We start from the raw sequence: 144,179 nt of genomic DNA, 5'->3' as shown, positions 1-144,179 counted from the left end.
GTAGACTTGGTGATGCCATATGTGTGTTTTTGTTTATTATTTTACTTGAATATATTTATTTATTGGTTTAATACATTGAGCTCAAAAGTTTACATACCCGGCAGAATTTTTGCTTTCTTTGCCTCTTTTTCAGAAAATATGAATGATAACACCAAAACTTTTTTTCTCCACTCATGGTTAGTGGTTGGGTGAAGCCATTTATTGTCAAACTACTGTTTTCTCTTTTTAAATCATAATGACAACCCAAAACATCCAAATGACCCTGATCAAAAGTTCACATACCCCATTTCTTAATACCGTGTATTGCCCCCTCTAACATCAAATAACAGCTTGAAGTCTTTTGTGGTAGTTGTGGATGAGGTTCTTTATTTTCTCAGATGGTAAAGTTGCCCACTCTTCTTGGCAAAAAGCCTCCAGTTCCTATAAATTCCTGGGCTGTCTAGCATGAACCAACAAAAATTTTGTCAAAAACTGCCAGGAAAATTGTTCGGGACGCAAAGAAAAACCCACAAATAACATCAGCTGAAATACTGGACACTCTGAAAACTAGTGGTATGGCTGTTTCAAGATGCACAATAAGGAGGCACTTGAAGAAAAATGGGCTGCATGGTCAAGTTGGCAGAAGAAAGTTTTCACATACAAAGAATAGAGAGGGCTGTAATTTTTATTGTAGGTACACTTCAACTGTGAGAGGCGGAATCTTGAAAAAAAAACAGAAAATCACATTATATGCTTTGTAAATAATTAACTTGCATTTTATTGCATGAAATAAGTATTAGATCACCTACCAACCAGCAAGAATTCTGGCTCACAGACCTGTTAGTTTTTCTTTAGGAAGCCCTCCTACTCTGCACTCACTACCCATATTATTTGCACCTGTTTGAACTCATTACCTGTATAAAAGACACCTGTCCACACACTCTATCAATCACACTCCAACCTCTCCACCATGGCCAAAACCAAAAAGCTGTCTAAGGACACCAAAGACAAAATTGTAGACCTGCACAAGGCTGGGATATGCTACAGGACAACAGGCAAGCAGCTTGATGAGAAGGCAACAACTGTTGGCACTTTTATTAGAAAATGGAAGAAACACAAGATGACTGTCAATCTTCCTCGGTCTGGGGCTCCACTCAAGATCTTGCCTTGTGGGGTAAGGATGATTCTGATAAAGGTCAGAAATCAGCCCAGAGCTACATGAGAGGACCTGGCCAAACACCTGAAAAGAGCTGCGATCCCAGTCTCAAATATTACCATTAGTAACACGCTACACTGTCATGGATTAAAATCATGTAAAGCACACAAGGTCCCTCTGCTCACACCAGAGCATGTCATGTCATGTTTGATGTTCGCTAATGACCATCTATATGATCCAAAGTAGGTATGGAAGAAGGTCATTTGGTCATATGAGATCAAAATAGAACTTTTTGTATCAATTACATTCGCCGTGTTTGGAGGAAGAAGAATGAGTCCAACCCCAAGAACACCCAATCATGAAGCATAGCGAGGGAAAAATTTTGCTCCCCTCAGTTAAAGTATTGAAGATGGGTTGTGGCTGGGTCTTCCAGCATGACAATGACCCAAAACACAGACAGGTCAACTATTGTGTGGCTCCATAAGAAGTATTTCAAGGTCCTGGAGTGGCCTAGCCAGTCTTGAGACCGGAACCTAATAGAAAATCTTTGGAGGGAGCTGAAACTCAATGTTGCCCCGCCTCAGCTGGAAACCTGAAAGATCTGGAGAAGATCTGTATGGAGGAGTGGGGAAAATTACCTGCTGCAGTGTGTGCAAACTCAATCAAGAACTACAGGAAACGTCTGACCTCTGTAATTGCAAACAAAGGTTTCTGTACCCAATATTAAGTTCTGTTTTTCTATTGTATCAAATACTTATTTCATGCAATAAAATGCAAATTAGTTATGTAAAACTACAATGTGATTTTCTGGATTATTTTTAAGATTCTGTCTCTCACCATTGAAGTGAACCTATGTTAAAAATGAGACTTTTTCATTCTTTGTATGTGAGAAAACTTGCAAAATTGACAGTGTATCAAATACTTAATTTCTCCACTGTACGTGACCTTTTTTCTTTTATGGGGAATGTTGATCAGTGCGGCAAAGAGATGGATTTATGTTACTCATTCCTTTATTAGCACTCAGATAAAATCAGCCTCAAGGAGGATGTTAAAATGTGACATCCAAAAAGTACACCCAGTATACTGTGCTTCATTTTGCAAGGAGGCTTCTGGAAGCCTATTGAAGTTCAAAATGTGTTGCAATTTCTTATTCATGTACTATTACAACTTCTAACATTATGACATGTTCTATGTTAATTATTTTTAAACTTTAAGTTTACAATAAAAGGGAAGCTACATGGATGTGAATCTAGCCATGGGGTGAAATAAAGACTTGTTAGATAGCTCAGCACAAACTTTTTTTCCCGCCCTTTGCCAATTTAATCATTTTGCGCCTTACTCATTCTGCCACCTCCTCCTTCCATAGAGTAAATTGGTTGTGTAGCATGATATCACAGTGAGCTGACAGTTCGTGTTCTCTGAGAAAGATGGAGCTGAGCTGTTTTTCAGCTAGATGAGTAGATAAGTTCAGGAGTGAGCGGAGTTGACTCATAATTGAGGAATGAAGCAGATTCCTTTGATCAAATAGATTTGAAAAGGTTTTTATATTAAACTGTGCTATTTATTTATGCAGTTTGTATAAAGTATAGTTCTTTTTTAAACACTTGCTGTTGAATACTTAGTACATGTACCTGGTACCTTCCTTTTGAAATTATGTGCTACCATTTCATGGTGCTTTCGTATTGGTGCTGCTAAGTGGAACAGTAGGGATGGGTGAATCCTAACTGTAAGGCCTCGTTCACACGTACCGTTTTTTTCGCGTTTCCGCGGCGGTATTTTCCGCGCATTTTTGCCGCGAAAACGCAAAAAATAAGCATCCCATGCATTCCTATGGGATTCCGCAATGCTGTGCTAATGCTGCGGTTTTTACCATGGCAGAATCGCTTCACGGTAAAATACGCAGCATGCTCATTAATTTTGCGGAATCGCGGCGATCCCGCACTCATAGGAATGCATTGTTCTGCTTACTTTCCACATGTGGCAGTGCACACCATGCGTGCGAAAAGTAAGCAGAAGATTTGCGGATGGTACCCACGGTCCGGAGGAGAGGAGACTGTCCTCCGGGCTTTGGGTACCATATCCCTGTAAAAAATAGAATTTAAAATAAAAAATATTGTTATTCTTACCTTCCAACGTCCCGCGCAGCCTTCCCGCCTCTCTCCACGCTCCCGGTCCCAGTAAGCCTTTGCGAGCGATGACGTCCGTTCTCGCGGGATCGCGAAGTCTCGCGGTCATTCGCGCGACGTCATCGCGAATAACCGCGAGACGTCGCGATCTCACGAGAACGGATGTCATCGCGGTAATTGTCGCAAAGGATTACTGGGACCCGGAGCGTGGAGAGAGGCGGGAAGGCTGCGCAGGACGTCGGAAGGTGAGAATAACAATATTTTTTTTTATTATTATTTTTTACATTCTATCTTTTACTATTGATGTCGCACAGGCAGCCTCAATAGTAAAAAGTTGGTCACACTAGTCAAAAACTATGTTTGACGAGTGTGACCAACCTGTCAATCAGTTCTCCAAGCGATGCTACAGATCGCTTGGAAAACGCTAGCAATTCTGCAAGCTAATTACACTTGCAAAATGCTAGTTTTTCTGCAGGAAAATCGCAGGAATTTAAAATGCGATTTTCCCGCGGAATGGAATTCCGGAATTCTCGCGGTAATTTCCGCGAGAGTTCCGCTACGTGTGAACCCAGCCTAAAGTTTGGAGTCCATACAGAACCCTGAATAAACTTTACACAGGATGTCTGGTTTACTGTTTGGGTTCAGATTCCTATTAAAGTTTGTTGAAAGACCGCAGCACAAGTATTGGTATGGCTTTGATTGACTGGCGCACCACGTGTCCCAGACTGTATAAATGCTGGATCACAGGTACCACTGCCATTTTGCTCTGCTTAGTGTAGCGGTAAGAAGCCCCTGGAGTGAGGGACTTGTGTTATGTAGCGCACTCTGCCATAAATTTGCTGTATGTACTCTGAACTTGACTCAATGGGAGTACTGTGCCAAAAGCTGCTGTGTGTACTCTGCAGTTTTACCTGTGGCAGTGCTGAGCCTTTAAACCACAGTGTGCACTCTGCACCCCCTGTGTGAGTACTGTACCTTTAAGCCACTGTGTGTACTCTGCACCTCCCGACTTGTGGGAGGATTGTATGTACTCTGAAACCCCGCCTGTGGTAGTACTCTGCCTATAAGCTGCTGTGTGTGTTAGCAGGTTGCGCGATGCAGTGACAAACAAAAGGCGGAGCAAGGGTTAACAAATTGAACAGTTTAATTTTAACTAGGGATTTACTCCTCACAGGGAGATAGAGGGTTAAAGGGTATAGGGCAGAATAACAAGTCTGGAGTAATAACAGTTTTTGTAGAGATAGAAACTTATCATGTCCTTTATGCCCCTCCATGGTAGATGATCCCGCAGGGGGTCGTGGCACTAACAACAGTTGGAGAGAGGTCCATGGGGAAATCCTTCACATGGCGGTCCATCTTCTGGCAGCAGCGGTCAGTCTCCAGTACCTTCTGCTGAGCCCTTAGTCCAGAAACAAGTGTAGCTGAAGCAAATGAGAACAGGCATGAAGAAAATGGCAGGGAAGGTCACAGGAGCCTGTCCGGTACCTGGCTCTCCTGCTTTTTCACATGCGTGGCACTTACACTCACTGGCCACTTTATTAGGTACACCATGCTAGTAACGGGTTGGACCCCCTTTTGCCTTCAGAACTGCCTCAATTCTTCGTGGCAGAGATTCAACAAGGTGCTGGAAGCATTCCTCAGAGATTTTGGACCATATTGACATGATGGCATCACACAGTTGGCGCAGATTTGTCGGCTGCACATCCCTGATGCGAATCTCCCGTTCCACCACATCCCAAAGATGCTCTATTGGATTGAGATCTGGTGACTGAGGAGGCCATTTGAGTACAGTGAACTCATTGTCATGTTCAAGAAACCAATCTGAGATGATTCGAGCTTTATGACATGGCGCATTATCCTGCTGAAAGTAGCCATCAGATGCCTGTTCTTAGCTGAGAGGAGTGGTACCCAGTGTGGTCTTCTGCTGCTGTAGCCCATCTGCCTCAAAGTTCGACGCACTGTGCGTTCAGAGATGCTCTTCTGCCTACCTTGGTTGTAACGGGTGGCAATTTGAGTCACTGTTGCCTTTCTATCAGCTCGAACCAGTATGCCCATTCTCCTCTGACCTCTGGCATCAACAAGGCATTTCCGGCCACAGAACTGCCGCTCACTGGATTTTTTTTCTTTTTCGGACCATTCTCTGTAAACCCTAGAGATGGTTGTGCGTGAAAATCCCAGTAGATCAGCAGTTTCTGAAATACTCAGACCAGCCCTTCTGGCACCAACAATCTTGCCACGTTCAAAGGCACTCAAATCACCTTTCTTCCCCATACTGATGCTCGGTTTGAACTGCAGGAGATTGTCTTGACCATGTCTACATGCCTAAATGCACTGAGTTGCCGCCATGTGATTGGCTGATTAGAAATTAAGTCTTAACACACAGTTGGACAGGTGTACCTAATAAAGTGGCCAGTGAGTGTACAGTCACTGAGCACACCACATTACTCTCCCTGGCAACTGCAGAACATACAGCAGCTCTCTTTGTGGTGATTGCAGAGTGCACAGCGGTATCACTGTGAATGGCCTGAGTCCAGCAATCTGGCCTGTCACGGCGCCGGCACTCGGGAGAAGGAGCCAAACTGCCCTCTGCTGCACGTGTTTTTTTCTTTTATCTTACCCCACAAGGATCATGGGGTTGGTCCGGCTTCTCATTCCTTCCCCCAGGCAACAGGGGAGACAGCTTCAACGGTTTCGGACCCAGCACAGGATAGGTACCCACGGCCCGGTCTTCATCCTTACATGTGTACTCTGCAACCTTGCCTGCGTGAGTATTGTGCAAAAAGCTGATATGTATTCCACAATCATATCTAGGACAGTACTGTTCAAAAATACGCTCTGTGTACTCTGCAACCCATATCTGTGGGCAGACCTGCAACCAGGAATTTTGGGGCCTCATACTGGCAAAATTTTCGGGGGCCCCTTGAGACTCCGCCCAGGCTTCACCCTTCGAATCTTCCACAGTCCAACCGCCCTCTCTTAGAAAAACTCCACTTCTGCACCACATCCTCACCAATCACACATGAACAGTTCCCATCACCATATCACATAAATAGCCAGCAGCTTTTGTTTTGGCCAAAAGATTTTTTAATCCGCCACCACAACAAGATAGACTCTGTTGGCCAGGCTCTACTCTACTGTAAATTATTAAACATTTGTTAAAATATCCAATACAATTTAGGTATATTTTTATTTTTCAATTTTTAAAATGACCAATAATATCACATACAAGGGACAAATATCACTGCACCATGACCAGACCACATATTACCAACATATAGTGACCAAATATTACAATACTGATCATTGATAAAAAAAACACAATACTAAAATCACCATAAGTGCCATTATACATAGGAGATCCTGGCCCATCTGTCCCATGATCCTGCCCCATGATCATACCCCATGTGTCTCCATCATATCCATCCTGCCCCATGAACCTGCACCATGTGTCTCCATCCTGCCCCATGATCCTGCCCCTTCTGTATCCATCCTGACACATCGGTCTCCATCCTGCCGCAAACGCAGGTTCAGTTACTGCACTGGCCAGGGGCAGACACTGACAGCTTGGGGCCCCTGTGCAAGAAATGGTTCTGGGCACCCCTCCCTGCTTGGTATGCTGCTTATGATGAGGGCAATCTGGTTATGGAACCCCTGGAGCCTCAGGCTGCGAGCAACAAGCCAGATTACCCTCATTATTACTGCCCTGCAAGCAGTGGCGTACATAGAAATCATAGGACCCCATAGAAAAAGTTTTATTTGGGCCTCCCCACAGCTTTAAAAAAAATAGATATTTTTATTTTTTCACTGAGCCAGAGTACTTTACCAACAGCTGCTGTTTACTCTGCAACCATGTCTATGATCCTGATGTGCCAGAAGCTGCTACAACCTAAATCTGTGGTAGTACTGTGCCAGAAGCCACTGTGTACCCTGCAACCCATATCTGTGTGAGTACTGTGACATAAGCCTCTATGTGTACTCTGCAACCTTGCCTGTGATAGTACTGTGTCAAAAGCCGTTGTGAACTTTGCAACCCATATCTGTGCAATACTGTGCCAAAAGCCGCTGTGTGTATTCTGAAACCATGTCTGTGATACCACTATGCCAGAAGCCGCTGAGTACTCTGCAACCCATATCTGCTGGAGTATTGTGCCAAAAGTCACTTTGTGCACTCTGCAACCCATGTCTGTGATAGTACTGTGCCAAAAGCCGCTGTGTACTCTGCAACCATGTCTGTGATAGTACTGTGCAAAAGCCACTGTGTGTACTCTGTAACCAGGGACAGAATACAACTGAAATTCATCCCTGGCAATTGAAATCACAAAGGTCCTTGCTGTCCTCCCCCGAATTCCAGATGGGAAAATATTACTAATATTACCCTGCCTGGAGGAAATCAAGATTTATTACAAGATTGATATTTCTAATAATTGCTATATAAGATTAAGTAATTATAATATCAAAATAATAATGTTGCAATATTACAGACAAATACAAACAAACCATAACCAAATATTACCAGCATATACAGTTATAATAATACCACCATACTAAACGTTAAAGGGGTTGAGGTTAAAGTCTATGTAACTTCAGACTTATGAATCCTCATAGCGCGCACTGTGAGGATTCTCCGGTGCTAGCATTGGGAGCGGGCCATCATTGCTTTGCTAATTTCACATGTATTGAGCGAGGCCATGCACATATAGTCAGCACATGTTAGGCGTCGGGTTCCTGTCGCTGCACAGCAGGGATCCTGAGCCTTGCATTCAGCAGTCTCCCATTCCTCTCTGGCTGCAGAGGAGGCTGCTCAGCAGACTCGTCGATCCCGGCGCTCTGCTGAGACCAGCTGTGTGGGTTTGGTTGCTGCTGCCACCTCAGGTCCAGCTATAGCAACACATGCTGGTCAGCAGCGAGCTACTCCAGGGACTAAGTCCTCCTTTCGGTCCACTGAGCATGCCCGTGGGACGATCTCTCATTGGAGATTGGAGGTCACATACTTAGGTCCTTCTCCAGCTCGGATTGGACCATCAGGAAGGTCAGGAAGGTCCCGGAAGGACGCTGCTATAAAAGGTTCGCCATGCGCTAATATAGAGAAAGATTTAGACCATGTGGAGTGAGTGTTGTATGCATGTATGAATGTCTCTGGTGAATAACTCATTGGAAACCCCTACCCTTGGTACGCATGTGTTGTGTAACCTAGCCTGCTAGCGCCCAGGCTGAGGTCCAGGTAGAGGTAGAGTCAGAGACTGGCGTCAACATCCACCGGTGGCTTTGTCTGTACGCCATGGTGCACATAGTCTGCACATCTCTGTGGTCAGTGCTCATTAGAGGCGTCCGCAGGTGCGACGCCGCACGCTCAGTAGGTCTAGAGAGACTCAGACCTCGTGTCCTTGGGGCTGAGTTCTGTGACCACATACTGAGCACTCTTGCCGAGTGCTGTGAGTTTAACAGGCTCCGGCATTTATGTTCAATGGTAGTGCGGCTCTGTGTCGCAACAGAGTTCACTTCTGTTCACACTGGGTGACGTTAACCCACGTGTGACCTTTTGTATACCGCTTTATACTTCTGCCATTCCTAAGCAGCAGTTTACCACCCCTGCACGGTGGACCCCGGGCTGCGAACGCACTTTACTATTATTTTATTATTTGGTGCGTTCCGCCAGCCCTAACAGCACAATTGCATTTATGCAAATCGCATACTTGCGGTGAAATGATCAGGGGCTAAACTACAGTAGGTGCAAGGGTTGCAATCACACCTGGGCCTTGGAGCCTAGGGGGCCCCAAAAGTCCCTTTGGCATATATAAAAAGACTAATGCTATTAAAGACTTGCAATAATTGGGGGCCCCATTAGATTTTTCTTTTTTGCCCAGGAGAGGTGACATATCAGGATAGGGACGTTGCAGTTGGGTTCAAATATATTGGCCAATCTATGCCCTAAGTACCTTCTTTTACTGTATTTTTCATAGCAATTTTGAAGATGAATATTGCATATATACACTATATTGTGCTTGTTTTCCTTTTTTCCCATTCTCTATGGCAGTAATTCAGTTTCAATGTTCTAGAATAATCTTTCTTGGTAACTCATGATGCAACCTTAACAGTTTTTCATGTTACCCTGTTGGTGCTGGCCTCGGCAGGTCGCAGACAAAAGGGATGCCTATGACCTGCTGGGGTAGGAGATGAAGCCAGCGACTTTGTGCTGTGTCACAACTGCTAACAGTGTGGGCATCTTGAGGATACATATCCTGATAACAATGTAGCAGCCAAGGCGGCCCAAGACCAAACAGGCCCTTCTGGCATTTGCAAAAATTGCCAGATTGCCAGTTCGGCCCTGTCTGCCTCCATGACTGTGATAGTGCTGTGCCAAAAGCCGCTGTGTATTCTGCAACCCATATCTGTGGGGAGTACTGTGCCAAATGAACTTTGAGTCCCTGGGTGTGTATGGAGTGCAGAGTTTCGGTAAGGTAGATTTTCATATTCCTGATTCAACTACCACAGCACCAATTCTTTTGTTTTTCAAAATGAGACAGCCACACCAGCTTGTACTTTCAAAGTCCTCTTAACACATTCGGATACAGTGAGTAGCATGTAACAAGTTATGTTTTGTGATTTCACACTTAACAGCAATTTCACAGTGATAATGCACACAGACACAGTTCTTACACTACAGATCATTGCAGTGTTTCAACTGTGATGCAGTGACCCCTGTGACAGCTATGGGGTGCTGTATGGGCTGCCCGGGACATGCATGCAGGCATTTCCTTTGTTATGATGGGAAAATGGTGAGCAGCAGGATTATAAATGGCCGATATGTATCACAGAGGTGGGTGTCCTGTGATGGAAGCTGGAATATGTATTAATCAGCAGAGATATACTGCTGAAGATTTGTTGCTGTATATCAGGGAAGCTTCCAGGTGACTTGGTGAGATGGGTATAACCAGTCACCTACAAACCAACCCAGGGGCATGTGTCTGAATGCCTAATGTAAAGCTTGTGTGTGTATGGCTGGGTGTGTTGAAAGGACCTGCAATGAGGTCATGAGCCATGTGATCCATACCTCACCTGTGGGTGTGGCTATGGACCATATAATGTGCCTGAGGTCTGGTCACATGGCAGAGAATGTGTACCTGAATGGTTCAGGGTGCAAGGTCCTGGAGGGTCAGTGTTGGGAGATTCTGGGAGAAGGATTGGATCCATGGAGCACGTGCTGCGACCTTGAACCTGGTGAGGCGTGAGTGTTGGACGGTCTCAGGAGGGGACAGACATCCTGAATAGCACCCACTCAGGCCCTGGACCTGGTGGCCGGTGTGTTGGGAGACCCTAGGAGGAGGGTCGGATCCCTGAATAGCACCCGGTGAGGCCTGCGTGTTGGACGGTTCCAAAGTGGGGATGGATGTCCTGAATAGCACACAGACAGGCCACGTGTGTTTGCAGAGTGAGTGACAGCACCGCATTGGGGGAGCTACTGTCCGACTGTGGATCTAGACTGTCAGGTGGCCTGGTGAGCAAGGCGTTGTCCGGGACGGTGATCCCAGTTCAGCAGCTTCCCTGAGAGAGAGAGAACTGACAGGAGTCAGCGTGCGGAGCTGGAGCTCCTAAGAGGTAACCCCGGACAGGGGGAAATAACTGTTGGTGCTTGTGAGGTTCTATGAACGTTAATAAACAAGTTTGGCGTGCGGTCGCCCACGGTCACTGGACAGAGAGGTCCAGCATGTTTAGGGACTGCAAGGAAAAGCCATAACCTGTAAATGTTCTGGACTATGTGTTAAGCCTGTGAAGTGTAAAATGGCCTACAGCGGTTTATGATGCTTGAATAAACCCAAAATGGACTGTTTATGTGAAAAAACCAGTGCTTGACCCTATTAATCTGCTGCCAAGTAAGTGTCCCCCAACACTAACAATAAGCGGTGCCTTACACAATCTTAAGGGTAAGTCTGTTTCCTTGGAACCTCGATGTAAGGGAGCTCCTGTTAAGTTTACTGTTCCCGCTATCTGGCAATCCTAGATCCACCTTCTACAGAGGACTTTGCTTTCCACCAGGACCCCTTTTAGTCATGCCCCAGTTCCCTTTGCACAGTATTAAATTCAAGGTGAACACTTAGGGCCCCCAGGACCCTTAGGCAACAGCATTGGGGAGGTGTCCCAAGGCAAAGTGGCTGGGACTGCCTGTAGCAAGCCTCAAGGGCTTTTAATCTGTGGCTTCTCTACTGTACGCTACTAACGGTGAAAGTTAAGCTCTGTGGCTGAAATTTTTAATAAGATTCGGTGGGGGTGCTCAGGCCCATTCTCTGTGGGTGAAATTTTTTACTTATCTGCCTTATGGCAGACCACCAACTTGATCCAAAATCATATTACCAGCTTTCATAATGGTGTAATGTACACTACTGGAGCTGAAATTTTGGAGCAGTGGGAGAAATGTGAGAACATGCTCTGTGGGCAGGGGCAGACATAGTGCCCTCTCTTGTTACATAGTGCCCTCTCTTATGTACACCTCGTCCCTTACATATCGGATTACATAGAGTCCTGTATTTAATACATACCATCCTCTCTCGTTAGATATATAATGCAATGAAGGCTGATGTACCACGGGAAAGCTTCTTTTCTAATGGAGGAGCTGATGGACTGGTCGTCTGTTTACCGGCTGCTCCATCAGAAGTTATTTTATATCTAAAGATGGGACTATGTAATAAAAGTGGGTGCTGTGAATAACAAGAATACACTATGTAAGAGACAGTGCTGTACATTACAGCAGAGGAAGCTATATAATAAGAAACGGTACCACATATAACTATAGAAAATGGTACGTAATAAGGGACAGTGTTATACATAATAAAAGAGTAAACTATGTAACTAAGGACAGTGCTATACATAAGTGAGTACACTGTATACTAAGGGACTGTTCTATACATAATAAGTGAGTACACTATGTACTAAGGGACTGTGCTATACGTAATAAGTGAGAACACTATATACTAAGGGACTGTGTTATACATAATAAGTGAGTACACTATATTCTAAGGCACTTACTGCTGACGTCTCATCTCATTAGAGCCGCTTTCTCCTGTTTCTTCTCCATCTGGTCAGACTTTCATGTCAACATCTCCCAGCCATAACTTGTCTTGTCACAATGATCATCGCAGCCCTGAAAATAGCAAGGTCGCGTACATTGTATACATTCTTGTGTCTCACACCTCAATACAGATATGTACCCCAACATTAAAAATATAAAGTGATAAGCAGCACTGTGTCTCCCATTAATTATAATCTCTGTCACCCAATAATATAAATTATTGAGCCTGTGACTCTGCTCAATTACCTGTAAGGCTATGTGCACACAGAAAGTATGCAAGGTTATACAGTACAAGAAAAGTGAATGAGACCCCTGAAGTCTCATGCACACACTGCTTATTTTTTCCTTGCAGATTTGTAGCAGATTAAAATCTGCATAATGTCAATTCTTGCAGCTTATTTCACCTGTATTAATGTGGGAAAATATGTAAGAAAAAGCATGGCAAAAATGTTGCCAAAAAATGTATTTTACGCAGCGTCCTTCCTGCCAACACATTAGGATATGCAGCAGAATTTTCTCCTGCAAAACTTGACCATATGCACACAGCCTTAGTTCCTGTCCTCTGTCCCCCCCATTCATTATAAGTCCTTTATAGCATCATTATGAATTTGGTGGTGGAAGAAGACATTCTCTGTACTGAGCATCCTCTGCCACCTCCCAATTTATTGCAAGTCCCTGACAGTCTTTTCCCACCTTTCAGTTCATTATAAAATGTCCTATCCACCTTATCGCCTCCTCTCCCCAATAAATTTTAAGTCCCCAATAGCATCACAATGAATTGTGAGATGGAGGAGGATCTCACCCTCCTCCACTACCCATTTCATTTCACATCCATATCTTATGTCCTTCTCCCAATGCTCCTGTTCATAAGTCACCCTTACTCCCATCCCAATCCCTCATATCCATCATTGTCCTCTCCACCACCCCAATCATTGTTCTCCCCCATCACCTCCATCATTGCACCCTCCAACACCCCAATCATTGTTCTCCCTCACCACTCCCATCATTGTCCTTTCTATCACATCCATCATTGCCTTCTCCCCCACCACACCATCATTGCCCTTTCCACTACCTCCATCATTGCCTTCTCCCTCAAAACCTTCATCATTTCCCTTTCTGTGACACCCCAGAGTCCGGTTGTCACAGTGACATTGCCTCCCTCTATGAGGTGAAGTCATGCTTGGAGACAGAAAGGGGACCCCCATGCCAGGTAACATAGATTAAATCACAATTCCTGCTGCAGGTCAGAAAAGGGAGTTGCCTTATAAATTCTGGCCAGCAGAGGGAGTTGGCTAGAAGTGAGCTGAGGGGGTTGTCATGAAAACGAGAGCAGCTGTGAGCTGTGAGAAAATGACAAGACAGTTAAACGTGAGGTAAAAAGATCTTTCTGGAAGATCCAGTCAGTTCAAGACAGGGAGCTGATCTGTGAGGAGCTGGTGAGGGAGAGCTGATCTGTGAAGAGGGAAAGGACATGACCAGAGATAGAGAAGCTCTGGGGAAGCTAAAAACTGCGTATAGCAGACCCCAGAGCGAAGCGCTAATAGAGAGAAAAGGGATGCCAGAGTCCTTGGTGGTCAGGAGCTGTATGTCCTGATTGCCGAATCTGAAAGTACAGGGGATTTTAAATTCCTGTGCAACATTGAACACCTGAGGGCACGGCAGCAGATAAGGAGCCCGGGGCTGATGGTGAAAAGGACGGTATCCATGGAATAGGCTCATGCTGACAGCCGTACAGGTTAGTGAAATCAGCATGCAATTGAGGATCGCAGCTTAGTTATAAACAGTGGAGACCCACACACAAAACGCAGAAGGAAGGTCCAAAATCCCCACCTGGCAAGGTGGATCCCCTGAATGCCTCCAGGCGAGCCGGACTCATTCCATCACCTGTATGTGGTACTCCGGATTGCAACCAATTACCAGTAAAAGGTAAAGAAACTGCACCTCTCTGTGTCCTCCTCTCATTTCTCTGCACCCCAACGTTCACAGCCATTTTGACTATTAATCTAACATCTTTGCCCTGGGACTATTGCTCTACCTGTGAAGAGCTATTTTCACCTCAGCTGCGCCACATCAACAGTCTCAGGGGAATAACACCGCAGCGCTGGTCACCTCCAGTCCAAAAGATGTCCCGTGGCAACAGCAGAAGACAGTGATCGTTACGACGAGGATGGACAGCCCATCTGTCGCCACTGCAACAAGGCGGGACACCTAGCCAGATCCTGTCATTTAAACAAGCAACCCCTGGGGCAAAGGGCCAACCCTCAGGAGTAAGACAACCAGGCCCACCAAATTAGCGAGACAAGTACGTAGGAGGACGACCAGTCTTGCCTGTCTTGATTGACGGTTTTCCGATTAACGCTTTACTGGACACCGGCTCCCAGGTGACAACGATACAATATGTTCTTTTTAACCAGTACTGGGCAGATTCAGACATTACTCACAGCCCAGATAAAGACCTTGCCATCATTGCCAGCAATGGTCAGCCCTTGCCTCACATGGGATATAAAGAGGTGACCATCAAGATTGGCCGAGTAGAATTGCAATCGCAAGGTTTGATAATAGTTGATATTGACAAACAAGAATGCCATCCTATGATCACTTTAGGCACTAATGTACAGTTGTGGCTAAAAGTATTGACACCCCTGCAATTCAGTCAGATAATACTCAGTTTCTTCCTGAAAATGATCACAAACACAAATTCTTTGATATTATTATCTTCATTTAATTTGTCTTAAATGAAAAAACACAAAAGAGAATGAAGCAAAAAGCAAAACATTGATCATTTCACACAAAACTCCAAAAATGGGCCAGACAAAAGTATTGGCATCCTCAGCCTAATACTTGGTTGCACAACCTTTAGCCAAAATAACTGCAACCAACTGCTTCCGGTAACCATCAATGAGTTTCTCACAATGCTCTGCTGGAATTTTAGACCATTCTTCGTTGGCAAACTGCTCCAGGTCCCTGATATTTTAAGGGTGCCTTCTCCAAATTGCCATTTTTAGATCTCTCCACAGGTGTTCTATGGGATTCAGGTCTGGACTCATTGCTGGCCACCTTAGAAGTCTCCAGTGCTTTCTCTCAAACCATTTTCTAGTGCTTTTTGAAGTGTGTTTTGGGTCATTGTCCTGCTGGAAGACCCATGACCTCTGAGGGAGACCCAGCTTTCTCACACTGGGCCCTACGTTATGCTGCAAAATTTATTGGTAGTCTTCAGACTTCATATTGCCATGCACACGGTCAAGCAGTCCAGTGCCAGAGGCAGCAAAGCAACGCCAAAACATCAGGGAACCTCTGCCATGGTTGACTGTAGGGACCGTGTTCTTTTCTTTGAATGCCTCTTTTTTTCTCCTGTAAACTCTATGTTGATGCCTTTGCCCAAAAAGCTCTACTTTTGTCTCATCTGACCAGAGAACATTCTTCCAAAATGTTTTAGGCTTTTTCAGGTAAGTTTTGGCAAACTCCAGCCTGGTTTTTTTATGGCTTGTGGTAAGAAGTGGGGTCTTCCTGGGTGTCCTACCATACAGTCCCTTTTCATTCAGATGCCGACGGATAGTACGGGTTGACACTGTTGTACCCTCGGACTGCAGGGCAGCTTTAACTTGTTTGGATGTTAGTCGAGGTTCTTTATCCAACATCCGCACAATCTTGCGTTGAAATCTCTTGTCAATTTTTCTTTTCCGTCCACATCTAGGGAGGTTAGCCACAGTGCCATGGGCTTAAAACTTCTTGATGACACTGCGCACGGTAGACACAGGAACATTCAGGTCTTTGGAGATGGACTTGTAGCCTTGAGATTGCTCATGCTTCCTCATAATTTGGTTTCTCAAGTCCTCAGACAGTTCTTTGGTCTTCTTTCTTTTCTCCATGCTCAATGTGGTACACACAAGGACACAGGACAGTGGTTGAGTCAACTTTAATCCATGTCAACTGGCTGCAAGTGTGATTTAGTTATTGCCAACACCTGTTAGGTGCCACAGGTAAGTTACAGGTGCTGTTAATTACACAAATTAGAGAAGCATCACATGATTTTTCTAACAGTGCCAATACTTTTGTCCACCCTCTTTTTTATGTTTGGTGTGGAATTATATCCAATTTGACTTTAGGACAATTCTTTTTGTGTTTTTTCATTTAAGACAAATTAAATGAAGATAATAATACCAAAGAATTTGTGTTTGCAATCATTTTCTGGAAGAAACTGATTATTATCTGACAGAATTGCAGGGGTGTCAATACTTTTGGGTACAACTGTAATTGAAAATTGTCTTGGAGAAATTATTGCTTTGTTAAAACAGGTAGCCGAGACCGCCAGCTCCAGTCAGCAATGGGTCCTGCAAAAGGAGATGAGAGCCCTGATGCAGAGACAACAGGTAGAGCTGTCTGGTGGAGAAGTCGGCAGTGTCAGAGTAAGTGATCCTTTCCCCATTGCACTACCTCCCAGAAGTGAAATGTTAATTTGGTGTCGGGCAGCAATAGGCCTAAGGGGTCAAGTTAACCAAGCCCGGGTAGAACCCATGTACTCTGATAGTAGGCCCACTATCCTGACAGCCAGAGGGGTAGTTGATGTCCGCAAGGGGAGAGTACCGATACGCATCTTAAATTGTGGGGAGAGAGAGGTCCAGTTACCCCGGTATGCCACCCTTGCTAAATTGTTCACTGTCAGTAACAATGCAATCGAGACACTAGAACCCTTGCTTCCGTCTGACAAGGTGGAAGAGAATGGCTCTGAAGGGCAGCAGGAGGATTGGTGTCAGCAGCTACACGTAGGCACTGCCTTTGCACCAAAAGCATGGGGCTTACCGGGTGGCTCGAGAATTTGAACGGGTCTTCAGCAAACATCCTCTAGACTTTGGGCAGGCAAAAGGGGTTCAACATCATATCCCCACTGGAGATCATCCACCCATTAAAGAGAGGCACCGGCCTGTACCCCCAGCACACTATCAATGTGCCAAGAGTATGTTACTGGAGATGAAGGAGGCTGGGGTAATCAGAGATAGTTGTAGCCCCTGGGCAGCTCCATTAGTCCTCGTTAAAAAGAAAGATGGTACTATGAGAATGTGTGTAGACTACAGGCGGATTAACAGCATTACACATAAAGACGCTTACCCATTGCCTAGAATTGAGGAATCACTAGCTGCACTGACAACTGCTAATTATTTCTCTACCTTAGATCTCACCAGTGGGTATTGGCAGGTCCCTGTGGCAGAGGCAGACAAAGAGAAGACAGCGTTTACAACACCAATGGGCCTCTGCGAGTTTAACTACATGCCGTTCGGGCTCAGCAGTAACATTTCAGCGGTTATTGGAATGCTGCCTTGGACATAAAAACTTTCAAACAGTTCTGCTGTACCTGGACGACATAATCGTCTTCTCCAAAACCTACGAAGACCATTTGAAGCACCTGGCCAAGGTATTCGAAGCCCTGTCAAACTTTGGCCTGAAAATAAAACTGTCCAAATGTCACCTTTTGAAACCCAAGGTGCAGTAACTAGGCCATGTGGTGAGCGCGGAAGGTGTGCCACCCAATTTTGACAAAGTCCCCGTTATCCGGGACTGGCAAAGACCCAGCACTATTAATGAAGTGAGGCAATTTCTTGGGTTAGTAGGCTACTACTACTGAAGATTTATCAAGGACTTCACCAAGATAGCAGCACCACTGCAAGATCTTCTAATGGGCCAATCCAAGAAAGCGAAGAACAAAAATCTTCCATTCGAGTGGAATAAAAGGATAGAAGAGTCCTTCACCAAGTTGAAATTGGCCCTCACGGGAGATGATGTCCTGGCCTACCCTGACTATGACCAACCATTTGTACTTTACACTGATGCCAGCAATATGGGATTGGGAGCAGTGCTGTCACAAGTGCAGGAAGGCAGAGAGAGAGTGATTGCCTACGCCAGCAGGAAGCTTCGTCTCACTGAGAGGAACACCGACAACTACAGTTCCTTTAAGCTGGAGTTCCTCACCATAGTCTGGGCAGTAACAGAGCACTTCAAGCACTACTTGGCTTCCGCAAAGTTCACCATTTACACGGACAATAATCCGCTAACCCAACTTGAAACAGCAAAGCTCGGGGAACTTGAGCAGCGATGGATGGCCCGGCTGTCCAACTACGAGTTCACCATCAATTACCAAGCAGGACATAAGAACGCTAATGCGGATGCGTTGTCCAGGATGCCCAATTCACCAGACGGGGGAGAAGATCCAAAAGAACTCGAAGAAATCGAGTTTCCGGCCTTCCACTCTCCAATTACAGCCCAGTGCTCTCAAGGAGTGAAGAATAAGCGATTTGTCATACGAGAGGTAACATTGAATCCATTACCCCATCATGAGTGGGCAGAGACACAAGACATTGACCCAGCTGTTCGCCTCGTAAAGGAGTGGCTGGCACAAGCTGATGCACACCCTGGTCCAGATGACCCACAGAAAGCACAGCAACTATGGAAAGAGAGAGGCAAGTTGTTTATCTACGAGGGTAAACTGTGTTGGAGGAACATCAACTCGCGCACACACGAACTGGTCTGGCAGGTGGTAGTCCCGAAGAGGGATGCGCCAATGGTCTTGGAGGCATACCACAATGGAGCAGGACACTTCGGTTGGAAGAAGTTGTAGGTCCTACTTCGTGAAAGGTTCTACTGGGTTGGCATGAGGACAGCTATTGAGAAGTGGTGCCGAGATGTGGCCCATGCAACCTGCGCAGAAAAGACCAAAACAGCCAGCGAGCCCCATTACAGCCGATCATCACAAAGCAGCCGCTTGAACTGGTAGCCTTGGATTATGTGAAGTTAACTCCGAGTAGGAATGGCTACATCTATGCTTTGACCATAGTGGACCATTACTCAAGGTTCTTGGTAGTCGTGCCTGTTAAAGACCAAACAGTGAAGACAGCAGCCAAGGCATTTCAGCAGCACTTTTGTCAACCGCACGGATATCCTGAACAAGTGCTCACCGACCAAGGTCCAGCCTTTGAGGCAGAAGTGTTCCAGGAGTTCTGTAACACGTACGGTTGCAAGAAAATCAGAACGACGCCGTACCATCCAAAGACAAATGGCATGTGTGAGAAGATGAACCAGGTGGTAATTGACTTATTGAAGACCTTACCTGTGGAAGAACGAAACCAGTGGCCAGCGAAGTTGCCAGATCTGGTAGATCTATATAATCATATACCGGTAAACTCCACAAATTTCACTCCAGCCTATTTGATGAGAGTAAGACCTGGCAAGTTACCCATTGATTTAGATATGGGAGTCTTAACAGCAGAGACAACATCACCAGATGCAGACTGGGAGGCAGAGCGGCAGCAACAATACTGCAAAGTCCAAGAATGTGTGGATAAAAGTTTGTCCCAAGCAAGACAGAGGCAGGAAAGAGATTACAACCAACACGCCCCTGCAGTTCCCTTGGCACCAGGAGAACAAGTACTCAAAAGAAAGAGATGTGTTCACAAACTAGATGACCAGTGGGAGGCAGAGCCATACACTGTGATACCTTCAGACTTTAATAACACCAAAGTATGTATCATCAGCAAAGATGGAGGAGAAACCTTAGAAGCAGTCTCAAGAGATCATCTAAAGATGTGCCCTGATCAATTGAAAGACAAGAAAGAAGTCCAAGACACTCCACAACCCATAGTAGAGGTGGAAGAAAAGATTCAAACTATACTTGGAGAATTTCCTCAGACGTGGACACAAGTAAATCAGGCAATAGTAGTACCAGTTCTAACCTTTCATCAGCCTACTGCACCAGATGAAGTAGAGACTCTAAATGAAATGGCTCCAGTAACAGATACCACATCTGCAGTGGAATGCAGAAATCTGTCCCCTGCTAACATCGAATCTGACAATCTCATGGTGAGTCTAGGAGTAGAGAGAAGGCAGTCTAGAATACCTATCTTACACAGGTCTACTTATAGCGTAGTGACTAATGCACCAACAGTAGACATCAGAGAACAGGTCAGGTCATCAGAAATAAGTATACTGCGTAGATCCACTCGTAGTACTAGAGGTCAGATCCCTGCCCGTTACAGAGATTACATAATGTAAATAAAGTAATAAGAATGTATAGTAACCATTAAGCATGAGAGCCTACAGAGACTTACTGTATGAACCTTTTAAAGTATTCGTAATAACCAGTTAAAGGACAATTGGGCCACAGGACTATGTGTGGTCAGAACTTTATTTGTAAAGAGTTACTCCAAAAAGGCCTTGAAAATAAGCCGCCGGCGTGGCCGAAAAACAGGCCCATCTACAGAGTGCCCTGTAGCCACGCCCAGGGACGACACACAAAGTGGGTTAAGGTGGTTCCCACCAACCAAACTCCAAGTACAAGCACAAAGACAATTCCTGGATAGCAGCGTAAGGACTGGTCGCTGCAGTAACTGTGCTATTGTTTCTTTTTCTTGTCTGGTTTTTGATAATTTTTACATTTTTAAGACTGTAGATTTTCATTAATTGTTGTTGTTAACAATTATTGTTATGTTTCCTCAGTCCAGGAGTACTGAACTTAACTGGGGGGGAATGTGAAACACCACAGAGTCTGGTTGTCACAGTGACATTGCCTCCCTCTATGAGGTAAAGTTATGCTTGGAGGCAGAAAGGGAACCCCTATGCCAGGTAACATAGATTAAATCACAATTCCTGCTGCAGTTCAGAAAAGGGAGTTGCCTTATAAATTCTGGCCAGCAGAGGGGGTTGGTGAGTCAGCTAGAAGTGAGATGAGGGGGTTGTCATGGAAACGAGAGCAGCTGTGAGCTGTGGGAAAATGACAAGACAGTTAAACGTGAGGTAAAAAGATCTTTCTGCAAGATCCAGTCAGGTCAAGACAGGGAGCTGATCTGTGAGGAGCTGGTGAGGGAGAGCTGATCTGTGAAGAGGGAAAGGACGCAAGCAAAGATGGAGAGGTTCTGGGGAAGCTAAAAACTGCGTATAGCAGACCCCAGAGCGAAGCGCTAATAGAGAGAAAATGGACGCCAGAGTCCTTGGTGGTCAGGAGCTGTATGTGCTGATCGCCGAATCTGAAAGTACAGTGGATTGCAAATTCCTGTGCGACATTGAACACCTGAGGGAATGGCAGCAGATAAGGAGCCCGGGGCTGACGGTGAAAAGGACGGTACCCGTGGAATAGGCTCATGCTGACAGCCGTACAGGTTAGTGAAATCAACACGCAATTGAGGGTCGCAGGTTAGTTATAAACAGTGGAGACCCACACACAAAGCGCAGAAGGAAGGTCCAAAATCCCCACCTGGCAAAGTGGATCCCCTGAATGCCTCCAGGCGAGCCGGACTCATTCCATCACCTGTATGTGGTACTCCGGATTGCAACCAATTACCAGTAAAAGGTAAAGAAACTGCACCTCTCTGTGTCCTCCTCTCATTTCTCTGCACCCCAACGTTCACAGCCATTTTGACTATTAATCTAACATCTTTGCCCTGGGACTATTGCTCTACCTGTGGAGAGCTATTTTCACCTCAGCTGTGCCACATCAACAGTCTCAGGGGAACAACACCACAGCGCTGGTCACCTCTGACCAGAATACCACAGGTGGCGTCACGTATTTATTCATCTACAAACTATTTTCATTTTTACCACATCACCAACAACTTTTCCCCTTACCCTTTCATCATTTTATTTAATGGAAAACCCAGGGCCATGACACCGTCCCCCGTTGAAGTTGATGGGCCCGGTACCGAGTACCCCATGGCCCTGCCTTCACAGCGCGCACGCCCTCTCGCGTCCTCACGCCGCCGGGAGCTCCATTTCCACCACCTTGATCATTGCCTTCTCCCCCACCACCCCTATCATTTCCCTTTCCACCACCTCCATCATTGCCCTCTCCTCTTCCTCCTACACACACGCGCGCGTTCACACACACACTCGCGCTCTCACACACAGAGCACCACTCACCTATTGACACGTTTCCAGCAGTAGCAGCATCACCATCTCTGGCAGACTCCTCTCTGGCACAGTCGCGCACTGAATGATGACGTTATCCAGCTGCACGACTGTGACAGGAAGTGGACTGATACTTGCAGCTGCATTTCGCTGCCATTTTCCCCTAAAGGCAGTGGAGCTGCAAGGACTGCTTCCTGCCCAACGCACAAGAGGGCAATCTGGCCAAGCCCCCCCCCCAGGATCCTCAAAGCCAGAGAAACGGTCCAGATTGCACTCATTATTATCTCCCCTCCAGGGGCCCCCCCTCCACATCGGGGCCCCAGTGCAGCTGCACCGGCTGCACATGCGGTATGTCCGCCTCTGCCTGTGGGTGAATTTTTTTATCAGCTTCTGTGGAAGTACTCTGCCCATGCTCTGTTGGTGAAATTTAGAAGCTGCTTCTTTGCGGGTACTCTGCCCAATGGTCTCTAGAGAAAATTTTTGAATCCACTTCCATGGGGGTACTTTGCCCCATGTTCTGGTTGAAAATTTTAACTGAACTGGTAGTAGCAAGCCTAAGGATAGGTTCACATTAGCGTTTCTGTGCACAGCATATCATGTGCATGCGCAAACACATGCAAAAATACATGTTTACGCAGCGGTTTTTATCCACATCATCTTACGCATGATGCCAAAAAAGCTGCGTGTGCATGCGTTTGTATGCGTTACGTTGTCTATGCGCCTGCATTCAATATTTACAATGCTTTTCCAGTAGAGTTTCTTTGACACCATACACCCAATGGGCGTGTCTCGTGGGATTTCTATATATAGACACGCTGCACTGATGAAATCTCGTCTTTTGCTGCTGTATCCAGCTTCAAGATGGATCTTAGGGTGTAGAGCTTCATTCTTAATCTTGATTTATCATTGAAACTGGCTGTTGCCTTTGCTGTGGCTTGTGAAGAAGAAATAAGAAGAGAAAGAAGGAGAAGTCGTCGTCGTCGCTGTTGGCAATACCCCATCGTTGAAGTCCGAGAGAGCCGTAGAGCCTACCACTCGTACACAGAGCTGCGTGAAAACCCTGAGAAATTTTTCGAGTACATGAGAATGTCGGAACAGAGCATCCATGACTTACTGCTATGTGTCCGAGGATCCATCACCAGGCAGGACACACACACACGGCTGTGGACGGCAAACACATTCAGATTATGAAACCTGCTGGAAGTGGATCCGAGTATTTCAATTACAAAAAATACTTTTCGATTGTTCTCATGGCGATTGCAGATGCTGACTGTCGATTTGTCGACCATGGACGTTGGCTCTTTTGGAGGAGGAAATGACTCACAGACTTTAAAAAACTCTGACATGGGCCAACGTTTGTATGGGAATAATTTCAATTTTCTACAGCCATGACCTCTTCCGAACACTGAAGGACCTCCAATGTTGTTTTTTGTGGTTGGGGATGAGGCGTTTCAAATGTGTGCCAACTTCATAAAACTGTGCTCAAGTCGGACTTGAATCACACCAAAAGGATTTACAACTACCAACTGACAAGGGCACGAAGAACTGTGGAGTGTGCCTTTGGATTTCTGGTATCTAAGTGGTGCATTTTGGAAACAGCCATCAATCTAAAAATTGAGACAATTGATGAGGTTGTGTAAATGTGTGTTGTTCTGCACAATTACATCCTGGTGAAAGGGTGACATCACTTAGAACTTGAGGAACCAGTTACTACCACATTGCAGGATTACCAAGATCACCCTCTGAGGACTACAGTGGAAGTTGCCCAAAGGAAGTATAAATTTGCTGCCTACTTTGTTTCGGATATTGGACATGTGGCATGGCAAGACAAAATGGTTTAAGCCACTAATAAGTAAAATGTACCTGTAATGTTTGCTGACTTTAATACTAACACCTTGACTGTAACTTTAATACTAAACACCTTGACTGTAACACCCGTTAATACTGCACTCATGCACTCAACAATACACACATGCTTAAATAAAGAAAACACATGGAGACAGGGATTGCGAAAAAAAGAATTTTTATTATCAAAAATAAATTAAACATTGTTTTTAACACAAATAAATAAAAAAATGAGGTTTACTTTCGGGGTCTGCCCGATGGTGTGATATTGTGGACCTGGGGGGTGTTGGGCTCTAATGATTGGCTAGGAGAAGTTGGGGAAATGGGTGAAAGGGGAAGTGGCAGTTAACATTGGGGGAAGAGGACACATTAGGAGTGGAATACAAATTGGAAGGGAGAGAACCAAGGGAAAGTGGGGACATACTTGGAAACAGAGACACGTTGGGAGGTGAGGATGAAGATGGTGGGTAATGTTTCTTGACAACTTTTATTTTCCTGGCCGTTTTGCTGGTTCCTTAGCATTATGTTTTTTCCTGTTCCTGGGGTGCTGCATTCAGCTGCATGTTGGAAGATGAAGGCTGCATGGCTACTGCACTCGGCTGCGTGTTGGAAGTTGAAGGCTGCATGGTTGCTGCACTCGGCTGTATGGTGGAAGTTGAAGGCTGCTGCACTCTGCTACGTGGTGTACCTGGGTATTGTAGGAACAGTCCTAATGTCCAGCTGTGGTGGATAGGTCACTTGTGTTGTCATCGGTTGTTGAGCAGACGCTTATCCAAGTCCTTGAGATGTTTGGAAAGGTGCTGGAGGATTCTGCCACTGCTGCTGTGCTGGCCCTTGTTGATCTGTAGGAAACAAAGTTTGTGCCTGCTGCTGATATCGGGATTGCTGCAATGCCTGGCTGTAAGCAGCCTGGCAGGCCTGCATCACATTCAGCTGGAGATCAGGTGGTAGGTCTTCCGACACACACCGCTCTATTGATGAAAAAAATGTTGCGCTGGTCTCTGAAGGTCAGCTTCCAGGCAGTCAAGGCGTCTGTGGACTATCAAGAAAAGTGTGTTCACCTGAGTGAAGAACGGGGAGGTATGCCACGGGGCAGGCAAGGGCCTGCGCGTGCTAAGGGAAGCATGGAGAGCACAGTGCAGAGACAGCGTGGGTGCAAGGAAGCACAGAGAGTACGGCTGGGGCGCTGGCTAGCTGGACGGGCTGCAGCACAAACAGGCAGGTAAGACTCCAGCGAACCCGACTGGGGCATAGCAGGCGACACAGCTGTCACTGACCAACGAGCACGGCTGAGGCACAAGCAGGTAGGAACGGCTATGGCGGGCACAGCTGAGGCACAAGCAGGAGGCTAGGAAGGCCAGGCGCATGCAAAGGGCACACAAAGAAACAAGGCAAGGCAAAGCAAGAAACAAGGCAAGGCTATGCGAGAAACAGGGCAAGACAGGGTACGGAACACGGAGCAGAACATAGGCAGAAGCAGAGCTAGGTCAGAGCGAGCACAGTGCTAGCAGCGGAGCGTAGGCTGAAGCCCAGAGCCGGGTCAAGGGAGAACCTTGAGACTAGCGTGGAAATATGCAAGAGAGCACGATAGGACAGAGTCTAGCAGCGGAGCTTAGGCCGAAGCCCAGAGCTCGGTCAAGGCAGAGCCTTGAGACTAGACATGGAAATGTGCAAGAGAGAACCAAAGGGCAGAGTATGGAAAACCAGGCAGAGACAAGAAACATGAGAAGCACTACAAGGCTCAGAATAGCAAAGACCAGACATGGCGAAACAGGCAAAGGCAGAGAACAGTGGAAGTACTACAAGGCAAAGCAAGGCAAGGACAAACATGGCACGAGAGACAACACAAGACATGGCACGAGACAAGAGGCAGAGTACAAGCACAGAGTGTGTGCAGAGACGCACAACAGGACAGAGTGCAGGGGCACAGAATACAGGGAGCAACCGAGCAGACCAGGCAGCCATACAGGGAAGCAACACGATACTCAGGCCCTGACCATAGGAAGGGGCGGTCAAATATAGCACCATAGCACCTGCAGTTCCTGGTCAGGATCAGGGAAGGACTTCCTGTTCAGATCCTCCAGGATCATAGAGAGCGTTGCTAGATCAGACTGGGCTGAACCATAGAGAAGGTGACATGATCAGGGGTTCCAGGAATACCTAGAGGATTGCAGAATCAGACAGTGCTAGAACATGGGAAAGGTCACATGATCAGGGGTTCCAGGAATACATAGAGGATTGCAGAATCAGAGCAGAGACGGATGGTTACCTAGCAATGGCGTGCAGCCATGAGGTAAGGCACGCGTGCACACCGCTCCAGGCATCTTGCAGCATGAGACATAACAGGCATGAGAATTCAGTACACGTGCACACCGCTCCAGGAGTCATGCGTCATAACAGACTGCCTGTATGGCAGGCAGCTTGAGCCTTTTACAGGGGTCACTCCTTCGTGGTGGCTCTGGCTCTGGTATGCTGCTGTGCCTTCAGGTGTGTGATGGGGCCAGGAGACCTGCAGTTTGCTGCCCTCCGGATTTGGCGGCTGGGACTGTTGTAACCATGCAGCCACAGACTCTGGTGTCCGATGTCAAGTGCTCTTCCCTGGGGTGAGGTTGGTCATAGCTCCAAACCCCTAAACTTCCACTTTCCTCTCTCTTCACTCTGCTCTTGGGACGAGCTCCTCACAGCTTCTGTCCCTTGTACAGACTCTCACAGACTGATTAACCCCACCTCCAGGCCAGAGCTAATAAGGAAGCTTTCCTGAAACCAGGGTTTGAGCTCCCCCTTCTGGCCTGGAGTCAGGAAAGGTGTTGTATGCTGGTGTTATCTGGCTAGGGAAACCCTCCTTGCTTCCAAGCATGACATCACCCCCTGTGAGAGAGGCAATGCCAATGTGGCAACCGGACTCCTGGGGTGCCACACTTATATTACAGAAAGTAGTCCATCAGTGCAGCAGTCAGGAAGCACAGAACAGCGACAGCAGCACAGCACCGGGAAGGAGAAATCCTGGACAGGAGAACTGAAGGGCCAATACCACACCACCGAAACGCTGAAGTCTTGCACAGGAGAAATGAGGGTCAGTACCACACTACCTTAACAGAGAAATCCTGGACAGGAGAAATGAGGGTCAGTACCACAGCACCAGAATGGAGAAATCCTGGACACGAGAGTTGAAGGGCCATTACCACACCACCCGGACAGAGAAATCCTGGACAGGAGAAATGAAGGGCCAATATCACACCACCGGAACACCGAAGTCCTGTACAGGAGAAATGAGGGTCAGTACCACAGCACCAGAATGGAGAAATCCTGGACACGAGAACTGAAGGGCCAATATCACACCACCGGGATGGAGAAATTCTGGACAGGAGAAATGAAGGGCCAATACCACACCACCGGAACACCGATGTCCTGCACAGGAGAAATGAGGGTCAGTATCACACCACCGTAACACAGAAATCCTGGACAGGATGATGGTCAGTACCACAGCACCAGAATGTAGAAATCCTGGACATGAGAACTGGAGGGCCAATACCACACCACCGGGATGGAGAAATCCTTGACAGGAGAAATGAAGGGTCAATACCACACCACCGGGGCGGAGAAATCCTGGACAGGAGAACTGAAGGGCCAATACCACACCAATGGGACGGAAAAATCCTGGACAAGAGAAGTAAGACACTACAGTAGTCTAGGACCGGAGCAGCAACCAGTCTACATGGGACAGAAAAAAAAATTAGTTCAGAGTACAGACTGCAGAGACAGACAGACATTTTCAAAGCTTCTATACTTAAATAGACAGTTTTGTGCTCACATCCAGAGTCTGGAGGGAATGGCCAGGGGCTGGCTGGTACTTTTCAGCCTGGGGGGCAATCACAAGGCAGTGGCCCTCCAACTGTGTGGCCCACCTCTGCCCTGCTTATCTCTTGACGCTGCATTAAAGCAGCAGAGATAACAGGCTTTAAAGACAGGCTGGTACATAGATATGGGAACAGAACAAAGCTTAAAGCTTACATAGATACTGTAACAGAAGCAATCTGACTACAAAGACACAAGAACGGAACCAAGATTACTACGTAAATAAGGGAACTAAAAGGAGTTTACTACAGAGATGTGGGAGCAGAAGTGAGCTCACTACAGTGATAAGGGAGCAGAACTGAGCTTACTACAGAGATATGGGAGCAGAACAGAGCTTTCTACAGAGATATGGGAGCAGAACAGAGCTTTCTACAGAGATATGGGAGCAGAACCAAGCTTACTACAGAGATATGGGAGCAGAACTGAGCTTACTAGAGATATGGGAGCAGAACTGAGCTTACTACAGAGATATGGGAGCAGAACCGAGCTTAGTACAGAGATATGGGAGAAGAACTGAGCTTACTAGAGAGATATAGGAGCAGAACCGAGCTTTTTACAGAGATATGGGAGCAGAACTGAGCTTATTACAGAGATAAGCGAGTAGAATTGAGCTTGCTAGAGAGATATGGGAGCAGAACCGAGCTTACTACAGAGATATGGGAGCAGAACTGAGCTTACTACAGAGGTATGGGAGCAGAACTGAGCTTACCACAGAGATATGGGAGCAGAACTGAGCTTACTACAGAGGTATGGGAGCAGAACTGAGCTTACTACAGAGATATGGGAGCAGAACCGAGCTTACTACAGAGATATGGGAGCAGAGCTGAGCTTACTACAGAGGTATGGGAGCAGAACTGAGCTTACTACAGAGATATGGGAGCAGAACAAAGCTTTCTACAGAGATAAGGGAGCAGAACCAAGCTTACTACAGAGATATGGGAGCAGAACTGAGCTTACTAGAGATATGGGAGCAGAACAGAGCTTTCTACAGAGATATGGGAGCAGAACCAAGCTTACTACAGAGATATGGGAGAAGAACCGAGCCTACTACAGAGATATGGGAGCAGAACCAAGCTTACTACAAAGATATGGGAGCAGAACAGAGCTTACTACAGAGATATGAGAGCAGAACTGAGCTTACTAGAGATATGGGAGCAAAACCGAGCTTACTACAGAGATAAGGGAGAAGAACCGAGCTTAGTACAGAGATATAGGGGCAGAACCAAGCTTACTACAAAGATATGGGAGCAGAACAAAGCTTGCTACAGAGATATGAGAGCAGAACAGAGCTTACTACAGAGATAAGGGAGATGAACAGAGCTTACTAAGTCTACTACATAGATACGGGAACAATACCAAGCTTACGGCATACATATGGTACGAGAATCTAGATTACTACATCGATACAGTACCAGAACCAAGCTTACTGCTTAGATATGGTGCCATAACTGAACTTACTTACAAATATACATACAACTCCAGAAACACGGACATGTAAACACACAGTACGCAGGGGCATTGCTAGGGTCCTAAAAGATCAGGGGTCCAAGCCCCAAAATGCATGTCTCCCCATACGACCCCCCTATAGCCATATAAAATAGCATCTGTACATATGTAATTACAGTATACCACTGATGCTAGCCAATAACACAATGCAAAGACCAATATTATAAAAATGACTACTATAAAAGACCAAAACAATACGGGTACGCAGTGCCCACTACCATCACCACCACACCGCGAATACATAGTAATATGATCATTACTTCTACATAACAAAATACTCTATACAAAGACCAATGACACTACTATACACCTTCTACTACATAATGACTGAAACACATTAAGCTGTTACTAAATAAAAAAAATAAAAACACTACTAAAAAGAGCAATATTACCACCTTACAGTAACCGTATAATGGTAGATACCAGTCCCACAGAACATACACGTGATTACAGTACAGTTTAACTTACACATGACGTTCTTTCTGATTTGGGTCGTTCACTTTTCCAGTCTTTCCCATGTGGCCCAGACCTCCATTACCACTTCTCCAGCCACAGCTTGTCTGCACAGATTACAACAAAAACACATTTTCAGCGATGTCGCCATCCATTTCCAACCTACAAAAACTCCCCACTCTGCGTGCACTTGCGGTGTGGAGCACTGACCCCAATATTTAAAAAAATTGTGCCATTATTAGAATTACTCCCTCCCCAAAAAATGAAAGTGTCCCATAGAAAGTATTAATGCCCCTACTGTGCAAAGGCCTATATTCAATATAATATCCCAAGTGCCTCATTCCAGCAACAAATACCCTTGCGTGTCCACTTAAAATGCCCCCCCAACAAAAATAAATAAATAATGGAACCTGAGTGCCCCTATCAAAACCAATAATGTCCCCTTTTATAACAAATAATGTCCTCTGAGTACCCACACAGCTCTGTATATACAGAATGATAGTCCTACAGCCATCAATACACAATGTGATGGTCCCCAAAGCCCTTTATAATACATTGAGGACCCCAGAGCTCCCTATATATAGTAAAATGGCTACATAGCCCCTATATACAATATGATGTCCCCACTGCCCCCTATATATAGTATGAAGGTCCTCATTGTCCTATACGTATTATACAGTGGGGGAAAAAAGTATTTAGTCAGCCACCAATTGTGCAAGTTCTCCCACTTAAAAAGATGAGAGAGGCGTGTAATTGACATCATAGGTAGGCCACAACTATGAGAGTCAAAATGAGAAAACAAATCCATAAAATCACCTTGTCTGATTTAGCAAGATTTATTTTGCAAATTATGGTGGAAAATAAGTATTTGGTCACCTAAAAACATGCAAGATTTCTGGCTCTCACAGACCTATAACTTCCTTAAGAGGCTCATCTGTCCTCCACTCATTACCTGTAGTGATGGCACCTTTTTGACCTTGTTATCAGTATAAAAGATACCTGTCCACAACCTCAATCAGTCACACTCCAAACTCCACTATGGTGAAGACCAAAGAGCTGTCGAAGGACACCAGAAACAAAATAGAAGCCCTGCACCAGGTTGGGAAGACCGAATCTGCAATAGGCAAGCAGATTGGTGTGATGAAATCAACTGTGGGAGCAATAATAAGAAAATGGAAGACCTACAAGACCACTGATAATCTCCCTCGATCTGGGGCTCCACGCAAGATCTCACCACGTGGGGTCAAAATGATCACAAGAATGGTGAGCAAAAATCCCAGAGCCACATGGGGGGACCTAGTGAATGACCTGCATAGAGCTGGGACCACAGTAAAAAAAAGGCTACCATCGGTAACACACTACGCCGCCAGTGACTCAAATCCTGCTGTGCCAGACATGTCCCCCTGTTTAAGCCAGTACATGTCCGGGCCCGTCTGAAGTTTGCTAGAGAGCATTTGGATTATCCAGAAGCGTATTGGGAGAATGTCATATGGTCTGATGAAAACAAAGTAGAACTGTTTGGTAGAAACAAAACTCGTCGTGTTTGGAGGAGACAGACTGCTGAGTTGCATCCAAAGAACATCACCATACCTACTGTGAAGAATGGGGATGGCAACATCATGCTTTGGGGCTGTTTCTTTGCAAAATGACGAGGACAACTGATTCGTGTACATGAAAGAATGAATGGGGCCATGTATCATGAGATTTTGAGGCAAACCTCCTTCCATCAGCAAGGGCATTGAAGATGAAGCATGGATGGGTCTTTCAGCATGATAATGATCCCAAGCACACCGCCAGGGCAACAAAAGAGTGGCTTCGTAAGAAGCATATGAAGGTCCTGGAGTGGCCTAGCCAGTCTCCAGATCTCAACCCATAGAAAACCTTAGGAGGGATTTGAAAGTCCTTGTTGCCCAGCGACAGGCCCAAAGCATAACTGCTCTAGAGGAGATCTGCATGGAGGAATGAGCCAACATACCACCTACAGTGTTTTGCCAACCTTATGAAGACTTACAGAAAACGTTTCACCTCTGTCATTGTCAACAAAGGATATATAACAAAATATTGAAATGAACTTTTGGTAATAACCAAATACTTATTTTCCACCATAATTTGCAAAATAAATCTTGCCAAATCAGACAAGGTGATTTTATGGATTTGTTTTCTCATTTTGACTCTCATATATGTGGTCTACCTATGATTTAAACTACAGGCCTCTCATCTTTTTAAGTGGGAGAGCTTGAACAATCGGTGGCTGACTAAATGCTTTTTTCCCCACTGTGTATAAAATATATATATATATATATATATATATATATATATATATATATATATTCAAACAATGTGAAAAACATATAGCCAGCTCACCATAAAGGAGTTCCTCTTGATGCAGTAATCGGTGTTCACCCTATGCTTTGCATGGATCCAGGCAGGGAGTATGTCCCAACAAATAGAAATATGAGGAAATTGGGATCCAGCAAAAGGATGAAAGTTCACCAGATTTGTAAAAACTTCTTCTTTATTAATCTATTATATCATAAAAAGTATAAGGAACTCCAAACAATTAGTAGCATTCCAGCAAGGGACTACATGTTTCAGCACTATGTGCCTTCCTCACGGTCCTATTTGAACTAAGCTCCAACACTAGCAATATATCCTCCTTTGTGGAACATATTCAAATGACCCTTAATTAAAAACAGTGGAACAAACCAATTAAAAACATCTGAGTAGATGGTTGAAACTCAGTTCAAAAATGTTGCCAGAAAATTACCTATATTGAACATGTTTTATACATAGACAAAAACATTTAGTAATGAATCAACAATAATATGGAATAACTGCCAGTGGCACACACATTATGAAGGTCCTCACTCCCACCATTCCTCACACAGCCCCTCATCATCCCCCTTCTCCACACAAATTCCCCACACAGCCCCTCATCACCCCATTCCCTACACAGTCCCTCATCATCCCCCATCCCCCACACAGCCCCTCATTATCCCCCTTCTCACCACACAGCCCTTGATCACCCCCCATTCCCCACACAGTCTCTCATCATCCCCCCATTCCCCACAACCCCTCATCATTCCCCTATTCCTAACACATCCTCTCAGCCCCAACAACTACTAATCATCCCTAATCCCCACACAGCCCCTCATCGCCCCCAATTCTCCTCACAGCCTCTCATCACCCTCAATTCCCCACACAGCCCATCATCCCCTCATTCACCACAAAGCCCCTCATCACCCCCCATTCCCCACATCATCCCCCTTCTCCCCACAGCCCCTCATCATTCACCCTTCTCCCCACAGCCCCTCATCATTCCCCTTCTCCCCACAGCCCCTCATCATCCCCCCATTCCCCACACAGCCCCTCATCATCCCCCCTTCTCCCCACAGCCCCTCATCATCACCCCTTCTCCCCACAGCCCCTTATCATCCCCCCTTCTCCACACAGCCCCTCATCATTCACCCTTCACCCCACAGCCCCTCATCATCCCCCATTCCCCACACAGCCCCTCATCATTCATCCTTCTCCACACAGCCCCTCATCATCCCCCCTTCTCCACACAGCCCCTCAACAACCCCTTCTCCCCACAGCCCCTCATCAACCCCTTCTCCCCACAGCCCCTCATCATCCCCCTAGTCCTCACAGCCCCTCATCATCCCTCTTGTCCTCACAGCCCCTCATCATCCCCCCTTCTCCCCACAGCCCCTCATCATCACCCATTCTCCCCACAGCCCCTCATCATCCCCCTTCTCCCCATAGCCCCTCATCATCCCCCCTTCTCCCCACAGCCCCTTATTATCCCCCCTTCTCCCCACAGCCCCTCATCATCCCCCCATTCCCCACACAGCACCTCATTACAATCTTCCCTTTGCAGACCCAATCAAGTAGCATCAACTCCTTTCCAAAATACATCCTCAGGGTCCTCACACCAAGTCCTGCGTCCTCACTCCCATTTGCAACCCCTCAGTCCTCTCCTCACAGGGCTCAACATCTCCCACTTCCTTCTCCAGCAGCCAGCCTTGCCATGCCAAAACACAGCTTCCTGCTATTGGATCTTCACTTCACTGGACTGAAGGAGGCCCCCCCTTCAGTGACATCATTACCTCAAGAAATCAACTCCGATCTAGACACAAACTCTGCTTCCAGCCGCATCACAGACAGTACTGTGCAGAACAGCAGACACGGCCGCTCGCAGATTGTTGTGTGCAGCCATCAGGCGGCCGGCCCTATACAGCTGCTGGGTGAGTGGCCTGGGGGGCATTTGCCTCCTTGCCACCCGGCCCAGCCCACCCCTAGGAATGGCCCTGCAGTGTCCACACTTCCTTTTATACAGCTGGCAATTAGCAGGTGGTGAAATCACTCCCTGGACCTGCTCATTTGAACGCAAGAGTATGTCCTTGCGTACCAATGCGTTCCCATAGACAGTAATGCGTTGTTTTGACTCACTCATCCACATGCACATGACTGCGCACAATTGACGCCTCAAAAAATGCCACATGTTGCGTTCGCTGGACACTACCGCACACCGCGCAACTGCGCATGCATACGCATCTGCATGCAAACTGATGCAAACGCATGTTCCTGTGTACACAATGTTAAATATATGTATGCGTGACGCATGCAGATCTATGCGAATCATACGCTGCGCACAGATACGCTAATGTGAAATCAGCCTAAGTCTGTAGGGTTACTGTTAAAAATTATTGTCATTCAATTACTTACTATTTTACCATTATTGCTATGGTGAAAGAACCCTTTTAAGTCATTTCCCTATCCTTGTGCTGTTTGCAGGGAAATTGTCCTGCTCTTACCCACATTTTGCTTCCCTAGCAGCTAGCAGCCCCCTAGCACTTACTATAACCATTTTACAGCACTGACGTTCATGTCCCCATTGACTTATATGTGGTTCTGGGTCTGGGGTCAAGTTTGGGTCCCGAACTGGACTTTAAAAAAAAAAGTGGAACAATCAGTGGCAAACTATAATAGAAATACGTGCACCACTTTTGGCTTACAAATACAGATGTTAAATACTGATAGTGTGACTGTAGCCTTAAGCCCGTCACACACAGCGAGATTGTTAGCGAGATCGCTGCTGAGTCACAAGTTTTGTGACGCAACAGCGATCTCACCAGCGATCTCGCTGTGAGTGACAGGTATCAGCGACCGGCCCCCCCGCCGGGTATCGCTGATCGTGCTCGAAAGCCCTGGACATTTTTTTGATCGTTGGTCTCCCGCTGGCATCGCTGCGTGTGGCAGCCGGGAGACCAGCGATCAGCGAGCTGGAGCTGATATCCAAGGTAAACCGCAGATTTCTAAGCGCGGCGCTTAGAAACCCGCTGCGTACCTTAGATACCAGCGTGCTAGTGCAGGGAGCTGGTAACCAAGGTAAACAGCGGGTTTCTAAGCGCCACGCGGCACTTAGAAACCCGCTGTTTACTTTAGATACCAGCTCCCTGCACCTGCACGCTGGTATCTAAGGTACACTGGGGGTAACTAAGCAATGTGCGTGCTTGTTACCCGCGTCGTCGCTGTCCTGATCGTTGCTGAGATCTGCCTGTTTGGCAGCTCACCAGTGATCATGTAGCGACACACCAGCGATCCTGACAAGGTCATATCGTTGTCGGGATCGCTGGTGCATCGCTATGTGTGACGGGGGCCTTAGAATAGTACTTCATAGTATGTTTCAAGCTAATCTGAGAAGTGCTGAAGCAACCTTGATAAACAAGGGGCCGTAAATTATCAGATTGAAAGCACAAAATTCCCAAAGGAGAGCATTACTTACATGTACTAATCTTTGCGCAACTACTACTACTTCGCATTTCTCATATCCTCCCTGTCTCACAACCCTAAACAGCTCTTCAACACTTTCAATTCTCTACTCCATCCCACAGCACCTCCTCCCTTTCCTCTCATTTCTGCTGAAGACTTTGCCTTCTTCTTTAAGCAGAAGATCGACACGATCAGACAAAACTTTGGCCCGCAGCCCCCAATGCCCCTCTTAGCCGCTCAGCTCTGTTCTGCAAAAGCCAGCTTCTCCACCATGACAGAAGATCAGCTCTCCACCCTTCTGTCAAGATCACACCTCACCACTTGTGCCCTCGACCCACTCCCGTCCCACCTCCTGCCTAACTTGGCCACAGTCTTCATCCCATCTCTAACACACCTCTTCAACATTTCACTTACAAATTGTGTCTTTCCCTCATCCTTCAAACATGCCTCAATCACACCCTTCCTCAAAAAGCCCTCCCTTGACCCATCCTCTGTGTCTAACTATCACCCAATATCTCTTCTCTAGAGTTGAGCATTCCGATACCGCAAGTATCGGGTATCGGCCGATACTTGCTGTATCGGAATTCCGATACCGACATCCGATATTTTTTCAATATCGGTATCGGGCATCGGAATCGGAAGTTCAAAGTTGATTGACAGCCGAAATGACGTCATCATGATGCGCGGTGTGTGCGCATCATGATGCGCCGTCATTTCGGGCCTTCCGGGGGTCTCTGCCGGCCTGCCGGGGGGCTGTGCCGGCCTGCCGGGGGGCTGTGTGGACTGCCCGGGGTCTGTACCGGCCTGCCGGGGGGCTGTGCCGGCCTGCCGGTGGTCTGTGCACCCTGTGGGGGTCTGTACCGGCCTGCCGGGGGGCTGTGCCGGCCTGCCGGGGGGCTGTGCACCCTGTGGGGGTCTGTACCGGCCTGCCGGGGGGCTGTGCACCCTGTGGGGGTCTGTGCGGGCCTGCCGGGGGGCTGTGCTGATGTCCGGGGGTCTGTGCAGGCATCGTCCGATGGGACTACAAGTCCGATCGGGCGATGCCTGCTACCATGACAGTGATTGACACATTAGCCAATGATGGGACAGTAGTAGTCCCATCATCCGGCTAATGTGTTAAATGTTAAAAAAAAAAAAAAATACTACATACATACTACATACATACTACATGCATGCTACATACATACCACATATATACTACACGCATGCTATATACATACTACATGCTACATACATACTACATACATACTACATGCATGCTACATACATACTACATATATACTACATACATACTACATGCATGCTACATACATACTACATGCTACATGCATGCCACATACATACTACATGCTACATACATACCACATATATACTACATGCATGCTACATACATACTACATGCTACACGCATGCTACATACATACTACATGCTACATACATACTACATACATACTACATGCTACATACATACTACATATATACTACATGCATGCTACATACATGCTACATACATACTACATACATACTACATGCATGCTACATACATACTACATGCTACATACATACTACATACATACTACATGCATGCTACATACATACTACATGCTACATACATACAACATGCATGCTACATACATACTACATGCTACATACATACTACATACATACTACATGCATGCTACATACATACTACATGCTACATACATACTACATATATACTACATGCATGCTACATACATACTACATGCTACATGCATGCTACATACATACTACATGCTACATACATACTACATGCATACTACATGCATGCTACATACTACATGCATGCCATATACATACTACATGCTACATACATACTACATATACTACATGCATGCTACATACATACTACATATATACTACATGCATGCTACATACATACTACATGCTACATACATACTACATGCTACATACATAACACATATATACTACATGCAAGCTACATACATACTACATGCTACATACATACTACATACATACTACATGCATGCTACATACATACTACATACATGCTACATACATACTACATACATACTACATGCATGCTACATACAATACATTCATACAATACATACATAGACATACAGTACATATAACATAGAGTAACATACTTACCAATACTTGTCACATTGTTCCCCGAAGCCATTGTCTTTTACGGAATAAATATTAACATAACAAACCACAAAAATACTCACCCATGATCCGAAGCAGTCCACGAGTGTGTCCCACGACAATCTTGGGTAGAGAACTGCAGCATCAGCTGATGCTGCCGCTCTCTATGGGCTGCAGGAATCCAATGACGGAAGGAAATTCCCACACAGCTTTTACCATAAAGTGAGACTAGGGACTTTTTTTTTTTTAAGTGGCGGAGGAATACAGTGCGGAAGGATACCTACCTTCCGTCATTGGATTCCTGCAGCCCGTAGAGAGCAGCAGCATCAGCTGATGCTGCAGTTCTCTACCCAAGATCGTCGTGGGACACACTCGTGGACTGCTTCGGATCATGGGTGAGTATTTTTGTGGTTTGTTATGTTAATATTTATTCCGTAAAAGACAATGGCTTCGGGGAACAATGTGACAAGTATTGGTAAGTATGTTACTCTATGTTATATGTACTGTATGTCTATGTATGTATTGTATGAATGTATTGTATGTAGCATGCATGTAGTATGTATGTAGTATGTATGTAGTATGTAGTATGTATGTAGCATGCATGTAGTATGTATGTAGTATGTATGTAGCATGTAGTATGTATGTAGCATGCATGTAGTATATATGTAGTATATATGTGGTATGTATGGAGCATGTAGTATGTATGTAGCATGCATGTAGTATGTATGTAGTATGTATGTAGCATGTAGTATGTATGTAGCATGCATGTAGTATATATGTAGTATGTATGTAGTATGTATGTAGTATATATGTAGCATGTAGTATGTATGTAGCATGTATGTAGTATGTATGTAGCATGCATGTAGTATATATGTAGTATGTATGTAGTATGTAGCATGCATGTAGTATATATGTAGTATGTATGTAGTATGTATGTAGCATGTAGTATGTATGTAGCATGCATGTAGTATGTATGTAGTATGTATGTAGCATGTAGTATGTATGTAGCATGCATGTAGTATGTATGTAGCATGCATGTAGTATATATGTAGTATGTATGTAGTATGTATGTAGTATATATGTAGCATGTAGTATGTATGTAGCATGCATGTAGTATGTATGTATGTAGCATGCATGTAGTATATATGTAGTATGTATGTAGTATGTATGTAGCATGTAGTATGTATGTAGCATGCATGTAGTATATATGTAGTATGTATGTAGCATGTATGTATGTAGTATGTATGTAGCATGTAGTATGTATGTAGCATGCATGCAGTATGTATGTAGCATGCATGTAGTATGTAGTATGTATGTAGTATGTATGTAGCATGTAGTATGTATGTAGCATGCATGCAGTATGTATGTAGCATGCATGTAGTATATATGTAGTATGTATGTAGTATGTATGTAGCATGTAGCATGTATGTAGCATGCATGTAGTATATATGTAGCATGTAGTATGTATGTAGCATGCATGTAGTATGTATGTAGCATGCATGTAATATATATGTACTATGTATGTAGCATGCATGTAGTATGTATGTATGTAGTATTTTTTTTTTTTTTTTTACATTTAACACATTAGCCGGATGATGGGACTACTACTGACCCATCATTGGCTAATGTGTCAATCACTGTCATGGTAGCAGGCATCGCCCGATGGGACTTGTAGTCCCATCGGACGATGCCTGCACAGACTACCGGAGCCTGCACAAACCCCCCGACAGGCCGGTACAGCCCCCCGGCAGGCCGGCACAGCCCCCCGGAGCCTGCACAGACCACCGGCAGGCCGGTACAGACCCCGGGCAGTCCGCACAGCCCACCGGCAGGCCGGCACAGACCCCCGGCAGGCCGGCAGAGACCCCCGGAAGGCCCGTACAGACCCCCGAGAGGCTGTACAAGGGCAGGAAAGGGTTTTTCCAATTCCGATACCGGAAGTCTCATAGACTTGAATGGGACTTCCGGTATCGGCATCGGCGATACCGATACTTTTTTTAAAGATCGGCCTATCCATTCCGATCCGATATTTTGAAGTATCGGACGGTATCGCTCAACTCTACTCTTCTCCCTTACGCCTCAAAACTACTGGAACAGCATATATATCTTGAACTGTCCTCCCACCTCTCCTCCTGTTCCCTCTTTGACCAGTTACAATCTGGCTTCCGACCGCATCACTCAACTGAAACTGCCCTAACTAAAGTCACTAATGACTTACTAACCGCCAAGAGCAAGCGACACTACTCTGTCCTCCTTCTCCTGGACATGTCCTCTGCCTTCAACACCGTATACCATTCCCTCCTGCTACAGACTCTCTCATCTCTTGGCATCACAGACTTGGCCCTATCCTGGATCTCATCATACCTAACAGACCGAACATTTAGTGTCTCCCTGTCACACACCACCTCCTCACCTCGCCCCCTGTCTGTCGGTGTTCCTCAAGGCTCTGTCTTAGGACCCCTACTATTCTCCATCTACACCTTTGGCCTGGGACAGCTCATAGAATCCCACAGTTTGCAGTATTACCACTACGCCGATGACATACAGATCTACCTATCTGGACCTGACCTCGCCTCCTTACTGACTGAAATCCCACAATGTCTGTCTGCTATCTCAGCCTTCTTTTCTTCTCGCTTTCTCAAACTGAACATGGACAAAACAGAATTCATCATCTTTCCCCCACCTCACTCACTCTACCAGACCTATCCATCAATGTCAATGGCTGCTCTCTTTCCCCAGTCCCGCACGCTCGGTGCCTTTCGGTGATCCTCGACTCTGCGCTCTCTTTCAAACCACATATCCAAGCCGTCGCCTCCTCCTGCCGCCTCAAACTCAAAAATATTTCCCGCATCCGCTCATTCCTCAACCACAAAGCCACAAAAACACTAGTGCACGCTCTTATCATGTCCTGCCTTGACTACTGCAACATCCTACTCTCTGGCCTCCCCTCTAGCACTCTGGCACCACTCCAGTCCATCCTACACTCTGCTGCCCGACTAATCCACCTATCTCCCCGCTGGTCCCCAACCTCCCCCCTATGCCAGGCCCTTCACTGGCTTCCTATTGCCCAGAGGCTCCAATTCAAAACCCTAACCATGACATACAAAGCCATCCACAACCTGTCTCCTCCATACATCTGTGACATGGTCTCCAGGTACCTACCCGCACGTAACCTTCGATCATCTCAAGATCTCCTTCTCTACTCTCCCCTTATCTCATCTTCCCACAACCGCATACAAGACTTCTCCCGTGCTTCCCCCATACTCTGGAACTCTCTGCCGCAACACATCAGACTCTGACCATCAACGGAAACCTTCAAGAGGAACCTGGAGACCCACCTGTTCCAACAAGCCTACAGCCTGCAATGATCCTCAGTCTACTGAACCACCACACGACCTGCTCTACCCTCTCCTACTGTATCCTCACCCATCCCTGTATACTATGAGCCCTTGCGGGCAGTGTCCCCTCTTCTTATGTACTTGTGTGACCCTTGTCTTACACATGTTTATTATACTTGTCTTTATTTCCCCTTTTCACATGAAAAGCGCCATGGAATAAATGGCGTTATATAAATGCATAATAATAATAATAACTACTGCAGAATTTTGACATTTTGATATGCAACCAAATGGTCCTTGATGACATATGTTAACCCTGTGTCAGGAGCATCTCTAAGAATCAGAGTTTAAATGCAATGAGCCTGACAGGCACAGGTTTGAAAATAGCCTATATCTAATTCTTACCTCCATTTCAGGGATCTATATGTAATCAGTGACCTTCATATGGATGTGTTAAAAGAAAACACAATCAGAAAAAAACTAATTTTATAACCATAAACCTAATAAAACAAAAAGTACCCACATTTTTCAACCATATATTTATTACTAAACAATTAAAATTATAATTCAGTAAACAAACTTAATTGTAAGGCACTTAAATGCTACTGGAGACAAGTTCACTCAGATTCAGATGTTAAAAGCTCAGCAGAAGAAACAAATTGGCAGAGAGAAAAGCAAGGTTGGCAGATCATAACATATCATATCAGATTATTATGTGTACGGGTGCAAGGTGACTGAGGACAGGTCTAAGAAAACCCTTTTTATTTTATTTCTACGAAATTGACTAAAATAAATAATTGTGATGGGAAAAAAAAGTATGAACTTTCAAAAGTGAGAACTTTCAGGCGCAATGAGCCTGAGATGCCAAGGAGGTCACACCTTATCTCCGCAAGGATGGCGGTAAAACTGGTTCAAAAGACTAAACTACCGCCATTGGATTTGCAATTCTTCATCATGGAATGTGCAGCATTTTCATAAAAGTCTATCAACGCCAGTCTTGTCCTCTAACGCTATAGGACAATTTCTATACGTACATTTGTCACCTTATATGAACTCTGTTTTTGTGAAATGTAACATTTTAAAAGAAACTGTTTGCAATTAATACATAAATGGAAGTCCAGGCCCGAGAAAACATGTTTGTGGCATCAGACTTTGATAATATAACTACACATATCAGAGTCTCTGTTGTTCAAACTGATGAAAATGATTAAAGAAGTGCATATAAAATTGAGCATAATTGTCTCCTTTCTGAGAGGGCACAGTCTCTGCAATGAAACCATGGCAACAGAACAGACTTATCCAGGTAACGGGCGGCAGAATGATCACACTGCATATAGAGCAGGTTTGTGCACCTAGCAACGGAGCCTTGCCAACGCTGCTCTTTGCTTTTCTCCCCTGCAGTTGCCCTCTGCGCCCTATTCCATAAAAATACTCTAAAGAGTCCCCAAATCTTTTCTGAAGCTTTTATACCCTCTTCCGAAGCCAGACAATAATACAGAGGCCAAATAAAAAAGCAATTAGTTCTCAGCGGCATTGCTTGGTATCTTTGATGGACTACAAAAGCTGATGTCGTTTAGCAGTGGAAATGTTGGGTACAATGACTCGCCTTTAGATGGAGCATTCTGAATGCTCATTTTAATTAAAACCCATGCATCCAGCTATAAATCTGCAGGCTTTTACATGGAGTGAGAAATAGAGCGTAGCTACAAACAGCAAAATGCCACTAGTGTTATTCTCATTCTAATTGTAGGCATAAAGTTGCAACTATTCTCTATGGACTAAACCCAGTTGTATAAGATGTGTGTTTGTGTATAACATTGTGAATGGTTGCCACACTTAGCTGCTTCCTCAGGTAGATACAGGAATACACCTGCTTGTTTATTAAAGTCAGCTTACACCAAGGCAGGGTTCAGAAAACAAAAGCAGCGCCTTTCTGGCTTAATGGAAAACAAAACCAATAACAGAGTCCTTGCTCTGCAGGTTTCACCTGCAGACACCTAGCAATGTCCTCTGCTCCTCCTGGAGCCATGTGGGAGTGCGTCCTCTCCCCAGACACCTACTAATTCTCCAGACAGGCTTTTTAATCCTGACCATGACATCATCACAGGTCCTGCTAACACACATGCCGGTGTCGGCTCTGCAGGAGAGATATAGTAAGCACTCTCCACAGTGCTCACATAAAACCAGCCCATGTATGCAGCTTTCTTTAAGGCTCCCAACACCAGCAATCCCGACAACGATACGACCCGGTCAGGATAGCTGGTGCATCGCTAAATGGTCGCTAGTGAGCTGCCAAACAGGCAGATCTCACCAGCGATATAGCAGGGGTCGGCGGTCGTTACTTACCTGTCAGACGGCAGCTCTGCTGACGACTTCCTCCCGCGTCCATGGAGTCACTCGTCGGCGCCATCAGGAAGCCAACGGGGGAGGGGGCGGTCGGAGGTAAGTGTCACATGTAGCGAGATCGCTAGCTATATTGCTGTTGCATCTCAAAATCGGTGATGCTTTAGCGATATCGGTAGCGATCTCGCTATGTGTGAAGGGGGCTTAAGTGTGCTGGAGGAAAAATTATCCTGGTTTCATACCACTGATGCCAACATGCGTAGTGACACAAACTCCCCTCGTACACTGTGCCAGGGACCCTGTCACCATATATATATATATATATATATATATATTAGTTTGATTATTTATTATTAGTTTTATTATTATTTTTATTACCGGAGAACACAGGTGCCAAGCCACCCAGGCAACAACCAATCTAGCCACAATTTTTTTGTCACATTTTTAATATTTTTGTGCATTTATTTATAAACTTATCGACATTAATTTACCATTATAGTAAAAATACAAAGTGTCACATAAAAAGTCTCAATCCCTGAGATATGTTGAAGCGTTCCAGAGTTATTGCCACAAAAAGTGACAATGGTTAGATTTAAAAAATTTGGCCTGGTTACAAAGGGGTTAATTAGGGGTCCAAAGTAATACAACAATAAAGCATTGTTTTTCAACTTGCATGTTGCACTCTCAAAGAGAAACAGAATAAACAACATGTGCAGCAATAAAAGCACCCCTAATTAATATTTGTTTGCACACCATATGGCCTTGACGACAGCCTCCAAACATTTCTTGTAGCCATCTATAAGCTTCATGCATTTCTCAGCTGGTATTTTCACCCACTCTTCCTTTGCAGTTTGTTCAAGCTCTTGAATGTTTATGAGGTTCTTTTTCCCCAAAGGCAGATTTCAGCTCACCCCAAAGATTTTCAATGGGGTTGAGGTCAGGACTCATCGGCCATTTTAAAACAATCATTTTTTTTCTCTCAACCATTCCTGTGTACTTTTGGATGCCTGCTTTGGGTCACTGTCTTGCTGGAGGACCCATGATCTTCAACTCAAACCACGTTTTCTTACAAAGGGTAGGACATTTCACTCTAAAATCTATGATTTCATGATACCTGTTATATGGTCAAGGCCTCCAGTACCAGATGGAGCAAAGCAACCCCACAGCATTATGGATCCTAAACCATGCTTAACTGTTGGGAGGGTGTTCTTTTTCTTATGGCCATGTGTACACGTTTCGGATTCTGCTGTGGATCCACAGCGTTTTTGGCTCTGCGGAACCGCAGCAGATTTAGCTGCGTTGTACAGTACCATTGATTTCAATGGTAAAATGAAAAATGCTGTGCACATACTGGTGGATTTTTCCGGGCGGATTTGCTGTGGGTTCAGATCAGCAGCATGTCAATTCTTTGTGCAGAATCCGCAGCGGTTTCACACCTTCTCCATTGTAGAAGTGTGAAACCGCAGGGCTAAACCGAAGGCTAATTCACAGGTAAACCGCAGTTATTTTGACCTGCGGATTTTCCCAAATCCGCAGCACCTAAAACTACATGTGCACATAGCCTATAAGCTTCATTGCACAATCTGTAAATAAACTGTTGCTTTGCATTGCTATAAACTCTGTTTTTGTTTTCTGTCCACAGAACAATTTCCCAGAAGGATTGTGATTTGTCAAGGCACTCTTTGGCAAAGATCAGTTGTTCCTTTTTGTCTTTTCTTCAGCAATGGTTTCTTCCATGGCCTTCGAACATAAAGCTATGCTTTATTTAGTGTGTGGCATATGGTACTTGTTGAAACCATAACCCCAGACTGTTCAAGGTTGGTCTTCAAGTCTTTGGATTGACGCTTTGTTTTTTCCATCATTCGCACCAACCTTCAAAGACATCTCTTGTCAATTTTCCTCTTTCCCTCACCTCCAGGAAGGTTCTTGATAGTTCTATGCTGGGCAAACTTCTTTTTCTTTTAAACATCTTTTTATTAAATTTTGTGCATATAGACATCAACACAATAGATCAACATAGAAAAACAGGAAAAGTAGCACTTATAAAGACGTTGAGCAGAGGCAACATGTGCGTGTATACTTGCCCGGGTGCCCACCTTCCTGCATGCACACACCCACCTCTCCTTTTGCATATATATATAAGGTACTTGCAACCAGGAAAAGAAGTATAAGAGAAGAAAGAAGGTAGAACTGTAGAGAGCCAGAAAAAAGGGAAGGGGAGATCTAAGTTGAGAATACAAATGGGATTGGGGTGGTAGGAGGAGGGAATTTAGGTAAGTGTCCGAATTCCGAGAGAATAACAGTGCGCACTGTTGAAACTGGGATACCAAGTTCTTTGGAGATGGCCTTATCCTTTGGAAGTCTTGTGATTGCTAATAGCAGTTCTGATGTCCTTAGACAGCTCCTTTTGGTTTCACCATTGTGATAAAGGAACAGGACCTACCATGTGTTTTTTTTAAACCGGTGAAGTAATCATTCATTGGCTAATTCATATCACATGGGCACTGTCAATCATAGGTGATTCTCATTTGTGACTTACCACAGGCGAATCAAAATGTGTTTTCATACAAATTTTATGTACAGGGTACCAATACCAGTATCAGAGCAAGCTTTAGGTTTTTCTATTTTCACCTACCATTGATTTTTTATCATTTGTTCGTTTTGTATTTAACACGAGTGCTCTATACAAAAAAATTATTCCACATTATTTACTTACATTTCATGGGTGCCAATAATAATGGGCAGGACTGGATTATGACTAAAATATCGACCGACAGCTCATTCACTATATACATATTTTTTGCACATTTTTTATATAGGGTGCAGACCAAGGCCTTCAGTGGTGGCTGGGTAATGTTAGGTGTCAGTCCTGTGGGGTGAACATGTGGTACTGGGTAGCCCACCTGATTGAATAGTAGTGGCTGTTATCCGGACATCCTGTAGGTATTTTTGGGGAAAATGTGACTTTATTATTTTCACGGCTCAACGTTATAAACTTCTGTGAAGTTCAAGGTGCTCATCACACATCTAAATACATTCCTTGAGGGGTCTAGTTTCCAAAATGGGGTCACTTTTACTCTTTAGGGACATCAGGGGCTCTCCAAACGTGACATGGCGGACGCCAATTGTTCCAGCAAATTTTACATTCCGAGCTCTGCCGTGCGCCCAAACAGTGGTTTTCTTTCTTCCTCATGAGGGGTATCAGCATGCTCAGGAGACATTACACAACAAATTTTGAGGTCCATTTTTTTCCTGTTACCCTTGTCAAAATAAAAACAAATGGATCTGAAGTAAATTTTTTGTGAAAAAAAAGTTAAATGTTCATTTTTTTTCCACATTCAAAAAATTCCTGTGATGCACCTGAAGGGTTAATAAACTTCTTGAATGTGGTTTTGAGCACCTTGAGGGGTGTAGTTTTTAGAAATTTGTCACATGTGGGTATCTTCTATCACAGAAGTGACTTCAAATGTGAGGTGGTCCCTAAAAAAAATGGTTTTGTAAATTTTGATGGAAAAATGAAAAAATCGCTGGTCAAATTTTAACACTTATAACTTCCAAACAAAAAAAATTTTGGTTCCAAAATTGTAATGATGTAAAGTAGACATGTGGGAAATGTTATTTAGTAAGTATTTTGTGTGACATCTCTGTGATTTAAGGGCATGAAAATTAAAATTTTGAATATTGCAAAATTTTCGCCAAATTTCCATTTTTTTTCACAAATACAGTAAATGCAAGTCATACCGAAATTTTTTTACCACTATCATGAAGTAAACTAGGCTCGGTTTACGTCTGGCAGATCCCCTAGCTGCGCATTTAGGGCATGTGCGCTACTTGTCTCTAAAAGAGAGAGCGCATTCTCTCCTAAAGTGTCATGGTTTATGCAGGATCCGGGACAGGTGGTGCAGGGGTTAATAGGGAGAGCCTCTCTTTGGGGCCAGGGAGGGTTTTTATAGCTTCAGGTGAGCACCCCCCCCCTGTCGTTTATACTCCTAATGTGAGTGTGCCCGACCCTGCTCCGTTTGTGCCTCTCGCCTGTTCCTGTACGCTTGCCTGGTGTATGACCTGTTTTGGACTCGGTTTACGTCTCTTGGATTCTGACTTGGTACCCGTCTGCCCGACCCGTGTATGACCCCTGGCTTTGTCTTGACTTCTCTACGTTCGCTCCTCTGGTACCTCTGCTGTCATCTCGTGTTTTGACCCTCTGCTTCTCCTGACTACCCGCTGTTTCTCGCTCCTGTACTACATTGTCTGATCTGTGCATGACCCCTTGGCTTTTCTGACTACGTTTTTTGAGTAATCTCTGCAGCACTGATACCTCTGACCAGCGCTGCTGCATCTCGGAGGTGAGCTCCGCCCACTCCCCTGACGTGCGGTCACATGGTAGGAAGGTCCTGCGGGCACTGAGAGCTTCTCTGCCGCTCCTCACCCCTACCGCAGGTCCTGGAGCAGGATTTCTTACCTGACGCCGATCTCCTGCCCGGCTGCTGGGACTACCGCGCCTCCAGTGCACTACCTGTCTGAATAGGGATCTCTGCACCTGACAGGCACACCACTCCTGACTGCTGTCACGGTAAGCGTGACATTATAAACGACCATACCGTTCTTTTCCTTCTCTCCTCCTGTTGTCCTCTGACCAGACTGTGTGTGGGTTTTTTTTTTTCCTGCTACTATCATGGATCCTATGCAGGCACTGTCTGAACAAGTCAAGCAGCTCTCCCAAATGTTCCAAAAAATGAACGTGGAACAGCGCAGTCTGGCCCACACCCAGCAACAGCTGGTCAATACTGTGCAAGGGGCTATGGCTCCCGAGAGTAGGGAGGTGTCCATTACGTCTCCGGAATCTCCGGTTAAATTACCCGATTTCTTTTCCGGAGACAAAAAGGAGTTCAGGGCTTTTTGGGAGGGATGCAAATTATTTTTCTCCCTGAGGACCCGTTCGTCTGGAGGAGAATTTCAAATGGTGGGGGTAGTTATTATCTGCTACGGGGTGCCCCACAAGCCTGGGCATTTTCGTTAGCACATACTGCACCCGAACGTATGACTGTAGATGCGTTCTTTGAGGCCTTGGGCCGTATTTATGATGAGCCTGACAGAGTACGCCTGGCGGAGGACATGGTGATGAGTGCACGTCAGGGTCGGCACTCTGCGGAGTGGTATTGTTCAGAGTTTCGGTAGGTGGTCAGCCAAAGTCACTTAGGATGATGATGCACTCTGAGGACTGTTTCGTAGAGGCCTGTCGGAACGCCTTCAGGACGCTCTGGCCCTGCACCCGCCCCCCGATACCCTGGACGAAGCCATGACCCAGGCAGTGCGGATGGATCGCCGGCTGAGAGCCAGAGGAGTGATGCACTCCGAAACATCTCTGTTCTCTGGGAGCAAGGAGGTGGAGGCCAGTTCTATACCCATGGAGATTGGCGCCACCTCGATCAGAGAAAAGGAGAGGAGATGCCGGCGTGATAAACAACTCTGTTTCTACTGCGGGGAATCAGGACACTGGAGGAAAGACTGCCCGTCTTGTCCGGCATCTGCTAAGCCGTCGGGAAACTACTAGGTCTGGGTTGTGATCGAGGAGGCTGCCCAGACCCTCAGGTACTTTTTTCCTCATGCCATAAATTTTTGCTAAATGTCGAGCTGGTGGTAGACAATACTCATTTTATTTCTACAGCTTTGGTGGACTGCGGTTCATCCCTGAACTTGGTCAGTTCCAGCACCGTCTCCAGGGTCAAGATAGGGACAGTCAGGTTGAAGACCCCCTGAAAATCGTGGCCATTGACTCTTCCCCTCTCACCCATTCGGGTATTCGTTGGGTTACTGATAATTTTGTTTTGCAGGTTGGTTCCTCCCATGTTGAGGAGATGAGGTGTTTTGTTTTGGACAATTTGCCCGAAGGGCTGGTGTTGGGCATGCCGTGGCTTCAACGGCACAACCCGGTTATTGATTGGGAGAGAAGAGTGATTGTTAAATGGGGCCCGAAATGTATTGACTGTTCCTATAAAGCTGTGTGTTGTGTTTCCCCTGCAAAACCTGTCTTTGAGTCTTCTGTTTGTCTGGAGGGTATTCCGGAATACCTGAAGGAGTTTGAGGACTTGTTTTCCGAAAGCGAGGCCGAGGCATTACCCCCACACAGGCCATACGACTGCACCATTGACCTGATTCCTGGGGCCAAATTACCCAAAGCCCGGTTGTTTAATTTGTCTGGACCGGAGCGTTTGGCAATGAAAGAGTATATAACGGAAAGTCTCCGTAAAGGGCATATCAGACCTTCGGTTTCCCCGATAGCAGCGGGGTTCTTTTTTGTCAAAAAGAAAGATGGTGGCCTGCGTCCCTGCCTCGACTTTCGGGAGCTCAATAAAATTACCATCAAGAATGCATACCCCTTACCCCTGATTCCAGATCTGTGCAACCAACTTTCGGGGGCAAAATGGTTCTCCAAATTAGATCTTAGGGGGGCTTATAATTTTATAAGAATAAAAGAGGAAGATGAATGGAAAACTGCTTTTCTCACCACCGAAGGGTTATTTGAGAACCTTGTAATGCCATTTGGTCTCGCTAATGCTCCAGCAGTTTTTCAAAACTTCATCAATGTAATATTTGCGGACCTCATTGGCCGCTTTGTTGTCATTTATTTAGACGATATTTTGATTTACTCAACTGATGAGCACTCTCATTTATCACATGTAAAAACCGTTCTTCAGAGACTCAGGGAGAATCAATTGTTTGTGAAATTGGAAAAGTGTACATTTTTTGTCCAGGAGCTGACCTTTTTAGGGCTTATAATTTCTCCACAGGGGTTTCGGATGGATCCCAAAAAAGTGCAGGCCATTGCAGAGTGGGTTCAGCCCCAGGACCTAAAGGGTTTGCAGCGCTTTTTGGGATTCGCAAATTATTATCGGAGATTTATTAAGGGCTTTTCACAGATAGTGAAACCCCTCACCGATCTCACGTGTAAAAGGGCCGATATCAAAAATTGGTCTCTCCCGGCCAAACAATCTTTTTTGATTCTGAAAAATTGTTTTATGTCCGCTCCGATTCTGGTACAGCCTGATCCATCCCTGCCGTTTGTTGTGGAGGTTGATGCTTCCGAGGTGGGGGTGGGGGCTGTTTTGTCTCAAGGGCCAGCGACTCTGACTAATCTCAGACCCTGCGCATTTTTCTCCAAAAAATTCTCTCCGGCGGAGAGAAATTACGATGTGGGGAATAGGGAGCTCCTGGCAATAAAGTTGGCGTTTGAAGAATGGAGACATTTTTTGGAGGGGGCAGAGCATCCAATTATGGTCATCACTGACCACAAAATTCTTGAGTACATTAAAACAGCGAAAAGATTGACTCCCAGACAGGCCTGGTGGTCACTTTTTTTTTTTTCTCGGTTTCAGTTCTCACTTTCTGGCCTGGATCTAAGAACGTGAAGGCGGATGCATTGTCACGAAGTTTTGAACCATTGTCTGCCCCCTAGCCACTGTCATCCATTCTTCAACCTGGGGTGGTTATAGCTGAACTTTCGTCAGAATTGGAGCGGGAGATTGTGGGGGCTCAATCTTTAGCTCCAAGGACCAGTCCTCCTCATAGATTGTTTGTACCTCAGCATTTGCGTTCTGAGCTGTTACGGAAGTTTCATAACTCTAAGTTGGGGGCTCACCCAGGTATTGCGGCCACATGTGAGGCAGTAAAAAGAGTGTTTTGGTGGCCATCTATGTCTGCAGAAATTAAGAAGCATGTCACAGCCTGTGGGGTTTGCGCCCGTTCAAAGAGTTCTCATTGCCGGCCGGCCGGGGAATTGATGCCCTTGCCAATTCCGAGAAGACCATGGACTCATCTGTCCATGGACTTCATCACAAATTTCCCTCCATCCCGGGGTAACACGGTGGTCTGGGTAGTCGTAGATAGATTTTCAAAGATGGCACATTTCATACCCATGGCCAAATTACCCTCAGCCGAGGTTCTTTCAAAGCATTTTCTTTCCCAAATCATTCGTCTCCATGGGGTACTGACTAATATTGTATCCGATAGGGGGACACAATTTATAGCAAAGTTTTGGCAAGCTTTTTGTTGGAAGTTGGGGATTTCTCTGTCTTTCTCCTCAGCCTACCACCCGGACAGTAATGGACAAACTGAGCGCACCAATCAGTCATTGGAACAAATCCTCCGGTGTTTGACTTCAACATTGCAAGATGACTGGTGTGACGCATTGCCCTTGGCGGAGTTCGCTTTTAATAACCGGATTAATCAATCCACTGATAGGTCACCTTTTTTCATTAATCTGGGATTAAATCCACATTTTGGTGAGTTTTCATGTTTGGATTCAAACTGTCCGGGGGTCGAAGATTCGGTCAGACAGATTGGTGATCTGTGGGCAAAGGTTCGAGCAAGTATTGGGAAGGCGCAGGAAAAATACAAACATTTTGCTGATAACAAAAGGTATCCGGGTCAGACTCTACACTGTGGGGATAAGGTATGGCTCTCGACACGAAACATAACGTTAAAACTGCCTTCCGCGAAGTTGGGCCCCAAATTTATTGGGCCCTATGTGATAACGGAAGTGATTAACCCGGTGGCTTATCGCTTGCTCCTTCTGCCCTCTTTGAAATTGCATAACGTTTTTCATAGATCCTTACTGAAACCGGTGGGTTTGGTGCGGGAGGAACCCGCACCTTTACCGCCCCCGGTATCGGTGGACGGTCATATGGAATTCGAGGTACAAAACATCGTGCAGTCTTGATGGGTTCGCGGGTCCCTACAGTATCTCGTCCATTGGAAGGGATATGGTGCGGAGGATCGATCATTGGTACCGGCCAGGTCAGTGCACGCAGATCGCCTGGTCAGGGTGTATCATGTGCGGTACCCGGTCCGGAGGCCCCCCGTTGAAGGAGGGGTACTGTCATGGTTTATGCAGGATCCGGGACAGGTGTTGCAGGGGTTAATAGGGAGAGCCTCTCTTTGGGGCCAGGGAGGGTTTTTATAGCTTCAGGTGAGCACCCCTCCCTGTCGTTTATACTCCTAATGTGAGTGTGCCCGACCTGCTCCGTTTGTGCCTCTTGCCTGTTCCTGTACGCTTGCCTGGTGTATGACCTGTTTTGGACTCGGTTTACGTCTCTTGGATTCTGACTTGGCACCCGTTTGCCCGACCCATGTATGACCCCTGGCTTTGTCTTGACTTCTCTACGTTTGCTCCTCTGGTACCTCTGCTGTCATCTCGTGTTTTGACCCTCTGCTTCTCCTGACTACCCGCTGTTTCTCGCTCCTGTACTACGTTGCCTGACCTGTGCATAACCCCTTGGCTCTTCTGACTACGTTTTTTGAGTAATCTCTACAGCACTGATACCTCTGACCAGCGCTGCTGCATCTCGGAGGTGAGCTCCGCCCACTCCCCTGACGTGCGGTCACATGGTAGGAAGGTCCTGCGGGCACTGAGAGCTTCTCTGCCGCTCCTCCCCTCCCGCAGGTCGTGGAGCAGGATTTCTTACCTGACGCCGATCTCCTGCCCGGCTGCTGGGACTACCACGCCTCCAGTGCACTACCTGTCTGAATAGGGATCTCTGCCACCTGACAGGCACACCACTCCTGACTGCTGTCACAGTAAGCATGACATAAAGTGTCCCCAGCCAATACTTGGAAGACACTTACTACTCTAGGGACCTTCACATGTTGGGAGGTGACTGAGCAACATTTGTGCTAGTTACTTGCCTGCCTTTTAGGTCCCTTTTGGTTTTGATCCAGTGTTGTCTAACCTGTATCCCCCTTCCATACCTGACTATCCAGAAACTGCGCAGTCTGCACCAGTACCAGTGGCTGTCCTGTCTTCTGTACTGAAGCCGCACAGTCTTAACCCATGCCAGTGGACCTCCTGTCCTGCCTGTGACACACTATCTGAACCAGCGTCTCTCACTCTTGGGGTCTGCTGCTTCTGTTCTGGACACTGTCCTGGAGTGGTACCAAGCAGCTACTGGTGCTCAAGTCTGACCTCATCATCAGAGGCTCTAATGGAAAACATGTAGCTGCTTAGTTACACCCCTCCAGGGTTAGCTCGGCCCGTGGCGCAGTGGGTCAGTGATCCACAAGTGTTACAGTATGGTGGCCACACAGCCCATTATATGTAATATGATGACCCCAGAACCCATTATATATAAAATAATGTACCTCAGCCCATCTTTCTATGCACATAGTATAATGGCTCCATATTCCAATCATATGAAAAACAATATCATACTTATTCCTGATTTCTGTTACAGCAGCATCTGTCTCCTCTTCTATGGCGGGCCTACAGCATGGCACGATGCAATGATGACATCGCTCTGCACGAGTACGTTGAGGTCTTGGAAGTGCAGCGGTCTGTGGCTTTCAAGATGAACAGTGATAGAGCAGGGAGCTTGTTGTTCGCTGCTCTATCATGGGATTGAACTGTGTCGGCACTATTTGAACGCCTACACAGTTCAATATGGCAGGGGCATGAGATCCAGGGCTCCAACCAAGACATTTGGGGCTGGAGCCCAGGATCTTTGATGCTAGCAATGCCCCTCTCATCGGCATATGAAGGAGATGAAAATAAAGAGATGACGTTTATCAAAGATGTCACCTATAAGGTACCTGGATCTAAATGTTAATTTGAGATAATGACTACATCTCATCAGTACTGTGGCTCCTGTATGGTCCGCAGTCTGATAGCGACTGATAACAACTCAAAGCATTTCCTTAACATTAAGGACATACTCGGAGTTGTAGGGTTGTAGTTTCATGAGAAACAATTGTACAATGGGGCTGACTAGACATTACAGTTGATGGCTGTACTAAGCTTAGTTGTTGTAGTCAAGTACTTATAGAGGTTCTGGTGATAAATTCATGTACATTTAGTTCTGGTGATAGATTTATGTACTGATAGTGGTTCTGGTGATATTTTTATGTACTGATAGTGGTTCTGGTGACATACTCATGTTTTGATTGTGGTTCCGGTGATCTATTAATGTACTGATGGCTGGTCTGTTGCTGTATTCACATACTGATGGTGGTTCTGTTGATATACAGTATTCATGGACTGATGGTGGTTCTAGTGATGTATTTATTTACTGATGATTAGAGAAGGGCGGACCCCTAGATGCTCGGGTCCTCCGGGTTCGGGCGAGCATGATAAAAAAAAAAAAAAAAAAAAAAAAAGTTTAGGTATCAGAACAGTACTCGGACCCGAATCCAGATCCCATTCACTTGAATGGGGGCCTGAACATCCAGTGTTTGCCACACTGTCATGTGTGCATGACAGTGCAGTAAAATCATTACCACCAGTCAGACAGCCACGGTTCCCACGCTGTCATTTGACAGCTGGGATCGGGGGTAAAAAGTTTACCTCTGGTCACTGGCATCGACTGATGGGACTACTATTCCTATCAGCCTACCCTTGCTGCTGCTAATAACAGTGAGAGCAGGCAGCGGCTGATGGGGGTATTTATTAGCCGGCGCCTGCGCTCTAAATAGAGAAGAAATAATTTTTAAATTTTTAAAAAATACAGGGGTTCCCCTGTATTTTTAAACGTCGTGTGAGTGAGTTGGTGTCCCTACCGGGGAATGGAGGAAGCATGCAGGGATGCTGAAGCTACAATCATCACTACATGAATACATTACAAGAGCCCTCAGAAGTACAAGAATACAGCACCAGAACAACCATCACTACATAAATGTTACCAAAACTGGAATACTTTACCAGAACTGCTATCAGTATATGAATACATCACCAGAACCACGATCGGTTTTGTGCAAGCTGTAATTGTCGCATGATGGATGCAAAAAAAATCATACGTATCCCTATAGTGGGGGTTAATTTACTTTCCAATATGGACACCTGGACACTTTAATTAAAACCAAATTGTCCCCATTATAGTTCAGCTATATTAATTTCCATGGCTATCCTTGGGTCTAATTTAAAATATAGGGATAATATAGGATGAATATCACTTTTTGACCTTCTTATTGTGTAAGTAGTCTGCAAACCATGAATTATTATATATCTAACTTTGAAATTGCACTCCCTGTTGAGTTTCACCCATAAAGTACATCACTTTGGATTCTTTTTTTTTTGTAACAAAAAATACCAGCATAAGTGAAATCATTCTAGTGGAAGTTGTCATCACAGCTTGTTACCTGACCCATTGGAAATGCATAGGGATCCTGCTACCTTAGTCTCTGTCCCATTCCTTTCTTGGAGGGGGAAGGGGGGCACCATTGGCTTATTCTGCTTAGGGAACTAGAATACCTTATCCCAGCCCTGGATAATGCTACAGAGCATTACTACTACTTTTCTTGGGAAAGGTGAGTAGCTGCTCCCTCTAGTGTTCAAAATTAGAAAATGTGAAAGATTGCAATTTTATTTTTCATATTTTTGACAAAAAAAAATAATGCAAATAAAATAAACTTGGAGACAATCCCTGATGGCAATGCATGATGGATAAGTATAGACTTCTACTTATTTCTATTGAGGCCACCATTAATCCTGATGAAGTCCTCAAGTCAATTTGCTGAAATATAGCCCAAAATTTGCAAGGAACCTCCACCATACTTTACTGTTGTCTTCAGACACTCATTACTGTACAGCTCTCCAGCACTTCAGTGAACAAACTGTCTTCTGTTACAGCCAATTGTTTTTCTTGTTTCTATAATGAACATATGGTTTTTTGGTCCGCAATTCTTCCACAAAGACCATTTCAGGCCAGACTTCTCCAATTAGTAGATGGATGTAGGTAGGTCGCACTGGTTGCTGACAGCCAAACAATTAAGTGCATCTTCTCGCTTTCTGTCACTCTATGCCCACCACCTCTACTATTTGGATTGATAGGCTCTGGCTTTATAGAGAAAAAGAATGGCAAAGATGGTTGTAGAACAAGGAATAAGTACTTAAATGTTTGGGCATGCCAAGAGCCCTCTGTTATTGGTTTGAACAGTCATTCTGTGCTGACAGACTCACTTTTAACATCCTACACAGCTGTTTCTGTTGCAGTTAATTACTGTGTTTCAACCTGCATAATAAAATTATGATCATTATCAGCATTTTGGTTCAATTGGTTAGTCATACACCTGACTCTAATCCTACAAATTCCCTGACTTTGTGCAAGTGTACCAAGGAGACCTGATGTTTACAAGTTAAAGGATTGACCACCAAATATTGATTTTGATTTAAATGTCTATTGTTTTTGATTAGCATAGTTTACAATAAACGTTAAGCATCAATAATGTTTTTGGGCTAAGGGAACCATGGCATTTACATGCTGCAGTCTCTATTGAATTTAAAGAGTATTTTAAGTGTTTTTTATGTGGATTTTAATGCATATCCATTTCCATGTAAAAATGAATCTGCATTGGAGGCAGCGCTACTTTGTTTGTCTTTATGGTGTCCGTTGAATACTGTTGGTATTATCGATGTTGGAAATGCAACACTTCTATTGTTTTTATTGCTTTTCTCTTGTGGTAGTGAACAGAAAATAAAAGTATAACTGAAAATTAAACTGAAAAATCAAGCCATCACATAGTATCTAACATATTCTTCACTAATGTAAAAGTAACACACCATAAATAAAAGGAATTCTTGACATGCTGTTGATCTGTTCATTCTGCCTTTCAAAGATCACAGTAAGGTTCTGCTCACATTTATCCTGTGCTCTATGCTGATCACTTACACTGTGGTTTCTGTGTGACTCTCTGAAATAAGTGATTCTGATTGAACCCCTGGCGGTAGATTCCCTATAATGAGGCAGATTGAAGATGCTGTGGATGCTGTCTGGCCTATGATCCGGCGGTGTCTGACTTTTTAGGCATGCATAAAAGCACGGTCCACCACCATTTTGCGCACTTCTGAAGAGGACACGGTTAAACAGAGGATGGAGTCCAGAGTAACTCTGCTGCTTCATTATAGTGAATGGATCTCTCGGGAGTTTCATCTGAATCACATCATTCAGAGATTTAGATGGAAATCCCTGTGTACGTGCTCAGTGCAGAGCGCAGGATAAATGTGATTCATAATGTTACATAAAAAATTCCTAACAAAAGCTTGACCTCAATCCACAGAAAAAACAAGTCCCCACTCAGGTTCGTCATCTGTTAACAGAAATATCGGGGGCTTCCATGTTACTGGTAGCACAAAGGCTCTGGAAAAGCGAAATATGTTATGAATGAGTCACCGTAGGAGGCAAAAACAGAAATGCTAGCTAAGTCCAGAAAACCAGAGAAGTTGGCAGCTATCGGATTGCAGACCCCTGAACCTATCAACAACAACTAGCAGTAGCCGTGGGGGGTTCCTACGATGCCCTAGACCCCTCGATCACAGCCGGAGAACTGCCTAGCCTAAAGACAGAAAGGGAAATCTAAACTGCCCCAGAGCAGACCCCAAAGCAATGGGCAGCCCCCAACATATAATGACGGTGAAGCAAGAAGAAAAAACACTAACACAGATAGAAAGATAGACTGAGCAAATGATGGGGCCCAAGCTAACTAGATAGGACAGGATAGGAAAGCTGCTGTCTGCAATCTGCGAAAAACCCTATCAAAATAAGAGCCAACAGACTGACAGGGAAAAAGGCCCTGAAGACGCTAGGCTTCAAAAAGACTATGTCAGTACTCAGGTATTTTCTGAAGACAGAGCAAACCGACAAAAAAGGAATTCAGCTCACCCCAGCAGGGAATGGCAGAATCCAGAAAAGCAAGGCAAACTAAAACCAAAACACAAATGCAAAAAGGCAAAGCAGAAAACTTAGCTTTTGAGGAGCAGGAATCAGACTGGTTTCCTAGAATTCCACAGAGAAATCACCAGCGAGGCAGAAGGGCGTTGGCTGCCTTATATCCAGTCAGAGATCCCCGTCGCCCAGTCATCCTCTCCCAGCTCAGGTGCTTGGTAATCAGCCTCACTACCTTCCTTCACCAGAAGAGGGAGTTCATCAGACCTCAATGGTGGAGGGGAAAATGAACTCATAACAGAAAAAGCTCCTTGCACCCCAAAAGAAATTCAGAAAATTCTGTGCTCCCAAATCCAAATGCCTCTCTACCTTCTTAGCCCCACAGCGTGCATAAACGATGTTTAGCATCCACATGTTTGGCAGGGGTATAATTTACAAAATGGGGTCACTTGCAGGGGGTATTCTGCTTTTCCATAAGTTAGGGGATCTGTATATGGAGTCCACAAACTATTCTAGGAAAATCTGTGCTCTTGGAGGCAAATAGTGCTCATTCCCTCCCGAGCCTCACCGTGTGGCTAATCAGTACTGTGCATCTACATATGGGGTATGGTTGTGAGTTCATTTTCCCCCTCATTACTGAGGCCCGAGGAACTCCCTCTTCTGGTAAAGAAAGGTAGTGAGCCTGATTATCAAACACCTGAGGCTGATGATGATGACTGGCTGAGTGGAGTTACTGACTGGATATAAGGCTGCCGACGCCCTTCTTCCCTGCGGGTGATTTCTCTGTGGGATCCCTGGAGACCAGTCTGAATTCCTGCTCCTCTAAAGCTAAGTTTGCTGCTCGGCCTTTTGCTTTGGTGCTTTGACTTTGTTTTGCTTTGTTTTTCTGGATTTCTGCCATTCCCTGCTGGGGTGTGCTGAATTCATTTAGCTCTGTCTTCTGAAAATACCTGAGTGCTGATTTAGTTTTTGAAGCCTAGCTGCTTCAGGGCCTTTTTCATATCAGCTTGTTGGCTTATGTCTTTGATAGGGTTTTGGCAGATTGCAGACAGCAGCCTTCCTGTCCTTTCCTATCTAGGTAGTTTTGGGCCCCGTCTTTACTCAGTCTATCTTTCTGTCTGTGTTAGTATTTTCATCTTGCTTCACTGTCATTATATGTTGGGGGCTGCCTATTGCTTTGGGGTCTTCTCTGGGGCAGTTTAGATTTCCCCTTTCTTTCTTTAGGCCTATGTAATTCTCCGGCTGTGATCGAGGGGTCTAGGGCATCGTAGGAACCCCCCACGGCTACTGCTAGTTGTGTTGATAGGTTCAGGGGTCTGCAATCTGATAGTTGCCAACTTGTCTGGTTTTCTGGACTTAGCTTGTATTTCTGCTTTTGCCTCCTACGGTGACTCATTCATAACAGGGTATTACCACATTCAGAAGAAATTGTGTGACAAATGTTGTTGCTATTTTTACCCAAAATGTAAGATCGGTGGCTAAAACAATTTTTTTGTAGTAAAAATATAATTATTCATTCTTCACCGCCCAATGCTATAAATTTCTGTGAGGCACATGTGGTGTCAACATGCTCACTACATTACACTGTGTTCCAAATTATTATGCAAATTGGATGTAAGTGTCATAAAGATGTTATTTTTTGTTTTTCAAATAAACTCATAGATGGTATTGTGTATCAGGGCTCTTTGGATCACTGAAATCAATCTCAAAAGCCTGTGATAATTAGTTTACCAGGTGAGCTCAATTAAAGGAAAACTACTTAAGAATGATGTTCCACATTATTAAGCAGGGCACAGGTTTCAAGGAATTTAGGAAATAAAAAGGATCTCTCTGCTGCTGAAAAGCATCAAATAGTGCAATGCCTTGGTCAAGAGATGAAAACATTAGATAGTTCCCAAAAATTTAAACGTGATCATCGTACTGTTAAGAGATTTGTGGTTGATTCTGAGCACAGACATGTTTGTGCTGATAAAGGCAGAATGAGGAAGGTTTCTGCCAGGCAAGTTCATTGGATTAAGAGAGTGGCTGCTAAAAAGCCATTACAAACCAGCAAACAGATATTTAAAGCTGCTGGTGCCTCTGGAGTCCCTCAAACCTCAAGGTGTAGGATCCTTCAAAGGCTTGCTGTGGTGCATAAACCTACTATTCGGCCACCCCTAAACAGTGCTGACAAGCAGAAATGGTTGCAGTGGGCCCAGACATACATGAAGACTAATTTTCAAACAGTCTTGTTTACTGATGAAGGTCGAGCAACCCTGGATGGAGTAGTGGATGGAGTAGTGGATGGTTGGTGGATGGCCACTATGTCCCAACAAGGCTGCGACGTCAGCAAGGAGGTGGAGGAGTCATGTTTTGTGCCGGATTCATGGGGAAACAGCTGGTAGGGCTCTTTAAGGTTCCTGAAGGTGTGAAAATGACCTCTGCAAAGTATATAGAGTTTCTGACTGACAGCTGTCTTCCATGGTATAAAAAGCAGAAATATGCCTTCAGGAGCAAAATCATCTTCATGCATGACAATGCACCATCTCATGCTGCAAAGAATACCTCTGATCATTGGCTGCTATAGGCATAAAAGGAGATAAACTCATGGTGTGACCACCATCTTCCCCTGACCTCAACCCTATAGAGAACCTTTGGAGTATCATCAAGCAAAAGATCTATGAGGGTGGGAGGCAGTTCACATCAAAACAGCAGCTCTGGGAGGCTATTCTGACTTCATGCAAAGAAATACAAGCAGAAACTCTCCAAAAACTCACAATTTCAATGGATGCAAGAATTGTGAAGGTGATATCACAGAAGGGTTCCTATGTTAACATGTAACTTGGCCTGTTAAGCTATTTAACTCCAAAATATCCTTTTTGTTTAGTGAATGTGACCTCCTAATGCTGCAAATTCCACAAATGAGCATTTTCAGTTCTTTAAAACATATCAAATGGTTAGAAATTCTACTGTGCCTAATAATTTGGAACAGTGCAATTTGAGTTTTTATTCATTTTGGAGATTATACTGTTATTATTGGGAGGTTTCTTCAATAAAATTTAATGTATACTCTAACCGGTGATGACTTTTATTAGACTGACTGTCATTTGTACCGACTATTTAGGAAAATCAGAGAAAAATATCATTTGCATAATAATTTGGAACACAGTGTATTAGATGAATGCATTAAGAGATGTAGTTTGTAAGATGACATCACTTATGGAGATTTCCGCTGTTCTTGCACATCAGGGGCTCTGCCAATGTGACATGGTACCCTCAGACCATTTCTGCTTCTTTTCTGAGCCTTGCACTGTGCCCCAAAAGTAGTTTTCGACCATATATGGCATATTGATGCACTCAGGAGAAAATGCATCCTGTAATTCTTTGTGCAGTTTCTCCTGCTTCCCTTTGTGAAAATAAAAAATTTGGAGCTAAAAGAACATTTTTGTGGGAAAAATGTGTTCTGTTTAGTTTTTTTTTTTTTTTTCTTCACAGCTCTACTTTATAACCCTATGTGAAGCACCTGGGGTTCAAGGTGCTCATCACATATCCAGATAAATTTTTTGATAAGATAAGATAAGATAATCCTTTAATCGTCCCACTATGGGGAAATTCAGAGCATTACAGCAGCAAGGCAGGAACAAGTACAGATACAGATGCATAAAGTCATTACATTGACAGTAGGTAGGTACATATAAAAAAAAAAAAAAATGTAACCGGACTGTCACAACTTTGGATCTATCAGTTCTCTGTTTGGGTCGTTCTCCGTTTTGGACAGTGCTGGTTATACAGCCTAACTGCAGCAGGAAGGAAGGACTTTCGATAGCGCTCCCTCTCACATTTAGGATGAAGTAGCCGGTCACTGACAGTACTGCACATCTTTGTCACGGTCTCATGCATGGGATGGGAATCATTCTGCACCATGTAGCTCACCTTGGCCAGTATCCTCCTGTCGCCTACTTCCTGAACTGGGTCAAGGGGGCATCTCAGGACAGAGCTGGCCCTTCTAATCAGTTTGTCCAGCCTATTCCTGTTCCTGGCTGATATGCCACTACCCCAGCACGCCACACCAAAGAAGATGACTGATGCCACAACAGAGTTGAAGAAGGATGCAAGGAGTGCCCCTCTAACTCCGAAGGCTCTCAGCCTTCTGAGCAGATAAAGCCTGCTTTGGCCCTTCCTGTACACTGCATCCAAGTGATGGGCCCAGTCAAGCTTATTATTGAGGATCACACCAAGGTACTTATAGGTGTCGACTATCTCAATGTAATTTCCCTGAATGTTCACCACTACTGGTGGATTTTTGCCCTTGCGAAAGTCCACCACCAATTCCTTGGTCTTCCCGGAATTAATCCTAAGGTGGTTCCTCTGACACCACTCCACAAAAGCTTGGTTAGTATCTCTGTACTCTCTTTCATCTCCTCCTGTGATGAGGCCTACTATTGCAAAGTCATCAGAATACTTCTGCAAGTAGCAGCTAGATGAGTTGCACCTAAAATCCACAGTGTGAAGAGAAAAGGGGCAAGAACTGTACCTTGAGGTGCCCCTGTATTGCAGATCACTGTGTCTGACACACTGTCCCGAACCTTTACAAACTGAGGTCGGTTCGTGAGGTAGTTAAGGATCCAGGTGGAGAGTTGCAGGTCCACACCAACAAGGCCCAGCTTGTCTCTCAGTAGACCTGGCTGTATGGTGTTAAAAGCACTAGAGAAATCGAAGAACATTATTCTCACAGTGTTCCCAGGTTTCTCCAGGTGAGAGAGAGTCCTATCTAGAAGGTGGATAATGGCATCATCCACACCAATGCCTGGCCTGTAGGCAAACTGGAGAGGGTCCATATCCGAGCTTGATAGGTCTAGTTTCAAAAATAAGGTCATTTGTGGGGGACATGGTGTTCGCTCTCGATTCCAGCCATTTTTGCGTTAAAAAATTCAAATGGTGTTCCTTCCCTTCTGAGCCCTGTCATGTGCCCAAACAGTAGTTTTCCCCCACATGTGAGATATCAACGTACTCAGGAGAAATTGCACAACAAATTTTGAGGTTCATTTTCTCTTGTTACCCACGTGAAAACAAAAAAATTTGGGCTATAGTAAAATTTGTCAAAATGGTAAAATGTTCATTTTTTTGCTTCCACATTGCATTAACCCCTTAATCCCATATGACGTACTATCCCGTCCATGTGCCCTGGGACTTAATTCCCAGGGATGGGATAGTACGTCATAGCGATCAGCGGCGCCCACATGGTGAGCGCCGCTGATCGCGGCCGGGTGTCAGCTGATTATCACAGCTGACACCTTGCACAATGTGCCAGGGGCGGTCACGGACCGCCCCCGACACGTTAACCCCTTGCACACCGCGATCAAACACGATCGTGGTGTACCGGGGGTTAAAAGGAAGCATTGGCAGGGAGGGGGCTCCCTCCATGTTTCCCTGAGCCCCCCACGGCAGCGCAATGTGCAGCGCTGCTGCGGGGGGCTCCTTCCCTGCAGGCCCCCGAATCCAAGATGGTGACGGGGACCTTCGGGGGCCTGCAAAAAGCCGGCTTCCTCAGTGCCTGCAAAGCGCAGGCACGAGGAAGCCTGCTGCACTGCCTGTGACAGATCGCTGATCTGTGATGTGACAGATCAGCGATCTGTCACAGGACAGTGATGTCCCACCTGGGACAATGTAATAAAGTAAAAAAAATGTGTTAAAATAATTTTTAAAAAATCGCCAGATAAATTAGAAAAAAAAAAATTCCCCCAATAAATTCATTATTTGGAAATAAAAAAAAAGCAAAACAATAGAAGTACACATATTTGGTATCGCTGCGTCCATAATGACCTGCCCTATAAAACTGTCACATTAGTTAACCCCTTTAGCGAACCCCTTAAAAAATAAAAATAAAAAATGAAGCAAAAAATAATGATTTATTATCATACCGCCGAACAAAAAGCGCAATAACGCGTGATCAGAAAGACGCATATACAGATATCATGGTACCGCTGAAAACATCATCTTGTCCCGCAAAAAACGAGGTGCCATACAGCATCATCAGCGAAAAAATAAAAAAGTTATAGCTCACAGAATAAAGCGATGCAAAAATAATTATTTTTTATATAAAATGGTTTTCATTGCATAAAACCGACAAAACATTAAAAAACGACATAAATGAGGTAGCGCTGTAACCGTACTGACCCAAAGAATAAAAGGGCTTTATCAATTTTACCGCACCCAGAACGGTGTAAACACACCCCCCCAAAAGAAATTCATGAAACGCTGGTTTTTGTTCATTCTGCATCCCAAAAATCTGAATAAAAAGCGATCAAAAAATGTCACGTGCCCTAAAATGGCACCAATAAAAACGTCAACTCGTCCCGCAAAAAATAAGACCTCACATGACTCGGTGGGTCAAAATACAGAAAAATTATAGCTCTCAATATGTGGTGATGCAAAAACTATTTTTACAATAAAAAGCGTCTTTTAGCCTGTGACAGCTGCCAAACATAAAAACCCGCCATAAATTGTAAATCAAACCCCCCGTAATCACCCCCTTAGTTAGGGAAAAATAATAAAATTAAAAGAAAATGTATTTATTTCTATTTTCCCATTAGGGTTAGGGCCAGGGCTAGGGCTAGGGTTAGGGTTAGGGCTGAGATTAGGGTTAGGGGTGTGTTGGGGTTAGGGTTGGAGTTAGAATTGGGGGTTTCCACTGTTTGGGCACATCAGGTGCTCTCCAAATGCAACATGGCGTTTGATCTCAATTCCAGCCAATTCTGAGTTGAAAAAGTCAAATGGTGGTCCTTCCCTTCCAAACTCTGCCATGCGCCCAAACAGTGTTTTACCCCCACATATGGAGTATCAGCCTACTCAGGACAAATTGCAAAACAACTTTTGGGGTCCAATTTCTCCTGTTACCCTTAGGAAAATAAAAAATTGGGGGCAAAAATATAATGTTTGTGGAAAAAAATGATTTTCTTATTTTCACACCCGGGCGTTATAAACTTCTGTGAAGCACTTGGGAGTTCAAAGTGCTCACCACACATTTAGATAAGTTCTGTGGGGGGGTCTAGTTTCCAAAATGGGTCACTTGTGGGGAGTTTCAATAGTTTAGGTACATCAGGGGCTCTCCAAACGCACATGACACCAGCAGACCATTCCATCAAAGTCTGCATTCCAAAACGTCACTACTTCCCTTCCGAGACCCGACGTGTGCCCATACAGTAGTTTTCTCCCACATATGGGGTATCAGCGTACTCAGGACAAATTGGACAACAACTTTTGGGGTCTAATTTCTCCTGTTACCCTTGGGAAAATAAAAAAATTGGGGACTAATTGATCATGTTTGTGGAAAAAATACTATTCTTTTCTTTTCATGCCCGGGCATCATAAACTTCTGTGAAGCCCTCGGGGGTTCAAAGTGCTCACCACACATCTAGATAAGTTCCTTAGGGGGTCTAGTTTCCAAAATAGGGTCACTTGTGGGGGGTTTCCACTGTTTTGGTACATCAGGGGCTTTCCAAACGTGACATGGTGTCCGATCTCAATTCCAGCCAAAAACGTCAAATGGCGCTGCTTCCCTTCCGAGCTCTGCCATGCGCCCAAATAGTGGTCTACCCCACATGTGGGGTATCAGTATACTCAGGACAAATTGCACAATAACTTTTAGGGTCCTGTTACCCTTGGAAAAATAAGAATTGAGGGTGAAAAGATCATTTTTGTGGAAAAAATATGATTTTTTAATTGTACCGCTGTACATTATAAACTTCTGTGAAGCCCTTGTGGGTTCAAAGTTCTCACCACATATCTAGATAAGTTCCCTGGGGGGTCTAGTTTCCAAAATGGGGTCACTTGTGGGGGGTTTCCACTGTTTAGGTACATCAGGGGCTCTCCAAACGTGACATGGCATCCGATCTGAATTCCAGCCAATTTGGCATTGAAAGTCAAACGGCGCTCCTTCCCTTCTGAGCTCAGCCATGCACCGAAACAGTGGTTCCCCCCCATATATCAGGTATCAGCGTACTCAGGACAAATTGCACAATACATTTTTCAGTCCAATTTCTCTTGTTACCCTTGGTAAAATAAAAAAAATTGAACCTGAAGTATTTTTTTTGTGAAAAAAAGTTAAATGTTCATTTTTTTTTAAATATTCAAAAAATTCCTGTGACACACCTAAAGGGTTAATAAACTTCTTGAATGTGGTTTTGAGCACCTTAAGGGGTGCAGTTTTTAGAATGGTGTCACTTTTGGGTATTTTCTTTCATATAGACCCCTCAAAGTGGCTTCAAATGTGATGTGGTCCGTAAAAATAAAATGGTGTTGCAAAAATGAGAAATCGCTGGTCAATTTTTAACCCTTATAACTTCCTAACAAAAAAAAATTTGGGTTCCAAAATTGTGCTTATGTAAAGTAAACATGTGGGAAATGTTACTTATCAAGTTTTTTGTGTGCCGTATCTCTGTGATTTAAGGGCAAAAAAATTCAAAGTTGGAAAATTGCGAAATTTTCAAAATATTCGCCAAATTTCCATTTTTTTTCACAAATAAATGCAAGTTATTTGAATGAAATTTTACCACTAACATGAAGTACAATATGTCACGAGAAAACTGTGTCAGAATCACCGGGATCCATGGAAGTGTTTCAGAGTTATTACCTCATAAAGGGACAGTGGTCAGAATTGCAAAAATTGGCCCGGTCATGAACGTGCAAACCACCCTTGGGGCTTATGGGGTTAATTCCTGTGAAGCATCTGAAGGGTTAATAAACTTCTTGAATGTTGTTTTGAGGGATACAGTTTTTAGAATAGTGTCACTTTTGGGTATTTTCTGTCATATTGACACCTCAAAGTCATTTCTAATGTGATGTGGTCCTTAAAAAAAAATTTTTTTTGTAAATTTTGTTGGAAAAATTGGTAATTGCTGATCAACTTTTAACTCTTTTAACTTCATAACAGAAAAAAATGTTCTAAAAATGGTGTCAATGTAAAGTAGACATGTGGAGAATTAACTATTTTGTGTGACATAACTCTCTGATTTAAGGGCGGAAAAATAAAAAATTTGAAAATTTTGAAATTTTTGCCAAATTTCCTCTATTTTCACAAATAAACGCAAGTCATACAGAACACATTTTACCACTTTTCAATGTGTCACGAGAAAACAGTCTCAAACACTGGGATCCGCTGAAGTGTGTCAGAGATACTGCAAAGTGACAATGTACTGTATGTTAATGACCAAGCCGAATTCTTTAAATCTGATCAAAATGGCTCGGTTCTTAAGGACTTAATTATGCTGCCTGTGGTTTGGGCAGCATGATTCTGATGACAGGTTCCTTTTAAAATATATGGGACCCTTTAGGCAGTCATAAAACTGTATGTGTAAGGTGACGGAACAACATACAGTAAATGCATTAGTAATAGGTTAGAAGTCTAGGTGTGAGCACTGTAGGGAACACATAGCAAGGTGTTAAGTGGGTGGCTATTTTTATTAATAGAAGTAAACTGAGAAATTCACACGTTTACAGTTACAAGTTGCACAGATTATGTAACAATAAATGATTAATTGTACAAAAAAGAAGAAATAGGAGTGCAAATCAGCCATCATAACGTCTCCATTTACTTCTAGTAGATAGAAATCTCTCCTGGTCATGTGGACACATAGTGCAGGGCCACAGACACACCATGTAAAGCTCGCATAACTGTACTGGAATTATCTGTGCTCCTTCTGTTTCCATCACATGTCCAGCACAGATCTATATCCAATGGAAATAAATTTTCCTAAAAAAAAAAAAGACAGCAAACAGATATTTACATTTTTAAATTATGGTGAAAGGATATTAAAGTAGTTTACATATTTTTAATACACAAAGAAAGACACTTATTTGAAAATCAGGATTCAAAGAGGGTTAGCAGCTCTCTTATCACGTCTTTTGTTTTCCCCATAGAACAACTACTTTTCTATAAACTCTGAATTCTGACATTCTTTTCATTACTTCTCTTGGAAATATATGATAAAGATTGCTGTGCACCCGCACACTCTATGTCAGCAATGATTATTTATTAAAGAAGCCTGTCTGTAAAATAAATGTGATTTCCCTGCAGAGATAGATGAAATCTTCAGGTAAATAAGATCTTAAATATATTCAGCAGTTTAATTGGAGGTGCGGCTGAAGGGAGAAAATTAAGTTGTTCTTCCTGCAGCTGCTCGTTTCCAGTCACTACACAGTGAAAGCAGATGTAATCACGCTCACTACACTAGATCAGGAGAGCGATTACAGTGCACTTACTGTGTAGTAAGCACTGACTGTTGACAGCCCCATGGAACTTCCCAATGACTTCATGTGGGCATCTGCAGTTTTTTTCCTAAAGTTTTTTTTTTTTTTGCAGTATGTCAATTCTTTCAATCTTATTTCATTATTTTGCCTCCATTCAATTGTAAAAACACATCAAAAGCGTGTGTATTTCACACAGCATCTTTCCTGCGAACCCTGTTTATAAACGCAGAAAAATCTGCTGCAAAAAGTCAGCATGTGCCCATAACCTAATGTACCAGTTGTGCAGAAAGGTTCAACGTGCTTCACTCATTCATCAAGATCGGTATTTTGTGCTTTGTGCCCAGTCTTGATGAACAATGCGGTAGAGTAATATGTGCCTAAGGCCGGGGGCAGACTTGCAAGAAACTCGAACAAGTCTCGCACGCCAATACCCGACACTGCCGCTGGCACTCGGATTGAAGCGTTCAGCTGTATGTATTTCTATGCAGATGAACGCTCCGAATGCTGGTGACAGTGCCGGGTATTGACGTGCGAGACTCGTCCGAGTTTCTCGCAAGTCTGACCCTGGCCTCATTCATTAAAAGGCATACACCTGTTTATGAAATTGGTGCATCTTTCAGATGCCGTGCGTCAGATAGAAATGTAATCCAGTGGCGTAGAAGTATGTTTGTAGGGTGTGCATGACCATGCCAATTAACTCACTTTTCAAAACAATTGGCGGAGCTGGATGAAATTGGCAAAAAATGTCAGAAGTCACAAAATGTGTGCAATTAGAAATTGTTTAAAATGTTGTGACAGTCCATGAGTTTAAACCCCTTCAGCCCCCCAGCCTGTTTCCACCTTCATGACCAGGTCAAATTTTCTAATTCTGACAGGTGTCACTTTATGAGGTAATAATTCTGGAACGCTTCAATGAATCCCAGTGATTCTAAATTTGCTGGATTAATTAGCAAATGCAATATCACATTTGGAGAGCCCCTGATATGCGTAAACAGTGGAAACCCCCCACAAGTGACTCCATTTTGGAAAGTGTACCCCTCAAATGTTTCTAGATGTGAGGTAGCACATTGAACACACAAGGTGCTTCACAGACGATTATAACGTAGAGCCGTGAAAATAAAGCAAAATTTTTTACACCAAAATTATTTTAACCCCAAATTTATTATCACAAGGCTAACGGGAGAAAATGGATCACAAAATTCATGCAATTTCTCTGGAGTACACTGATACTCCATTCGTGGTTGAAAACTGCTTTTGAGGCACAGTGCAAAGCTCAGAAAAGAAGACGCGCCATATTGGAGTTCAGATTTTGCTGAACTGGTTTTAGGATGACATGTCGCATTGATAGAGGCACTGAGATGCCTGAACAGCAGAACCACCCACCTCATAAGAGACACCATTTTACAAAATACACCTCTCAATTAATTAATTTATGGATGTAGTGATCATATTGACACCATAGATAGGCATGTCACAGAATTTTATACCATTGGGCAGAAGGGCCGGTTTTAGGCAAAGTGGGGCCCTAGGCAAAGTTTAAAATGGGGCCCCAAATGCCAACATATTGCACATCACACAGAAGCATTTCGATTGTATTTACATGCGCTGAGTTCAGGATGCTAAAAGAGTGTGATCGACAATATTGAAGTCATTCAACACTTGTTTCCCGGCCTCTTTCCACCATCTGAGAAAGAATGATGGTGACAGAACGATTACTAATAGATCAATCTGTCCCCATGCAGTATCATGTTACCAACAGCACATCTACAGTTTACACCCCATAGTCCTCCATATAATATAATGTGCCCCATAGTCCTCCATATAATATAATACACTCCTCAGTCCTCCATATAATATAATACACTCCTCATAGTCCTCCATAAAATATAATGTGCCCCATAGTACTCCATATAGTATAATACACTCCTCATAGCCCTCCATATATTAAAACACACTCAGTCCTCCATATAGCATAATACACTACTCAGTCCTCCATATAATATAATACACCGCCAGTCATCCATGTAGTAAAATTCACTTCCCATAGTATAATGCACCCCATAGTTCTTCATATAGTATAATGTATTCCCCATAGTCCTCGATACAGTATAATGCAGCCCACATATAGTATAATGCAGCCACCCCATACAGTATAATGCTGCCCCGCCATACAATATAATGTAACCCCGCCACAGAATATAATGCAGCCCCCCTCTTATAGTATAATGCAGCCACCACACAGAATATAATGTAACCTCCCATAGAATATCATGCAACCCCTTCATAGAATATATGGGAGCTCCCTCATTGAGTATAATGCAGCCCCCTCATAGAGTATAATGCAACCCCCCCATAGAATATAATGCAGTCCCTTATATAGTATAATGTAGTCCCTCCATAGAATACAATGTAGCCCTCCTCATATAGTACAATGTAGCCCCAATAGAATATAATAATGTAGCCCCCTCAAAAAGTATAATGAAGCCCCCATACAATGTAATCTAGCCCCCAAAGAATATAATGCAGCCCCTCATAGAATACTATGTAGCCTACTCATATAGTATAATGGACACACATTAGACCTGGTCTTCACCCGTCTCAGCTCTCTTTCTAACTTTACCACCTCCCATCTCCCTCTATCTGACCACCATCTACTCGCTTTCTCATCCCTGTCCTCCTCACCAGGCAACCAGGTCCAGCAACATGCGCACCCCCGCAGAAACCTTGCGCACCTAGACACCCACGCACTCTCTGACTCTATTCTACCACTGGCATCCATATCTTCACTCCATGACACAGACAGTGCCACTGCTTTCTACAATGCCACTCTCGCATCAGCTATTGACGTGGTTGCCCCCCTCGTTCATGGCAGAATGCGACGTATCAACAGACAACCCTGGCACAACAACATCACTAAAAAGCTCCAGCAAGTGTCCAGGATTGCAGAGCGGCGCTGGAAGAAAACAAATTCGCAAGATGACTTCACCACATTCAAACAGGCAACACTCGATTTCAAATCTGCCCTCACCTCTGCTAAACAGGCCTACTTCACAACCCTCGTATCTTCCCAATCTTACAACCCAAAACAGTTATTCAAAACTTTTAACTCCCTCCTCCACCCATCACTGCCTCCTCCAACCTCCCTCATCTCTGCCGAGGACTTTTGCCACACACTTCAAAAACAAGATTGACCAAACAAGGCAAGTCTTCATCACTCAACCACCTCAACCCATTTGTATACCAGACCAATGCCCAAACCCCGTAACCTCACTCTCCAACATCACTGAAGGGGAGATTAGTCGTCTCTTCTCCAAATCGCACCTCACAACCTGTGCACTTGACCCCATCCCACCTCCTCTACAACCTCACCACCACACTTATCCCATCCCTAACCCACCTCTTCAACCTATCACTAACGTCCGGTACCTTCCCTTCTGCTTTCAAACATGCCACAATCATGCCTATCCTTAAAAAGCCAACCCTTGACCCAACCGCTATGTCCAGCTATCGCCCAATATCGTTGCTCCCATTCGCTTCCAAACTCCTGGAACAGCACGTCCATGCTGAACTTTCCTCCCACCTATCATCTAACTTCCTCTTTGACAATCTACAATCTGGTTTCCGCCCCCATCACTCCACTGAGACAGCCCTGACCAAAATTACTAACAACCTAATTACAGCCAAATCAAATGGACAATACTTTATACTCCTGCTTCTAGACCTGTCCTCTGCATTCGACACAGTTGACCACTGCCTCCTACAACAGATCCTCTCCTCCTTTGGCATCAAAGGCCTTTCCCTTTCTCCTCATACCTTTCCAATCGCACATTCAGCGTCTCCCACTCCCACACCACCTCCTTATCCCATGCTCTCTCTGTTTGAGTCCCCCAAGGCTCTGTTTTAGGACCTCTTCTCAATCTATACACTTGGTCTGGGGCAACTCATAAATTCCCACGGATTCCACTACCACCTTTATGCTGATGACACCCAGATCTACCTCTCTGGCCCAGACGTCACCTCTCTGCTGTCCAGAATCCCAGAGTGTCTATTAGCCATATCCTCCTTCTTCTCCTCTCGCTTCCTCAAGTTCAATGTGGACAAATCTGAACTCATCATCTTTCCTCCATCTCTCAGATCTTCCTTACCCGACCTAGCTATAAAAATTAATGGCATCACACTTTCCCCAGTACCGGAAGTCCGCTGCCTCGGAGTAACCTTTGACTCTGCCCTGTCCTTCAAACCGCACATCCAAGCTCTTTCTACCTCCTGTCGCCTCCAGCTCAAAATGTTTCCAGAATCTGTCCATTCCTCAACCCTCAGTCTACTAAAATGCTTGTGCATGCTCTCATCATCTCCTGCCTCGACTACTGCAAAATTCTTTTCTGTGGTCTCCCTGCTAACACCCTCGCACCTATCCAGTCCATCCTTAACTCTGCCGCCCGACTAATTCATCTCTCTCCTCGCTACTCCTCCGCTTCTCCCCTCTGCAAATCTCTTCACTGGCTCCCATTCCCTCAGCGTATCCAGTTCAAATTACTAATAGTGACCTACAAGGCCATCTATAACCTGTCTCCCCCATATGTCCCTGAACTATTCTCCCGATACCTTCCCTCACGTAATCGCCGATCTTCCCAAGACCTCCTTCTCTCCTCCACACTTATTCGCTCCTCACCCAACCGCCTCCAAGACTTCTCCCGAATAGCCCCTATTCTCTGGAATTCTTTGCCCCAACAAGTCCGACTATCAACCACATTTGGATCCTTCAGACGGAACCTGAAAACCCACCTCTTCAAGAAAGCAAACAGCCTGCAATGACCCCGCTACCTCCTTCTCTCTCACCACTACCGCTGATCTCACTTCAACCAACATCGAAACTGCTGCAACCCACCAACCTACTGTCTCCTTCCCCACCATCCTGTAGCATGTAAGCCCGAAAGGGCAGAGTCCCCTCTCCCCTCTGTATCAGTCTGTCATTGATAGTTTGTTTACTGTAAGTGATATCTGTAATTTGTATGAAACCCCTTCTCATGTACAGCACCATGGAATCAATGGTGGTATATAAATAATAATAATGTAGCCCCCTCATAGAGTGTGATGCAATCACACCCCTATAGTATATAATAAATATAATACAGCCCCCCATAGAATATAATGTAGCCCCAAATAGAATATAATACAGCCCATCTCCCCATATAATATAATGTAGCCCCCATATTATAAAACACAGCCTCCCCCATAGAATATAATGTATAATGTACCCCCGATGGTATATAACACAGCCACATAGTATATAGCACAGCGACAAAGTATATAACACAGCCGCATAGAACACTGCTCACAAAAATAAAGGGAACACTTAAACAACAGAATATAACTTCAAGTAAATCAAACTTCTGTGAAATCAAACTGTCCACTTAGGAAGCAACACTGTTTGACAATCAATTTCACATGCTGTTGTGCAAATGGAATAGACAACAGATGGAAATTATTGGTAATTATCAAGACACCCTCAATAAAGGAGTGGTTCTGCAGGTGTGGATCACAGACCAGATCTCAGCTCCAATGCTTTCTGGCTGATGTTTTGGTCACTTTTGAATGTTGGTTGTGATTTCACACTCGTGGTAGCATGAGACGGACTCTACAACCCACACAAGTGGCTTAGGTACTGCAGCTCATCCAGGATGGCACATCAATGCGAGCTGTGGCAAGAAGGTTTGCTGTGTCTGTCAGCGTAGAGTCCAGAGGCTAGAGGCGCTACCAGGAGACAGGCCAGTACACCAGGAGATGTGGAGGGGGCTGTAGGAGAGCAACAACCCAGCAGCAGGACCACTACCTCAGCCTTTGAGCATGGAGGAACAGGAGGAGCACTGCCAGAGCCCTGCAAAATGACCTTCAGCAGGCCACAAATGTGCATGTGCCTACATAAACTGTTAGAAACCAACTCCATGAGGATGGTCTGAGTGCCCGACATCCACAGATGGGGGTTGTGCTCACGCTGGAAAATGTGGGCCAACTTTTGGTACCATTTTTACCCAATTTCTGCTGAATGTAGAAATACTCTATATATGGCTGTACAGTACTGATTAGCCATACGCAAGACACTGGAGGGGCAGCGCACTATTTGCTTCCTGGAGTGTAGATTTTCCTAGAATAGGGGGGCATTTAGATTTGGGAGCGCAGAATTTGTTGAATTTCTTTTGAGGAGCAAGGAGCCATTTCGCTTTACCTAGAGCCTTTGTGCTACCAGTAACGTGTTAGCCCCTATATTTCCATTGACAGATGATGGATCTGAGTGGGGACTTTTTTTGTGGATTGAGTTGAAGCTTTTATTGGGAACATTTTACATAATGTTTGGGATCACATTTGGAGCTCAACGCTGAGCACTTACTCTCTATCTGTTTCATTATAGAGAATCTTCGGCCGGGGGTTCCATCTAACTCACAGATTTCAGAGATTTACACGGAAAACCTGGTGTAAGCGCTCAGCGTAGAGCGCAGGATAAATGTGAGCAGAGCCTTATTGCGATATTTGTGAGACATAATGAACAACAAAACAGCAGGTGAATAATTGTTTTTTTTTTTGTTTTGTTTTTTAAATTTAAGCCTTTCCTGGTGTGGTAAAAGTGATTACATGACTTTATTCTTCGATGCAATTACAGAGATACTAGATTTAAATCGGGTTTCTCTATTTGGCTGGTGTCACAAACTAAAAGATGCTTTTTGCAAAAACTAGTTTTTACACCGCTATATTTTGACAGCTATAATTTTTCCATATTCCGGCCCACAGAGTCAGGTGATGGCTTGTTTGCGGGACGAGTTGACATTTTTATTGGCACCATTTTCGGACACATGACATTTTTTTATTGCCTTCTATTCCGATTTTTGGGAGGTAGAATGAACAAAAACCAGCAATTCAGGATTTTTTTTGTCGTTCTGCGTGTGGTAAAATTGATAAGCCAGCTTTATTCTTCGGGTTAGTACGATTACAGCAATATCAAATCTATTTTATTGAAAACAATTATACATAACAACATACAAGACAACAAACAGTGTACACCAAGGCATCTTAGGTTACAATATAATCATTCTCTTATAAGGACGAGATATCTTCTGGTTCTAAGGCTCGTACATCCTCTGTTGAATGAAATCGGTGTATTTTCATTAGTACTGTCAGGTATCAGAGGACAAACGTGTTTCATCCCATGGTTTGATAATCTCAACTGTATATGCATCTGTTATACATTGTTGACTCATAGTCAGATAGCAACCTGAAGAGATGTCACGCCGCCCTGTGTTTCATCCGGAACATCAGCATCATTAATAAACGAATATAAAGAATAGTAACTACAAACGTGTTTAGCAATGTCTCACATGTAACCAGTATAGGTGTACTTCAAAAAACGTTGAGAGAAACAACAAAGAAAGGGAAATAAGAACCTCATGAGAGGTATAGCGGGGAAAGGAAAGAGGGTGGGAGGGGGGAAGGGGAGAGCGGACCTCGGGCTTCCGAGTCGACCCTTAATTTACTTCCTCGATCAGGCGGGATAATTCGGAAGTTTCCTTGAATAATATCCAAGGCTGCCACACACGGATTAAGCGGGTATTATCTCCCTTCATTTCGGTCATTAAATCCTCCACACGGAAGATGTCAGCAAATTCTGTCACCCATTCTGCCATAGTTGTTGGTGTTGTTGTGCGCCAATGGCGTGGAATTACCATGCGCGCTGCGGTAATGCAAAATCTGGGAAGGTTTTTTTTCTGAGTAGATATGGGACCTGTGAGGATTGATAGGATGGCAATTTGCGGGGAGGGGGGGAACATATGCTCCAGAAATCTTTTGATAAGCTCCGAACACCTTTACTCAAAAGGGTTGTATAGCGTGACACTGCCACCAAATAGCGTGCCTCTTTCGGACTCACAGCGCCAGCAGGTATCGTCAACTGACGGATAAATTGACTTTAGTTTGACAGGGGACAAGTACCACCTGGGTCAGTATCTTAAAATTTTTCTCCTGCGCGCCCCCAGCCGGAGACATTTTATGTGTAAAAGATAAGCTTTGTCAAGTTCTTCAGCTGAAAATTTATGTCCCATCTCCTCCTCCCATGCCCGGACGTAACCCGGAGCCACATCCGAGTCTCCTGAACGAAGTTCCTTATATAAAAGAGAAATCAGATGAGAAGGAGGGTCTTGTTGTGATAGTAAGTTTTCAAACCGCGTCGTGGGGGAGTGAGAAGAACGATCGCCCGAGTGTCCCCGAATAAATGACCTCAGCTGATTATATTCCAACCAGGAAAGTGTTCCCGGGGTGGACTCCTCCGTTAAGATTTCCCAAGATGGAGCCCTCCCCTCTATCAACACCTGTCCCAGACACAAGTCAGAACTTCTATGCCAACCCAGAAATTGGTCTCTGTTACGCCCTGGAGGAAAATCTGGATTACCAAATATTGGTGTCAGCGGATTCAGAGTGCTGATCAATTTCTTTCTGGTTTTAACACGATTCCATAACTGCAAAACTTCTCGAGTCAAGAAGCCTGTATTTCCCTCAGACTCATCTGTGACCAAGTCACGACGTCGGATCCACGGGAGGTGGCGCAATGGAACATTAAAAGATGTCTGCTCCAGCTGGACCCACTGTTTGGAGTGGTGACCGAATTGCCAATCAAATAAACGTGCCAGTATGGACGCTCTATGGTATAACTCAAGGTCAGGGAGGCCTGCGCCACCCCTGGACTTTGGGGCAGTCAAGATAGAATACTTTAGACAGGGTTTAGAGGTCTGCCAGATAAACCGGATCAGTGCCGATCTGATAGTCTGGAAGAATGTTTTTGGCAGTACAATCTCGATTGCCTGAAACAAGTATAAAAATCTGGGGAGAATATCCATCTTAAATGAGTTCATCCTTCCAAACCATGAGATATTCTTTTGTCCGTACTCTCTCAAGCGTTTCAAGGTCGACCCTAAGAGGGGCAGGTAATTTAATTTGTACAGGTCAGTCATGTCGGAGGGAATTTGAACGCCTAGGTATTGAATAGCCCCGACTCTCCATCGAAAGGGGAAGTTTCCCATGGTTCTTGTAAGCTCTGTCTGTCCCAAAGATATATTAAGGGCTTCGGTTTTCTGAAAATTAATCTTAAAGTTGCTTACTGCTCCATATTTGTGAAGCTCTTCCATCAATGATGGAAGGGTAATGTGAGGCTGGGATATATACAGAAGGAGGTCATCCGCATAAAGAGAGACCTTATAATGAACATGGTCTACCCATAAACCGTGCACATTGGGGTTCTTCCTGATCGCTACCGCAAGATGTTCCATAACTATCGCATATAGCAGAGGCGACAAGGGGCATCCCTGTCGGGTTCCATTCCCGAAGGCCATAGAGTCCGACATTGCCCCGTTGACTTCAACCCTTGCCGAAGGGCCGGAGTAAAGATCCGCGATCCTATGTAGGAAGCGACTCCCCAATCCTATTTGTCGTAAGGCCTAAAACATGAAGCCCCAGTGTACACGGTCAAAGGCCTTCTCTGCATCAATCGACAGCAAAGCCAATGGCTTAAGTTTTGATTTAGCATGTGCAGTCAGGATAAGGGTTTTACCTATACCATCTCTCGCCTCTCTTCCCCGTACAAACCCCACCTGGTCCGAGTGTACCACTAAAGGCAAAAGAGGGGCCAATCGATTTGCTAAGATTTTTGCGTATAGTTTTACGTCGACGTTAATGAGAGATATTGGACGGTAATTGGTTACCACTTTAGGATCTTTCCTATGTTTCGGTATCACCGTAATAAAGGCTTCTAAAGATTGCAGGACAAATGGGGAGTTGATCGCCATGGAATTAAACACTAGCGTCATAATGGGATTAAGTTGTTCACGAAACATCTTATAGAAATAAGGGGAGAAGCCGTCCGGTCCCGGGCTTTTCCCTGCCGGGGTATTTTGAATGACCTCGTCGATCTCCTCTGTCGTAAAATCAGTATCTAATGGTGTTGTCAAGTCTGTGGCCAATGTCGGAAGGGCTGTGTCGCGTATATATGATTCTATGTGTGGTTGGGGGTCTAGAAACGGATGAGGGGGGCAATCCCCATCAATATTGTACAGTGTGTGATAATAACGCCGCATTATGTTTAAAATTTCCATTGGGTTTGACATTGTCTGGCCACGATGTCGCTGGAGAGATGGAATATATGTGGTCTGGTTACGGGGGTGTAGAAATCTAGCTAACAAGCGTCCACATCTATTAGCCTGCCCGTATAATATACTCTTAAAGCGATTTCTTTGATATCGGGACTTCTCATTTAGCAAGGACTTCAGATCGTCTCTGCATTTGATCAGTTCAGTCAGCGTCTCCATCTCCTTATCTTTCTTGTGTTTCGTCTCTAATGTTAATATCCTCTCCATGAGGTCCGAAATTTCCCTACTTTTCATTTGTTTCAAGCGAGAACCATGTTTAATTAGAACCCCTCTAAGGACGCATTTGAGAGTCTCCCACTTGATAGGCATGGCAGTGGTGTCATGTGTGTGATCTTGTATGAATTCTGCTATGGTAGTCTTAACGTCGGCCACACAGGTAGGGTCCTTTAAAAGGTTATCATTCAGTCTCCATGTCCACTGTCGTGTCACTGAATCAGGAGGACTAATATCCAGGAATATTGGAGCATGGTCCGACCATAGGAAACTTCCAATAGATGGCCTCGGATCCCACGCTAATGCACAATGACTAAGGAGGAAAAAATCTATTCTGCCATATGAGTTATGTGGTGTGGAGAAGAATGTATAATATTTCCCGTTGGGGTTAAAAAGTCTCCAGACATCTGTAAGACACAAGTCATGAAGGTCTCTTTTCAAAGAGGACAGCTGACGATGAGATAGGTAAGATTTTGCTGCAGAGGAGTCTAATGTCGGGTTAAGAGTCAGGTTAAAGTCCCCCCCAATATGACAACCCCCTCAGCGAAATCAGCCATTGTCTTTAAGAAGGATCTAGTGGCTCGGATTTGGTCCCGGCTGGGGGTGTACCATCCTGCTATAGTATAAGTTGTCGAGAAAATCTGAATTTTCAAGATCACGTACCTGCCCTCCGTATCGACCAATGTGTCCAGCATTGTATGCTGTAAAGACCTGTGGAGCGCTATAGACACCCCTCGGGATCGTGAGTCCAGGTTGGCACTATGGAACCAGGTTGTATAATGGCGATCATGTATATTAGGAATATGTCCACTCTTAAAGTGTGTCTCCTGCAGAATCAGCACGTTTTCTCTTTTCTTGTGCATACCATATAGAATTTGTGACCGCTTCTGCGGGATGTTAAAGCCCCTAGTGTTCAAAGAGCCCAATATAATCTTTTGCATGGCCTTCTTACCCGGCATTGTGTTTGTAGTCCGAAGTCAAGAACACAGACTTCACCGAGAAGGGTGGGTCAGCCTCGGAGTCCGGTGCCCGCTGTGAGGAGGGGAGGATGGAACTAATAGAGGGAAGTAGGTACAATCAGAGAAAATAGGTAGGAGTTAGAGAAACAATAGTACAAGAAAATTATAACAATACGAGTGTGGATAGACACACTCTAACAAACAATGTAGAACCAAGTGGAGGTTATTGTTAATTGCTGCATGCCTCAATGGCCAAGCAGCCCTCCGGGGGGTAAGTGTACGACAGAAGAAGAGTCGGAGACGCCGTCTCCTCTGGTTTCCGACCCCATCATGATGTATCAGTTGCAACCTCTAAAACAGTGAGTCTGATGGGTACCAGTCATATACAACCCAGTCTAACTGTGGACCCATGAGTCGTGACCCATCCCATTTTGTAATTACATTCATTATCATCAAAAAATAGAACCCAACTAAGTCCGCCATTGTTTAAAGGCACCCCCATCTATAATCCTGAAACAGCATAACCTTTAGACAGCAAGTCTATCCTTTAGACTAGGGTGCCCCATCTTAAACCACTGATAAAGGCTTGTGGGAGTAGTTAATATGAAGGAATAACTGCCTAAAGGTGTGAGGGGGCATCAGATAGTGTAAGCGTATTTACATTTTAGTTCTGTATTACTCGTAGTAAAGATCCCCGAGTCCCACCCCCGTCCGAAAATATATAGACCTATGTCAAATCGAATAGAAAAAATTGAATTGTACAATACTGGATAATCAGTCAGCTTCTTCCTCTCTTAAATATGCACGCCCACGTCCATTGGGCCGTCCTCCACGTCTACACTGACGTTGAGGATCTGGGCCTCCGTGAGGGCCTTCCATTCTATAAAACGATGGTAGGGTTGGCCTCTCAGGAATATCCACCTCAGGTATATCCAGGGCGGCCGAAAAGGCTGGAATGCCGCCAGGGTGGCTCAGTCGGTGTACTCTGCCTCTCTTCTGAACCCGAAGACAAAACGGAAACCCCCACATGTAGGAAAGTTCACGTTGCCGCAACTCCTCTAGAAGGGGACGGAGAGCTCTGCGTCCTTGTAAGGTCCATCTGGACAAATCTGGTAAAAGCTGTATGCGGGTGTCCAAGTGGTTTATGGACTTTGCCCTCCTGGCTGCCCCCATGACCGCATCTTTAAGTTGGTATTTATGTACCCGGCAGATCTCATCTCTCGTTAGGTCCTGCTCGCTAGGGCGCGGGCCCAGAGCTCTATGGGCACGATCCAATTCCAATGGGGTGTCTTGGGACCTATCTAATATCGAGTTGAAGATGCCTCTCAGAGTGGAGTTTAACTCCTGGGGAGGTATAGATTCGGGTAGTCCCCGTATTCTTATGTTGTTCCTATTCCCCTGTTCTCCGAATCATCCAGCATTTCTGCTAGGGTCTGTATCTGTCTGGCTTGAGCTGCTGTGATATTCTCCTGAGCTTCCATTCTTTCATTTAGGGAGGCCAGAAGCTGGTCATGAGATTCAACTTTCTCCCCACATTGTTGGATATCATCTTTAAGTATGGAAAGTTCAGCTTTATAGGAAGATTCCAAGCGGACAATATACTGTTCCATATCCTGTTTCGTCGGGATGTCTTTTATTTTGCTATATAGTAGGTTGAAATCGACTCCCATGGGTGTCGTGGATTGCCCACGAACAGAGGGGTCGATGTCCCGTATTGTGGTGGTAAGGATGTGTCCATTTGGCAGACAGAAAGTGAAGCTGTGTTAGATGGCAGTCCAACCTGATGGGTAGGTAACATAGCGTGGTCTGCTTGCCCTCTTATCATGGGCTCCGCTTCCCTTTGTACTGAAGGAATACTGGAGGCGTTAATGAAGGCAGTAGTATTGTTATCTGGGGGGTTAATAATGTCTCCCTGTAGGCATAGCATGCGGAGTTCTGCAGAGGACTCCCCAGGGTTCTTGCCTGTCTCACTGACACATGGCTGTGTCGGTATGTCCGTGGGGTCTCCCTGTGGGAGACGGATCCCCAGGGGCTCAACAATCGTATCCTGGGGAGAGAGCACCGGCATCTGCGAGGCCTCAGCAGTCGCACCGCTAGATCCCCGAGGGGTTCCCCCGTGTACCTTCTTCTCTCCTGTCTCCTGTGTCTTGCCTCCCTTCACCGGCTGGGGCGGCTGCGCTCCACGTGCCACGTCCATCATGGCGCCTGCTACTTTCCTTCTCCCCGCTCCCGAAAGGTAGCGGGAGATGCTCTGGGGAGCCTTGTCGGGCGCTGCGGCACCGGTGGACCCACTCCCCTTGCCTTTCCTGGTAAGCATCGGGGTAGAGGACATTTGTAACGGTCTCTTTTCTGATTAGTTACTGGTATAGGAGCGGGAGCCTCTCCAAAGCGCGTCCTCACTCCTCGCCTGCCATGCCACGCCCCCCAGCAATATCAAATTTATATAGTTTTTTATGTTGTGGCGCTTTTAAACAAGAAAAACTATTTATAGAAAAGATTATTTTTGCCTTGCTTTATTTAGAGAGCTATAACTTTTTTATTTTTCCGCTGATAAAGCTGCATGGCAGCTTGTTTTTTGTGCAACAAGATGACGTTTTCAGCTATATCATTTTTATTTACACTTTTTTTATTGTGTTTTATTCCACTTTGGTGGTATGATAATAAAGCATAGTTTTTGCCTCATTTTTATTTATTTTTTTATTGCGATGTTCACTAAATGGGTTAACTAGTGGGACAGTTTTGCTTTTTTTTTTTTTTTAATAATTTCTACATTTTTTTTTCATTAATTTTTACTTTGTCCCGCTATGGGACTTTCATTTTTTTGCAGTCTGCGCTGCACTGACCAACTTGCTACACAAGGTTCTGAGCATGATCTAGCAAGGTTGCTAGCTCTGGTGACCTGGATGTCGGTGACATTTGGTCACCATGGCAACGATCAACCCCTCATGATAATGTCACGGGGGCGCCGATCGGAGAGCAGAGAGGGCTTACTCCTGCTTGCCTGCTAAATACCACGATCGATTTTGATCGCAGAATTCAGGGGGATAAAGTGTCAGCAGCGGTGTGGGTACCACTTCTGCATCAAGTGCTGGGTGTCAGCTGTCAGAATCAGCTGAAACTCGCCGGCGATCCGACGTCATAGTACAAGCTAGTATTGATAAGAAATACTGTAGGTTCTGGCCATTCGCTACCATTACCCTCCTTGTCCTCTTTTTTTTTACGCAGAAGGCCCCTCTCGTGTATCACTCCAGTCAGATTAACCTTACAACATATATCATATCTGATCATAAGACTGTTACATAAACAATTATCTTTTGTCCCCACCGCACCATATAACAACTTCACATGGGTTAAAGATCATCAACCTCAAATTTCACAAACAAAGGGAACAAGAACAATGCATTGAATTGGGAATTGCAGAGGGTGACCTAGAAGTCATTGAAGAGAATGAACATACAAGGGGCTTGGGTCCCTTTGCAGAACTTAAGAAAAAAAAATATCAAGTTGCCTCCCTTGGGGGAATTAGCACAGATATCATTTTACAAGTTTTAGAGCAGGACCTGGCAGGAATACATACCTCATCTAATACTGATTTTGGATCTAATCTTACCACTCAAGAATATGAGGTCCTCACATCTCTGGAAACCAATCATCATCTGATAGTGAAGTCCTCTGATAAGGGAGGCAACTTGGTACTCAGAAATGGATACTGTGAATGATCCATTATTCCATTTTACAGGATAAAGATACATTTGAAATAGTTAAATACTGGGAAGTGAGATCACCACCATCGTTCTTTACATCCTTACTAGCAGACAACCTGGACCTTGAGTCCTCACAAAAAATGAATTTGAGTTTCTCTTGCCTACATTTCCCTGGATTTCTGTCTTTTACGCCTTACCCAAAATCCACAAAGGGCTTACTCCTCTTAAAGGTCGACCAAATAGTGTCAGGGGTGGACTTCATAGGACAAAATCTGGGAGTATGTTAAGGCCCCGTCACACACAGCGAGATCAATGAATTTATGACGCATCAGCGATCTCGCTGTGTGGCACGCATCAGCGACTGGCCCCCCTGCCGGGTATCGCTGATTGTGTAGGAATGTCCTGGGCCATTTTTTGATCGTTGGTCTTCCGCTGGCCAGCACGCATCGCTGCGTGTGGCAGTGGGAGAGCAACGATCAGCGAGCTCCCAGCGCTGTAAACAGACGCTGGGAGCTGGTATCCAAGGTAAATATCGGGTAACTAAGCGCGCGTGTCGCTTTGTTACCCGCTGTGTACCTTGGATACCTGCGTGCTCGCGCTGGGAGCTGGTATCCAAGGTACACAGCGGGTAACTAAGTGTCGCGCGCGCTTAGTTACCCGATATTTACCTTGGATGCCAGCATCCAATGCGAGTATGCAGGTATCCAAGGTACACAGCAGGTAATTAAGCGACGCGCTTGCTTAGTTACCCAATATTTACCTTGGATACCAGCGTCTTCGCTGGTCCTGATCGCTGGTGAAAACTGCCTGTTTGGCAGCTCACCAGCGATCCTGACAAGGTCGTATCGTTGGGATCGCTGGTGCATCGTTATGTGTCACTGGGCCTTAAGATTTGTCCCTTTGTGATATCTCTACCATCCTATCTGAGAGATACCTCTGATCTATTGGTGAAACTTGAAGGTATTAATAGCAGTGAGGACAGCCTTCTCGCAGCTATTGAGGAAGTGTTATATAGCAGTATTTCTCATTGGGCAGGAGTCAAGGGAATGGTATTCTTTCTGAATACACGGGCAGTACAATTTGCCCAACTTAATAGGCTCATCTCTAATCTCATGACCTTCATACTCTCCCATAATTTTCTCTTCAATGGGACGACCTACCCCCCCCACTCGGGGACAACGATATGGAGCCCCAGTGCCTCATTGTATGCTAATCTCTTCCTGGGCTGGTGGGAGGAGACTGTTTCTGGAAGAAGCATGGTGGTACTCAAACATACTCCTATAGACTAGGTACATAGACGACGTGTTTCTAATATGGCCTGGATGCACTGATCAATTCCGACTATTTATGGAATGTCTTAATGACAATGAGATCGGGTTGAGAATTAAATCCGAGTTTTGTAGAGATTAGTTCTTTTCTGGATTTTACAATTGGTAGAAACAAGTAGGGGTACCTTACCACAGAAATGTATCAAAAACCAACAGCAACCAACAGTCTTCTCTGATGGGATAGTCATTACCCAGGTCCTCTCAAAAAGGGAATCCCAAAAGGGCAGTTCCTGCATATCAAGCGGAACTGTTCAAATGTAAGGGATTTTCATGCACAGGCTCATGATCTGACATCTAGGTTTAGGAAAAGAGGTTATCCTGATGACGTATTGGAATTGGCTTGGGAAAAATGCTGCCAGCCAAAACAGACAGGAACTGTTACACCCAAGGACAAATAAAGACGAGACTAGAATACCTAGAATGATTGGCACTTTTCATAACCGAGCTAATGAAGTATATACCATCATAGAGAGACAGTGGAGAGCCCTAATAGCAGACCCAGAACTCAGGGGATATGTACCATCTAATCCTAAAATGACCTACAGAAGGGGTCACGCCATTCGTGATCGATTGGTAGAAGATATAGTCTTTGATTCATAATGTATTATTTTTTTATAGAAAGTAGGTGAGAGTAATACACTACATAAAACATCCAGAGCCTGTGAAAAGCAATGTAGCATGTGGGCAATGTAATTTCTGGCATTAATGACTTTCACGAAGCAATTAGTAAAATGGTTTGATTAGAATATCGTAAAACTATAAAAGGATTGCTTCCTTTACATTGCAGATAACCTCTTCTCCTGTACAATTTATTTACGAATATTTTTCCTTAGTAATATTACTGTTAAATATGTTACTAAATGACTGCACATACATGTCTTAATTTACCAGGCCAACAGTGTATAATGTGGCTCCTGCCAGAGATTATTTCGTTTATTTGGTTTTAGATAATAAACTTTAATTAGCTTATGTCAACTTCCGCATCTGGTACTGAACGGTTCATTTCACTTGTGTGACATGTAGCAGAAGCTGCCTCTGCTTTCATGGGGAAATGAAAATATACAAATATGCACAAATTATATCTCACAGCCAATCTGGTGTGCTTGGGGTCAATACCACTTTTTCCTGCTGGATATGATTTCAATACTGGCAGAAAATCCACGAAACTGTAAGGCAAAGTTAACACATTAGGTTTTATTCTAATAAAAAACAACGATTTCCATCAGTGTGTTTGATCTGATTTACACATTTATTCGGGCAGTGGGTCTGTTTTTACTATCCGTGTCATTAGATTTTCTCTCGTATAAAAAAAATATATATATATAACTTAATGACCAGTCAATGACCATTACACACCACACATGTAACTCAGGTAGCATCAGGGTGCTGTCTTTTTTCACAGACCGATGCAAGTTTGGTTCACAAATTGGGCCACAGTATGACCTGTTTTTGCTGGAACAAACAATAGAAAAACTCAAAGATGACATGTGAATATTCGGCAGGATATAATGTATCTGTGTACGGTTAATGAAAACATTGACAGCATGCGTACGCGACTACTGAGTGCATTTCGCCTAAGGCCTCATCCAAATGTCAGTGAAACAGACAATCTGATTTTCATCAGTGTTTGAGTAGTAACTTTCACATATTAAAAAAAAAAAAAAAAACTACATTGCGAAGTTCCTTCTACACATGTCAACATTAGTAGCATAGCAGGTCTGACAGTCGAAATATGGCTGGCGTGTCGATCATCGCACGAGCTATGATGTCCTTTGCTTTGTTCACAGTAGGACGGAGCAAAGTACGCCTGCTTGGGCCGGCGATGCTACTGTACAGGTGCGAGATTTCGTCACATCATGGGATAATTTAGGGCACGTCCTTTACATCATTCAGAGCTGAAGGACAATGATTAGGAGCAGAGAGGAGGCTCATAATACACAGCGATGCCACCCATCAAACAGGACCATCCTCATTTAGATACTGCGTGTGAGAAATTCAAGTTGTATTTTTTGGGGGGGTGTACATGGGAGTCAGGTGAGAAGATACTTGTTTGTGCAATACAGTACAGGAGCAGATATAGATGGTGGATTTGTTGAGAAACTCAAACTGGTGACCGGTTCCCTGACAGATGGCAAGTTTGATCCATGACTTAGATCAAAAGAAAGGTAAACCAGGCACTCCAATTTCTGTCTGTGAACAATGTCATGTGACAGTAACGTTGGCCCACTGCACAACGACCTTTTTGCTGATGTTAATAAACCTACGATCATTTCATCTTGAATTGGAGTGCCTGATTTATATTTATGTTGACAAATTTACCCAGGAGCACCCATTCTTAAAGCAGTTAGAGTACCAACCATACCTCACTAATGGGTCAAAAGTAGACAAGTCTTGATTTTCTTTTTGCTGATCGAATGGTCCACAAACATATGAATAGCTACATAGACAGTAATGGAACACCAAAAGTCTCAAGACAGGGTGCACATATGCAATATGTGGTCTGAAAACAGTCAGTGACAAAGTAATAACACCACCATATGTGTACTCATGGACTATATAGAGGATAAATCAGAATAGACTGTAATGGTTATGTGTTTCTTATGTGAAAGACACTGGTAGACCATATACAGATATGGCCATGGTTAAAGGAAAGCAGATAGCAGCACTGGGATATCAGTGTGATCTGACTCAGTCAACAGCTTTTGCATTGCTAATCTTAATCCTTAGAAGCAACAACTTTTGTCAGAAAGTTATTAACATGGCGTGATATTTTGTAAAGTTAGATTTGGTTACATGAAAAAGGGCGTCTAAATGAGGCCTTTGGCTGATTTGATATGTGGTGCTGGTGTGGAGTTTTTGAAAGATCCCGTATGCAATGTGTAAAAACAGCCTAAGGCTTTAGGCGCAGCCCTATTATGGCTCTGATCTGCATGTACTACAGATTTAATGGAGGAACATCGGGAAAGTTATTTTTTTCTCATTTTAATATGGATGTAAAGGAAAAAAATCACGACAACCCACTTCAAAGAAGCGTCTTTCCATGGAAGAATACCATAACATTACCCCTTAGTGAATTCTGTTGGAAGACATCAAGGTCACCAACTTACCGTAACTTTTAGGAAAGCACACCGAGGATCAGTGCTTGATCACTACGGCCAAATTCAGATATCCATGAAACACGATCTGTATATAAACAAACAATCATGTACAGATTTACCACTGGACTATTGACCCAAGCTCAACAGCTTCATATATACTGATGAGGCTGTTGAGTTTGTGTCAGGAGACTCACGGCCAGTCTGCACAATGACCAAGTTTCATGAACATCTGAGTTCCATCTCAAGCTGAATTAAGGTGTGGGAGATACAAGAGAGAATTAGAAGTAACGCCTTCATAGTTCTTTTGTATCCATTCCCATCTGTGGCCAATACTGTATAAGTAAATGCACAGTGGTAATGCTTTATCTCACTTTTCATTTAAGAAGCTTGCTAAAGCCTTGCAGACTGAAAAGTCCATCAAGATCTTTACATGGCCAGTCCGTTCCTCCGTTGCTGATTTCTCGTGACTGGCACACCGAATGTGAACAAAAAAAGTTATTTTTTATTGGACAAAAGATGGCTATACAGCCATAGTATTACTTTATGTAAAGGTGAAGATTTACCTTTAACTATAACTCATAATTATTTATAAGGATTTTCAACTATATTTTGTCTCCATTGTAAGAAGGCAAAACTGCATAAAAATTTCACATGAAGATAAATTAAATCTTCTAAAACGTGGAGATAAGTCAGGGAGTTCTTTATACAGAGACTTATGTCATATAATTGGAAAAATGCTGACAGTAAAAAATGTAACATTTAATGCATTGTATATTGGATGTAATCTTTCTTTTACGACATACTGACTTGCCATTACTGATCAGACAGATAACATATTTACTTTAAAATACAATTTTCAGAATTTAAATTAAAGAACAATCACAAATTCAACCCCAGTCCTCCATAGGTTGAGTATAGCAGTCCTACTCTTCAGCAATTTTCTCCTCATTCTTTAATGCGATCTTTACATCAAAAGGTGTGAAAGAGTTCAACATGGCTTTGGTGTCCTTTATGTCTAGATTGTAATCTCCAGCTATTTTCTCTGCAGTCCATGTCTTGGGAGAATTTTTGTGATTACTCAAAATAGTCAGTGCCTCAACAATAGAAATCTTTCCCTTGGGAATGTTGTCCAATGAGATTCCAAAAGTCTCATTCCTCATTGTATGCTTTGGAAGTCTCAAATCATCTTGCTTGGGTAAGGGAACTTCAGCTTTTACCTATAAAAAAAAAAAAAAAAAAAGTAACAAACGTAAAAAACAAACCACCATAACATGAAATAACCAACCCAGAACAAAGGGTATCCATTTATACGAAACCACCAATTTATACTTTGTGAAGTAAGGCAAATACTTTATCCACTTCCCAAGAAATAAAAAAAACAAAAAAAAACAAAAAAAAAAACGGTCAGCTTAATGCGATATAGAAATGGATAGAGGTAATCTGGCTACCTTACGAAACCCTTAGTGACCAGGCCCAATTCTTGAAATCTGACCACTGTCACTTTATATGGTAATTAATCTTGAATGTTTCAACAAATCCCAGTAATTGAGACTGTTTTTTCGTGACATTATATTTTTTGATAATGGTAAAATTAGGTTGTTATATGTTAGCGCTATATAAAAATAAAGATTATTGTTTTGTATTCATTTATAAAAAATAGAAATTTTTCAAATGTCAAAATATTTGCAATTTTCAAACTTTGCCTGATTATCCCTTTAATCCATTCATACCACGTAAAATATTAATAAATCACATTTCCCTCGTCTGCTTTACATCAGCACCATTTGTGAAATGTTCTTTTATTTTGTTAGCATATTTGAAGGTTTAAAAATGTAGTAGTATTTTCATTTTTTCAAGTAATTTTACAAAAAAAAAAAAATTTTTAGGGACCTATTCAGTGTTGAAGTGACCTTGGGGGTCCTATATATTGGAAACCCCCCCCAAATGGGATAGCATTTTAAAAACAGCACTCCTTAATATATTCAACATTGCTGTCAGGTAGTTTATTAACCCTTCAAATGCTTTTTCAGGAATTAATGAAAGTGACATGACAGGAGTGAAAATTTTTTTTTTTAATTATTTGGCACTGTTGAAACTCTAAAAAACTATAGGAAGAAAAAAACTTTATCTAAAAAACTAATTAAAGCTGCCAAAAAGGAAACAGAGAAGCACATTGCTAAGGAGATTAAAACTAATCCCAAACTGTTCTTCAACTATATCAATGGTAAAAGAAACAAAAGTGAAAGTGTAGGCCCTTTAAAAAATTGTGAGGAAAGTATGGTTGTAGACGACAAGGAAACATCTAATATTAAATACCTTCTGCTCCACGGTATTCACGGTGGAAAATGAAATGCTAGGTGAAATGCCGAGAGACAAAGAAGACTCTCCCCCACTGCATCTAGCACACTCTATGATTTTGAACCAGTAACAGAAGTAATCAGGTTCCTTGCATCTTCTCGCCCTACTAATTGCACCAGTGACCCCATTCAATCACATCTCTAGTCCTTTTCCCCTGCTGTCACCACTCACCTAACAAAAATATTCAACCTCTCTCTCTTCCAGTATCTTTCCTTCCTCATTTAAAGGGAAGGTGCCATCCACAAATTTTTTTTTCAGCAATTTAAAAAATGTAAAGAATTAATGTTTACATTTTCTTAAAAAATATTATCATTTGTTTTTAATTTTGTAAAATATGAAATAATTTTAAAAAGTTTGGCATTTCCACTTGTTAACACTAGGGGGAGCAGCTACTGAAATTTGGCACAAAAACCTAGTGTACAACTAGCTCACATTACTGCCCTGCAGTAATTATGGGCAGAATCTGCTGAGATGGGTGTGATGTCACTCCTCTCCTCCCCTTCTGGGTGTTTGCTAAGGGAAAAGAGAGGATGACATTTAGGAACACAGTGAGCAGCCATTTTGATGGGGCCTGCAAAGTTACTGACTGTCTTTGCATGTAAAGTCTGGATCAGAACAGGCCATCAATCAGCAGAAATGTTTCCTGGATTTCTGTGAATCCTTATGGATAAAAAAACTTTCTCGGACTTACTGTGCACTACTAGACAAAGTTCAATTCAACGCGCCAAATTTCAAATAATGTATGTATTTAACTGGAGGTGGTTGTATCCGTTCACTTCATGTCATCCCCTGAAGAAGAAGTTTTATACTTTGAAACGCGTTGGGAATTAAACAGTTAAACTTCACATGCAGCGTTGAATTGAACTTTGTCTAGTAGCGCACAGTAAGTCCGAGAAACTTTTTTTATCCATAAGGATTCATATTGGCGGTCACAGAGTGGACCTTCGGACGTGCAGCAGACTGACATTTGGTTCCTATGCCTTTATTTCTCCTAAATCAGGTGAGTGGATTTCCTACATTTATTTGATTCACCACCCAGATAAGACCCTATTGCGCCCTTTTTTTTTCCTTAGCTTTTACAATCCTGGATTTCTGTGGAGCAGACAAGACGACGGTCCATCCATGTGTATAAAACACAGCGCTCTATGTACAATCCCTGGCACCGGACAGGGTGCCCCCCATAGACCAGCACACTGCTCTCCTGAAATACTGCTGCTGTCGCGCTGCTCCTTCCACCATATATCAGGCCCCTGTCGCCTCGCTTTCACACATCGCCAGGACGGGATCTGAGAAGAGGAATGGGGTCTTTGGTCACCGAGGATGGCAGGCAGCAAGGATTCTGGGAGCAGGGTGACAGCAGCACAGAGTATTTCAGGAGAGCAGTGTGCTGGTCTATGGGGTCACAGAGGGAGATATATGGGGGAGGAGCAGGGTGACAGTAGCACAGAGTATTTCAGGAGAGCAGTGTGCTGGTCTATGGGGGTCACAGAGGGAGATATATGGGGGAGGAGCATGGTGACAGCAGCACAGAGTATTTCAGGAGAGCAGTGTGCTGGTTTATGGGGCACAGAGGGAGATATAAGGTGGAAGGAGCAGGGTGACAGTAGAACAGAGTATTTCAGGAGAGCAGTGTACTGGTCTAGGGGGGGCACAGAGGGAGATATATGGGGGAGGAGCAGGGTGACAGCACCACAGAAATCCAGGAAACATTTCTGCTGATTGATGGCCTGTTCTGATCCAGACTTTGCATGCAAAGACCCCATTCCCCTCCTCAGATCCTGTCCTGGTGATGTGTGAAAGCGAAGCAACAGGCGCAGTGCGGGGTGACGCTGGGAAGCAGGCTGGGGGGAAATGTAGCCATACAATAACGATAAAAATAAGACCCCTCTCTTCAGCTGCCTCACCAGCCCTCCCCTGAATGCACCTATTACCCCTGACCCATGTGCAGGTGCTCAGCCAGAACCACCCTAGAATGGGTCCCCTTTTAGTAGATAATACTGCCATAGTGTTCTCACATAATACCGCCATATAGTTCACACATAATGCCGCCATATAGATCATACACAATACCACGATGTAGATCACACATAAAACCAGCAGGGTAACAGCAGCACAGAGTATTTCAGGAGAGCAGTATCACACGGGATAGGATTAGATACACGGCTCAGCAGTCAGTATCACACAGGTTAGGATTAGATACACGGCTCAGCAGGCAGTATCACACAGGATAGGATTAGATACACGGCTCAGCAGACTATCACACAGGATAGGATTAGATACACGGCTCAGCAGTCTATCACACAGGATAGGATTAGATACATAGCTCAGCAGTCAGTCTTATGCCCAGGGACTGCCGTAAATGAGCATGGAAAGTGTTGTTCAGCAGCCAGAAAGGTAAGATGGCAGCCCCCAGTGGCTGCATTAATTTAAAAAAAACAAAAACAAAACACCACTGAGTCAAGCTTAGGGGACAATATTTTTTTATACTATTTTTCTTTTTTAGATAATTATGAAAAAACACGGCACCTTCCCTTTAAAAGCATGCCGTCATACAGCCATTACTTAAAAAACCATTCCTCGACCAAAACTGTGCCGCTAACTATAGACCTGTCTCTAATCTTCCCTTCATCTCTAAACTCCTGGAACACCTGGTTCACTCCCGTCTTATCCGCTATCTCTCAGATAACTCTTCTCAACCCTTTACAATCCGGTTTCCGCTCTCTACACTCTACTGAAACTGCCCTCATTAAAGTCTCTAATGCTCTTCTAACAGCTAAATCTAATGGTCACTACAAAATGATAATTCTCTTGGATCTCAGCAGCATTCAACACTGTGGTTCATCAGCTGCTCCTCACTATGCTCTGCTCCAACGGCCTCAAGGACACCATTCTCTCCTGGTCCTCTTCCTATCTCTGACCGCTCCTTTACTGTATCTTTTGCTGGCTCCTCCTCCTCTCATCTTCCCCTTACAGTTGGGGTCCCTCAAGGATCAGTTCTAGGCCCACTTCTCTTCTCTTTGTATACTGCCCCTATTGGTCAAGCAATCAGTAGATTTGGGTTCCAGTACCATCTCTATGCTGATGACACCCAATTATACACTTCCAAAAAGGCAGGCGTGATATCAGAAGAAAACACCAGTGATTGTCTTAACACTGTCTCTGACATCATGTCCTCCCTCTATCTGAAACTAAACCTGTCAAAAACTGAACTCCTCGTGTTTCCTCCCTCTACTAACCTACCTATGCCCGACTTTGCCATTTCCTTGTGTGGTTCCACCATTACTCCCCAGCAACATGCGCGCTGTCTTGGGGTCATACTTGATTCCGAGCTTTCATTCACCCCCCACATCCGATCACTGGCTCGCTCTTGCTGTCTGCACCTCAAAAACAGTGCTAGAATTCGACCCTTACTTACTTTCGCCTCTGCAAAAACTCTTACTGTTGCCCTTATTCATTCTTGTCTGGACTATTGTAACTCTCTACTAATCGGTCTCCCTCTCACCTAACTCTCCCCCTCTCCAATCTGTCCTGAATGCTGCAGCTAGGATCATATTCCTCACCAATCGTTATACCGATGCCTCTACCTTGTGCCAGTCCTTACACTGGTTACCCATCCACTCCAGAATTCAGTATAAACTTATTACCCTCACCCACAAAGCACTCCATAGCTCAGCACCACTCTACATCTCATCCCTCGTCTCAGGCTACCACCCTACCTGTGCCCTCTGTTCTGCTAAATGACATGAGGTTAACATCCTCAATAGTCAGAACCTCCTACTCCCATCTCCAAGATGTTTCACGTGCTGCGCCAATTCTTTGAAATGCACTACCCAGGTTAATACGATTAATTCCCAATCCCCACAGTTTTAAGCGTGCCCTGAAAATGCATTTTTTCAGACTGGCCTAACACATTAACCTAAATATCCCTGTGTGGCCCATTCAAAATTTTTACCATAACCAGGGTTCCCAATTCTTACACTATGGCTGGTCCGTACAATAAAAGCAATTGTTACCATCCACCTTTCGTGTCTCCGCTTTTTCCTTCTAGATTAGTTTGCGAGCAGGGCCCTCATTCCTCTTGGTTTCTGTTTTGATCTATGTTTTTATTGTTATGATGTAATGTCTGTTGTCTGTACAAGTCCCCTCTATAATGTAATGTGCTGTGAAATATGTTGGCACTATAGAAACAAAATTATTATTATTATATTAAGGGTCACCAATCTAACCCAAGAAGAGGTGCGAAACCAGCTAAATAAGATTAAAATAGATAAATCTCCGGGTCCAGACGACATACACCCACGAGTACTAAGTAATGTAATAGACAAACCATTATTTCTTATATTTAGGGACTCTATAGCAACGGGGTCTGTTTCACAGGACTGGCGCATAGCAAGTACTACATTTGCTATGCGCCAGTCCTGTGAAACAGACCCCGTTGGTACCAATATTCAAAAAGGGCTCTAAAAGTGAACCTGGAAATTATAGGCCAGTAAGTCTTACCTCTATTGTTGGTAAAATATTTGAAGGGTTTCTGAGGGATGTTATTCTGGATTATCTCAATGAGAATAACTGTTTAACGCCATATCAACACGGGTTTATGAGGAATCGCTCCTGTCAAACCAATCTAATCAGTTTTTATGAAGAGGTAAGCTATAGACTGGACCAAGGTGAGTCATTGGACATAGTATAAGTTGATTTTTCCAAAGCTTTGATACCATGCCACACAAGAGGTTGGTACACAAAATGAGAATGCTGGGTCTGGGGGAAAATGTGTGTAAATGGGTAAGTAACTGGCTTAGGCCTGTTTCACACTTCCGTTTTTGTGTCCGCCAAACGGATCCGTTTCCGTTTTTTTGACGGAAACTGATGCAAACGGATCCGTTTTTAAAAAAACGGATCCGTTTTTTTGACGGATCCGCGGTAACCACTAATGGAAGTCTATGGGACAAAAAAAACGGATCCTGCAAAAAATGGCGGATCCGTTTTTTTACGGAAACCAACGGATTTTGACGGATTTGAAAAAACGGAAGTGTGAAACAGGCCTAAGTGATAGAAAGCAGAGGGTGGTTATAAATGGTATATTCTCTAACTGGGTTGCTGTGACCAGTGGGGTACCGCAGGGGTCGGTGTTGGGACCTATTCTCTTCAACATATTTATTAATGATCTGGTAAAAGGTTTACACAGTAAAATATCGATATTTGTAGATGATGCAAAACTGTACAAAGCAGTCAATACAAGAGAAGATAGTATTCTGCTACAGATGGATCTGGATAAGTTGGAAACCTGGGCCGAAAGGTGGCAGATGGGGTTTAACAATGTTAAATGTAAGGTTATACACATGGGAAGAAGGAATCAATATCACCATTACACAATGAACGGGAAACCACTGGGTAAGGGAGGTTTTACACTTACCGTACTTTTGCGGGCCAATTTTGCGGCCCCAATAGCTTTATATGAGGCTGCAAAATCGGACCGCAAAAATTCAATGGTGCGCCGTGTGTTGTACGGCCATGAAAAATAACGAGCTTGCGCGATATTTTTCATGGCGTACGGACACGGTGCCCATTTAAATCAATGGGGCCGCAAAAACAAACCGTAAGTTTATTTTTGCTGAGCGCCGTCAGAGTTTTTTCTCCAATACTATTTCCATAGTATTGGAAAGGAGAAAAAACGGCGATCCGCAAACATTTTTTGTAGCCCGTTATTGCGATACACCACAAAAAACGCGGCGATACGGCCTGCAAAAACAGGCCGCAAAAAGTGCGGCAAGTGTAAAACCACCCCAAGTCTGACATGGAGAAGGACTTGGGGATCCTAGCTAATGATAAACTTACCTGGAGCTACTAGTGCCAGGCAGTGGCTGCCAAGGCAAACAGGATCATGGGGTGCATTAAAAGAGTTCTGGATAAACATGATGAGAGAATTATACTGCCTCTGTACAAATCCTTGGTTAGGGTGGTTTCACATTTGCGTTTAAGGCCGCAGCGTCGGCCTGTGCAGGCCGCCGCTAAGCCCCGCCCCTGCCGTGCCTCCGCCTACGGACGCATGACGCTGCATGCGTCCCCTATCTTTAGCACTGGGGACGCAGGCCGTGCGCAGGTATGCGTTTGGCGGCGCATGCGTCCTTTTGACGCTGCGCCGACCAGCGCCAAACGCAACAGGTTGCAATTTGGTGCGCTCGGCGCAGCGTCAAAAGGATGCATGCGCCGCCAAACGCATACCTGCGCACGGCTTGCGTACCCAGTGCTAAAGATAGGGGACGCATGCAGCGTCATGCGTCCGTAGGTGGAGCTACTGGCGGAGGCACGGCAGGGGGTGGGGCTTAGCGGCGGCTGTACGCAGGCCGACGTTGCGGCCTTAAACGCAAATGTGAAACCACCCTTAGACCGCACATAGACTACTGTGTACAGTTTTGCGCATCGGTGCTCAGGAAGGATATAATGGAACTAGAGCAAGTACAAAGGAGGGCAACAAAATTAGTAAAGGGATGGAGGAACTACAATACCCAGAGAGATTAGCAAATTAGGATTATTTAGTCTAGAAAAAAAAACGACTGAGGGGCGAAGTTATAACCATGTATAAGTACATAAAGGGACAATACAAATATCTCTCTGAGGATCTGTTTATACCAAGGAAGGTGACGGTCACAAGGGGGCATTCTCTGCGTCTGGAGGAGAGCAGGTTTTTCCACCAACACAAAAGAGGATTCTTTACTGTTAGGGAAGTGAGAATCTGGAACTCCTTGCCTGAGGTGGTGATGGCGAACTCAGTCAAGGGGTTAAAGAGAGGCCTGAATGTCTTCCTGGAGCAAAACAATATTGTATCTTACAGTTATTAGGTTATTTAGAAGGACGTAGATCTGGGGATTTATTCTGAGGGATTATAGGCTGAACTGTATGGACAAATGTCTTTTTTTTGGCCTTGCTAACTATATCACTATGTATGTTACCACCTAAATGTTTCTAACTTCTGAACAGATCACTATACCTGGCAGACTCAGGCAGTTATTTGGCCATGAATTGCAATGGCAATCATAAGGACCACATAATAATTTCAAAATGTCGATGGGGTTAAAGAGGGAGCCTCCACACTCAGTCAACCATTTAGATGATGTAGTCACTATTGACAGCAGCATCTAAGGGGTTTAACAACCATGGTCAGTGCCAAAGGTGATCTTTGCTTATGCAGCAAGTTGTTAGCTATAGTGTACAGCTGATGGCTAGTTAAGAGCATTCTGAAGCTGAAGGCAGGCTGCCCGGAAGAAATGAACTGTGTTCCTACTGGCTGCATTGGGCTTTCAGTTGTAGAGGCGTGACTTCAGTCGCTGCTCAATAAGTAGTGAACGGCAGCTGAAACCACACCCCAGGCACTGACTGACAGTTATAGTCGCTGCTCACTGTACTGAGCGATGACTGAAGCCGCACCTATGTGAAGGCTCAAGGCTGTTGGGAGGAATAAAGTTAATTTCCTCCCGGCATCCAGGCTTTTATTGACATACCAGGTTTCATTTAAGGATCAACCAGAGTATGTACAAATAAAGATAAAATTGTATGAATAGCACATATGGACCATTGCAGCACAAAATACCTACAGCCTTGTGAAAAATGTTCCCGGTGCCTTTAAATTACTCAAATAATGCCAAGTAGCGGAAAGAGTGCCTTTCACACTTTTACCCTCTTCAAACGAAATCCCAAAATCTGCCCAGATAAACTTTGCCTACAACCTTCGTGCCCTCATGTGTCGTCCTGATATTATATATTCCCAAAAATCAATGGCTACACAATCATAGTATTTGGTAAAAGTGCTGAATGATTTTAATATACCTTGCATAGGTTATGCAAGGAAAATTGAGGTAAATGGTCTTTCAGAATCCATAAAACACATAAGAATAAAAATATACAGTATTTCAAAGACATGTTGACTATATATTACAAAGAACAAGAGGGGAAAAATGAGTGGCTTCTTTGTCCAAAAGCAGCAGGCTAATTGATAAATGGAGCCGCAAGCTTCCATATTTACGGTACTTAATTTTAACCTGAAACAGCAAGAAGTGTGACTCAAGAAGCCAACGTGAGAACAATCCATAATGGCCTCACAGAAAGCACATTAACAACGCACAGAACGAGAAAGCAGGCCACAAATCTAGACCACACAGGTGACACATTATGTCGCTTTCCAGGTAGTAGATATTTGTAAGGAAGCAACATAATGAAAGTGTTAATATAGTTCTATAACTATTCTTTCGAGAAAAAAAAAATAAAAGGGCACCATTTTCTTTGAATGGGTCGTAACAAAATGTTTTCAAAGACCTTTTAATTAGCACATCATTTAATGCTGAAGATGTAATAAAAAATTGTAGGAGAAAACATGCAGTTCTATAAAATTAGATCAACTGAAAAAGCCAGGGTAAACCGTTTCTATATGCCATGTTACAGCTTATGGATATTATGGAACTGCAACTACAAACAGAACTGGATTTTGGTCAAATCTGTAAATTTTCCCTGCTTTGGGCCCTAAGCAACGAGCCCTGGCTTCCCTTTAATCTTTGTTTTCTTAATCCTAATTTTTGGGTCCTTGTTAAAAAGGAACCTGTCAGGACCTCTGTGCCACCAGAACTACCAGGAGTTGTGTCTACATAGCTAAATATCCTGCCTAACAGTCCCTTTATTACATTACACACAAACCGACCCTTAGAAAAAGTATTTCTAAAGTCTGTTTATGGTATGTACTGTAAATGAGAGCTGTGACTAATCGAGGGGGTGTTAGTGTCCCCAGACTAGTCGGCCCACTTAGCATGTTATCACGCCTCAGCAAAAGAGCAAAAGTCCGGTTTTAAGTTCCAAATTGTGAGATTAGGGAAAGAGCAGGATCTCACAACCTTCGGTGTCCCTCTTCGATGGGAAAGGGTGAGATTTCCTGAGGTCTCGTTTTTTGCACTAACCCAGAACTTTGGTAATAGCCTAATAAAATATGCAGGATGGCTGGGTTAGTGTGATGAGCATGATCTCAAGAGATCTTGCCCTTCCACAGCAAAGAAGACGATAGAGGGTTGCGAGATCCTGCTCTACATATCAGGAACCCACCAAGTTTAGACCACTTCTGCTAGAAAATCGGGTCCATAAGGTCACATTCACACGTTCAGTATTTGTAAATCAAAACCAGGTGTGGGTGAAAAATGCAGAATTGGTGACGTGTTTCTATTATAATGTTCCACTCCTGGTTTTGGCTTACAAATATGGAGCTTAAAATAATAATCAAATACTCATGAATGTGGCCTTAGGGGCACATTAGGAACCTCTTTTGTTAAGTGAGATTTAGAAAATTCACAAGTCTGAGACTGCCCACCCACGTCTCTAAATAAATCGGTCAGCCTCAAACCAGCAATACGTACTTTTTTTTTTAAATTGAAAAACAAAGGTGCTTTAGATGAGACAATCAATTTAAGATGGTATACTGTAGACCCAATATGCCTGCAGTTTAACAGTACAGTTGGGATAAAAAGAAAAAACTTCCCATTTTATTGTTTGCACTAGTTTTTACAATTTAGGCTCCAAGAGAACTACTGATTCATGATGCATATCCAAGTAATATCTAAACACACAAATGCCGTAGAGCAGGCAAAATCTTTCATTGGACGTCAGGGTTTGCAATCCAATAAGGGTACGTGCCCACGATCAGAAAGAGCAACATTTTGGATGCAGTTTCACCTGCGTTGCGTCAGAAACGCTGCGTTCTACATTAGAAGCACAGTGGAAGGGATTTATTGAAATCCCACACCCACTGTACATTTATATGCACACCCGGGGTGCGGGTTTACAATCGACAGCTTATCTGCAGCAGAGATGTTAGTCTGCAATGCGTAGTCTCACCCATAGCCATTTATTAGATGCGGTAAATCCGCACAGTTCACTGAACACATGCTGATTTAACTGCGTGACTACAAAACTATTTTTAGGGATCAAATTCGAAGTGACTTTGAAGGGTTTATATGATAGAAAATACCCAAAAGTGACAATTTTAAAAACTGCACCTCTCAAAGTGCTCAAAACCACATTTAAGAAGTTTACTAACCTTTTAGGCGCTTTAGAGGAGTTAAAGTAATGTGAAAAGAAAAAATTAACATTTAAATTTTTCCCACAAAAATATTACTTTAGGTCCAAATCATTCATTTTCATAAGGGTAACAGAAGAAAAAGGGATTGCACAACTTTTTGTCCAATTTCTCCTGAGTACGCCGATACCCCATATGTGGTGGAATACTGTTTGGTCGCATGGCAGGGCTCGGAAGGGAAGTAGTGCAAATTTGATTCTGGAGTGCAAAATTGGCTGGAACAGAGAGCAGATGCCATATTGCATTTGCAGAGCCCCTAATGTTCCTAAACAGTGGAAACTACCCACAAGTGACCCCATTTTGGAAACTACATCCCCTCAAGGAGCTAAGGAGCATATTTAGATGTGCAGTGAGAACCTTGGACCCGCAAGTGATTCACAAAATTTTAAAACGTTGAGCCATGAAAATGAAAAATATTGTTGCTTCAGTCCCAAATTTTTCATTTTCACAAGGGTAACAGGAGAGAATTAACAGTAAAATTTTTCTACTAAAATGTTGCTTTGGCATAAGTTTTTCCTATTATCCCTTTTTTGCGGTTGCCATGTCACACTGGCAAAGTGCCTGAGATGCCATAGCAGCAGAACCCCCCATATCAGACCTGATTTTATAAAACTACACTCACCAATAAATTCACTTTGAGGTGAAATGATCATATTGACACCACAGGTGGGTAACAGAATTTTATCCCATTGGACAGTAAAGAAATAATTACATTTTTGCCATAATTTTGTTTTAGCCTCATATTACAGTTCTACTTAGCCACAAAGCAAGACTCTGAACGGAAGGAGCACTATTTGACTCATTCAGAACAATTTATCCTAGAATGGTTTGATGGAGACTTGCTTTTTATGGATTGAGTTGAAGCTTTTAAAAGGGAATCTGTCACCCTATTTTTCACCTATCGGCTGCCGGCGCCGACACCAGGGGCTTATCTACAGCATTCTGTAATGTTGTAGATAAGCCCCCAATGTAACCTGAAAGATAAGAAAAAGGAGTTATATTATACTCACCCAGGAGCGGTCCGGGTCCGGTTTTTGGTCAGATGGGTGTCGCGGTCCGGTCCGGCGCCTCCCTTCTTCTAACGATGACGTCCTCTTCTTTCCTTCCCGTCGCGGCTCCTGCGCAGGCACACTGCTCTGCCCTACTGAGGGCAGAGAAGAGTCCTGCAGTGTGCAGGTGCAGGGAGAGGTCCGGCGCCTGCGCACTGCAGTATTCTGCCCTGCCCTCAACAGGGCAGAGCAGTGCGCCTGCGCAGGAGCCACGACAGGCAGCAAAGAAGACGTCACCGTTAGAAGATGGGAGACGCCGGACCGGACCGTGACACCCACCGGACCAAGACCGGACCCGGACCGCCCATGGGTGAGTATAATATAACTCCTTTTTCTTATCTTTCAGGTTACGTCAGGGGCTTATCTACAGCACTACAAAATGCTGTAAATAAGCCCGATGTCGGGGCCGGCAGCTGATAGGCAAAAAATAGGGTGACAGATTCCCTTTAATAGGAACATTATACATAACGTTTGGGATCACATTTATCTGGCGCTCTACGCTGAGTACTTACATCAGGGTTTACATCTGAATCTCCAAACTATGCGATTCAGATCAAACGCTGAGTGATCCTTTCACTATAATGAGGCAGAAGTTTTTCTGGACTCCATCTGGCCTCTGTTCAGTACTGTCCTTTTCAGAGGTGCACAAAACTGTGGCCGACAGCACTTTTATGCACACTTAAAATGACGGCAATCGCTGGATCAGAGGTCAGACGGTGTCCACAGTGCCTCCATCTGCATCATTATAGGGGATCTTCTGCCGGAGGTTCTGTCTGAATCACATATTTCAGAGATTTACACTGAAACACCAGTGTAAGCGCTAAGCGTAGAGCGCAGGATAAAAATTAGCCGAGCCTTATTGCGATGTTTGTGAGACAGAATGAACAAAACAGCAGGTGAAGAAATGTTTATTTATTTATTTTTTACACCGTTAATTGTGCAGTATAAGTGATTAGACGACATTATTCTGTGGGTCGTTGCAGATAAAGTAATGACAGAAATGTAAGGATTTTTTTTATGTTTGGCTGTCTTTTTTTTGCAAAACAAAGTTTTTGCATTGTTATATTTTGAGAGCCTTAACTTTTCAATGTCTGCCCACAGTCATGTGAGGGCTTTTTCTGTTTTTGAGAGACGAGTTGATGTTTTTATTGGTATTATTTTTGGACACATGACATTTTTTGATAGCTTTCTATTCCGATTTTTGGGAGGCAGAATAAACAAAAATCAGTAAGCGAGGAATTGTCATTTGCTATTTACCGTGTAGCTAAAGTTATCAGACAGATTTATTCTTCGGGTCAGTAAGATTACAGTGATACCACATTGCTATATTTTGCCATTTTTTAAACAAACAATTCTGTTAAAAAAAAAAAAATATGAGCTATGGCTCTTTCTCAGCTGTTAGAGGTGTATGGTGGCTTGTTTTAGTTTTTTTTTGCAAGACAAAATTACTTTTTCAGAAATTTTTATTTCCATTAGACTTTTTGTTTCACGGTATGATTAAGAATATTTTTTTTCCCACATTTATTTTGTATTTATTTTTATTTTTTACAGTGTTCACTAAATGGGTTACATAGTGGGGCAGTTTTATAGGTCAGGTCGTTCCGGACAAGGAGATACTAAATATATGTGTACTTTGTATTTCTTGTTTTTACACAAATATATGTATTTAATGGATTCATATTTATTTGTTTTTTTACTTTTACAATTTTTAACCCCTTCACCCCCAAGGGTGGTTTGCACGTTCATGACCAGGCCAATTTTTACAATTCTGACCACTGTCCCTTTATGAGGTTATAACTCTGGAACGCTTCAACGGATCTAGGCGATTCTGAGAATGTTTTCTCGTGACATATTGTACTTCACTTTAGTGGTAAAAAATTTTCGCTATAACTTGCGTTTATTTATGAAAAAAACAGAAATATGGCAAAAATTTTGAAAATTTTGCAATTTTCAAACTTTGAATTTGTATGCCCTTAAAACAGAAATATGTGACACAAAATAGTTACTAAATAACATTTCCCACATGTCTACTTTACATCAGCACAATTTGGGAAACATTTTTTTTTGTTAGGAAGTTATAAGGGTTAAAATTTGACAAGCGATTTCTGATTTTTACAACAAAACTTACAAAACCATTTTTTTTAGGGACCACCTCACATTTGAAGTCACTTTGAGGGGTCTATATGGCAGAAAATACCCAAAAGTGACACCATTCTAAAAACTGCACCCCTGAAGCTACTCAAAACTACATTCAGGAAGATTATTAACCCTTCAGGTGCTTCAAAGGAGCAGAAGCAACGTGGAAGGAAAAAATGAACATTTAACTTTTTAGTCACAAAAATAATATTTTAGCAACAATTTTTTTATTTTCCCAAGGGTAACAGGAGAAATTGGACCCCAAAAGTTGTTGTCAAATTTGTCCTGAGTACGCTGATACCCAATATATGGGGGGGAACCACTGTTTGGGCAGAAGGCAGGGCTCAGAAGGGAAGGAGCCCCGTTTGACTTTTTCAACCTAAAATTGGCTGCAATTGAGATCGGACGCCATGTCGCGTTTGACGAGTGTCTGATGTGCCTAAACAGTGGAATCCCCCCACAAGTGACCCCATTTTGGAAACTAGACCCCCTAAGGAACTTATCTAGATGTGTGGTAACCACTTTGAACCCCCAAGGGCTTCACAGAAGTTTATAACACCCGGGCGTGAAAATAAAAAATCATATTTTTTCCACAAACATGATAATTTAGTCCCCAATATTTTGTTTTCCCAAGGGTAACAGGAGAAATTGGACTCCAAAGGTTGTTGTCAAATTTGTCCTGAGTACGCTGATACCCAATATGTGGGGGGGAACCACTGTTTAGGCACATGGTAGGGCTCAGAAGGGAAGGAGCCCCGTTTGACTTTTTCAACCTAAAATTGGCTGGAATTGAGATCGGACGCCATGTCACGTTTGACGAGCGTCTGATGTGCCTAAACAGTGGAAACCCCCCATAAGTGACCCCATTTTGGAAACTAGACCCCCTAAGGAACTTATCTAGATGTGTGGTGAGCACTTTGAACCCCCAAGTGTTTCACTAAAGATTATAATGCCCAGGCGTGAAAATATAAAATCCTGTTTTGTTCCCACATAAATGATCATTTAGTCCCCAATTTTTAATTTTCCCAAGAGTAACAGGAGAAATTGGACCCCAAAAGTTGTTGTCCAATTTGTCCTGAGTACCCTGATACCCCACATGTGGGAGAAAACTACTGTTTGGGCACACGGTCAGGGCTCGAAAGGGAAGTAATGACGTTTTGGAAAGCAGACTTTGATGGAATGGTCTGCGGGCGTCATGTTCCATTTGCAGAGCCCTTGATGTTCCTAAACTGTAGAAACCCCCCATAAGTGACCCCATTTTGGAAACTAGACCCCTAAGGAACTTATCTAGATGTGTGGTGAGCACTTTGAACCCCCAAGTGTTTCACTAAAGATTATAATGCCCAGGCGTGAAAATATAAAATCCTGTTTTGTTCCCACATAAATGATCATTTAGTCCACAATTTTTAATTTTTCCAAGAGTAACAGGAGAAATTGGACCCCAAAAGTCGTTGTCCAATTTGTCCTGGGTACTCTGGTACCCCACATGTGGGAAAAAACTGTTTAGGCACACGTTGGGGCTCGAAAGGGAAGTAGTGTTGTTTTGGAATGCAGACTTTGATGGTCTGCTGGCGTCATGTTCCATTTGCAGAGTCCCTAATGTGCCTAAACAGGAAAAAAAACCCACATATGACATCATTTTGGATACTAGACCCCCAATGAACAAATCTAGATGTGCCCCCAACTAATCTAATGTAAATTAGTAGTGCATGGAGGTGTGGTACAATTTGAAGCAATCCTTCATGCACAGGCCAGGTTTTTCGGGGCAGGTGTCGCACTGGTAAATGGTGTCCCTGCGTATTCCTTTTTTGTAACACACTCGACACCTTTTTTGCGGCTTACCTTTTCTTGGGGTTGGCGGGACCACCCCCGGAAAATGCTGACCTGGGACAATACGAGCACCTTCAGTTCCTGAAGTACTGGGGCCCGCTCCTTCCTGAGCGCCAAACATCATTGCCTTAACCACTACCTCCTGGAAATGAAGGTACGCCGTATCGCTGGGGCATGCACATTGTGACAGCAGGAATGCGTTGAGCATTGCCATTTGGACGATGTGCAAGGCCAGCTTTTTGTACCACACCTTGGCCTTCCTCAATGCATTGTACGGTTGGAGGAGTTGATCGGAGAGATCAACTCCCCCCATTTTTTTGTTGTACCCCACTACACGTCGGTTTGAGGACCTGTTTAGAGGTACCCCGTACAGTGCAGAGGGTACTGCCATCACCGTGTATGGTGGTCAAGAGATGGACATCTCTCTTGTCCTTGTACTTGACCACCAGCAGGTGGTCGCTACATTGGGCTCTGCTCTCACCTTTTCGGAGCATCTGCCCAAGTAGCGTCTTCGGGAGGCCTCTCTGATTTTTTCGGACAGTACCGCAGGCTGCGGTACGTCGCTCAGAGAGGGATTTGTAGAGTGGGATGCTGGTATAAAAGTTATCAGTGTAGAGGTGATAACCTTTATCCAGCAGTGGGTGCACCAAATCCCACACAATTTTCCCACTCACTCCCAGGAAAAGAGGACACTCAGGGGGTTCAATCCGGGTGTCCTTCCCTTCGTAAACTCTAAACTTGTGGGTGTACCCTGAGGTACTCTCACACAACTTATAGAGTTTGATTCCGTACCTGGCCCTCTTACTGGGCAGGTATTGACGGAATCGCAGCCTTCCCTTGAAGTGAACAAAGGACTCATCCACGCAGATGTCCCTTTGGGGCACGTACACTTCAGCAAACTTTTTGTTGAAGTGTTCGATGACCGGCCGAACTTTGAACAGACGGTCAAAGTTGGGGTCATCTTGTGCGGGACACTCTGCATTATCAGTATAATGCAGAAACTTGTGGATGGCCTCAAAACGCGTCCGGGCCATGACCATTCAGAACACTGGAGTGTTGTATAAAATATCAACACTCCAATATTGCCGAATTTCCGGCTTCTTCAGTATCCCCATATGGAGGACCAGGCCCCAAAACTGCGTCATTTCAACTGCGTCTACAGGAGACCAGTTTGAAAATGTTGAACGCGGGTTTTGCTCCAAAAATTGACGAGCGTACAAATTAGTTTGCTCCACCATGAGGTTAACAAAATCCTCAGAGAAAAAGACTTTGAAAAAGTCAATTTCTGTGAGGCCGGTGGTGTCAAACTTGATTCCTGATTCTGCCACAAAATCAGGAATCAGTGGCTCGTATTTTCGGGGGGCGAGGTCCATACGGGGAGCACTGGGTCAGCTGCGGGCATGGTGGGCGCTGCCTCATCTTCTGTCCTGGAGCGTCTGCGTGGCGGTTCCGCAGGACCCGAGGAGGAAGATGAGGAGGGGGAAGAGGAAGAAGAAGAGGATGAAGAATCCGAAAAATAAAGAAAATTCGGATCGTCATCCAAATCGCTATCAGTTTCGGAGGCAAGTAAAGCATATGCCTCCTCCACTGAATAGCGCTGTTGGGATGAATTTGATGACATTTTTGTGTAAATATGGTGCTTGGGTGTACACTTTATTGAAAACTGTATGTGTACGTGAGGGGGGGGGGGGGGGGAGTGATTGGTGTAAACTTTCTGTAAAGAAAAAGCTGTGGAAAAAAGTCTAAAACAGCAGGCCCTAGCTGATAAGTGTCACTTATCAAAACTAGGCTGCTGGATGTGCGCACGGGGTGGCGCAAGGGGGGGGTGGAAAAAAAAAAAAAAGGAAAACGGCAAACTCTGATAAGTGAACTGTGTCACTTATCCAAGTTTCGCAGCTGCGGGATGTGTGTACGGAGGGGCTAAGGAAAAAAAGGGAGCTCAAGTGTTGATCGGTGAACTGCGTCACCAATCAACGCTCGGCGGCTGCGCACGGAGGTGGCGCAAAAGTGGGGTGGAGGGGGGTAAAAATAGGGGGAAGGGGGATGGGGGGATTGGGGTGGATGAAGAGAGATTGGGCAGGGATCAACAGTTAGGGTTGTAGTTAGGTGGCACAAAGGGGGGTGAAAAAAATGAAAAGCGGCAGGCACAAGCTTGGATAAGTGACGTGTGTCACTTATCCAACTTTTGCGGCTGCAGGATGTGTGTACGGAAGTGGCGCAAAGGGGGCTAAGGAAAAAAAGGCGAGCTCAAGTGTTGATCGGTGAACTGCGTCACCAATCAACGCTCGGCAGCTGCGCACGGAGGTGGCGCAAAAGTGGGGTGGAGGGGGGTAAAAATAGGGGGAAGGGGGATGGGGGGATTGGGGTGGATGAAGAGAGATTGGGCAGGGATCAACAGTTAGGGTTGTAGTTAGGTGGCACAAAGGGGGATGAAAAAAATGAAAAACGGCAGGCACAAGCTTGGATAAGTGACGTGTGTCACTTATCCAACTTTTGCGGCTGCGGAATGTGTGAACGGAAGTGGCGCAAAGGGGGCTAAGGAAAAAAAAGCGAGCGCGAGTGTTGATCGGTGAACTGCGTCACCGATCAACGCTCGCCGGCTGCGCACGGAGGTGGCGCAAAAGTGGGGTGGAGGGGGGTAAAAGGGGGGTGAAGGGGGGTAAGAGGGGGGGTGGAGGGGGGATGAAGATAGATTGGGGGGGTGAAGATAGATTGGGCAGGGGATCAGGGATCAATTAACACTTACAGTTGAAGTTTTCTTTCTTCTTCTTCTTTCTTCTGCAGGGATTGTGATGCTACAAGCTGTGGCACCACAATACCCAGCACAGGAGCTGTTGCTGCGTCCGACCTCTCTGCAGGAATCCTCAGCTAGAGTGAGGACCCCTGCAGACAGGTCAGACAGGTCAGAGGCAGGTCAGGGGGCAAGTCACAGAGTGGTCACATCGCTGCTGTGACCTGTCATTGGTGGGATCGAATGATTACATCGATCCCACCAATCCCTGATCTGCCTGGTGACCATGGCAACTGCCTAGAATCGGAGCTCACAGCTCCGATTACTAGGCAGGTCATGCCCAGGTCACCAGCAGGGCACAGAGCGGTCACATGGTGACCGCAGCTGTGCCCTGTGGTTGGCACGATCGCCGATCTAATCGATCGCGCCAGCCAACTCCTGCAGGCCCTGTTGGGCCTGCATCAGGCTCCAGCACGATCGGTGCTAATATAGCACCGATCCTGGCCGGTACTGGCAGGGCACAGCAGCGATATAGCGCCGCTGTGCACTGCGATTGGCGAGATCGATCAGATCGGCGATCGCGCCAATCCGGGTGCTTTTTGCCGGTGCCTGGCGTTGCCAGGCACCAGCTCTAGGATCGAGTACATCGGTACTCGATCCCAGCCTAGGACATCATTGTTTCAGCCAAGCTGATTGGCTGAAACAATGAGAAACGCTGCGATTGGCTGTTCAGAATTGAACAGCCAATCACAGCGCTCTGGATGCCGGGGGGGCGGGATCGCAGCCCGGGATGCCGACGCCATCTTTTCTAAGGTGAGATGGCGTCGGAATTTTAACTTTAGTCGCGGTATCGCATTAAAGGGCCCGACGTACTATCCCGTCCACGGTCATACGGGCCCGGGTACCGTGGACGGGATAGTACGTCGGATGTCAGGAAGGGGTTAAAACTAATTTTTTTTTTTTTTTATTATCTTGCACCAGGATGGGACATCACATTTCATTGCTCTGATCAATGATCTAATATTCTGAAATGCTTTTGCACTGCAGGGCATTAGATCAGTGCATCGCATTGTGACGCAGTGATAAGTGTGATATGGGAGCATCGCCATTTGTCCGCCAAGATGTGTGACAAAGCATTTGGGGGCCGGGGGAGTGCATTGCAGTCACAAGCATAGCTGTGAATGAAAGGCAGAGTAGAAGTGTGGATCTTGGGCAAGCTATTTGTCAAAGGCGGATTTAAGAAAACCTGCCATGGGCTTGGATTTTTGAACTGGACTACAGGATGGTAGTGGGGCAGTCCATTTCCTTCCCCAGCCACAGGTTGTGTTGCAAAAATCGTGCAGTAAGGGGTGGGGTGTGTCAGTTTTGGTCTTGCAAGCAGGAAGAACAGAAGGCTTTGCAGAGCTCAACCTGTGTGAGGCAACACAGGGCCAAGTGGAGCCAAAAGGCCTGGCACCTTCAGCATACACGGCGGTGCAGTTGCCCACGGAAACGGCCCACGGACTGTCTCTGGTTTCCTGGCTGCGATCCAGAGGATACCGCGTGCTGAGATTGGACATTAAACACGTTTTGCTGTGAACTTTCCTGTGGTCACTGCCTGTTTGTCACACCAAACAAACAAACAAACCCTGTTGCACTACATATGGTGGAGAATGCAGCAGTGTCAACTAAGGCATACCTCAAAGCGTGCTGCATGCCAGTAAACCGGCAAGCTACATCTCAAACCTGCTGATGGGCAGGATGGGCCCGGTGAAAAGCCAATCTTTAGGCATGAATGTCAGAAGCAGACCCCCAAGAATTATTCTCCTGGCCATAACCCCTCCATTTGACCAAGTACTGGAGTCTCCATCTAGCCAAACGAGAATCCAATATTTTCTCTACCTCATCCTCCAAATTACCTTTAACCAATACAGGGTCAGGAGGCGCCGCCATGAGAACTACTGGCTCTTCAACAAGGATTTATGGAACACGTTATGAATCTTAAACGTAACTGGAAGAGCCAAAGGGAAAGAAACGGGATTAAGGATTTCCAAAATCTTATAAGGTCCAAAGAATCTTGGCTTGAATTTTGGAGACGCAACCTTCATTGGAATATTCTTTGAAGACAACCATACCATATCACCCACTTTAAACCGGGGACCAATGGTCCTATGCCGGTTGGAAAACCGTTGGGCTTTTTCCTGAGAGTGGGACTACTTATCCACCACTTGGTCCCAAATATGCTGCATTCTCTCTATCACAGAATCCACACTTGGGAAGGCCGAAGATTCCACCTGCCCTGAAGAAAATTGAGGATGAAACCCAAAGTTACAGAAAAAGGGCGACATCAAAGTGGCAGAACTAGCTAGCCCTATTGTTTAGCGCAAATTCGGCCAAGGGCAAAAATGAGACCCATTCATCCTGATCAGCAGATATGAAACATCTCAAATAGGATTCCAAAGTCTGGTTTGTTCTCTCAGTCTGCCCATTGGTCTGAGGATGAAATGCAGAGGAGAAAGATAACTGAATTCCCAGTTTGGAACAAAAAGCTCTCCAAAATCTGGAAACAAACTGGACTCCTCTGTCCAACACAATGTTCTCAGGAATCCCGTGCAACCGAACCACCTGTTGTAAAAACAAGGGCACCAACTCTGAAGAAGATGGCAACTTTGGGAGTGGTACAAGATGGATCATCTTAGAAAATCTATCACAGATCACCCAGATAACAGTCATTCTCTGAGAGACAGGAAGATCAGAAATAAAATCCATTGAAATATGAGTCCATGGCCTCCTGGGCACTGACAGGGGCATCAACAACCCACTAGAATGAGAACAGGGCTTAGATCGAGAACAAGTACCACAGGACTGCACAAAATTCCTGACATCACGAGATAAGGCAGGACACCAAAAAGACCGACTCACCAGCCAACGCGGAGCAATAAATTTCAGACATTCTTTTCCTCCACTGGTCAGGGACATACAATTTTCCCATAGGGCAACTTTCAGGTTTGCCCTCCTGAAATTCCTCCAGGGCACGTCTCAAATCGGGTGAGATGGCGGAAAGAACTACACCCTCATTTAGAATGGTAGTAGGCTTGGTCACATCAAGAGAATCCGCAAAGAAACTCCTAGAAAGGGCGTCCGCCTTAACATTCTTAGTGCGCTGAAGAAAACAGACCACAAAATTAAAACGCATGAAAAACAAGGCCCACCTAGCCTGTCTAGGATTCAAGCGTTTGGCTGATTCAAGATAAATCAAGTTCTTGTGGTCGGTGAGGACCACAACTTGATGTCTAGCTCCCTCCAAACAATGTCTCCACTCTTCAAATGCCCATTTCATGGCCAACAATTCCGGATTCCCCACATCAGAGTTACGTTCAGATGGGGAGCATTTTCGAGAAAAGAAGGCACAGGGATTCATCTTAGAAGTCACCGGATCTCTTTGGGACAAAACGGCTCCTGCACCAATGTCAGAAACATCTACCTCCACCTGAAATGGGAGTGAGGCATCAGGTTGCCATAGAACCGGAGCAGAAGTGAATCTCCGCTTAAGCTCCTGAAATGCCGAAACTGCCTCTGGAGACCAATTCACCACATCAGCGCCCTTTTTGGTCAAATCAGTCAGTGGTTTAACCATACCAGAAAAATTACTTATAAATTTAAGGTAGAAATTAGCAAAACCCAAAAACTTCTGGAAAGCCTTCAAAGAAGTGGGCTGAACCCAATCATAAATGGCCTGGTATCTTCGCCGGGTCCATTTCAATACCAGACGGGGACAAAATGAATCCCAAAAATTAAATCCTCTGTACACCAAAGAGGCACTTCGATCCCTTAACATACAGAGAATTTTCCCTAAAAATCAGAAACACAGTCCGGACATGTTCCATATGAGAATTGCAATCACTGGAAAAATCAAAATATCATCCAGATAAATGATCAAAAACGTATCCACAAGGTCCCGGAAAATATCGTTCATAAAAGACTGGTAGACAGAAGGGGCATTAGTGAGCCCAAAAGGCATCACCAGGTACTCAAAATGTCCCTCCGGAGTATTAAACACCGTCTTCCATTCATCCCCGTGGTTGATGCGAATAAGATTATAGGCCCCCCTGAGGTCAAGCTTGGTAAACCAACAGGCACTTAAGTCTGGAAAATAAATCAGAAATCAGGGGTAATGGGTACTGATATTTAACAGTGATTTTGTTAAGGGAACGATAGTCAATACATGGCCTTAATGAACCATCTTTCTTAGCCACAAAAAAAAAAAAAAAACAGCACCTAAAGGTGAAGAGGATAGTCTAATGTGACCCTTCTCCAATGACTCCTTGATATAAGATCGCATAGCATCATGTTCGGGTACCGATAAGTTGAAAAGCCTACCCTTGGGAAATTTATACCCAGGCATTAACTCAATTGCACAGTCATAACTCCTATGAGGAGGCAAAGACGCAGACTTACTCTCACTGAATACATCAGAAAAATCAGCCAAATAGTCAGGAATATCATGAGACTGGGGAGAGATGGAGAAAACACGGGTATTACATACCTGGTAATGTCTTTTTTCATGAGACATGACGGCACCACGAGAGAGGGGATCCGCCCAATGAGGACAGGAAACCTTAAAGATAAAAGGGGCAGCTCCTCTCTCCGCATCAGTTGTTTTACAGAGCACGAGAGGAACTCTGCAGGTTTGTGTACATATAAATAATACATCCTTTACACTACTAAATTTCTGACACCCAAGGGAGTGTATAATGCTAATAATGCACCCAACTAATGATGTGATCAATAGGGAGGGAATAGAAGGGTGCCGTCATGTCTCATGAAAAAACACATTACCAGGTATGTAATACCCGTGTTTTTCCATTCTACATGACGGCACCACGAGAGAGTTACAGAGATTTGTGTTCTCTTAGGGAGGGATCACTGCTTGTAACACTCTTCCCAAATATGAGATCAGAGGTAGCAAATAGGTCTAACCTATGTCTGACAAAGGTAGACAGAGCGGACCAAGTGGCCGCTTTACTGAATTGGTAAATGGGAGCGTCTGCTCTCTCCGTCCGGGAAGTCGTCACGGCCCTCGTGGAGTGGGCTTTTAGGCCTTCTGGAATAGCCCTGCCTGCACTGTTATCTGCTGGCATAATGACCTTTCTCACTCATCTAGCTATAGTTTGTCTAGAGGCTTTTAAGGCCCCTCCTTGCCCCTTGGAATGAGACAAATAATGCCCCCTGTTTTCTCCAAAGTCTCGTTACCTCCAAATACTGCAGGAGACATCTCCTCATATCTAGGCCATGAAGCCTCTCCTCCTTCTGGTCGTTAGGGTCAGGACAAAATAGATAGTAATGTTATCTCCTGAGCCCTATGGAATTTTGATATCACCTTGAGAAGGTATGCTGGATCTAATTTTTAACACAACTCTATCATTTATGGCCTGAGTGTAGGGAGGGTCTTGTTGATAATGCGAGTAACTCCTCAACCTACTGGCTGACGCGAGCGCCTTTAATAAGGCTGTTTAATGTTAGAATCCCTATCTAATGTTGTGTTTTTAAATGGCTCCAACGGACTCCGTCAGAGATGACAGGACTAAATTTAGATCCCAAGGAGGAGGAGTAGAAGACAGAGTCAGCTCTAGTACACTGGCCACCCACCTATTGTTTGTCAGGTCGCAGCTGAATAAGGCTGCCTGGGTGAGACGTGTACTTTGAGGGTACTGACAGCTAACCCCAATCCTAAACCTTTCTGCAGAAAATTTCAGTATTGCCACTATCGGGACTTTCCCTTCCCGTATTGGGTTTGAGGTAGATAAGGATTTTCACATATCCTCCTACAAAAATTTTTTGTAGTCACTGGTTTTCAGCTACTGAGTAAGGTGGATATTAACGCTACTGAGAATCCCTTTTTCTCTAGTAGTGACCTTTTAAATTTCAGGCTGTCAACTGCAGCCCAGATCTCTGAGGGACGCTGTGTTAGAGGGTCCTAGACCTCTGTCACTGACATTACTCTCAGCCAATAGAACCATGGCCTTATCGGCCAAAAAAAAAAAAAAAGGCTATCAAAATCACTCTGGCTCTGTCCTCTCTGATCTTCCTCAGAACTGCTAGTATGAGGCATATTGGAGGGAAGGCATACAGGAGACCTGATGTCCACTCTATCCTGAAGGTGTCTACTGACGATGGTCTGTCCGCTGGACTTAGGGAGCAGAATTTCTGAACCTTCCTGTTGGCTTTTTTGAGGCAGAGAGATCTATACTGGGATTTTCCCACATGTGTCCTATCCGTTGAAAAACGGATTCTTTTTGGTACTATTTTCCTTGCCTCAAGTGGTTCCTGCTCAGACAGTCTGCCTTCAGGTTGTCTATACCTCGGATATGCAGGGCCGATAATGAGAGGGACTGGTGTTCTGCCGGAGTCATGACCCGGCCTCAAGCTGTTTAGCGGAGGCCCTTTGACAAGAGCCGTCACCTTCAGTCTGAAAGGGCCGGTGATTATCTGCCTCAAGGACTAAGAACGGGTGTCTCCCTGGTGGTTTACCTATGCAACCACTGCTTAGTTGTCCTGATAGGACTCTCACGTGGTGTCCACTTTAAGTGTGGTAACAATTCCTCTGGAGTTTTTTCGATTGTTAGAAGTTCTCAATCGTTCGAGGATAGATTCTTTTCCTCCTGGGCCCAGGGATTCTGGAAATATGTGTCGAGGTGGGCTCCTCACCGCCAAGGACTAGTGTCCGTTGTGACCACCTTGGAGGGTGGGTGTGTGTGTGTGTGTGTGTGTGTGTGTGTGTGTGTGTGTGTGTGTGTGTGTGTGTGTGTGTGTGTGTGTGTGTGTGTGTGTGCGTGCGTGCGTGCGTGCGTGCGTGCGCCGGGCACTCCCCTCGGAGAGGACTGTTACCACCACTTGAGCGACTGGAGTACAGAGTCCAGAAGGGAGAGCTTTTGCTCTAACCTTCCCTGCAGTTCCCCGTTGTTCTGCAACACACACCTTTACAGTTCCTTTTTGTGGAACTGGGCCCATTTCACTGTTGGTATGCAGGAGGTGAGGGACCCCAACATCAACATGGTCCTCCACAGAGCTATCTCTGGCTTTTTTATCTTCCTTGTCTTCCTCTGGGAGGTGATGCTCCTGCTCCACTGAGTTCATTGTTAACTTCAAAAATTTCTAGATCATTGCTGGTTCCAGTTTGGATTTTTTTTTTTTTTTTTGGAGGTCCAGCTGCCAACATCTATAGTGTTTTCATCACTATTCTGACTTGATCTTGACGGTAAGGGAGATTTCTTCCCTATTATCAAGAAGTTGTCCCGATAGGGTATCATCAGAGCATCTTTCCCTTTGAGGTGCGCTGTGATATCTGCGATTAGCCTTGTGAAAACTTGAGGGCTATCACTACTGCACAGGGCAGGGCTCTGTATTGGAAGTGACACTACTGAGACCCATCCGGACTGTCACTCAGACATATATGGCCTTATTGCCGGATCTGGTGATAAGTGTTCATGAGATCTCGGAACTGTTATATAACATTCGAGGAAGGAGGAATTCTACTGCTCCTTATCGTCTCCACTGGGATTATCAGATACCTATTGAGGTCTTTTCAGAATTATAATTGACCTCCAGGAACTTATCTGGGCTTCTATCGAAATCTTTTCCAGGACATGCTTGTCTAGGAGTGAGGTTGTTTCCCCTTCCAGACTGTCTTTCTTTGAGAGGATTGCATATGTCCTCTTGGAAGCCAGTGGTGGAACCTTAACTCCCGACCTGATCCCACAATTTGCCGGATCCAGGTGTTGGACGAGAACCTCTCCCAAGCTGGGAGGAAGTGCACCTGAGAATGCCTGTCACTGGGTTTTTTGGTGTCTTTGGAGGGTTTGCTAAAATAGAAGCCTCTCCCACCTAAGGATTGTTTGTCAGAGCTGTTTCTGTCTCGATCCTTATATTGCCATCTCCTGAATTTCCGGCCCTTCCAAAAGGAACGCCGAAAAAGGCCTGAAGATGGCTGTCTTTTGGGAAAATTTTCTTTTTTGTTGTCGGTTTTCCCTCATACGTCATCCACTGTCTGACCAAAATAGTAAATTTCCTTCACACGGTAAAGGGCAGTGTTACATCTTTGCCTGGGTGTCCCCCAGCCAGCATTTAAGCCATCCTACACAGCATCCTATATTAGCTAAAGTTCTTTGTGCTTGCGGGCTGGTCTCCCCTTCCGGTCCCAGCCCAGCCTCAAGCTGCATTGTGGACGCCACCTGACGTATGCAGTCACGCTCAGCCTAGAATGGCCGGTGGCCTAATTTGCTGTATAGCCTTGCTGAATCCTGCTGCAGTTTCAGCTAGGAATACTGCCGCTGCTCTTATGGCTGGTATTGCCTCTAGGATAGTCTCCCTGTGGATTCTTTGCTCTAGCTGATCTTCTAGGTTATTGATCCATATCTTAAGGGATCTAACCACACCAGTGGCAGCGATGGCCGGTCTATGTGTTTCAGCTGAGGTCTCCCAGGCTGGTTTAAGACAATTATCTGTCTGTCTATCAGAGAACCTAAATCCTTTAAGGAGCAGGGAGGACTTTCTGGCGACCTTTGATATTGCTACATCAATTTCAAAGCCTCATCCCAGGATGAGGATGCCTCTTCATCAAAAGGGTACCTCCTTTACAGGGAATTGATTATGGGACTTCCTCTCTGGTTTTTCCCATTCCCTTTTAATGAGTCATTGCCAAAAATAGGGAAGACTTTACATTTTTCCTCATAACAAGCTTGTCGAACATAAGTTCTATGGCTTTTGCATCTGCCAGCCCCACGGTAGGTCAGACTGCTTTAATAAGCTTGTCCGTACTGTATCCTCTACTAGGAACGCATCTTTCTCATCTGAGCTACCTTCTCAGTAGCGAGATATAACAGAGTCCTCCTCTGATCCATATGGTCTTCGTGAGAGACCAATGAGGGGCTGGTCTATCCCTTGCTTTGCTATCCATGTTTGTTGACTGCAAAGCCCTTCCTGATTGTAGACTTCTGACAATCAGGGATCTCCAGCTCTCAGCAGAGCGGGTGTCTCTTCCTCTACTGTTCTAACAGTACCGGTCTGACACAACCCCTTATTCCTAAGGGCCTTTTTTTTTTTTTTTTTTTTTTTAACATAAGGAATATTCCTTATTCCTAGCATTTAATTTACCCCTGTTTTAGGGACCTCCAATGCTCTACCCCACCAATGTATGTAAGAAGAGGGGAGAGAGGAGACAAGAGAAAGAGAACAGACATTATTGTACTGGACTTTCTCGAAGCTCACTCACCACTCGGGCGCTTCACAAGACGGGTACCGGATCTGGAGGCTGACTGGTCTGTACACATGACTCCCATCGGGACTGTGGACCCCTCCTTGATAACACCATGGCGATCCTCCCGTATGCTGTCCGAGCGGCTTCCATTGTAGTTATGGCGCGTCTGGCTCCTCTCATTTGAGCGAGATCGCCACTCCTGCGCCTCCTGGCGCGGCTGTAAGTGCTCTGGCAAAAAAGGTTCTCAATCTTAAGTTAGCTGCTGCCGCTTTCAGATGAGAACAGTCACATTCAACCTAGAATGGTTGGTGACCCCTGCCAGCATTACCCCATTTTTTTTTTTTTAATTAACTGATCACCTGGTTGATCCTGCATCTGCCGGTCACCTGCGCTTCCTGGGTGTTATCCACATGCGGACTACATCCAACTTGTTTGCATCCCCAGTAACCACTACTGGTGTGTGCTGATCTCCTCCCCGTGCATGCCCCGGAGCGCACCAGCCTTTCCCCCGGGTGCGCGCTCCTTTTCTCCGCTCGGGGAGTCTTTCTGGCCAGTTCCTGGTGCGCGTCTCTGTCCTGCCACTATCGGGCGCGTCACTTCCGGTGCGCTCCCGGCGTTCTTGTGTTGCCCGGCGCCATGACACCCGGCACTGCCGCCCCCTCCCTACCTGGACCTGCCCGGAGGGGGCGATAACACTGCACCACCCCTGGCTTCCAAGACGCCCGGCCACCTCCACCTCCTCCATACCTGTGCTGGATTTTACCTGGAGAGAGCGATCACGCCGCTGGCCACCACTGATCTGCAGGTACTGCTTCTTCTTTATGGCCAAACGGTGACCGGCGTCCTGGGCTCAACAAGGAGGGATTCCGAGAGGGTCCTCCAAGGAGTCTAACCTCTGCCTGGGCACCGATGTGCTTCACGGGCTGCATGGCCACCACACGTCAACAGGGAGGGAGCACAAAAGAGGCCTCCGTGGACTTCTATGGGGTATGTCGGCATCTGGGAGGGTACACCCAATGTGGTCTCCGAGGCATCAAACTTCACCCGGGCAATTGCCTCGCGGGCTGTGGCCATGCAACTCGCTCGGGGGGGCATAGGAATATATGGCCCCCGAGGCGACTACTGGTATCTGGCGACGGATGTAGCAGACCGGTGCCTGCCAGTAATCACCCGACCCAGGCATCCTCCTCTTTCTTCCAGATTCTTCAAGAGGTTTTCATCTTGAGGGTTCCCCATCGAGGACAGGAAATCAACTGATGCGGAGAGAGGAGCCGCCCCTTTTATCTTAAAGGTTTCCTGTCCTCATTGGGCGGATCCCCTCTCTCGTGGTGCCGTCATGTAGAATGGAAAAACAGGAGTGTCACTAAGATCACATTGACAACCCCAACTCACCACAGACACAGATTTCCAATTTAAAACAGGATTATGAGTTTGCAACCAAGGGAAACCCAGAACAATAGTATCATGCAAATTGTGCAACACCAAAAATTTACAATTTTCTTGGTGGTCCGGGGCAACCCGCATTATCACCTGGGTCAAAAACTGGGGTTTATTTTCCACCAAAGGAGTAGCATCAATACCCCTCAAAAGGATAGGAGTCCGTAGGGTATCATGGGAAAACCACAACGTTTAGCAAAGTCCAAATTCATCAGATTCAAAGCTTCTCCTGAATCAACAAAAGCCTTAGCGGAAAATGTAGACAAGGAGCAGATCAGGGTAATCCCCAAAAGGAACTTGGGCTGTACACTGCCCACAGCAAATGTGTGAGCAAAACACTTTTCTCGTTTAGGGCAGACAGAAATAGTATGAGAGGCGTCCCCAAAGAAAAAACACAACTTATTACGCCTTCTAAACTCCTGACGTTGCGCCCTAGACAAAACCCTATCGCATTGCATGGGTTCAGAAGTTCGTTCGAAAGGCGGCAACGCCTCTCGTGTAGTTTTATGTTCACGTAAACGCCAATCAATTTGAATGGCCAATGACAGAGTCGTCAAGACCAGAGGGAACAGGAAATCCAAATAGGCCGACGCGTAATTCCAATGAGGCTCTAACACAATGTCCATCAGCCTCTGGAATGTGACCGGAGCCCCATGTAACCCAAACGGCAAGACAACATACTGATAGAGAACCTCTGCTGTGATAAAAGTGGTCTTTTCTTTTGTTGACACAGTTAACGGGACCTGCCAGTAACCTTTTGTGAGATCGAGCGTGGTGAAGTACTGGGCTTCCCCCACTCTCTCAATTAGCTCGTCCACCTGGGGCATTGGATAGAGGTCGAACTTAGAAACCTCATTCAGTTTCCTGAAGTCATTACAAAAATGTAAAGACCCATCTGGCTTTAGGATCAGCATAATGGGGCTAGCCCACTCACTCTAGGACTCCTCAATGAGTCCCAACTGAAGCATTTGCTTCACTTCGGCCGTGATGGCTTGCCTTCAGGCACTCAGTATGATTTCATCCGTACCCTTACCCGGGGCTCAGTGACAATGTCATGTTGTATCACAGAAACCCGTTCCAGCAGTTCTGAGAACTCCCTACCTCTGCAACACGATCGATGCTGCTAGCACCGAACATGGGCATTGCTGCAGGGTGATCAGCTCTGATATAGCGCTGACACTTGCATTTGATTGCGCCGATGCTCACTGTACATTTACTGCGGTTTGTGTCTCCAGCAACGCCATACATGTATGGCAGATGGCTTGAAGAGGCTAAACAGCAGGTTCACGTTTAGAGTCAACTTTGCATATCATGCACTGATCCTACGTCCATGCCTGCAATATGACCGCCTCCAGTCAAGAGCTGCTTTCACAATTTCACTTGTTTTATAGAACATCTTAAATGGCTATTCTGACTCAAGACATCAAAATTATATTGGTGGGGCTCAGCCCTTGACACACCAACCCATCTCCAGTTCAGAGATGCCGTGACGCATGTAAACACTGCAGTCTCTTCAATATTCACACTGCTTTATATGCCTGCAGGCCATCTATATAGCACTAGCCCAAGAATAGGCTATTAATATTCTGATCCCAGGAAACCTCTTTACACATTCAGTCTACCTTTCTATATTTTAGATGGGACGATGTATTCATCATGCACTACACAATGATCAGATGTAGAGCAAATTAAATGTGCAATTAAAAGAGAGTTCAAGTGTTGGACAAGAACAATTGCAGAAGGTTAGTCAAGCAACCATGTCTGTAAGTCCATAGGCACTGTAGCAGAGCCACAAGAATCTCCTCCTACCATCTCCAGTACCTCTACATGAATTGGTTGGGCACTACCAGTTCACTAAGGGCACCAACGTGGCAGTAAAAATGTAGAAGAAAATAATCAAGCACTCCAGGAGATGCAATCAGAAAATTAATTTTGACTTCATTGTAGTGTCGACATAAAGGTACAATGTGTATAACATTTTGGTTATCGGTGGACCTTGCTGAATTCTTATGGTCTAGACTGCAGGTTAAGCTCCTTGATAGAGAAAGGTCGTGACCAGGGTCCATAGCTGATCGAAATGTTGGCCATAAACATATTGGACCTTTACGCCGACACTACAATAAAGCCAAATTTAATATTCTGATTGCATCTCTGAGTGCCGTGGTAATTTTATTTAATTTATTTTACTCCCTTATATAGCGCCATTAAATCCACAAAGTGCTGAGCCCATTGAGGCTCACAATCTAAATTCACTATCAGTAGGTCTTTGGAAGTTGGGAGGAAACCCACACAAACACTGGGAGAACATGCAAACCCTTTGCAGATGTTGTCCTTGGTTGGACTTGAATTCAGGACCCCAACACTGTAAGGCTGCAGTGCTCACCACTGAGCTTCCCTTCTAATAATTGGAAGATGCACTAGGAATCCCGGGAGGAAGAAGGAGGTTCCCAGGGCTTTGGTCCGGTTCCCAGACTACCGGTGTGGCCACTGGACCAGGGTCCAGCATACTGTTTTATTCAACTCCAAGTTCAACTATACTGTGGCTGTTTCTATTACTGCATTGCAGACTAGCGACAAATGCGAATAGGGTAGCAACACTGCTCCTCTCTACCTACAAAAGCAAAGAAAAGACCAAACATCTCTTATAATCTGTTTTGAGAACTGTCAAAATTAAAAAAAAAAAAAAAAAAAAAAAAAAAAAGATACTAATGGCATTCAGGAGGGCATCATTTAAATCGCACCAGTGAAAAATTGCTGACATTTACCTGGGGTGATGGATCTGTGGAGTCAACATATACATCTTTCAACCGTGATAAAAGCTGATCATCTTTTTTGTAAATTTTATCCTGAAAGTCAGGGTGATCTGGAAAAAAAAGTAACTAATCAATGACTTTAAACAAATAAATTATATTTAAAGACAATCCTGAACAACTGCCAACCCAGGTAGAGCTGTAGTATAGAACATTACAATCAAACATAACTTTTTATTTGATTTACTGATGTATACACCCCTTCATGACCAGGTACATTTTCAGTTTCATGCTTTAATTGATCCCCCCCCTTCTTCCAAGAAGCATATTTTTTTTTAATTTTCCCATACACCATTCCAAATGATGGCTTTTTTTTGTAGGGATAAGTTGTAGTTTTGATTCATTTTGCCATTCAATGTACTGAGAAATGGTGACAAATTTTCCAAGGGCTGCAAAAATGACAAAAACTGAACTATTGAAAACAACTGTAAAATGTGGTAGCGTCACCATTTTCTGCGACCTGTAACTTTTATCTTTAATTGTCTGTCAATGGAGCTGTGTGATGGCTTCTTTTATTTCACACTGAGCTGACAATCTTCTGAATGATCATTTTGGGGTAGATACTATATATTCATTACATTTTTTTAGAGGAATCACAGAGACCAAAAAACATTTAGTTTTGTTTTTTTCTCCCTCGTTTCAGTGCTCACTATCCGGCTTTCATTCTTTTTGGTACAGATATGATATGGATAGACAGATATGGATAAATGGATATATAGATAGAGCAGATTTCTAATCTGCTTTTGCTATTGAAAACATTATCTATGAGCTCAAAAACCTTTCAGGTGATGCGGTTTTTTTAAAAAGCTGATCTGCTTTTGCAACTGAAAAACGCATCCTCAAAAAACGCAGGAAAAACGCTGTGTGTGAATGTAGCCTTAGATCAGGAATAGAACAGCCATTTATAGGGCATTTCATAACTTTCCCAAATTACTATGAAAAAATATATTCAGCACATTCTGAATTGAACTACTGTACCCAATTTATTATATATTTTAGGAGTCGGTCCATTTTATACAGACTCCAACTCCACCAAAATGAGCACCGACTACGACTCCACAGCCCTGATTCAGACTAGTGATGAGCGAGTATACTCGTTGCTCAGGTGTCCTCCGAGTATTATGGCATGCTTGAAGATTTAGTTTGTGTCAACGCAGCTGCATGATTTGCGGACAGGCTGAATACATGTGAGGAATGCCTGTTAGAGAATCCTCACATGTATTCAGGCTGTCTAGCAGCCATAAATCATACAGCTGCTTCAACAAAAACTAAATCTTCGAGCACGCCAAAATACTTGGGAGTACACCCAAGCAACGAGTATACTCGCTCATCACTAATTCAGACCCTTTGCTCAGTATCGAGTAGAAGCACCCTTTTGACCTAGTACAGCCATGAGTCTTCTTGGGAATGATGCAACAAGTTTTTCATACCTGGATTTGGGGATCCTCTGCCATTTTTCCTTGCAGATCCTCTATAGTTCTGTCAGGTTGGATGGTGGACAGCCATTTTCAGGTCTCTCCAGAGATGCTCAATTGGGTTTAGGTTAGGGCTCTGGCTGGGCCAGTCAAGAATGGTCACAGAGTTGTTCTGAAGCCACACCTTTGTTATTTTAGCTGTGTGCTTCGGGTCACTGACTTGTTGGAAGGTGAACCTTCAGCCAATTCTGAGGTCCAGACCACTCTGGAAGAGGTTTTCATCCAGGATCTCTCTGTATGGCAACCAGTCATCCTGTCCCTGCAGCTGAAAAACACCCCCATAGCATGATGCTGCCACCACGTTTCACTGTTGGAATTGTTTTGGGCAGGTGATGAGCAGTGCCTGGTTTTCTCCACACATAACGCTTAGAATTATCAACAAAAAGGACTATTTTCATCTCATCAGACCAGAGAATCTTATTTTTTTATAGTCTGGGAGTCGTTCATGTGTTTTTTTAGAAAGCTCTGTGTGGGCTTTCATATGTCTTACACTGAGGAGAGGCTTCCGTCGGGCCACTCTGCCAAAAAGGCCAGACTGGTGGAGGACAGCAGTGATAGTTGACTTTGTGGAACTTTATCCCCATCTCCCTACTGCATCTGTGGAGCTCAGCCACAGTGATCTTGGGGTTCTTCTTCACCTCGCTCACCAAGGCTCTTCTCCCACGATTGCTCAGTCTGGCTGGACGGCCAGGTCTAGGAAGACTTCTGGTGGTCCCAAATGCCTTCCATTTAGGATTATGGAGGCCACTGTGCTCTTAGGAACCTTGAGTACTTCAGAATTCTTTTGTAACCTTGGCCAGATGTGTGCCTTGCCACAATTCTGTCTCTGAGCTCCTTGGCCAGTTCCTTTGACCTCATGATTCTCATTTGGTCTGACATGCCCTGTGATCTGTGAGATCTTATATAGACAGGTGTGTCCCTTTCCAAATCAAGTCCTATCAGTTTAATTAAACACAGCTGGACTCCAATGAAGGAGTAGAACCATCTCAAGGAGGATCACAAGGAAATGGACAGCATGTGACTTAAATATGAGTGTCTGAGCAAAGGGCATGAATACTTATGACCATGTGATATTTCGTTTTTCTTTTTTAATAAATTTGCAAAAATTTCTACATTTGTTTTTTCGATCAAGATGGGGTGCAGAGTGTACACTAATTAGAAAAAAATGAACTTTTTTTGAATTTACCCAGATTCAATGAAACAAAGAGCGAAAAATTTAAAAGGGTCTGAATACTTTCCGTACCCACTGTATATTTTTGGAAAAGGGGCTGAAGTAGACTCATACACTTTTTTTTTGGAGGTGGGTGGGGATCTCCCGAGATCTTGATGCCCAGATCTCCTTCTGCGCATGCGCCGCCCCCCGCATGGTCCACTGCACAGGAGGAAACCATAGAACTGCCGGGTGCTCTGGCCTTTCACAAAATGTCGGGAGACCCCCGCAGCACCGCCAGACACAGGGCAGGGCAGCGCCGCACATTGGAGATATATACACACACTTTAAGATTTTGTATTTACATTTTTTTTTTTCATTTTTAAATACCGTAGTCTTTTAGTGCACTTGAACCGGTGGTTTACATCGCCTATGAAATATACTCCAATATCATGGTGAAACCAACTATATCAGGTGTTAAGACCCTGCCACAGGCAAGTCTTCAAAGGAGATATGACATGGCAAATATAGGGGCATTCAGAAGGCTACCCCCTGCCATGGCACTGTCACTGCCTTGATGACTTTTAAATATCATGGTCACACTTGCCAGCAGCAATTAAGAGGTTAAAGTTATGCGATCGGAGCTAGCTCTGATCATATCCGTTACGGTCGGGTGACAGCTATGTAACACACACGATAGCCCCTCTGCATAGAGCAGACTCCACTCCATACAGTAGTAACACACAGCTGCCATATATGCATGGTGGTGGTCCCTGATGGGATAATTCTATGCACATTTTATTAACAAATCTCCCTTTCTGCATCTCATGCAACAAAAAAATATTGCTTTAAATATCTGTCACTTGGATAACAACTATCTCACTGCTGTTTGACCAAAAAAATCACTGCAGGTTGTGGCTAAAGCCCCTTAGTAGTCAGAATGCCCTAATCATTACTGCATCTTCAAGTGCTGCTACAGATTGAAAAAAAAAAACTTAATGACCTTGCCGACATTTACGTTTTCTTACCCCTACCTAGTTTTTTTTTCCTCCTTACAATGGAACAATTCTGCTGTGCTCCTTTCTGTTCCACAAACCATCCTGGAAAGTGAGAAGCCAGCTAGCACTGTAGGTACAGGTACTTTCTTTCCCCAACATGTATTGGAAGAAGCCAACAGAGGAGGGGCGAGACAGCAGAATGTGTCACTAAAGTTATGATGCTACGTGTTCGGCATTGGGCTGCCTACCACCAGAAATAAGGCCCCCTTCGTGCCTCCCATGAGCAAATAACACTATCAGTAACCATGCTTCCCTTCTGTGCCTCCCACCAGTAACCATGCTTCTTACCTCCTTCCTCTACAAAAGTCTCTTACTTCAGTCGAGAGAAAGTTGAGAAGAGTTTGGGCTCTACGAGATCTCTCTTACCCTGCACGTGTTACATAACGGTTTCATTGCAGGCTGAGAACACCGCCTCACTGTAAGCACAAGTAAAGCCAGCGCTAGCACAGCTCTGTAACGTGCAGGCTATGAATTATTATATTACTTATATGGTATAGTTCACAGCACTTTACAGACATCATCGCTATCCCCATTGGGGCTCAATGTCCGGCCAAGAGGCTAGAAGGCGCCAGCTCAGAGACATGGCTGTCATGTCAAGAGGCTAGAAGGCGCCAGCTCGGAGACATGGCTGTCATGTCAAGAGGCTAGAAGGCGCCAGCTCGGAGACATGGCTGTCATGTCAAGAGGCTAGAAGGCGCCAGCTCGGAGACATGGCTGTCATGTCAATGGGCTAGAAGGTGCCAGCTCGGAGACATGGCTGTCATGTCAAGAGGCTAGAAGGCGCCAGCTCGGAGACATGGCTGTCATGTCAAGAGGCTAGAAGGCGCCAGCTCGGAGACATGGCTGTCATGTCAAGAGGCTAGAAGGCGCCAGCTCGGAGACATGGCTGTCATGTCATGAGGCTAGAAGGCGCCAGCTCGGAGACATGGCTGTCATTCCTACTCTCTAGGCTCCAGTCACTAGGCATTAAGGACACTGCTCTCTCCTAGTTCTCTTCCTATCTCTCTGACCGCTCCTTCAGTGTTTTGTTCTCTGGCTCCACTTCATCTCCTCTTCCTGTCGGGGTACCTCAGGGCTCAGTCCTTGGCCCCCCTTCTCTTCTCTTTCTACACAGCCCCAATTGGACAGACCATCAGCAGATTTGGCTTTCAGTACCATCTTTATGCTGATGACACAATTATACACGTCATTCCCCGACCTTACCCCCTCTGTACTACAGAACGCCAGTGACTGTCTGTCCGCAGTCTCCAATATCATGTCCACTCTCTATCTGAAACTCAACCTCTCCAAAACTGAACTTCTTCTGCTCCCGCAATCTACTAACCTCCCTAAATCGGACATTTCCCTCTCCGTGGGTGGTACCACAATAACACCACGGCAGCAGGCGCGCTGTCTAGGCGTTATGTTTGACACCAATCTCTCCTTCACATCCCATATACAATCTCTTGCCCACTCTTGCCACTTACACCTAAAGAACATCTCTAGAATCCGCCCTTTTCTCACCATGGAAACAACAAAAACCCTCAGTGTAGCATTGATCCACTCCCGCTTGGATTACTGCAACGCTCTATAAATTGGCCTCCCCGTCACTCAACTATCCCCTCTCCAGTCCATACTTAATGCAGCAGCCAGGGTTGTCCATCTGGCTAATCGGTACTCGGACGTGTCCTCTCTTCGTCAGTCATTACAATGGCTGCCCATTCATTACAGGATCCAATTCAAAGTACTTGTTCTCACCCACAAAGCTCTCCACGGTGCGGCACCCCCCTACATCTCCTCCCTCATTTCTATCGGCCTAGCCGATCGCTGCGCTCTGCAAACGACTTTCGACTAACCTCTGCACTAATCCGTACCTCCCACTACCGACTCCAAGACTTCTCCCGTGCTGCTCCTATCCTCTGGAATGCTCTACCCCAAGAAATTAGGACTAACCACAATTTGCATAGTTTTAGGCGCTCCCTCAAAACACATTTGTTCATAGTGGTGTATCACATTCACTAATCAAAGTTATTCTATGTGTAAGTGTGCGTGTGTAGCCCATTCACTATATCATCCATCCTTCACTCCTTCAAGATGGCTGGACCTTCATTGTAAATACACCATTGTAAATACACACCTGTACTCTGTATCTCCGTCATCTCATTGTAGATGGTAAGCTCTCACGAGCAGGGTCATCTTATTTCGTCTTATTTTGCTTTAATTATTGTATTGTTAACGTTGTTACTTATGGCTTGTGTTTTGAAACTGTTAAACTGTAAAGCGCTGCGGAATATGTTGGCGCTATATAAAGATTATTATTATTAAGTCAAGAGGCTAGAAGGCGCCAGCTCGCAGACATGGCTGTCTTGTCAAGAGGCTAGAAGGCGCCAGCTCGCAGACATGGCTGTCTTGTCAAGAGGCTAGAAGGCGCCAGCTCGCAGACATGGCTGTCTTGTCAAGAGGCTAGAAGGCGCCAGCTCGCAGACATGGCTGTCTTGTCAAGAGGCTAGAAGGCGCCAGCTCGCAGACATGGCTGTCTTGTCAAGAGGCTAGAAGGCGCCAGCTCGCAGACATGGCTGTCTTGTCAAGAGGCTAGAAGGCGCCAGCTCGCAGACATGGCTGTCTTGTCAAGAGGCTAGAAGGCGCCAGCTCGCAGACATGGCTGTCTTGTCAAGAGGCTAGAAGGCGCCAGCTCGCAGACATGGCTGTCTTGTCAAGAGGCTAGAAGGCGCCAGCTCGCAGACATGGCTGTCTTGTCAAGAGGCTAGAAGGCGCCAGCTCGCAGACATGGCTGTCTTGTCAAGAGGCTAGAAGGCGCCAGCTCGCAGACATGGCTGTCTTGTCAAGAGGCTAGAAGGCGCCAGCTCGCAGACATGGCTGTCTTGTCAAGAGGCTAGAAGGCGCCAGCTCGCAGACATGGCTGTCTTGTCAAGAGGCTAGAAGGCGCCAGCTCGCAGACATGGCTGTCTTGTCAAGAGGCTAGAAGGCGCCAGCTCGCAGACATGGCTGTCTTGTCAAGAGGCTAGAAGGCGCCAGCTCGCAGACATGGCTGTCTTGTCAAGAGGCTAGAAGGCGCCAGCTCGCAGACATGGCTGTCTTGTCAAGAGGCTAGAAGGCGCCAGCTCGCAGACATGGCTGTCTTGTCAAGAGGCTAGAAGGCGCCAGCTCGCAGACATGGCTGTCTTGTCAAGAGGCTAGAAGGCGCCAGCTCGCAGACATGGCTGTCTTGTCAAGAGGCTAGAAGGTGCCAGCTCGCAGACATGGCTGTCTTGTCAAGAGGCTAGAAGGCGCCAGCTCTGAGACTGATGGCTGTCTATCAACACCAAGTGACAGCTGCAGCCGCTGATCAGCCTCAGCCTTTACAGTTCTGTCCAAGCGGAAGAACAGTGGTTCTCCCATGAAAGCAGCAGCAGACACACGACGATGTTGATGTCAACTGACCAAAGGAGGGCTCAAGGCTGAGATGGGAGGATTGCTGACAGTCCGGGAGGTCAGTTACGGAGATTTATATTTTATGCTGCACCCTGGTATTAATAAGGGCTTGTTCACAAGCAGACAACTCCTTTACAAGACTCTCATGTCAATGAGGCAGCGCGGACCCCCAGGCTGCATAATGGAGGGGTAATATCTCCCCTTCCTAGTTAAGGATTATTCCCATCCCAGACACCACCTGTGGAACTGCTATTACGGGATCAGACGAGCGCAAGTTAGCTCTGCAACCCCATAGGAATACATGGAGGTTATGGGACCAGTGTAGTCAGCCATTTCCAATGGGCAAGACAGGATGGATTGATTCCTGACAGGCAGAGCTGGGAATAACCCTTTACAGGGGTAACAGCACTTATCTCCCCTGATAACGAGGACTAAGACCCCTTGATTCTAGAGCTGTGACGCCAGTATTCTCCACCATCACCTGACCTACAGGAATAGCTAACATTCAGGGGGAACGTCTATTCTTATGTGTAAAACCATGACTTGACCTCCACACACTGCGCACAAGGACTTCATCTCCCAGCATGCTCTAGTACTACGCTACTTCCGGGTGGTGAACGCATCGCTCACTGTATACAGCGCGCACAGTCCTAAGTGACGAGTCTGCGCAGCGCCCCCTTGTGTCGGTGACGCGGAAGGTCATGCACATGAGTCACCAGACACTTACTAGACATGGCAGCCTGTGCGGCCTCTTTGGTGCCCGGGTGCGTGGGCGCCACGCTGGGCTTGTCCTTGGCGAGCAGTCGGTGTGCCCGGCTTTCCACATTGAAGTTCTTGAATGCGCGGACGAGGTTTCCTCCCATGTCTGCTACAGCCGGTAGGACCGAGCGCAGCATGTCACACAGCAGCACGCTGGCGCCGGGCGGGCTGTGATTGGCTGTGCTGTGGTGACGACTTCCTGCTCCTCCCCCCTGTCACAGCGGCACGTGCATGGGGACCGGAGGCTCACGGGTCACACGGATGGTGGCGCTGTGCAGGCTGGGCTGTGTGCACACGTGTCTGTAGATCCGCAGGTATTGTCTGCGGCTTCTGTCGCGGGTGTACAGAGATAATCCGCTGAAAAAGATGCAACTTCGCCTAGATTTGGGGATGGAGACTCCACAGCGGCTTAGGCTATGTTCACACGTGGCGGTTTTAACCGCGCGATTTTGCCGCGTAAACGCAAAAAATAAGCATCCCATGCTACCCTATGGGATTCCGCAATGCTGTGCTAATGCTGCAGTTTCTTCCACAGCGGAATCGCTTTGCGGTAAAAACCACAGCATGCTCATTAATTTCGCGGAATTGTGGCGATCCCGCACCCATAGGAATGCATTGTTCCGCTTACTTCCCGCGTGTGGCTGTGCACACCTTGCGAAAAGTAAGCAGAACATTTGCGGATGGTACCCACGGTCCGGAGGAGAGGAGACTGTCCTCCGGGCTTTGGGTACCATAGCCCTGTAAAAAATAGAATTTAAAATAAAAAATATTGTTATTCTCACCCTCCGACGTCCCACGCTGCCTTCCCGCCTCTCTCCACGCTCCCGGTCCCAGTAATCCTTTGTGAGCGATGACGTCCGTTCTCGCGGGATCGCGACGTCTCGCGGTCATTCGCGCGACGTCGCGATCCCGCGAGAACGGACGCCATCGCGGTCATTCTCGCAAAGGATTACTGGGACCGGGAGCGTGGAGAGAGGCGGGAAGGCAGCGTGGGACGCCGGAAGGTGAGAATAGCAATATATTTTTTTTTAAATATTTTTTACATCCTATCCTTTACTACTGATGCCGCATAGGCAGCCTCAATAGTAAAAAGTTGGTCACACTCGTCAAACACTATGTTTGACGAGTGTGACCAACCTGTCAATCAGTTCTCCAAGCGATGCTACAGATCGCTTGGAAAACGCTAGCATTCTGCAAGTTAATTACGCTTGCCAAACGCTAGTTTTTCCATGGGAAAATTGCAGGAATTTAAAATGCGATTTTCCCGCAATTCAGAATTCTAGCGGTAATTTCCACGAGAGTTCCGCTACGTGTGAACTTAGCCTTACAGTGTCATTTTTGGGCAGGCATTCACCAGCGCCACTGACGTGGAAAATCACTACATCCACGACAGAAACTGTAGATGATCCCTGCGGATATTGTTACAGATCTGGAAAACAACAAAATATATAGATGAAAAAGCTGCAACGTATTTGTTTTCCAGCTCTTGGCAAATATACAGTGGTTTGCAAAATTATTCAGCCCCCTTGTCTCTTTTTACCTGTATTGTTACATTGCAACCTGTGTTTAAATATGCTGCATTTGTAATCCGATTTGTGTGTGATGCATCAGCAGTAAATGGTCAAAGTTGGAGACGTGAAAAAATAGAGTAATAAGTTAAGTTTATGGGATCAAATAACAAAAATTGGCATGAGCATATGTATTCACCCCTTTGGTTAAGAAGCCCTTAAAAAATTATGGTGCAAGCAATTACCTTCATAAGGCCGGGGTCATACTTGCGCGAAACTCGCACAAGTCTCTCGCATCTCAATACCTGGCACTCGGGAGCGGAGCACTCAGCTGCATAGAATTACATATAGCCGATCACACTGGTGCTGATGGCAGTGCCGGGTATTGAAATGTGAGACGTGTGTGAGTTTCTCGCAAGTGTGACCCCGTTCTAAGTCACATGCTTAGTGAAAAAAAGTCCACCTGTGAGCAAACTAACTATTAGATGGTCCATCAGTATATATACACTACCGTTTCAAAGTTTAGGGTCACTTAGAAATTTCCTTATTTTTGAAAGAAAAGCACAGTTTTTATCAATGAAGCTAGCAGTAAATGATTCAGAAATACACTCTATACATTGTTAATGTGGTAAATGACTATTCTAGCTGTAAACGTCTGGTTTGTAATGCAATATCTTCATAGGTGTAAAGAGGCCCATTTCCAACAACCATCACTCCAGTGTTCTTATGGTACTTTGTGTTTGCTAACTGTGTAAGAAGGCTAATGGATGGTTAGAATACCCTTGAAAACCCTTGTGCAAGTATGTCAGCACAGCTGAAAACAGTTTGGCTGATTAGAGAAGCTATAAACCTGACCTTCCTTTGAGCTAGTTGAGAATCTGGAGCATTACTTCTGTTGGTTCCATTAAACTCTCAAAATGGCCAGAAAAGAAGAACTTTCATGTGAAACTCGACAGTCTATTCTTGTTCTTTGAAATGAAGGCTATTCCATGCAAGAAATTACCAAGAAACTGAAGATTTCCTACAACGATGTGTACTGCTCCCTTCAGAGGAGAGCACAAACAGGCTCTAACAAGAGAAGAAAGAGAAGTGGGAGGCCCCGCTGCACAACTGAGCAACAAGACAAGTACATTAGAGACTGTAGTTTGGGAAATCGATGCCTCACAGGTTCTCAACTGGCAGCTTCATTAAATAGTACACGCAAAACACCAGTGTCAACGTCTACAGCGAAGAGGCAACTCCGGGCTGCTGGCCTTCAGGACAGAGTGGCAAAGAAAAAGCCATATCTGAGAGTGGCTAATAAAAGGAAAAAATTAATATGGGCAAAATAACACAGACATTGGACAGATGAAGATTGGAAAAAAGTGTTATGTACAGACGAATCCAAGTTTGAGGTGTTTGGATCACACAGAAGAACATTTGTGAGATGCAGAACAACTTAAAAGATGCTGTAATAGTGCCTGACGCCATCTGTCAAGCATGGTGGTGGTAATGTGATGGTCTGGGGTTGCTTTGGTGCTGGTAAAGTGGGAGATTTGTACAAGGTAAAAGGCATTTTGAATAAGGAAGGCTATCACTCCATTTTGCCATGCCATACCCTGTGGACAGGGCTTGATTGGAGCCAATTTCATCCTACAACAGGACAATGACCTAAAACACACCCTCAAATTATGCAAGAACTAATTAGAGAAGAAGCAGCTGGTATTCTATCTGTAATGGAGTGGCCAGCGCAGTCACCAGATCTCAATCCCATTGAGCTGTTGTGGGATCAGCTTGACCGTATGGTACGGAAAAAGTGCCCATCAAACCAAACCAACTTGTGGGAGGGGCTTCTAGAAGCATGGGGTGAAATTTCTCCAGATTACCTAAGCAAATTAACTGCTAGAATGCCAAAGGTCTGCAATGCTGTAATTGTTGCAAAGAAAGCATTCTTTGACGAAAGCGTAGTTTGAAGGAGAAAATTATTTTAAATAAAAATCTTTTCGAACCTTGTCAATGTCTGGACTAGATTTTAAATTCATTTGGCAACTCATTTGATTACGTATATACTCGTGTATAAGCCGACCTGAGTATAAGCCGAGGCACCTCATTTTGCCAAAGAAAGCTGGGTAAGCTTATTTACTCGAGTATAAGCCGGGTATGCATTTTCCCCTCATCCCTGTCCTGGTATCACAGTCATCACATAATATCATGTAATAATGGTATAATCACCGGTGACACTGAGAAAGCTCCAAGTGTCAGAGCGACCCCATAAACAGGGAGTACACATAACAGTACCAGAGTGCCTCCATAAGCATTCAGAGAGTACACATAATATCATAGCACCCCCATAAACAGTCAAGGAGTACATAAAACAATGCCAGAGCGCCCCATAAGCAGTCAGGGAGTACACAAGCAATGCCAAAGAGTACATAACAGTACCAGAGTGCCCTTAGAAACAGTGCCATATTGTCCCATGTCATAGTGTCCCCATAGACAGTTTCAGGCAGTACACATAAACTGTACCAGAGTGCCCCATAAGCAGTGACAGAATTCCCCCATAAACAATGCCAGAGAGTACACAAACAGTGCCAGAGTGCCCCATAAGCAGTGCCAAACAGTACACATAAACAGTGCCACAATTCCCCATAAGTAGTGCCAGAATTCCCCCATAATCAGTGCCAGAATTCCCCCATAAGCAGTGGCAGAGAGCACACAAACAGTTCAAGAGTGCCCCATAAGCAGTACCAAACACTACACATAACCCCCTCCCCTTCTACTCACCCTCCTGGCTTCCCTGGATCTCCATCTTCCCTGCATCTCTTTTATCCCTGGGCTAGCAGCTCTTCCTGTTCCTTTGCAGAGCGGTCATGTGACTTGGCTCATTAAGGTAATGAATGGGAATGGATATGCATCCATATTCATGACCTTAATGAGCGGGGTCACGTGACCGCTCTGGAAAGGAACAGGAAGAGCTGCCAGCCCGAGGATAACAGAGAGAAGCAGGGAAGATGGAGATCCAGCTACGGAGGATGAATATTGATGTATGACTCGTATAAGCCGAGAGGGGCGTTTTCAGCACAAAAAATTGTGCTGAAAATCTCGGCTTATGCACGAGTATATACGGTAATAAAAGTATGAGTTTTAATGGAAAACACAAAATTGTCTAGGTGATGCCAAAATTTGGAACGGTAGTGTACACCTTTTCTGAAAGGCCACAGAGGCTGCAACACCATTAATCAAGAGGCACCACTAACCAAACACCATGAAAACCAAGGAAAACACCAAACAAGTCAGGGGAACAATGTTGAGAAGTGCAAGTCATGGTTGGGTTATAAAAAAATACCCCAATCTGCGATGATGCCTCGGAGTACTATCAAATCCATTATCAGATGAAAAGAACATGGTGCCACAACAAACCTGCCAAGAGAGGGCCACCCATTAGAACTCTCAACCTGGGCAAGGAGAGCATTAATAGGAGAAGCAGCACAGAGACCAAAGGTAACCCTGATGGAACTGCAGAGTTCCCAAGCAGAGATTGGAGTATCTGTCCATATGGCCACAGTAAGCCGTAAACTCCATAGAGGTAATCTTTATGGAAGAGTGGGTAGAAATAAACCTTGTGCACAAAAAATATAAAGCCTGTTTTGCTAAAGACATGTGGGAGACTCCTTAAATTTATGAAAGAAGGTGCTGTGGTCAGATGAGAAAAAAAATTGAATTTTTTGTCCACCAAGGTAAATACAGTGGCGCCAAACCAACACAGCTCATCACCCCAAGAACGCCATCCCCACAGTGAAACAAGGTGGTGGCAGCATCATGCTGTGGGAGTGTTTTTTGGCAGCTTGGACAGGGGAAATGGTCCAATTCAAGGGGAAGATGGATGGTGTGAAATTCAAGGATATTCTTGAGCAAAACATGTTTCAGTCTGTTGGTGATTTGAAACTGGGATGGAGGTTCACCTTCCAACAAGACAGTGATCCAACACATACTGCTAAAGGAACACTGATGGTTTAAGGGGAAATGTGTAAATGTTGTGGCGTGGCCTAGTCAAAGCCCAGACTGTAATCCAGTAGAAAATGTGTGGTCAGACTTAAAGATTGCTGTTCACCAGAAGAAACCATCTAACTTGAAAGAGATGGAACAGTTTTGCCCTGATGAATGGGCAAAAGACCCAGTGGCAAGGTGTGGAAAGTTTATAGAGACTTATCCAAAGCGACTTGCAACTGTAATTGCCACAAAAAGAGGCTCTACAAAGTACCGACTTTATGGGGGTGAATAGTTATACACACTGAAGTCTTCAGTTATTTTGTCCTATTGTTTGCTTCACATTAAAAAGAAACCAAATGCTCACAGTTGTAGGCATGTTCTGAAAATGAACTGATGTAAACCATCAAAAAAGGGGTAATATTCCAGGTTGTAAGGTAGCAAAACATAAAAAATGCAAAGGGGTTGGGGGGAAGCTGAGCCGCCTGTCAATTTCTGTTTTCAAAAAAAGATTTCCAAACTCCATATACACTGTGTGCAGAATTATTAGGCAAATGAGTATTTTGATCACATCATCCTTTTTATACATAAAAAACAAATCTGAACTGAGAAAAGTAAGTTAATGTGTATGCACAATGTAAGTGCATATTAACACATGACCATTAACCAGAGAAAACAAAAAGCAAAAAACACAAATATCCTGAACTAAAAGTAAAAAATATTCTGCAAATAATGCATAAAGGTAATAATAATAATAATAATAAGGGTATTTAGTAAACATAATTTTGATCAAAATAATGTACAAGCCATCCCGCCACGTCACGGCAACCCTTGTGGGACTGTCCCACAAGGGTTGCCGTGACGTGGCGGGATGGCTTGTACATTATTTTGATCAAAATTATGTTTACTAAATACCCTTATTATTATTATTATTATTACCTTTATGCATTATTTGCAGTATATTTTTTACTTTCAGTTCAGGATATTTGTGTTTTTTGCTTTTTGTTTTCTCTGGTTAATGGTCATGTGTTAATATGCACTTACATTGTGCATACACATTAACTTACTTTTCTCAGTTCAGATTTGTTTTTTATTCATTTCATTGTGCATTCAGTGCATATATGGGTGTGACCGCCCTCTTTCTGAGCTGGGAAAGCCATCCAGTCTGGCCTAAGCTGTTACAAGTGGTTCAGCCACTCGACCCTTATTCACATTCACGCCACTTGGCAAGTGAAAAGGTTTTAAATACTAGAGTAGGGACTGTCCCACAAGGGTTGCCGTGACGTGGCGGGATGGCTTGTACATTATTTTGATCAAAATTATGTTTACTAAATACCCTTATTATTATTATTATTATTATTACCTTTATGCATTATTTGCAGTATATTTTTTACTTTGACGATCTGGCCAATTACTTCAAAGAAAAAATTGACCAGATCCGACAGGAAATTATCTCCAAATCCCCTCATACCATGCACTGTCCTCCCTCCCCCACTGCATCTAACTCACTCTCTGATTTTGAACCAGTCACAGAAGAAGAAGTAAGCAGGCTCCTTGCATCTTCTCGCCCAACTACTTGCACCAGTGACCCATTTCCGTCACATCTCCTCCAGTCCCTTTCCCCTGCTGTCACCCCTCACCTAACTAAAATATTTAACCTCTCTCTCTCTTCTGGTATTTTTCCCTCCTCATTTAAGCATGCCATCATACATCCACTACTTAAAAAACCATCCCTCGACCAAAATTGTGCCGCTAACTATAGACCTGTCTCTAATCTTCCCTTCATCTCTAAACTCCTGGAACGCCTGGTCCACTCCCGTCTTATCCGCTATCTCTCAGAAAACTCTGTTCTCGACCCTCTCCAATCCGGTTTCCGCTCTTTACACTCCACTGAAACTGCCCTCACTAAAGTCTCTAATGATCTGCTAACAGCTAAATCAAATGGTCATTACTCCATGCTAATTCTCTTGGATCTCTCTGCAGCATTCGACACTGTGGATCATCAGCTCCTCCTCACTATGCTCCGTTCCATTGGCCTCAAGGACACCGTTCTCTCCTGGTTCTCCTCCTATCTCTCCGACCGCTCCTTTACTGTTTCTTTTGCCGGTTCCTCCTCCTCTCACCTTCCTCTTACTGTTGGGGTTCCTCAAGGATCGGTTCTAGGCCCCCTCCTCTTCTCCTTGTACACTGCCCCTATTGGTCAAACAATCAGTAGATTTGGTTTCCAGTACCATCTCTATGCTGATGACACCCAATTATACGCTTCTTCTCCTGACATCACGCCAGCCTTTCTAGAAAACACTGGCGATTGTCTAAACGCTGTGTCTAATATCATGTCCTCACTATATCTGAAACTGAACCTATCAAAGACTGAACTCCTTGTGTTTCCTCCCGCTACTAATGTACCTACACCCGACATTGCCATTTCCGTCTGTGGTTCCACTATTACTCCCCAGCAACATGCCCGCTGTCTTGGGGTCATACTTGATTCCGAGCTTTCCTTTGCCCCCCACATTCGATCACTGGCTCGCTCTTGTCATCTGCACCTCAAAAACATTTCTAGAATTCGACCTTTTCTTACTTTTGACTCTGCAAAAACTCTTACTGTTTCTCTTATTCATTCTCGTCTCGACTATTGTAACTCTCTTCTAATCGGTCTCCCTCTTACAAAACTCTCCCCTCTCCAATCTGTCTTGAATGCTGCAGCCAGGATCATATTCCTCACCAATCGTTACACCGATGCCTCTACCTTGTGCCAGTCATTACACTGGCTACCCATCCACTCCAGAATTCAGTATAAACTTATTACCCTCACCCACAAAGCCCTCCATGGCTCAGCACCACCCTACATCTCCTCCCTTGTTTCAGTATACCACCCTACCCGCGCCCTCCGTTCTGCTGATGACCTGAGGTTAGTATCCTCAATAGTCAGAACCTCCCACTCCCGTCTCCAAGACTTTACACGTGCCGCGCCAATTCTTTGGAATGCACTTCCCAGGTCAATACGATTAGTCCCCAGTCCCCACAATTTTAAGCGTGTCCTGAAAACGCATTTATTCAGACTGGCCTATCGCCTCAACACATTAACCTAACCTATCCCTGTGTGGCAGAGCCAAAAATTTTACCATAACCAGGTTCCCAGCATCATGTTCCCACATGCTTTATGCATCCATTAGCCCTCTGTGTCTGTACTGTTACACACTTAACATTATGGCTGGTCCATACAATCAGGGCAACTGTTACCACCCACCTTTCGTGTCTACCTCTTTCCTCATAGACTGTAAGCTTGCGAGCAGGGCCCTCACTCCTCTTGGTATTTGTTATAATCTACTGTATGTGATTATTGTTATGCTGTAATGTCTATTGTCTGTACAAATCCCCTCTGAAATGTAAAGTGCTGCGGAATATGTCGGCGCTATAAAAATAAAATTTATTATTATTATTACTTTTAGTTCAGGATATTTGTGTTTTTTGCTTTTTGTATCCTTTTTATACATGTTGTCCTACTGCAAGCTGTATAGGCTTAAAAGTCAACTGCCAATTATGTAAATCAGGTGATTTGCATCTCTGTAATGAGGAGGGGCGTGGTCTAATGACATCAACACCCTATATAAGGTGTGCTTAATTATTAGGCAACTTCCTTTCCTTTGGCAAAATGGGTCAGAAGAAAGACTTGATGGACTCTGAAAAGTCAAAAATTGTGAGATGTCTAGCAGAGGGATGCAGCAGTCTTGAAATTGTCAAACTTTTGAAGCGTGATCACCGAACAATCAAGCGTTTCATGGAAAGTAGCCAACAGGGTCGCAAGAAGCGTGTTGATAAAAAAGGCGCAAAATAACTGCCCATGAATTGAGGAAAATCAAGCGTCAAGATGCCATTTGCCACCAGTTTTGCCATATTTCAGAGCTGCAACGTTACTGGAGTATCAAAAAGCACAAGGTGTGCCATACTCAGGGACATGGCCAAGGTAAGGAAGGCTGAAAAACGACCACCTTTGAACAAGAAACATAAGATAAAACATCAAGACTGGGCCAAGAAATATCTTAAGACTGATTTTTCTAAGGTTTTATGGACTGATGAAATGAGAATGACTCTTGATGGGCCCGAGGCTGGATCAGTAAAGGGCAGAGAGCTCCACCCCGACTCAGATGCCAGCAAGGTGGAGGTGGAGTACTGGTATGGGATGGTATCATCAAACATGAACTTGTGGGACCTTTTTGGGTTGAGGATGGAGTGAAGCTCAACTCCCAGACCTACTGCCAGTTTCTGGAAGACACCTTCTTCAAGCAGTGGTACAGGCAGAAGTCGGTATCGTTCAAGAAAAACATGATTTTCATGCAGGACAATGCTCTATCACATGCATCCAAATACTCCACAGCGTGGCTGGCCAGTAAAGGTCTAAAAGAAGAAAAAATAATGACACGGTCCCTTTGTTCACCTGATCTGAACCCCATAGAGAACCTGTGGTCCCTCATAAAATGTGAGATCTACAGGGAGGGAAAACAGTACACCTCTCGGAACAGTGTCTGGGAGGCTGTGGTGGCTGCTGCACGCAATGTTGATTGTAAACAGATCAAGCAACTGACAGAATCTATGGCTGGAAGGCTTCTGAGTGTCATCGTAAAGAAAGGTGGCATTATTGGTCACTGATTTTTTTTGTTTTTGTTTTTGAATGTCAGAAATGTTTATTTCTACATTTTTTTGTTGCTATATTGGTTTACCTGGTGAAAATAAACAAGTGAGATGGGTATATATATGGTTTTTATTAAGTTTCCTAATAATTCTGCACAGTAATAGTTACCTGAAAAAAACAGATATCCTCCTAAGATAGCCAAATCTAACAAAAACCCACTCCAACTTCCAAAAATATTAAGCTTTGATATTTAGGAGTCTTTTGGGTTGATTGAGAACATAGTTGTTGTTCAATAATAAAAAGAATTCTCTCAAATACAACTTGCCTAATAATTCTGCACGCAGTGTGTGATCAGCACAGTGGATTTCCCATGGAAATTAATAGGAAGACATTTCCTAGCTTTTTAGAGGAGGATGTTGGAACCGATGTCCTCAAAAAACTCTGTGTGAATGTATCCTTTAGTCTTTTTGGATATGATCACACAGAGTTGTTAGAGGCAGTCAAATCCAAAGTGGGGTTTACAAGTAGAATACAAGTGGTTTTAACAAGGTTTTCGGATCTCACAGGGTTTTGAAGAGGATATTAAACCGTTCTTCCGTGTGTTCTTTTTTCAGTCCTTTGACATGACAGTGATAACCCTAATGTGGATTTCAAGAGGATTGTGCATTAAAGGAGTGACCTTCCTTTTTAGCTCAGCAAGGAAAATCTCAGAAAAAGAACTTGCTGAATGACCATCAATGTTGATTACCTAGTGAAGAGTAATCAAAGAGTATTTGAAACAGTTTTTGATGTGGATTTTGAAGGGGATCTGCTTCAAAAGCCATGTCATCAAACCTTTTGTGAACTTACTCTAAGAGCTCGCTCACACAACCAAATGAATGAGTGCAATCCAATAAAAAATCAGATTGCATTTGGACCAATGTTATTCAATGATTCAGTGCTGATCTACAATTTTTTTTCCTCCGTCAGCTCGGATCGGACTGAGATAAAAATGCAGCATGCTGCAAGTGAATGTGAAAATCTGATTGCAATTGCCAATGCACGTCAATGAAAACGATTTTTAAATCAGATGACATGCGGTCAAGCCGAATGTCATGCAGATTTCTTGTGAATTTCTCGACTAGGGCAGGAAACTGCATCAGCCCATGGAAGGGAGTTGTAAAGGGCAAAGCACCCAGGCAACGTATAAAAAAAACCTCCTAAGCACGCTTTCATGGAGATCAGGACCATGCCACCACATTAATGTGGAGATGCTTATTGTCCTGGTCCAGGAGCGGCCAGAGCTGTGAAACAAACGTGACCCAACCTACCAGGATCGTAGCCGACTAGGTTCATCCTGGCCATATACAGTGCCTCGTGAAAGTATTCGGCCCCATGGAACTTTTCAACCTTTTCCCACATATCATGCTTCAAGCATAAATATACCAAATGTAAATTTTTGGTGAAGAATCAACAACAAGTGGAACTCAATTGTGAAGTTGAACAAAATTTATTGGTTATTTTAAATTTTTGTGGAAACTAAAAAAACTGAAAAGTGGGGTGTGCAATATTATTCGGCCCCTTTACTTTCAGTGCAGCAAACTCACTCCAGAAGTTCATTGTGGATCTCTGAATGATCCAATGTTGTCCTAAATGACTAATGATGATAAATATAATCCACCTGTGTGTAATCAAGTCTCCGTATAAATGCACCTGCTCTGTGATGGTCTCTGGGTTCTGCTTGAAGCACAGAGAGCATCATGAAGACCAAGGAACACAACAGGCAGGTCCGTGATACTGTTGTGGAGAAGTTTAAAGCCGGATTTGGATACAAAATGATTTCCAAAACTTTAAACATCCCAAGGAACACTGTGCAAGCGATCATATTGAAATGGAAGGAGTATCATACCACTGCAAATCTACCAAGACCCGGCCATCCCTCTAAACTTTCATCTTAAACAAGGAGAAGACTGATCAGAGATGCAGCCAAGAGGCCCATGATCACTCTGGATGAACTGCAGCGATCTACAGCTGAGGTGGGACAGTCTGTCCATAGGACAACAATCAGTCGTACACTGCACAAATCTGGCCTTTATGGAAGAGTGGCAAGAAGAAAACCATTTCTCAAAGATATCCATAAAAAGTTGCTTAAAGTTTGCAACAAGCCACCTGGTAGACACACCAAACATGTGGAAGAAGAAGGTGCTCTGGTCAGATGAAACCAAAATCGAACTTTTGGCAACAATGCCAAACGATATGTTTGGCATAAAGGCAACACAGTTCATCACTCTGAACACACCATCCCCACTGTCAAACATGGTGGTGGCAGCATCATGGTTTGGGGACAGGGAAGATAGTTAAAATTGATGGGAAGATGGATGGAGTCAAATATAGGACCATTCCTGAAGAAAACCTTTTGGAGTCTGCAAAAGACCTGAGACTGGGATGGAGATTTGTCTTCCAACAAGACAATGATCCCAAACGTAAAGCAAAATCTACAATGGAATGGTTCACAAATAAACGTATCCAGGTGTTAGAATGGCCAAGTCAAAGTCCAGACCTGAATCCAATTGAGAATCTGTGGAAAGTGCTGAAAACTGCTGTTCACAAACGATCTCCATCAAACCTCACTGAGCTCGAGCTGTTTGCCAAGGAAGAATGGACAAGAATTTCAGTCTCTCGATGTACAAAGCGACTTGCAGCTGTAATCGCAGCAAAAAGTGGCACAACAAAGTATTAAGTTAAAGGTGTCGAATAATATTGCACGCCCCAATTTTCAGTCTTTGACTTTCCACAAAAATTTAAAATAATCAATAAATTCCGTTCAACTTCACAATTGTGTCCCACTTGTTGTTGATTCTTCACCAAAAATTTACATTTGGCATCTTTATGTTTGAAGCATGATATGTGGGAAAAGGTTGAAAAGTTCCAGGGGGCCGAATACTTTCGCAAGGCACTGTATCTGCCGGCAGATGTATCTGAGCTATGAAGCCAACTCATGAGAGTCGCAAACAACAATGAGAAAGTACCCAATAAATATGGACTGAGGAGAGTGATGATGCTCTGAGAGACTTCTTTGAAACATCCACTTGGGATGTGCTGCAAGATTCCTATGGTGATGACATGGATGGTCTCACACACTGTATAACGGACTACATTAATTTCTGTGTAGACAACACGGTACCCACAAAAGTAGTGAGGTGCTTCTCTAACAATAAACCATGGATCAGCCCCGGAATAAAGGCTCTTCTCAAAGAGAAGAAGTTGGCCTTCAGATCAGGTGACAAGGGCAGGCTGAGAGAGGTGCAGAAAGATCTGAAAAATCTAATCAGGCAGGGAAAGGCTAATTATAAGAGAAAGATTGAACTGAAATTGTCACAGAAAAGGATTCATGAAGTCTGGGAGGGTCTAAAGTCTATATCTGGGCATAGACAGACTGTCTCCAGGATGGTTGTAGATAAAGAGGAGCTTAATTAACTTAATCTATTCTTTAACAGATTTAATCACACACTGGCTGCTCCTCCTGCATACCATTCACACCTCTCTGCTACAATAACCTCACCCCCTGCTGCAACTTGTCAAGTGAGCCAGGGTCTGTTCTTCACAAGTACCCAGGTTGTAAAAGAACTGGATAAGATCAAAGTTTTGAAGGCTGCAGGTCCTGATGGCATCAGTGCAAGGCTAATCAAAACCTGTGGGCACCAGCTGAGTGAGATCATTACATATCTGTTCAATATGAGCCTGAGAATAGGTATAGTACCACACCTGTGGAAATTATCGTGTGTGGTACCAGTTCCGAAGAAACCTTATCCGAAAGACCTTAATGACTATAGACCTGTAGCATTGACATCACACCTGATGAAGGTACTAGAGAGATTGGTTCTCACACGTCTCCGTCCTCTAGTGAGCTCGGAAATGGACCCTCTCCAGTTTGCCTACAGGCCGGGCATTAGTGTGGATGATGCCATTATCCACCTTCTAGATAGGACGCTCTCTCACCTGAAGAAACCTGGGAACACTGTGAGAATAATGTTCTTCGATTTGTCTAGTGCTTTTAATACCATACAGCCAGGTCTACTGAGAAACAAGCTGGGCCTTGTTGGCGTGGACCTCCAACTCTCCACCTGGATCCTTAACTACCTCACAAACCGACCTCAGTTTGTTAAGGGTTCGGGACAGTGTGTCAGACACGGTGATCTGCAATACAGGGGCACCTCAAGGTACAGTTCTTGCTCCTTTTCTCTTCACACTGTACACTGCGGATTTTAAGTGTAACTCATCTAGCTGCTACTTGCAGAAGTATTCTGATGACTCTGCAATAGTAGGCCTCATCACAGGAGGAGATGAAAGAGAGTACAGGGATACTAACCAAGCTTTTGTGCAGTGGTGTCAGAGGAACCACCTTAGGATTAATTCCGGGAAGACCAAGGAATTGGTGGTGGACTTTCGCAAGGGAAAAAATCCACCAGTAGTGGTGAACATTCAGGGAAATGACATTGAGATAGTCGACACCTATAAGTACCTTGGTGTGATCCTCAATAATAAGCTTGACTGGGCCCATCACTTGGATGCAGTGTACAGGAAGGGCCACAGTAGGCTTTATCTGCTCAGAAGGCTGAGAGCCTTCGGAGTTAGGGGGGCTTTCCTTGCATCCTTCTTCAACTCTGTTGTGGCATCAGTCATTTTCTTTTGTGTGGCGTCCT

At 44.6% G+C, this 144,179-nt stretch overlaps 1 protein-coding gene across 1 annotated transcript; it reads right to left on the bottom strand.

Annotated features, from left to right (window-relative positions):
• Positions 1–88,525: 88,525 nt before the first annotated feature.
• NDUFAF4 (NADH:ubiquinone oxidoreductase complex assembly factor 4) lies at positions 88,526–129,573 on the bottom strand. Its single transcript, XM_073589530.1, has 3 exons — positions 129,359–129,573; positions 121,493–121,590; positions 88,526–89,057 (listed from the first exon to the last, which is right to left on the bottom strand). Exons 1-3 carry the CDS (start codon positions 129,525–129,527, stop codon positions 88,764–88,766), a joined length of 561 nt encoding a protein of 186 aa, XP_073445631.1. The 5' UTR covers positions 129,528–129,573; the 3' UTR covers positions 88,526–88,763.
• Between the last annotated feature and the right edge of the window lie 14,606 nt (positions 129,574–144,179).

Source organism: Dendrobates tinctorius, unplaced genomic scaffold (assembly GCF_039654945.1).
Source record: "Dendrobates tinctorius isolate UK_male_01 unplaced genomic scaffold, ASM3965494v1 ptg000111l, whole genome shotgun sequence".
Classification (NCBI taxonomy): domain Eukaryota; kingdom Metazoa; phylum Chordata; class Amphibia; order Anura; family Dendrobatidae; genus Dendrobates; species Dendrobates tinctorius.
This window is presented reverse-complemented; position numbering and strand designations above follow the sequence as displayed.

Bases quoted from the DNA above. Each gene is read 5' to 3' on its own strand.
- NDUFAF4 (XM_073589530.1), bottom strand. From the start codon at position 129,527: ATGCTGCGCTCGGTCCTACCGGCTGTAGCAGACATGGGAGGAAACCTC. The intron at 121,591-129,358 runs GTAAGTGTCTGG...TTTTTTTTCCAG, and splicing joins CGCACAGGCTGCCATGTCTA to ATCACCCTGACTTTCAGGAT. The intron at 89,058-121,492 runs GTAAATGTCAGC...TTTTTTTTATAG, and splicing joins CCACAGATCCATCACCCCAG to GTAAAAGCTGAAGTTCCCTT.